Source organism: Rhinolophus sinicus, chromosome 17 (assembly GCF_057876585.1).
Source record: "Rhinolophus sinicus isolate RSI-liver-muscle chromosome 17, RSI-T2T, whole genome shotgun sequence".
In the NCBI taxonomy this organism is placed as follows: domain Eukaryota; kingdom Metazoa; phylum Chordata; class Mammalia; order Chiroptera; family Rhinolophidae; genus Rhinolophus; species Rhinolophus sinicus.
Window position 1 is genome coordinate 166539830 of NC_142517.1, and position 144179 is coordinate 166684008.

Here is a 144179-nt window from a genome sequence, read left to right on the forward strand (position 1 = left end):
CTGTTTTTTTATTTTGTTGTTGTTGTTGTCTTTTTAAAGATTTTTTTTTTTTGGCGGGGGAAGGGGAACAGGACTTTATTGGGGAACAATGTGTACTTCCAGGACTTATTTCCAAGTCAAGTTGTTGTCCTTTCAATCTTAGTTGTGGAGGGTGCCATTCAGCTTCAAGTTGTTGTCCTTTCAGTCTTAGTTGTGGAGGGTGCAGCTCAGCTCCAGGTCCAGTTGCTGTTGCTAGTTGCAGGGGGTGCAGCCCACCATCCCTTGCGGGAGTCAAACGGGCAACCCTGTGGTTGAGAGGACACGCTCCAACCAATTGAGCCATCTGGGAGCTCAGTGGCAGTTCAGCTCAAGGTGCCATGTTCAATCTTTAGTTGCAGGGGGCGATGCCCACCATCCCTTGAGGGACTCGAGGAATCGTACTGGCAACCTTGTGGTTGAGAGCCCACTGGCCCATGTGGGAATCGAACCCGCAGCCTTCGGAGTTAGGAACATAGAGCTCCAACTGCCTGAGCCACCGGGCTGGCCCCCATACCATTTTGATTACCATAGTTTTGAAACCAGGAAGTGTGATGCCTCTGGCTTTGTCCTTTCTCAGGACTGTTTTGGCTATTTAGAGGTCTTTCAGGGTTATACAAATTTTTGGATTGTTTTTATATTTTTGTGAAAAATGCCAATAAATAGGGATTACATTGAATCTATAGATGGCTTTGGGTTGTATGAACATTTTAACAATATCAATTCTTCCAATCCATGAACATGGGATATCTTTCCATTCGTGTCTTCCTTAATTTCTTTCATCAGTCTTACAGTTTTCAGTGTACAGACTTTTCACTTCCTTGGGTAAATTTATTCTTAAGTACTTTGTTGTTTTGATATTGTGATTTTTTTTCCAGACATTAGTGTATAGAAACACAATTTAGTTCTGCATTCTGATTTTATATCCTGCAACTTTACTGATTTTGTTGACTAGTGCTAACAGTTTTCTTGGGAGTCCTTAGGGTTTTCTATATATAAGATCATATCATCTATAGTTTTACTTCTAATTTGGACACCTTTTATTTATCAGGAAAGGATGAAGAAAGTGATTGCTCTGGCTAGTACTTCCAGTATTATATTGAATAGGAGTGGTGAGAGTGGGCACCTTTTTTTGTTTCTGATCTGAAAGTTAAAGCTTTCAACCTTTCACTATTGAGTATGATGTTAGTTGTGGGCTAGTTATACATGGCCTTATTGTGTTCAGGTTATATACTTTCTATACCAAATTTGTTGAGAATTTTTATCATGAAAGGATGTTGTATTTTGGCAAATGATTTTTTGCATCTGTTGTGATGATCATATGATTTTTACTTTTCCTTCTATTAATATGGTATATACCATTTATTGATTTGCACGTTGAACTATCTTTGCATCCCAGAGACAAATCTTTCTTGATCATGATGTATGATCTTTTTAATGTGCTACTGAATTCAGTTCACTAACATTTTGTTGAGAATTTTTGCCTCTATATTTATCAGGGATACTGGCCTACATTTTTTTTCTTATAGTGTCCTTATCTGGCTGTGGTATCAGAGTAATGCTAGCCTTGTAAAGTGAGTTTGAAAATATCCCCTCCTCTTTAATTTTTTGAAAGCATTTGAGAAGAATTAATGTTAATTCTTTAAATGTTTGGTATTACTTACCAGAAGTGACATCTGGTCCTGGACTTTACTTTGTTGGGAGGTTTTTCAATCTCCGTGTTATTGGACTGTTCAAATTTTTTATTTCTTCATGATTCAGTCTTGGTAGTTTCTATGTCTCTACAAGTTGGTCCATTTCTTCTAGATAATCCATTTTGGCAAAAAAAAAAAAAAAATGTTCATAGTAGTCTCTATGATCCTATTTCTGTGGTATCAGTGGTAATGTGTTCTCTTTCAGTTCTGACCTTGAGTCTTTTTTCCTTCACCTAGCTAAAGGTTACTCCATTTTATTTCTTCAAAACAACAGCTTAGTTTTGTTTATCTTTCCTATTGTTTTTCTGATGTTTATTTCAATTATTTCTGCTCTGATCTTTGCTATTTCTTAACTTTGGGCTTAGTTTTTCTTTTCCTGTCCCTTGAGGTATAAAATTAGGTTGAGATCTTTTCTATTTTTATAATCAAGGCATTCATTACTATAAACATCCCTCTTAGAACTGCTTTTGTAGCATCCTATAGATTTCGGTATGTTGTGCTTCCATTTTCACCAGTTTTAGGATTTTTTAAATTTCCTTTTGATTTCTTCGACTCATTGGTTGCTCAGGATATTTTTCTTTCTACATTTTAGAATTACTTTTCCCTCTCTTGATTTATAGGTACATGAACAGGATGGGGAGGTGATTTGGCTGTAGCATCAATCACCCATAGATCACAGGTAGATTTGGATGAGTGGGCCAAACATGCCAGGTCAAACAGTGGTAGGACATGTAAACAAATACAGTGGTACCTTGATTTTCTAATGTAATCCATTCCGGAAGACCGTTCGAGTTCAGAAACGTTCGAAAACAGCCGACAGCTAGGCCACAGGATCTTGCAATCAGCAGAAGCCGTGTGACATGTTTAACTTCCGAGGCGTGTTTGAAAACTGAAGCATTTACGTCCGGGTTTATGGCATTCATAAACCGACATGTTCGTCAGTGGAGACATTTGAAAACAGAGGTACTACTGTAATATGGTTGGTTAAACAAGAAATTTGAGTTATTACTGCAATGTGATACCACTTCTTGCCACTGGCATCCACAGACTGGTTAGTCTTGACTAAGTAACATGGTTGAAGCAAAGGGACATTTCAAACTCCAAGATGAAACCAAACTCATTTCTTTAAAAACAAAACTTTAAGATCAAGGAACCGGAAAGAAGCTCTTTGGTTCAGAATGTGTGCTCAGGGTATGAATAGTGTGCATTTTATTTAAAACCTCTTCTGAGAATTCCACGTCTGAAGTACATTTGGATTTTGCAGATTAAAATAGATAGACCAGTTCATGGAGAATTGCAAGGTACAGGTCTCTTTTTGTGCCCTCACACTCTGTTCCCTCCTGGTCTCCTCTGCCAGGATGTACACCACCTACCATGAGCCCCTTGCCTCAGTGCCATCCAACTCCTTCCCTTACCTGGTTAAGCATTCTCCACTAGAGGGCTGTCTCTTAACCTGTGCTACGGTAGTTGATACTTAATGTATGGCCCCTTCTAGATGAGTTTGTATTTAGAGGGTTCTTAACAAGAGATGGAAGTTTTACATTTAGAGTATGGACCCTCAAAAAGCAAATCTGTGCTTGTCATTCTCTCCCCTCTTATCATCATACTTGTATCTCTTAAGAAAAAGCCCTGATCAAGGAAGAGTGTAAGGCTTGCCAATTTCCAAATTCTGGATATTCTAAATCCCTGCTAGCCATTCTGGAGCTGCTATTATTTATAGCATAATACGAATAATTCTGTTATTTTAAATATAACTTTGTTCTAATATGCTTCCCCCTGGCCCAAATACACATTCCCCCTTTAAATCTTAAAAAATAAATCTTAAAAATGGACTTCTTGCTAGGAACCAAAGAAATTTAACCATTACTTATTGTGATGAGAACCTAACAATTCCTGACAATGTAGGACGTAGAGAAAGCTGTGAATTTCTGTGCCAAGCTTGTGGGAAGGTGGGATGGAAGTGCTGTTAGAGACGAAAGCAGTGCAAGGTAAAGGGTATTAAACCTGTCTTCTAAGACTCCAGATTATTTCAGAATTAAAAAAAATATATTAAATTTTTGTTTTAATCAAAGATTTAGTAAACACTCTTCATAAAAATTTAAAGTTTTACAAAAAATAATTTGAATAGATTCAGATGCAGAAGTCATCAGAGTATGTTATAGAGACCAGTATGACTTAATTTTCCCTAGACCTTATGTACAATCTTTATTAACACGAACCAAAGTTATTATCCAAAGTGATAACATATCAAATAAATACATTATCAAAATCTGCTGCCAATAATTAGTTTTTAACATTTTTATTGCATTTACAATGTATAGAACATTATAAGGATTTACAGTAGAAGCCAAATATCCCAGCCCTTAAAAGTTGAATAGGAAAGATTGGATAAACCATACATAAGTATGTTTGAACATGAGCACTGGAAACATAAATGATTATAATTTTACAAGCTTAAACAGGTAAGTGCTGTATGTAATAAAACAGGCGGGAAGAGTAAAACACAGTGGATAAAAGTCACTAGGGTGTGAAATAACTACAGCTGGGTGGTACTGAATGAAAAGACAACACTGAAAATATTATTTGTAAATGCTACAACGTCCTGCAGAAACATAGCTATCCCCTATGCACAACTGTGAGGTAGAATTCTTCCCACCCAGTTTTCTGGTTTCTTGACCACTATTTGGGGCAATTCCCCATTCAGATGGTTGTCTCTCACATTGTTGTACCTGACTAATGTTTTACTACCTTTCTGTGTTTGACTACCTTTCTGCCCCCATTACAGAGTATTTTCTGTGAAATTATCAGTCTTACTTTACCTACTGAAAATGGGTGGCAAAAGTTAGTAACATAAAAAAATCAGTGCTGTTTCATCTAGTTAATGTATCATACTTGGGCAAGTGCTTTAATCTTTCAAAGAGTGAAACTAATGCTCAAATTTCAAGTACAGGAAACCCTTGGAAAGTTGTTTTGGGCAGACAGGTATTTGCTTCCCTTAAATAACACCAACTGCCAACTGTGAACAATGTCATTTCTATACCAAATCCACGTCTAATATTTCAAATATGGATCATAAAAATAGCTTACACCTTTCTACACATACAAAATAGAGTGAAAAATCTAAGACACCATACAAAGGAAATGGTATGGCAGTTTCTTTTAAAACTACTCTATGACACAAATATTCTAATCCTAGGTATTCACTCAACAGAAATGAAAGCCTATGTTCACGTAAGCTTACATTAACAATAGTCAGCAGCTTTATTTATAATTGCCAATACTGGAAAACAGCCCAGGTAGTCATAAATAGGAAAACGGATAAACTGCACTCTAGTCATACAATGGAATACTACTCATCATTAAAAAGGAATGAACTGCTAATATACCCAACATGGATAAACCTCCAAAATATGGTACTTCTAGAAAGAGTACATGCTGTGTGACTCTATTTACACAGATCTAGAACAGACAAATCTGATTTATAATATTAAAAAAAAGGACAGTGGTTGCCTTTGGGGGTGAGGTGGGGACAAGAAGGGCCATGTGGCAGTTTTGTAACAACCTTTACATTTTGATAGCACTGTATGCATTTGTCAAAACTCAATGGATGCACACTTAAGATTTTTGTAGTTCACTGTATAATTTTATATTAAAAGTATACGCGAATATTGAACTCTATAATGATACGTTTAAGTATTTAGTATGAAGAGTACAAATGTCTGCAATTTAAAATGTATCAAAAATAATCTGATTTGATGACTTGATGGATAGCTAGCTATGTGATAATGCAAACATAGTTAAATGCTAACTAGCATCTGGGTGGTGAGTACACTGTAAAATTCTAACTCTCATATGTTTGAAAATTTTTATAATGAACTGTTGGGGAAAAATTCCAGGGTGCAACACTTACCAAATAATGCTGCTGAGAATTTCATTATTGATCCCATGGCAACATAATCATCAAATTCTTCCAAACAGTGTCATTTTACAAACTTAAAAGCTTGTGAAAGGGCATTCCTGAGTGTGAGAAGAGCAATCATTTCTCAAATCTACGCTGGCTCAACAATCACACCTTTAAAAAAATGCAATACATATATTGATCATATATTTTGAGCAAATCTGTTGGCTGTGTAGACTAACATAAGAGCTAAGATGAAGAAACCTTAAGAGAAAAACAAGCATAGAAATTTTTACTCTGATTTCTAAACTAAGAAAGAACCAGGGAAACTATCAATAAAAAAAGATGTACAGACCCAAAACATGAGCCTTGATCACAGAGAACAGGCCCTGACGTTGACAGAAAGGACATCTGAATATTACGTCTCGATGAGGGACACATTTGGGGACACCCTAAACAGATGGTATTTCACGTGTAAATACTTCTAAGGTGACTCTTTGAAATTCACTAGGAATGGCTTCAGACTTCAATAGACCTGTCAAAAATAGTTTTTCACATGCCTAAAAATCTGTTAGTAACACTGCTCTTACCTAGCAGTTAGTAACTATTTTTAATTATCTGCTAAGAATTCCTGTTCTCATTATATAGGTATTATATACACATTGCACCCTGAGTTCTCTAACAATACTAATTTTGATTATTTAAAAATTTACTCACTGCTCTCAAAATATTTAGTTCTGGTTTTGCTTTGTCTCTTTCTTGTTCCAGTACGGGCTCTGCTTTTTCTTGAAGCACATGGAGTAGGGTTGCCAAGTTTCAAAGTCTGCTTTAAAACATCAGTCAGGTTGCACAACATCCTATTTATGAGCCTTTTTCAGTCTTACACATCCCTTTATTTATGCTATCTCACAGCACATCCTTAGTTCTATCAATTTCTATCATAAGACCAGTCTTCTGTTATTATCACTGCCCAAGTTTACCAAGATTGCTCTTCTCTAACCATAACAGCACTAAGGGTCCTCTCAAGTCATTGTGTCTTTAACCTCATCATTGGGATACTTTGTAAGTATCTTAACAGATTTGTGCTCTTGTTGTTTCTACAGGTTGGTGCTAAGATCCACTCTGAGTATGATTTCCTTTTACTTACTTTCTTAATTACTTACATATAAATGGAATTGTGTCATGTTCTGCCCACCTCAGAGTAGATGATACTCCTCACTTGTCTTCTATTTTGCTGGTCTATCATCCTGCCATAAAAAAAGTTAACTGGTACCATTTAAAAGTCTTATTTATTGATGACCTCATCAACTCGACCCTATGTATGTAGGGGAAACAGAGCTTAGGGATGTGAGCATAAACAATGTGCTATTTCCCTCACAACCCCATGCTTGTCATCTGAGACAAGAGCAAGATTAAGGAATGTTCCGTTTTCTATTCTGAAAAGATAATTATAGTAATAATACCTTTCATTTTGGATATTTTAGTTTTCAGTACATTTTAAACCACGATTGTATTTCATTCTTGACATTATTTGGTATGATCTATTTTAGAGAAGTTTAGTGATTTTCCCCCAAGGTCAGTAAATGGCAAAGCCAGATTTTGAAGTAACGTATTCAAAATCCAAACTCTTTCCGTTATATTCACTACTTATTATTTTAGCTTTTATGAGCTTTCCTCTACTATTTTGGTCATTATTTATGCTTCTTAGATAGAATTTCCAGTAGCATATACTGAAGTCAAATGATGTCGGATGTTGAATCTGTATTTCATTTTCCCTCATCAAGGTATTGGTTGCCCTACATACTAGAAGAGTATTTTCCACTCCAACTGAAGTTTTCTGTTTTGGGAACTGAAAGTTAACACTGGTAAGTTTGCTAATTAGGTTAACTGGTCAGCTATGTCCCAGCCCATCTTTTTAATCCTAGAGAAATTTTCCTTAAGGGGTTTAAGCAAATATACCCGTCATGCAAATCTTGTCATTGATGATATTTACTGACGTTAGTTTCCTATACCATTTTTAATAGGCTCAAGATGTGGAGAACTTTAGCAACCATATATGTTTAGTTTTTAGGAATTTTTATTTCATTATAGTCCTGTGAGGATGGGAAAAGTACAGTAATAATAATAGTACAATGTAGTAGAGAACTCTGTGTTCTTCCTCCAAAAGTATACAGTGAGATACGATCAGCCAATCTCACAGCCACGCCATTGGTTACAATGAGTTTGGATCAGAGTCTATAGTGCCATGGTCTCCCGGGCACTATAAGAAAAGCAACTGTCATGTTCATATTAAGCAGTGTGCCACCAACTATAACAAACTAAATAGTACATTTAGTGTCACCTGATGGCATAATGAAACAAACACCTTAATACTACATAACATTTGTGAGCACTGGCCAATTTAAATGCCTATAAATGAAATATCCAATCTCCTACACAGCAAAGAAGTCTGGACTTGCCATCAACATTCTACCTGGCAAACTGAAGTTTCATCGTCATCACCAATGAGTCACTCTAGCAGAATAAGGTCACCAACAATAAGGACTCAGAATAAAGCCCATGTTATCTGAAATGAAGTCATCATCTTTGCTTTCTAACTGCTGGGTTAGACATGTGTTAATAGATGCCCAAACTGCAGATATATATTGAATTATATAGGAGCAAATACATGATAATAAGGGGAAAAAAATCTCTCAAACCAGAAAACAAAACTAGCCCAATTAACACTTCAATAAGTCCCTGAGATGGGCTAAAGCAATGTGGAAAGTTGTGGCATATACCAATAAGAAATGATGGTTCTTTCTCCATTTGTCAGCCAACGTTAACTTACTATGTACAAAAAGCTTCTTGTGATTTCAAAGACTGCAGTCACATCCTTTACATGTACTCTAAATGAACCATGACCCTATAAAAAAATCACGTTAGGGCATTGCTGAGCTATCGTTTATAATTGTATGTGTATATTCTGATACATATTAGCAGCAAATTTTCAAATTAACAGCAACAATATTTATGTTAAAAGTGTATTCAGGGGCCGGCCCGGTGGCTCAGGCAGTTGGAGCTCCGTGCTCCTAACTCCAAAGGCTGCCGGTTCGATTCCCACATGGGCCAGTGGGCTCTCAACCACAAGGTTGCCAGTTCAACTCCCGCAAGGGATGGTGGGCTGTGCCCCCTGCAACTAAAATTGAACACAGCACCTTGAGCTGAGCTGCTGCTGAGCTCCCAGATGGCTCAATTGGTTGGAATGCGTCCTCTCAACCAAAAGGTTGCCAGTTCAACTCCTCGAGTCCCACAAGGGATGGTGGGGAGCACCCCCGGCAACTAAAATTGAACACAGCACCTTGAGCTGAGCTGCTGCTGAGCTCCCAGATGGCTCAATTGGTTGGAATGCGTCCTCTCAACCACAAGGTTGCTGGTTCAACTCCTGCAAGGGATGGTGGGCTGTGCCCCCTGCAACTAGAAAACGGCAACTGGACCTGGAGCTGAGCTGCGCCCTCCACAACTAAGACTGAAAGGACAACAACTTGAAGCTGAACGGCACCCTCCACAACTAAGATTGAAAGGACAACTTGACTTGGAAAAACAGCCTGAAGTACACATTGTTCCCCCAATAAAGTCCTGTTCCCCTTCCCCAATAAAATCTTAAAAAAAAAAAAAAGTGTATTCCGCTTCCTCTGAAATACTCGTTACAAATAACATTTCCAGATATTGCCTTATTCTACTTTTGCGTAGGCAGGATAGCTTAAGGCATATAAAAACTAACTCATTTGATAACTAGGTGAGCTGATGATAGAATTAAGAGCCTCATTACTTACAACCCAGTCCCTTTCTAGCAAAATCTGAATAAAAACATTCTAACTACTCTGACAGTAGAAGAGAGACTGAGTATAACTAAATGTCTACTACATTAGCTAATATCGAAGTATCTAAAATACCAAATGACTTCCTTATGAATAGATTCACCCATCAGTCAGTCCTAACTTTAGGAAATATATTAAAAACTCACCTCAGACTACAATGTAAGGGGAGTTATTATTAATGCCTACAAAGGACCATTCACATACAGGGGAACTGAGCCACTATTACACAAGAGCAAAGGTTTAGGAACAGAAGTTCCACGGATAGCTTCCCTCAAAAGAGGTTGTAGTATATCAGGTATAGAAATAAACTGTAGTAGCATGTGGTTAGCACCAGCATGAAGACTGAAATGGAGAATCACAACAGTTTATACTCATAGAAGTTAAGCCCTAAAAGATGGAGAGGATTGCCAAATATAGAAAGAACTTCCTGGATGTTCTCCAAAGCAGTGGCAGCACAAAACAAGATGGAGCATTTGAATGTTGCCCTCAGATTTTACGGCATGTTTGACTAGAAAAAAAGGCTGCACTTTTAGCCAAAAGTACTCCAAGAGGAGAACGGTGAAAAATATGACAAACAACTTCATCTAGGTTGAAATGTCCAGTAGGTATTTGAAAGTATAGGTTTAGAACTTTGGACCAGATATGTAACATAGGACATTGAGATGAAATAGAAACCCTACGGATGAGATTCTGAAGCACTCTGAAAGTACCGTTTTTTAGATATATTTTAAGATTGATGTGACTGTACTCACACTTATGGCAGATGACAACATCTTCAAGGGAGGAGACACTGTCTACGAAATGTTGCTCAATGGTGTAAAATGTTGCAGAAACAGAGAAGGACAAGGGATGCAGACTGAGAAAAAAATCATTCCAGTCAGTAACTGGGAGCCCACTGAGAACAGTTTCGCTGCAGCGCTGTATAAAACCAGACTGCAAGGTGCTGAGCACTGAGCAACGAGGATGCAGGAAAAATAGATATAGGGTACTTCAAGAAGTCTGGAAGTGAAGAAGGCGAGAGAAATCAGCAGGTTCAGAGGGAGTGTTTTACATTGGAGGATATACGAGCATGTTTGAAGATGACAAAAAACATACAATTCTCTGCATAATTTTGTTGATCACAGACTAAAAAATTATTTTTAATCTTTTTCAAAAACATTTTCTGAAATAAAAATTAACATAAAAATTAATTTATACATATTTCACCATTTAAACAATATAAACTTAAAAGTACTAGCATTTTACAAATTTTATTTCTAAAAGAGTTGTACAGTTTTTGTTATTAGACTACTTCAGAATTTTGCTTCTAGTCAATCATAAGAAATTAAATTTCATTAACAATTACTACTTTAGTTCCAGAAAGATTACTCTGATATAAAGGATTATACTTAATTATGTATGCATTTTTCCCCAGCTCCCCTCCTCCAAAGACAAAGTATATTTAGGGTAGTTAATAATTTGGATAATATTTTTCAAGTTGAAGAAGAGAAAAATTAGAGATAGTATTCCATTATTCCTAAGTTCTTAAAGATCTAAATTGCTCTTCACAATTATTTTTTTCGTAATAAAACATGCTTATTCATTATATACACATGCTTACATATGAATTTCCTGGCTAAAACACATACAACCAAGTTGAAAAAACAAATATTAAACCATCCTCATAATCCGAAGAATGCCCTTTTTAATAAGGCACTCATGTGTGGAAATAGGATATAACCACCAAATTAAATAAGACGTTTAAAAGAAGCCTTTTATTAAGCACAAACAACTTTTAATACATTATCAATACAAATAGGAAAATTTCAATGAATATGATATATCAAAAATCTGAAGATTTTCTTCATACTGACACAATAAAAGTAATCAATTTTGAAGAAAAATTACAAAGTAAAATTCTGAGGATATCACTGTTTGCTAATAACCATTTACCTATAGTCTAAATTTACTACATCACCTGGGGAGGAAGGGCAACCATTTTTTTATAGAGAGAATTCCTAAACTCTTATTAGCACCATTCAAAGCTTATTATCAGTTGTTCATCTATAAACTGACAGGTCAGGTAAAGCTTTAAAGCAAGGTTTCAGTGCAATGTTTACTGTTCCTTTAAGATACTTGGAGTTTATGGTCTCAAAGCATGTTAAATAATTATGCCTTGGTAGTTGCAAGGTGTTAACACGTGGAGAAAAATGTGTAATGAAAAGAAATGAGGTTTATCTTGGCTGTGAAATGTATCTTAATGCATAGTAGCTAATGTTGTAGAATGCCGACGACATGCGGGGTTACTATGAACGCAGATCTGTGGGGAGCTGGTAGCTATTAGCTCTCTGTGGTCATCATTTCGGGATGTCTCAGGTGCTGCCTTTTGAGACTAACTAATTTCATCCTGTCTCTGATGTGTTCTGCAGTAGAAGCCATGTCACTTGGACTCCCAAAATACTGTTCAGTTCTAAAAATCAAAACAAACAGAAAAACCCCAGTCAGATTAATACAAATACACTGACCACAGCGAGTGCAAAGGAAGGAAAAATTATCATAAAAATTATCTCAGTGAACTGGCATTAGTTCATTTGCAGACCATACCGTGTATCTTTGAATAGTAATTCAGTAGGAGAAAACTCTTTTTTTAAATGGCATAAAATATATTAAAATTTGTTGAGAAAAATATATTAGTAGTATAAATGTCATATCATGTGTACTTATGATAATCTAATAAACCAACAACATAATCAAGCTATGCAACAATAAATGGAAACAATGAGACACTGGAGATATTCTATTTTTCAGTTTTGGGTCCATACAAATATAAAATTCGTATGTGTACTTCAGGGCAAAGGGCTATGTACACCAATTGTTTAATGTCTCTGGAAAGTAAAATATCCATTTAATGTCAGGATATCATTTGGAATACCTTCAATAGATAAAACCATTTAACTTTATCCTACCTGCAAAGATACTGTATTCAGTATCTTTAAAGTCAAAGAATCTTTTACACGTAGAAGAGTTTCTGAAGATTATCTGGTAAGCTCTTCATTTTTTAGATCAGAAAACTAAGTTCTAGAAAATGAAATGACTTAACGAAGATCATACAGTGGAAAAACCAAAAGCTGAATCCAGAAAGAACATCCATTTTTTTTCCCCCAGGAAAATGTTACAAAAGATAAATCTGAATAATTTTACTGACAAACAAACTTTACATGTCATAAACACATTATCATATAAAATGGAATAAAATAACGCTAAATACTAAAGGTCGTAGTTATGAAATTTGAATATACAGCACTAACTTACTCTTTTATCTTAAAAAAACGAGGAGATGACACACAGACTATTTGTGGGACACAGGAGGAGAAGCTCAAGAAAAATATCAGGGACAGCTGTTACTAAGCTAACCTGAGCAGAATGGGAGACTGACAACTGGCTATGAAACACAGAAATAGGGGTGAGGGGTGTTCTGGAATGGAATGATCAGAAGCACCCCTCTACGATTGTTACTAGCTGTTCATAAATTTTGAGATTTATTCTCTTTGATACATTGCAGATGTATAACATGACTTAAGTCTACTTCTGATTGTTCTAGTTTAGGTATGACTAGAGATTACATACTAGACTATGAATAATATTCTATGAAGGGAGGAATAAAATTGTATCTTCTCAATGTCAATTCCAAATAATCATTTGATGTTCATGACACAGTAGTAGTTGCACTTACTACGTGTCAGATTTGTTTTAAGTAGTTTATATACATTTAGCTCATATAATTCCCCTGCCCGATAATCTGAGGAGGTATGAATATATCCTTATTTTCAGATGAGGAAACTGAGGCACAGGAAAGGTTAAGTGGCTTGCCTAAGGTATCACAGCTAGTTAAGTGGTGGAGCTGAGGTTTTAAACCCAAAATATCTGGTTAGAGTCCACAATCCTAATCATTATACTATATTAAAGTGAAAGAGAGATGTATTCAATAATTTGGGTTCTCTATTGTTTGAATTCAATATCCTCTGGATTACCTGTAAATTATTTTCACTGAGATCTAGAGATCCTCAGGGAAAAAGCTCCTTCTGATTCATTTACTGGCCCATTTATTTGCATGAGATCATTTCATATTTTTATTATATCTTTGACTATTTGAAATAGAAAGAAACATGGGAATCAGAACCCATCATTTTACAAATGAAAGAATTAGGACTCCACATAGCATAATGAAAAATGGGTTTGGAGCCAGACAGACCTGGGACTGTATCCTAATTCCACATAGAAGCTGTGAAATCCTGAGCACCTTACTTAATCTTTCTGAGCCTCAGTTTCTGCATCTGTAAATCAGAAACGATCTGACTGGCCTGGCACTATTTGGAAAAAGGTAATGAAGGTGAACTGTGTAACCTGGTGCTTGACACACACTGAGCTCCCTGAATATCAGTCCCCTTGCCTTCCCTGAATGATGCCCTACGTCACCCTCCTTCCTTCTCATCATAGCCAAGGCTAGAATCTAGGATATCAACCTAGTCAGTGATCTTTCTTCTACGAGGAGTCAAGAAGCAACACATTTGATGTAGCAAGCAAGTATCAACTGCTACTGTTGCTAAGAACCAAGTCTGCATTTCTTTTCATTTTAAACCAATTTACTGTAGGAACTGAAAATGTGGACCAAAGATAATTGACCTGGCTTTTTTTAAAAAAAGATTTTCCTCTTTTGATGATTTCACTTTAAGACCTTGCTGATAAAAAGACTAAATTAGGAAAACATGCACCATACCCATCAGGATAAACTACAGGAACAGTTAATCTATCCAAAAGTGATTTCCCAACTGCTTCAATTTCGTCAAATTGCTCCTCATCATTAATAGCTTCAGGCTCTTCCGGACACTGTTGCAAAATCTGCAACAAACAAAAGGGCAACGTCAATCAAGAGACATAGAAAGGGAATCAAGCTCATGCAAACTTAGCAGATTGAAGGCGTTTTTATTTTATTCTTACTATCTTCATGTACACCACTGTACATGATTGCTTATTGGCAAAACTGACTCAAGAAATTCAAACAAAATGATATATATAATCCCTACCAATGATATATAATTTGAGTATGAAAAGGTCTATAGTGATTTCAGTAACAAAATAATACTAGACAACTCTTTGGAAAGTAAGCTCAAACTATGCTTAAGAAGTATTCTTTTACTTATTAAGTAACTATTTATTGAACACTTACTATATGTTTATTTAGCAGGTTATGATGTGAACGAGATACAGATTTTGACGTCTAGGAGCTCATAGATTTCAAAAATGAAAAACACACAAATATAACACAACATATACTCAAAGTACAAACACATAATTGATGTGATGACCTAGCTACACAGTTTATAGCTATTTTAAAAACTGATCAACTGACTTAACTGATTAAGCTGATAAGGTTATAATTCAAATACAGGAAGTTCTACAGCCCTTGATAATTTTCCCCCCCTCAACTATTACCATTTACATTTAACTACAAGAAAAAACTGCAAAATTTGGGGAAGAAAAAGAAAACAAAGTGTTTATTTTTGCAACTTTTTCTGCATTGTCTTTTCCTTAATCCAATTATGTTTATTTCAGTATTACTCGTAAAGAACATCTTTATATTCTAAAATTCCATATTCAATTTAACTATTTGCAAATCATATGATATAATTTATTTATAGTTGTTATATTTATGTTTACTGGTATAAAATAGAACACAGTCAAGGGGAAAATATCTGATAATAGAAGGCTTTACATAGGTTTGCACAACAAAATAACCTTAAATCAAGTTTATTATAAGTATGATAAAGGCCATGTGGTAGAAAAATAGAAATGTTAATTTTCCATTAAAAACAACCAACCATATTCAATTTTATATGATCTTTTTTTTTTTAAATTAAATTTACTGGGGTGACAATGGTTAGTAAAATTACATGGGTTTCAGTATACAATTCTGTAATACATCATCTATATATCACATTGTGTGCTCACCACCCAGAGTCAGTTCTCCTCCATCACCATATATTTTACTGCTTTAACAGTCTTCTACCACCTCCATCCCCCCTTGCCCTCTGGTAACCACTAAACTGTTGTCTGTGTCTATGAGTTTTTGTTTCTTTGTTTTGTTCCTCTGTTGCTTTCAGTTTTAGATCTCACATGAGTGAAGTCATATGGTTCTCGACTTTTTCTGTCTGACTTATTTTGCTTAGCATAATGATCTCAAGATCCATCCATGTTGTCGCAAATCACACTCCATGACTTCAGCTTGTACTACAGAGCAACAATTATCAAAACAGTATGGTACTGGCAGAAAAATAGACACACAGACCAATGGAATAGAACTGAAAACCCAGAAATAAACCCAGATAAATATCGACAGACAATTTTTGACAAAGGAGTCAAAACTATACAATGGAGAAAAGAAAGTCTCTTCAATAAATGATGCTGGGAAAATTGGAAAGCCAGACACAAAAAGAATGAAACTAGACTGCTATCTGTCACCATGTACCAAAATTAACTCAAATGAATCAAAGACCTAAACATAAGACCTGAAACAATAAACTGCATAGAAGAAAACAAAGGTACTAAATTTATGGACCTTGGTTTCAAAGAGGATTTTATGAATTTGACCTCAAAGGCTAAAAAAGGAAGTAAAAGCTAAAATAAATGAATGGGACTATAACATACTAAAAAGCTTCTGCACAGCAAAAGAAACCATCAACAAAACAAAGAGGCAACCAACCGAATGGAAGAAGGTATTTGCAAACAACATCTCCGATTAGGGGTTAATATCCAAAATATATAAGGAACTCATACAACTCAACAACGAAAAGACAAACAATCCAATTAAAAAATGGCAGAGGACATGCACAGAAACTTCTCCCAAGAAGACATACAAACGGCCAACAGATACATGAAAAAATGTTCAACTTCACTGGTTATTAGAGAAATACAAATCAAAACCACAATGAAATACGACCTCACACTTGTTAAAATGGCTATTAGCAACAAGACAAATAATAACAAGTATTAGAGAGGCTGTGGAGAAAAAGGAACCCTCATACACTATTGGTGGGAATGCAGACTGGTTTAGCCGCTATGGAAAACAGTACGGAGGTTCCTCAAAAAATTAAGAATAGAACCACCATATGACCCAGCGATCCCTCTCCTGGGTATCTATCAAAACAGTATGAAAACATTTATCTGTAAAGATATATGTACTCCTATGTTCATTGCAGCATTATTTACAGTGGCCAAGACATGGAAACAACCAAAGTGTCTTTTAATAGATGACTGGATAAAGAAGTTGTGGTACATATACACAATGGAATACTACTCTGCCATAAGAAAAAATGAAATATTGCCATTTGCAACAAAACTCTTATATGATCTCTTAAAGATGTTTAGATTTTAAAATATCCTTGCAGATACCTTTAAAAATTTTTCAGTGGTGTTAGAAATAGGGCCAGCGGTCAACCTTGGACGGGAGAGAGAGCTGAAGTAATGTGACTGTGAAAGGGACAGGGGGAGCTCCTGGGGTGCTGGTAACACTCTGTGTTTGAATAGTGCCCTGATTACACAGGTGAGTTTGCTTTGTGAAAATTAAGCAGAAGGTTTATGATCTGTGTACTATGTTAGTATTATACTTTAATAAATATTTTTCATTAAAATATCAGTGGGTGAACAAGTTAAGCCATGCTGCTTGCTTCATTCATTGTCATTAGGTCCATTTGAAACTAAAACACTGACCTATAGAGTTCAGTGACAAGCTCAGAAAGAGTTAACTACCGTATTTCCCCGAAAATAAGACCTACCCCGAAAACAAGCCCCAGTTAAGATGTCAGCCAGACAGACGCATTTAGTACCGTTTCCCTGAAAATAAGACCTAACCAGATAATCAGCTCTAATGTGTCTTTTGGAGCAACAATTAATACAAGACCCGGTCTTATATTATATAAGACCTGGCCTTATAGTATAGTAAAATAAGACGGGGTCTTATATTAATTTTTGCTCCAAAAGACGCATTAGAGCTGATTGTCTGGCTAGGTCTTATTTTTGGGGAAACACGGTACGTTATGACGATGTTCCAGAGGAAGATGACATGACTATATTTGAATAAATGTAGCTTGTTGTACATGAAAAAATAAGATATCCCCTGAAAATACGCCCTAACACGTCTTTTGGAGCAAAAATTAATATAAGACCTGGTCTTCTTTTCGGGGAAATACGGTATGAGACCCAGTCTTATTTTCTGAGAAACATGGTATGAATATTTCCCAACAGATGTACTGCTTAATACAGACAGAAACTGCTTAATTCCTGAGGACCCTGGCAACATCTCATCTATTCTACAGATTAGGCAATCACATTTACAACTTAGGTTTCTTGTATCTTAAATGGTATAGAACATATCTACACACAAACTTTCATGGTAAGAGATCAAAACAAAGTTAACTACATAATAAAGCTCCTCTTTAGAATGGAAATGTAAGGCCTGGGCGCTATAAATTTTCACTGTGCCTAGTCAAGAAAAAAGTCCTATTGAAAATTTGCCCAACAAAACTGCATATTTCATTTCTGGTTTCTGGGACTAATTAATTCATTAAATAATACATTCTAGAATTAATATTTAAAGATAACACATGAAAAAAGGTTTTAATTTTTATTCTCATTTTAGTTGGACAGGCTCTACTTTAAACATTATAAAATTAAAAAGTGTCCTTTTAAAAAATTTATGGCAATTAGTAGTAGTCACCGAAGCTAAGTTTCCTTTCCTGGCATAATGAATGAAATGGGAGTCATCGTTCTAAAGAATGGACAGCACATTCTGGGATCTGGTTTGGTGCCGAGAGAAGCACTGTAGACAGAGGACGACTGAATGATTTTGAATTTCTCCAAACACAGTACTCCACCACCACTGGTGTGAATTACTAAGAAAATTTGACTTGAACTCTCTAAGACAACCTTTAAATAATGGAATATAGTTTTTAAAAAACAGACTAATCACATAATTACATTATTAAAATGAACACATTTTAAACATACACAATAAATACTACTATGACTACATTTTTTAAAAAGCTAACCTTTTCGGCATTTGAGTGAAAGGTAATAGCCATTTCCAGCCTATGCACTCTCTCTTCCGATGCTATTGTGAACTGTTTCCATACTCTGTTCAGGCGAGGAAGTGTATCCCCAGACGACCGAGAAGTGCAGCGCAAAGACTGACACAGCACCACAGTGGCCTGGAGCAGCTGTCTTCCATAGTCGTAAGTGCTCTAAAAAGGAAGAAGTAAACATGAAATTATAATATGAGAATTCTGAGAAGAGGGATGAGAAAGTGTGTGGAGGGCTGTGGCTGCAAGTAAGGTACACTACCAGAAATCAATACTGAATGACTCAACTGTCACTTATTACTACAACTTGTCCGCATGCATAAACAATGAAGAGGAAGCAATACTTTCAGTTTTCAGTAAGTTTCTTTCTGATTGTTTTCACCATCTCACTGGGCTGAATTCCATCGGCCAAAAAGAATGTCTGTTCACTAATTTATCGAGACAAGTGGGTGAAAACGGGAATTTTGTATTCCATACAGGAAACCACAACTGTTATACTAAGATACTTTTCACAACAACAACAAAAATCTGTTTTTACGCTAACACTGGTGAGATGCAGAAAGTGCTGTTTCCAATTTACTAATATTAACATTTATTTCGTATTAACTTTTGTGAATGAACAGTTAGTGTGTCTAACAGCATGCTATATTATATAATATAAATCAGAGGGAGCATACAGAACTTGTATTCAGGGAAACACAAACCCTCTCAAGTTTAGGCAGCTAATTTCGATGCGGCCATTTTCTTAGTTCTGTGATCTTTCTGGCATAACATAACTAATCTTGGACTTGGCGGGTTAAGCTACACTATAATCATGCAGAAAGCTACTCAAACACTGAGCTTGTAGAAGATAACCAGTTCTGCACCTGTGCAACATCAACAAATTTTCTATGCTTTTCCAGTAAAACTTTCGTTTCCTGAGCATCATCGCCCAATCTGATGTGGGTCTTCAGCAGAGCATCCAGAAGTTCACTTAGCCATTCTACTGCCTACATGAAAATAAATAACAGTGAAGGTGGATTCATAAGTTTTCACTTATTGTATCACAACACCATATTGATAAAAATAAAGATTTATCATGCGATTAATTAATCCATTCATTATAATCTAAATTCCTAATAGATCATTTTATTCAATGTCAAGCTACATGAATGAATGACTTCTCTTCCCCCTCAAAATTTGTAAAATCTAAAGACAAAATTCACTAAAGAGAAGCACTCTTTTAAAGTTAGTATCACATGATTTACATTAATAGACCGTGTATTTATGTAACATAGATCTTATTGAAATCTCATTAGATTTATGCTACCATTTAAAATCATAAATTTCCTTTCTGTCAAGCTGAAATGATGTTTTGATGCTAACTACACAAAGACAGCAAATTGTTTATCTAGTTGAAAAACCCTCCTGTGGGTTAAAAAGCAATGTGCTGTCCAGACTTTATCCTGGGATGTAACTGACAACAAGTCAACAATAATAAATAGTAAATAATCCTAATTTCTAGCTCAATAAAGGATTTCATTGAGAAGTCAAATAAGACCAGCAAGATAACTGGGAATACAAAACTTTAATATTTCAACAGGATAAACTAGAACTTGACTTCATGTTACTTTCTTAGGACCATGAAAAAGTACACTTCTGCTTGTAGTCAGGTGAAATCAATCTTCTAGGAAAAAGCAATTATATAATGTACCTGATTAATCCTTACCTGGGCAGCATCCTCTTCACATTTAAACAACTGTACCATCTGAAGCATCTTTAACCTTCGCACATCTACCATGTCTTCACATCTATTAAACCCAAACATAAATTTAGGACATCATTTCGGTTCTGTTGCTATTATAACACCATCATCTGGCACACATTTTATACTATACTAAAATACTTAGTTCTACACTATGGAGACTGTAAATATATTGTATTGATTTGTAAGAATTTTAAGGATATCTGTATCTATGTCACTCTAAAACCTCAAAATACCTGAATGATGCTGAGTAACAAACCGTCTTAAGAACAGCATGCATTATGCAAAGTACCGAAGCAAAGCAAAAACACAGTAGTACACTGAAACACAAAGAAATCTCCATTGCCAATTATCATTAAACAAGCTTCAAAGATAAAAATGCAAAGTCTCTCAAAAACTAATTTAGAGGATTTTGTCCAAAGAAATAAACACATTAACACTTTACATGACTCAGAGTAACATCTAATTTTGAATAAAAGAAACACAAAAAAACTCCATCTATACTCTCAAGAAGAAAAAAAAACTCCACTGATCTCTGGGTGAAGAGAAACAAAATTATTTTTATTTTATTTTTTTTCAATTTTACCGCGGTCTGCCCAAAAAACATATATACAGATTAAACTTTCAAGCTAACTCGACCTAACTCAGCTCTGATCCATTCACTTCATTCCCATGCAATTCCATGTACTTTAGGTGAGAAGGAGTCTAACCACGGTCCCAAATACCAGTAACAAGTTAACCAGGAGGCACTGGGCCCCACTACAGTGGATGTTCTTAAAGAAAGCTTAATAACAATACAGACATCACTGTCACAAGGCTATTTTTATAAGGATGCCCTCAATAAAAGTGTATAGCATACTGTCAAAATGCAAGTTAAAGTAATTCTACAAGGGACGACAGGGAAGTGTTGATGATAATTTTTAAAACCTGAAGCTCAAAACAATGTGAGATCCTTTAATGATAAAGATGATATCATACATGTATTCAACACATATTGTCAAGTATTGAAAAATGTGCTTGAAAAAATAAGATGTGGTCTTACTATTAAGGTAGTCCCATTTGGAAAGAAGGATGTTTAAATAAACAATGTGATAAATGTTACTATAGAAATGTGTAAAGTAATTATGAGAGCTGGGAGGAACAAGTTGTGTTAGAAATCTAAAGAGACTTCCAAAGGTAAGTATCCCTGAGTCTTGAGGAGTAAGAAGGAATCCACAAGGCAGAAAAGGAGGAAAGAAGCAGTCTAAGTCATGGATGCATGAAACAGCATGATGCATTCAGGAAAATGAAAACAACTGTGTGGTTTTGTGGGAAAGTTACAGGAGATGAGGCTTGGCTCATGCAGAATTGGATTATGGTCTCCTACACTATTGCAAGGAGACTGAACTTCATCTGAGAAAACAGGAGGTCACTGAGAGGGGTTTTATACAAGGAAACCGTGTAATTAAATGTGGACAAAGAAATGTTGAATCGTGGACAAAGAAATGTTCAGGATTCCGAGACAGTGGAGCATGGATGTTTGACTAGACTGTAGGGATGAGGATGAGTAAGGATTTAGGGTAAGTCCCAAGTGTGGTAGCTGATGGTAACTTGAACCTAGATCAGACATGAAAGGAGAAGAGTAAGTTTGGGGGAGAATGATTCCAGTCTGGACCTATTAGGTTTGAGGAGTGTATGGGGCATCCAGATGGAGATACTCAGTAGGCAAGTGGAACTGCGGGTCTAAAGCACAGGAGAGAGGTTTGCATCAGAGCTGTTAACTACTCAGTCACGATCCTCTTACAGGAAGTCATTAGAGTAGCGAGACTCTCCAGGAAGAACACACAGACGGAGAAGAGGATGTGGCTTCAGAACAAACCCTGGAAGCAGTGACATCAGCTAGAGGACAAGAAAACAGTGCAGACTGAAAAGAAAGGGCCAGGAGTAGTATCACGAGGGTGTTTTCAAAGAAGATAAGGTTGTCAGGGAGTTTCAGGAGAGAGAAATTCAGTTGTGTCTCCTGCTGTTCAGAGTGATGAAGTAAGGTCAGGACTGAAAGTGTCCCTGGATTTTGAGCCAGAGCAAGTGTTTATCACATACGGCAATTACAAAGTCACTGGTGACATCAGGAAGAGCACATTCAGTGAAATGGTGAGAGTAAAAGTCAGACCGAGAAGAGCTGAAAAAAAGTTAATCGGAGGTAGTGAGGAAGTAGTATGAGTGTCGATTAGACCTTCAAAAGACTTAGTTGTTGGGAAGGAGAGCTCTGGGGCTAGAAGACAAAGAATTGAAGAGGGAAGGTATATGCATGTATATAATTGTTTAACTTTTTTAAAAAAAATAGCAGCAATTTAAGCATTTAAATGATAGACAGGGTTCAGAGTAGAGAACGGGAGTTAATGGAGTGAGGAGACGTGAGGGTACATGGAAAGATCGGTTCCGGTAAGAGCAGGGCTGTATCATCATTTGTGACGAGAATGAATAATGAAATAAATAAATTTGCAGATATGAGGGTAGAAGGAATTTCTGCCTGATGGCTACTTTCTCTGTGATATAGGAGGAGTTTTTGTAGGTTTTTTTGATGATCCTAAAATTTCTAAATGTGCAAAAATTTTATACAACCATGCTAGATTGTGTATACATGCACAAGATTAATTTAATCCTTTACTTTGCAATACAGTCGGCCCTCCATATATCTGTGGGTTCCGCATCTGTGGATTCAACCAACTGTGGATCAAAAATATTTTGGGGGAAAAATGTTACACTGTTGCTAACATGTATTATGTAGTGAAAATTTTAGCAATTTTTTTTCAGGAATGAAGAACTTTTATAGTGCCCTTACTCAGTGGTTTTCATGGAGTGCTCTGTAAGTGAAAAAGCACATCTAAAGTTTTTGGACAGCTTTAGAATAAATAAAACAGAATGAATGTACTGTGCAGACTTAAACATTGAAAATACTCAAAAAAATGTTACGTTGTTGCTGACGTGTACTATGTAGTTAGGCCTACGATGACTGCATCTGTACTGAACACGTACAGACTTGTTTTTCTTATTATTCCCTAAATAATACAGTATAACAACTATTTCCAAATCATTTTCATTGTGTTAGATATTATAAGGAATCTAGAGATGATTTAAAGTATGTGGGAGGATGTATATAAATTATAAGCAAATACTATACCATTTTATATAAGGGACTTAAGCATCCGTGGATTTTGGTATCCATGGGCGGAAGAGGGAGTCTGGGACCAATCCCCCCTCGGATATGGAGGGACGACTACCCTTTACAGTTGTTATTGCAAACTGAGTTTTCAAAGAACGCTTTAAATTCCTAGCTCTCTATTAAATGAAACTAAACATGATCTTACCCTTACCTATCTCATGCATCATCTCTTACTCTAATAAACATTAGAGTCTATAGCCTAATCCTACTACAGCAAATATGAAAACAATGGATATATGACAATTTGTGAGTAAGAAGTTCAGATGAAGAAACAGATCAATGTAGATGACAGATTTAGTGGTGACTAAACCAAATAAAAATTGAAAAGCAAAATTCCCCCAAAAAAGGTTTTCTTAAAAGACAGAAGAGTCATATAGCTACACTAGGGATATGGAATGTAAAGTACTTGAGTGTAACTGAAAATTTTACTACTGAGTTAAAAGGGAAATGGTACCCATTAATTGAACAAATTGTCATTATTTGTCAGTACAATTATATACAATAATTATTTCATTAACCAAAAATTTAACTACATGCCTACTATATAACAGGTTAAGAAATTTTAGTTGGAATTAAAAATACACATTTTATCACTTTTCATTTTAATTATGTTGTCTTAGCAAAAAAATAACATTAACAGTCAAACTTTGCCTTTGTTTCCTAAGCTGCATATCTTCCATCACTCCTTGTATGTGGTCCACATTTTCTTTATTTTCAATGGTTACATCCTTTCCATAGGCCCAGGATGCCTGATTGGAGATCTGATCCAGAAGACCTTGACCTTTTTCACGCAAACCTTGCAATCCTACATCTAAAACAAAAGTTACTAGATTTAATCTCTTAAACAATGGAGGTGCTTTCCCACCCTCAAGTAAACCCTCTCAGCAGATACTGTACTTGGATTCTAAGTATAACAACTCTGTACATTAAACTATCTTGGAATGGAGTCCTCTAAACATTTCAAGCAAAAAAAACCAAAACCCTTTATATGTAACTGTAACTGGAGTTTCCTCTCATGCCAAATTCTCCTTAAAGAGAATTTCCAAAAGCTGAATTTCCATAGGTAGTAATTACTTTTCAAAACTGAAAGCAGGAAGTGTGAGAATTTCTATTCTGACAAGTAAGATTTTCCCAATTTTTTCTCTCTACTTTTATGTTGTCCAATTTTTAGGAGAATAGGGCAAATATTTTGTTCAAAAAATATGTGTTTTAAGTTGCAAGATTTCAAAATAATCACGTATTATCACTGCTAAAGGACGCTGAACATTTTGAGTATAGGCACTACCCAGCTTATACCCAATAAGAAGCAACACTTAGTATATGTTTAAATACTACAAATTAGATAAGAATACAGGAATTTTTTTTTCTTTTTTAAAGAAAACGTGTGGCTCAAGAAAACTTCTGACATTTTGAAACAAATTTCATTTGACATATTAAATACTAAAGTATATATTACACACACCGTATGCTAAAATAACAAAGGCTGAAAACAAGTAAAATGCCAATACAAATATGATTTTTCAAATCCATTCCTCCAAATCCTTTTCAATAATTAATTTGGTTCAATCACGTGTCACCATTTTCTATTACATCTCTGCGTTAGACTCTGCTTCCCCTCCATTCCCCTTTGCCTTCCTGTCTCACTCAATCCACCCTTGCATCTCATTTTTACATCCCGCACCCACCTCTCCAGTCATGACCTTGGGAAAATTACTGTATTTTCCACTATACCAAATTTTAAAAGGGCTTAAAGTCAAGTGAGAGAACTAGCTTAATGAAATTGGACCATCCTCCCCTTAGAGTATTAATCTTGGCTATATTCCCCGTCTGGAGAAACAAATTCACAGAATGAAACCAACTATTTTTTCACAGGTTAGGCTATAGCAACAACAAAAATCATTGCATTAAACACAGTTTTGGGCATACAGGGCTTACCACAGAACACTTCACAGCTAATCACAGTATACGCATGCACTACAAATAACTGCTCATAGTATATGCAAGACATAGCACCTGTAGATATAGCTGGGTAAACAAGAAAGGCTGAAGGCCCAATGAAGGAAGAGCGACTGACCAACAATGAAAAGTAAACATTTTAGTATAAATTACACCCTTCAAGGGAATAAAACTTTTTATACTATTTTCCAGTGTTTCCTGTAAATAGTTACAATTAGTTCAGTATAAGTCTGACCATGCTAATGATATATTTTTAAAAAGAACCCTTATGTTTCAGCATTTTTAAAATCTGCTTACCAACACTTTTCAGCTTCTCTTCAAGCAGTTTTAAAGTTTGCTGAATCGATGCTCCATCAGCTGGTGCTACATCTACGCACAACATCCCTAATAAGCCATCCAACTGCTGAGACAACTAAAGCAGAGGGACACCAAAGAGATAACCCTGATGTAATCAGCATCTAAAGTGTTTAATGATTAATGAGGTTTATAGCTAATGAGGTTATCACAATTATACTTGAAAAAGACTATGTTGTTAAAAGACAAGAACGAATAATTAGAATACATGTCATCTGAAAGACAGAACACACAAATGCATGCACCAGGAAGACAAAGAAATATATCCAGGTCAGCAGAATGTAAAAAAAAGTATTGAAACTTCCATTTCAATGTATGTTATAAAGCATAAACATAGAGAAACAATCGAAATAAAATGTATCTACTAGGTTGGGACACTCTATTTAGACAAAAAGGGTTTAGTTGCATGCAGATTGACTTAAAAATAAGAAAATCAACCAAAGAATTTTATCTCATTTCCCCCACCAGTACATTATTTTATTGTTCCAGAAAAATAATTAGGAGACATGCAAACCTGCAAAAATTATGTGCAGATAAGTGTTCAGATAATTTGAAGAAAAGAAAAGCAATCAGAGTACACTTACATCTTGGGCAACACCATGAAATTCAAGAGCTGCTTGTAAGAGGTTCTGCCTGAACTCCAGCTGACTGGCCTGTCGGTAACAAACATCACTAAGTTGCTGCTGCAGCGACTTCAGTTCCACGAGGTCTTCCTCATCCCCAGCATTTAAGAGAGCTGCGATTTGCTGATTAAGCTCCACATACACTGCAAACCATTCCTATAATGGAGAGACAATGGAAAGTAAATTAAGGATAAAATTAGTTCCTGGAGAACAACATTACATTTTATAATTCCTCCAGCTACACTAAGTAGCATACAGGAGAATTCTCCTAGGCAAATTATTTTAAATGGAGGATGGAAAGACCCCAACCCTCAAATCCTTCCACTGCAATCCCTGGCACTCACTCCTGCCCATAGCAAAATCTCTGACACCCTCATCCTGGCCTTTCTTATTTTACGTGAAACCTGTCCACCCTCAGAGAAAGCAGTTAGCCCTGCAGCCCTCCTAACTTATTGCTGTTTTTGTTTCCACAGCTGACATACCACAAGCCTGGGGAGGAGGGGGGTAGAAGGAAGGCAGCTTCATTCCTCTTTCCAGATCACATAGTCTCCCTCTCCTCTCAAAAACCACAACTCCTTTGAAGTGCATGCCATCGGATTACATCTTTCCAACCTTTCCTGTTGCATGCCCTCATCCAGGGTCTTTAGCAAAGGTCACTGCCTCCTCAGTGCCAGCCTTCTTACTGGCTTCCACTGCGTAGACATCTACCCAGCACTGAACTCTCAGTGTCTTGACTCCCTCGCTCACTTCCGACTATCTTAACCTCATCCCACATCAGCTACCCACTCCAGACAGACATAAAATCCTGTCGTTATATACTACTGAACGGCTCCCAAAATCTCAATTTGAAGAATCCCACTCTCTCACCACCAGATACTGAGTCACATTCTTTAGTATGTTCACTCCTACAGCCCCACAGGGTCCACCAATCCATTTATCTCAGCATGTTCTACTGTGCAGCACAGAGGAGTCCTCACTTCTCTCCTTGATCAGAGGCCACAAACACCTCCCAGGGCACGACCCATGCCCATATCTTACTCTCCGTCCTTCCATCAGATTCACCTGTCAAACCTCAGACCTGCTTTCTTTGCTTACCATACCTACACCAGAGTAGCTAAACATGGCTAAATAAAAACCACCATGTGGATAGGTGTCTTTTAAAGTTATGATTAAATAACCTCAAATGGCCTTTAGTGATCCTATTACATTTCTCTCGTCATTTTACTTTTCCGTTCCCATGATTACATTTTTTCCACTCCTTAAGTCTCCCACTTCCTTTTCAATTATTTACTCTCAACCAAAACTCTAACTTCTTAATACACTAGGAAGCAATCAGAAGAGAACGCTCTCATTTTACCAACAAATCTATGACCTTCCTCCTTTTGTAGCCCTATACTTTGCACTCTCTATTGTAATAACGGATGACTTGTTCCTGCTTCAAAGTCCAATCACTTCACTGCGTCTTATACACCATCCTCTGTGGCCTGTAGCAGGCTTTGCTCTTACAATTATCTCCTCCCTGTGCCATTATGAATTCTTCCTTTTCAACTCGGTTATTTCCATTAGCACACAAATAATTTGTAGTATCTTATATTGGTGCAAAAGTAATTGCAGTTTTTGCAATTAACCTTTTAAACCGCTATTACTTTTGCACCAACCATATACACTTAACATACGGTTATTTTACTATATATAAACCTCAATTTCTAAAAAAGACTCACAAACCTCCCTTAAAGGAGTTCTCTATACTTATTCTATCTTCATTTCCTATTCTCTTTTTAATCCACTGTGATCAGGATTTTGTCCTTCCCATTCTTATGAAATCAATTGTTAAATTATCAGTCTTTATCTTACTGGACCTCTCAGCCGCATTTGACAAAAAGAACCAATTTCCTCCTCCTTGAAAGGCGTTTTTCTCTTGTTTCCGGAGACACACGCTCCTTTTTGGCCTCCTCTGCTGGCTGTTCTTCCTCTACTTGCCCTCTACCTTTAGGACTGACTCAGGGTTCAGTTTTCCAAAGGCTCTTTGCTTCTAAATCAATACTCACTGGGCTGGGATGAGTTCATCTAGTCCAATGCCTTTAAATGACATCTATAGGCTTCTAACTCCCAAATTAATACCCTCAACCCCCTTTGCTGAACCCTAGATATTCATACCCAACTGTCTACTAGCCACCTCAACAGATGATGTTTAGATATTTAAAATTTAACCTGTCCCCAAAGATACCGATTTTCCAGCCTCCCAACCTACTTCTCTCCCAGTCCTCCCCATCTTAATACTCGGTGCTAAGGCTAAATATCTGATTCTTCTTCCAAGAGCAAGACTTGCTGGCTCAACCCATGAATCTGACAATTTCTCATCAGTTCTGCTGCCTCCACTGTACTAGCCTCCTGTCTTCCTATTTCATTGTCCCTACTCCCTCCTCTCCAAACAATAGCCAGCGACTTTCTAAAAACATAAATCAATTCTTGGCTAAGAAATTTCGGTTCATTTTAAGCTTTATTTCTGAATTATGCTTTATGAAAAATCTAAACCTTAGTATTTGACAGAGTGCTTTAATACAACATGGTATGTTAAAAAGTTTCTCCAAATTCTACTATTAAGCAATCAGTATACTAGAAATTTGCTGTTATAATTTGTAAGACCTGAGAAATTGCAATACATGTTTTAAAGTGTTGACTTCTATTTACAGAGAGCAAAGAAAGCTTTTAATGAAATGTCAGAATGTCTTAAACATCATAAGCTAATACACTCATCCTGCATCTACCTATTTTCAAGGTTACAATGCAGCGCCACCTATTGGTTAAAATGGTGCAATATTCTTTTGTAAACCTTGTAGAATGAAAAATTTCAAATCTATTCAAAAATGTAAAGAACAGCACAGTTCACCCTTGAACAACATGGATTTTAACTGCATGGTTCACCTATACAGAGGCTTTTTTTTTTCAATAAATAACTGTAAATGTATTTTCTCTTCCTTATGATTTTCTTAGCATTTTCTTTTCTCTAGCTTACATTATACAGTATATAATACATATACAAAATATGTGTTAATCGACTGTTTATGTTATTGGTAAGGCTTGTGTTCAACAGCAGGCAATTAGTAGTTAAATTCTGGGGGAGTCAAAAGTTATATGCAGATTTTCGACTGAGAAGTGGGGGAAGGTGGTTTTAAGGGTGAATTATACAATGAAACCCCATGTACCATCCAACTTTAATAATTATCAACTCACGGCCAATCCTGTTTCATCTATACTCCCATCCGATCAGTCCCCACCTCCCAATTTTAATACAAATTTCATCATTTAAAGAAATGAGATGACAAGCCATCAATGTTTCTTTGGGCACCATGTCTATGAATGCAGACATCAATGTAGGTGCATAAGAAAAAAAAGAATGCTACATCTTAAGCAAGTTCATGAAATTTAGTAGCTTTCTCTGACAGAGAGGGAGAGATCTCATCTGAATATCAAAAGATTGGTGTTTTAACTTTTGTCCAGCCACCCACTGATTAAAAATGTGACTAAAAACTGTAATCCTCCAGTTTCTTCATCTATAAAATAAGGTGATCGGTACTAGAATAATCTATAAGATCCCTTCCTATTCAAAAGTTCTGTAATTTTACATTGATTTACATTATAAATAAATTTAAGCAAAAAGCCATCCATAAGCAATTTGTTTCCTTAAGTTGATTTCAAAACCTTATAAAAATAAAAATATAAAAACAAACATCTAAACACAGGAATCTCTCTATGTATACCATTTGTAATTTCATCCATAGTATATGCAATATATAATGTACTTTTCAATATACATTTTTATACATACAGTTATACTTCTTTTGTGAACTTCTTTACAGTATGTATGTAATCCAATTTTTTAAACTTCTTTATAATGTATGCAAGTATATATAAAATTCAATTTCTAACTACATTTATTCCTCTTGGTATCTTTAAAATACAGATAAATCTTTATCCATCTTTAAAATATAGATAAATACATGTGCCCTTATTTAAAGGAGTTTTGGATACTTCCATAACTTCATTTTCTAGAGGAAGTCTAGAATGTTCTATAGTAAATACTATTTTTAAGAACTAAAAAGGAGGACAAATTATAGAATACACTTATTCTATAGTAACATGCTCCAGGAAAAGCCACAGGGTTCAAATAAATCACAATCTATGTCAAAAATATCAACAGCATTAAGTTATTTAAAAGTACCAAGAATATTAAAATATTATAATCTCAGGAACAGAGGTTGGAAGTTAAATACAAATTATGCAATGTTTCTTTTTAACGTAAAAGGAAAAACCACTAGGCTGGAACCTGTGAAATGTAGAAAATGTATCGATTTTTCAATTAATGGAATTTCACTTTTAAGTCTCTTACAAATACCAATTAATATATGATTCTAAATCTTGTGCTATCTCTTGCTTATATATTATTTTCTCAGCTAGATTACAATTCCTGTAGGGTAGAGTGTGTATTTTATCTGCCAATATTACTGATCATTAAAGCTGATTTGGGGAAAATTACCAAGGAAACTAAACAGAATGGTATATAGTAAAAAAGAAAATAATTATGTCAGATGTTGTTAAAATACACCTCTAATAAAGAGCAAATGATTCTTGGTTAACAATTCAAATTTATTCCCAAGAAAAGCACTGTCAATATTTATTCCTTAATCTCATTTAGTTAAAAATGTACATTCACTAATACTATCCAACTTTTAATTCCCACTTCAACTAGTGAAGCTGAAGGGGGAAAAAAAAATTACAGAACTATAATGTCCAAATGATCCTAAAGTCTCATCTGGGCCCAGAGTTTAATATTATTATTGATCAAATTTTTTTAATACCGTTCTCCTTTGTTGTGCATTTAGACCCTGGAGGTCAAGATGCCTATTATATTCACCTTTAACACACTTTTTTTTTCAATTAATAAATAAATCCAATCAGATCAATTCTGATCACTTGGAGTTGCCTTTGGAGGGGGACTGGTTTCTTTTATTACCTGTTTATGATGAAATGTTTTATTCCTCATATTATGTGTAGTATGAATACTATGTGTAAATCCATCGATTATTTAAGACAGATAAACTAAGGATAGAAATTAATGGATTCAAGTTTTATTTTTCCAATTTTCTAGTCAATCTATTTTAAAATTACCATAAAACGCAGTGCGACGTGGGGGAAGAAAGGGGTGAGCAAACTGATCCACAAACTGGATGATCATTTTCTCAATAATGAAGAATTAACTATAACACAGCAAGAGCATAACATAGATCAGTTTCCGCCATATAACAAGATGTTAAATTTTAAACCCTCTTGAACAATTACTACCTACAATCTGCCTGTAGATTAATTTCCCTTCCCATCTTCATGACTGTGATTTCATATCCCCTTCACAGTTATAAACATGAACCCCTACATGCACAGAGAATGAAAACATATCCTGTACCCTTCTGCACTCACTCTCCATCAGTTGTGTTTAATGCAACAATTCTGGAATCCAGGCATTTAACTGTACTGCACACTCCCAATAAAACAGGGACAGGTTTTCCTCTGAGGACGTAAGAATCGCAGTTTCTATCTCGGGGACTACCACTTCTGTCACTATAGATTTTTAAATTTCCCATGAATTGTGTTTGTATAAAAATATGTAATTAAACTGTGTTGGAGACAAAAACCAATGCTGAACTTCTAACAATATATACCAAGTGGTCAAAATGTACTTTCTGGCCTCTAAACATTAAACGTACTGTACTTTATGCCCCAACACCAAAGTTCATATAGCAACTCATCACTTCACACCACACATGCTGCTCATCATGCACAGTAAGAACAGCATTGTAACTTGCAGAAGGAAAAAGCCTCTCACACTGTGCTGGCTCTCGATCTCTTCATGCTTCTGCTGTAGGGCCTGGGAAGCCCGAATGGAGTCTCCAATCCCCCACTGGGCTCTTAGTTGTTCTGATCCAGGTCCTTCAAGCCAATTCACAACCTGTAAGTGGAAGTTGAGATGAAATTTTAAAATAATCAAAAGCTTTTCAAACTCTCATTCTAACTGGTTTTCCCCTCCCAAAGTTCCTCGAGTATTTTTCATTTAAATTCTTTAAATTCTACTGCACAGGCAGTAAATGTTTCTTTTAGGACTATGGAACCATACCGTGATAACTTTTCCAAAAACTAAATTTGAAGGAATGTACACAACAGCACCTCAGGCTTTCTGCTAACTGATCATCTGCCAGGCTAAAAGAAATCTGGAATGCTCCCGCAAAAAAGATTAAAAATTTACTTAGCATGATAAAAAATCAGAGAACTATAGGACACAGAGATGGAAGGGACATCAGAAATAATATCAGTCAAATTTCTTATCCAACACTGAGTTTCAGAGAGATTAAGTGACTTGCCCAAGGTCCATTACTGAACACAATCCATTACTGAAAAACTGGGACTAAAAGCCATGTGTCCTGTCTAATATTCTTCCCAAAGAATTGCTAAAACTGAACAAACTGATTAAATAATATAAAGTTAAAATACTATTTTCTTACTTTGAAAAGAAAATTTAAAATGAACTGTAGAATTATACTACTGCAATACCCTCTGGGGATCTTCTCCGGATCAACTAAACTTTCAGACCCACAAGGTCATTTGAAGTCCCAATGACATGAGTCTATCCAGAAAGATGTAGGGTGGGGACTAGTTCGCCAGAACAGCAGCATCAGGTAGTTCTCTTCTGCTGAGTGCGTGAAGCAGTCCAACAGTTCAGGTGTAAGGAGAGGTGATCCATATGGGAAAAACATGGGACACATTCTGACATCAAAACCTCACTCCCCACAGGGATCACGCCCATTATAAAAGTCACTTATCTCAAGGATGCCCAAAATTATGTCTTCCATCAGGTATTAATAGTTTTCCCAATCCAGATCCAGAATAACTTTTACTATAAGCAACATCACCTAGTAATATAGTTGACATTCCAATTTTTATCAGGTTTTCAAGGGAACAGAGCTAGATAGTTAAGAAAAGATGAAATTCTCATATAGAAGAAGAGTTTTGTTAACACTTTACCCACAAACACATATACTCTGAAACTACATAGATACAGCGAAGAAATTTTAACAGAAAAATCATATTCTCAAGCTTTTACTATTACTAAATTACAATAAGGAATTCAACAACAGATGTGTGGTTATGCCCTAAATCTAAACGTAAGACAGCTCTCAAGAAGGGGATGAGGATGTCTGTAGCATACAAACCCAGTGGATACAAAGGCTTACCTTACAACTTCATAACAGAGTACTGCAGACCCACAGTGCATTTCTGTTGCTACCAGGTTAAAATACATTCATTTTAAAATCTAATAGCTCATGTCATTTTTTTATAATTATATAAAAGCCTCACATCGCAGGAAAAAAAAATCATGTAGATTTCCATTGATCTTTCACATGCACAGGGTTTTCATATGCTACTACAGATTTAAGTGTTACAGCCAATTCTCATAAAGTACAAGTAATTTTCATTCTGTTTTTCGCTTACCATTAAACTATAATACTGCAATGATTTTCTGTGTAGCTAGTTATTATGATTTTCAATGGTTGCAAACCTTTTTAAAGAAGTCCAACCTCCTTGCCTGCCTGCTTTCCTGCCTCCCTTCTGTCTATCCAACCAACCAACCCACCCATCCACCCATCCTTATTAAGCGCCAAGTAAGTAATGTACTACCTCAAATAACTGTTATACCTGCTTTCAAGATTCGAATTCTCTATTGTTGAGCATGCAGAATGTTTCCAATTTCCACCAATTCTAAGTAATTCTGTGATGTGCATATAGAGACTTGGAAGGGACATCAGAAATTATATCGGTCAATTCTTTAATCCAATACTTCAGAAACTCGAGTTTCAGAGAGATTAAGTGACTTCCCTGGGGTCCATTACTGAACATAATCCATTACTGAAAAAGTACGACTAAAAGCCATGAGTCTTGTCTACTATTCAAAATACGGTAGATGGTGATGGAAGGAGAAATGACTCTGGGTGGTGAGCACACAATATGATATACAGATGATGTATTTTAGAATTGTACACTTGAAAACTATGTAATTTTACTAACCATTGTCACTCCAATAAATTTAATTAAAAAAATTCACAAGCGTTAAAACATAAAGTAGAACCATATATTTAAAAAGATTAAAATGTAAAAATAAAAATAAATTTTAAATAAAACAAAGGCCTCGGCACAGAAAAAGTTACATAGTCAAGGGCACATAGTTTTAATGTATGCTGAAAGTAGCTTCTCTTCGTAAGCAACTTCAACAATGTAGACAGAGTAAATGTACGACTATTTTTAATAAAAATGATGCGAACTGCGGTCGATGTCCAGTAAACAAGTTTATTTAAGTGCATTGATAGCAGTTTGCCAAACCAGGTTATAAAATTTAATTTCAAGCAGGACATCTTGCTCATTCAACCTGAATATTAACTTACTGCAAAAAGAGTTCCATGACCAATCCGTATCAGAGGGACCTCTCAAATGATTACATTTATACGCAAAGTATAGCCCTGGATATATGTTCTTAAAATCTACCTTGACAAATATTTGCAGAGGCCAATGCATATATGTAACTATCCACCATTCTTTCCTGACCAGGCTGATTATTCTAAAGGCTGCATGAGAGAGTATCTGGAAGTATGTGAGATCAAATCAGGAAGAAAGGCATGTCAAGCAAATGCTAAGCATCTGACCTGGAGAAAGAATATGGGGAACGGGAACAGACCCTCCAGCTGTATACTTATGCAACTCAGAGTGCATCCTATTCCTTTCTACATCTATGCTTCCTTTCTACAAAGGAAGAAAACCACGTGGATGATTTCAGAAATAACACTTGCAATGCTGGCGGTAATGACTGCCAAGACAGATAATGAGAATAACGATAGCTTATTTCAGTGATGTGGTATCGTCTCCTACCCAGAAGCATGTGAAATCTAATTTTTAAATGCAGAAGCAGCAGCATGGAGACTGCATACCACGTGAAGTCTTATGCTCCTAGCTTGAACTATGGGGACTAAATGACTGATAACTATAATGGTTATTACTTATCATACAGTTTTATCTGTTAGACTTATTAATTTCTCTTTCCTTATGTTTTCAGTGATGTTAGTAAAAAAAGAAATTGGGAAAAATTCAATTTTCACTAATTTAACTTAGAGATAGTCAACTTTATGATTATCTTTATATAAACAATTTTATTTTCATTTTCCCCAAATTTGCAAGACTGAAAGCAGTATAGTTTATGCTCTGTGTGTGCTGACATGATCAATGTATGTTACTATATAGCTAAATTTAAGTAATCATTTCATCAAGGGAAATCGATCTTTCCCTAAAACGTGACCTTTGAAAAACAGAGTGCAGGCACCATTACAAGGTGAATATTAATGTTCTAACCAATTCCCATGTAATGCTCATAAAGAAAACAGAACTGTAATGCAGTTTGTTTTTAACAATAATCTCATCACCATCATCATCATTATAAATATTATCATCATCTTCCTTCTCTAGTTTCTTTCTACTTTATCCAGTTGAGCTGGACCATCATTTCAAAAACACATTTGCCCATACATTAACTCCTTTGCCCCTCTGTCTTTTTATCCTACCCGCTGATTCTACGTAGCAAAGCACGAATGCTGGATGAATCCCATCACCAAATGTGTTCTCTGTGCTGCACCTCAGCAGCCAGCCCCAAATTGGAAGGGTCATAACAGGCCAGAAAGGTTCCACCATAAAGTCAAGATCAACAAACACTACCTAAAAATACTGCTCCATTTCTGTGGTAATTTTATTCTTCTAATCCCCACAAAGAAATTCCTGAATCCTCTCCACTCCATTTAAACCTCTACTCCTCCTGAATGCCAACCCTCTGCCCCTCCACCACCACCTACACCACCAAGAGGATAACCTTTGTCTCCTATTTTATGAAAAAAAGAGAACACATCAGACAGGAACTCTTTCATCTTCCTGATGCCTGATTTATACATGGAGACACCTCTGGATTCATTCTACCCATCCTTCCTCCTGCTATAATGGGGGAGTTCTCCCTTATTCATTCTAAAGTTAGCCTCTTCAATTGTTCTTTTAGAGTCCATTCACATCCACCTTGTCAGGAACTCGACAGTGTTAATTGTTCTTTCTCTTTTGTATATTCAACCTCTCCCTCCAAATATACACATCCCAGTAGCCTTTAAACCGCTTACAGTTTTTATATTTAAAAAAAAAACAAAAACCTACACTTGACCCCTGTTGTGGGCTGAGTTGGGCCCCACCATCATCACCACCTCCACCAAATCCCTACATCGAAGATCTGACCCTCAGTACTTCAGGATGTAACCATATTTACTTAAATAGACAATCTTTAAAGAGGCAATTAAATTAAAATGAGATTAGGGTGGGCCCCAATTTAATACGATAAGTGTCCTTAGGAGGAAATGCAATTTGGACACAGGTACAGAGGGAAGACGATGTGAAGACACAGTGAGAAGATGAGCATCAATAAGCTAAGGAGTGAGGCCTGGAATTGATCCTTCCCTCACTGCCCTCAGAAGGAACCAACCCTGTCAACACCTGGGTCTTGGACTTCTTAACCTCCAGAACAGTGAGAAAATACTTCTGTTGTTTAAGGCCCTAGTCTGTAGCACTTGGTTACAGCAGCCCTGGCACACTAATACAACCCCTCTTCTACCACTTCTAGGCACTGCTCTACTCATCTTCCCTTCAGTCGTCAGTACTCAGTGTCTCCTTCCCCACACCTCGATGTCATTCCTGAATTCACGCCAGTATGCTTCTGGTCCTGCTGCTCCATGTGCTGGGTTCACCGATGGCCCAGATCTATCGCATCCTAATAGACATGTTAAGTCTTACTCTTACTCAATCTTTCATCCGCATTTGATAATGTTCCCAACTCCTTCCCTGAAATGCTTTCTTCCCTTGGCTTCCACGACACAGAACTAAGTCTTCACACTTTTCTCCGTCATCTCTGGCCAATCCTTCATTACTGTTTTTCAGGAGTACACTCTTTTATCTTATCATTAAATGTTGGAGTTTCTCAAAGCTCAGTTAACTAGCCCATGTCTCCTGTACCCTCAGCTCCTTCCTTGGGTAACTTCCTTGGGTAATTCTCATCCAAATCAATGCCTATGATTACCATTCATACACAGATAATAAATTCATCACCAGCCCTGACTTCTCTAATTTCTGGACCTGTTCAGGATTACCCTTCTGTCTTCTCTTAGATGTCTCAAAGTGACTTCAAATTCAACATGTCTAAACCCAAACTTTTAAAATTGTCTAAACCCGAAAATTTTAAATGAAAAATTCCAAAAATAAACAATTCATAAGTTTTTGTGTGCTGCTCTGAGTAGTGTGATGAAATCTTGCACCATCCTATGGTGCCCACCCAGGCTGTGGATTGTTCCTCGGTCCAGCATATCCAGGCTGTATACGTTAGCCATCCATCAGTCAGTCACTCAGGAGCCTTGCTGATTATGAGACTGACTGCCCCGGTATTGCAGTGCTTGTATTCAAGTAACTCTTATTTTACTTAATAACGGCCCCAAAGTACAAGAGTGATGCTGGCTATTCGGATATGCCAAGAAATCATGAAGTGTGTCCTTTAAGTGAAAAGGTATATATATAGGAAAAAACAGTACATATAGGGTTCAATACTATTCATGATTTCAGGCATTCATGGGGGCCCTGGAACATACCCCTCGAGGACAAGAGGGGACGACTGTACTCTGAAGCTACTTGGCAAAAGCTTCCCTGGGTTTAATACAAACTATATTTAACTTAATAAATATATTACATAGAAAAAGTTACACATAATTAAGGTGTGCTCAGAAATCTTCGGCTTATATGGGTTATTGTGAGATAAAGCCTAAATCCTTTTGCCTGGAATTTAAGATCTTCCATGATGCAGCTCCTTCCTTCCTTTCAAGCCTTTTTCCCCATGACATCCAGATGCTGTGGTCAGAGGTCAGCAAACTATAGTCTGCAGGCTGTGTTCTACCACTTGTTTTTATAAATTAAATTTTATTGGAGCACAGCCACACACATTCATTTACACAGTGTCTATGCACTACAATGGCAGATTAAATAGCCATAACTGCAAGAAAAACTGTCTAGTCCACGAAGCCTAAACACTTACTATTTGGCTCTTTACAGAAAAAAGTGTGCCAACAACTGAAATAGACTTCTAGTCTAGAGTCTAGTTCAATGGAAATAAGAGCTACCATTAATCGAGTGCTGAGTTGTTTCAACAAACCTTTCAAAAGTGGTCTTGTTATCTCTGTTTTGGTTAATGAGAGATGGGAGGGAAACAAAGAGAGGAAAGGAATAAAGGAAAAAGTCAGAACGAGGCTCAGGTGGGTGAATAATGTGAGCGTGATCACAGAGAAATCAGTGGACCAACTGGGATTTGGATCATGCTCCCTGCCCATGCTGCTCCAGGACTCCCAAGCCAAAAATGTCCCGTGGTGCCTCACTGCTTCCTTGTTCTTCAACAGAGCTTGGGAGTTCATGCTGCTGTTGTTTATTCATGCTGTTCTTTCTCTCCCACAAAATGCCAATCCTCCTTTACAACCTAAAGGAGGTGGCTGGTGAAGTCATACACACTCTGGAGGATAAACAGAATCACCGCCTCCTGCACTACTAAATCTTCCTAAACTGCCCACAACCAGAGGAATAATTCCTCCTACAAATGCCCACAGCATTTCAGAAATGTCCTGGGATACTTAACACTCTCTACCCCGAAGTTGTTTTTTTTTTTCCCCCGAAGTTTAATGATAGCAAAAGCCAAGTCTACCTTTATATCCCATATAACTTTATATCCCATATAAATGCTAGCACAATGTCTTCTACATAATAAGCACTTAATACTCATCTAATGAATGAATGAATAAATGAACGAATGAATGTAATAAAGACATTTCTAATCTAGATTTTAAGTAAAATATTTTAAGATTTATTTCTTAATAATAGATGAAAATCCAGAATGTAATCTAAATAACAGAAATGTCTTCCTTAGTATTGATTTTTCATATTTTAGCCCTTTTCTTATGAAAATCAATTGTAAAAGAAACTAAAAATCAAGTATTAAATAATTTAAAGCTTTCTATCAGTTTCATAAAACACAATTTAAGAATTACTTATAGTTTATCGTTTTGCTAGCATAGAAAACTCTTTATAGCCTAAATTAACGAAAAACTAGCAAGCTATTAAAAATAAATGAAGTGTCAATAATAAAGCATTATTTATTGTGAGGATACAGAGACCACAGATGACGTTTCCAACAACTAGTTATTTTTTGAAGCTCATTCTGATACAGTAAGCGGACTGCTCAATGTCATCACTGTAGAAAAAATATAATCCTAATGCAAATACTATTTGTAAAAATATACATAATTAAAAATAGTTTGAGAGTCTGGTGTGATATGCTAAGCTTCTCTATATAGCATAAATAAGGCTCAGTATACAGTCAGTCACAGAACAGAAACTATAAAAATAAATTTAGTATTAAAATGTTGGATATTTTCGAGTCAGACACTTACCTGCATCACCTTCTGTTGAATCTCTTCTAACTGTGTACGCTTACTACGTTGCCTACAAACTTCCTGGTAACGGGTGTATTGCTCTCGCAGTGAATCTAATAATTTCATAACTTGTGGCTGTGCAAGCAGTTCATCATCCATAGGAGACCAGGAGACTCCTCCATCTGAGCCATTAAATCGACGCTGCTGTAATTCGGATAACAATTCATGCCCTTTATGAATGAAAAATACTTGTAATTAATACCCTTAAAGAAATATAATTTTTATTTCGCAATCTTCTCAATTCTAGTCCCTTACTCTTAGAACCTATATCTAACTATATGTCTACTTACCTATCTACCATGTCACAAATACTGAAATGCAATTTTTAAATTTATATAGAAAGAAATAAAAAATCGTATATATGCATATATATGCACAAAATTGTATATATGATATATATATATATATATCATATCATAAATATACATACTAAATATGTCATACTATGTACCATACATATCGTATATGTATATATTATACCTATCTATCTATCTATCGATTGATCTATCTACCTATCACATTCTTCTTATTGGTGGATTCATTACTCAGGATACTGCCAAGTGATCCTCTCCCTGTACAGCACAATTACACTATGGAATTTCTGTCTGATGGTTCTAATCAATGTGTTGTAGGATTTCAGTATTAATCCATACCCTTAATTACAGCACCTAAAAGAAAAGCTGATGATGTAACACATGTATGATCAAAGTAAGGGTAGAAAGGCTGTATTATTGGTACAAAAAAAAAACTAAATAATCTCTATAGGAATTTCTACCACATATTAACTGAATCATGAGGGGCCAAAAAAATCACATCCAATGTTAATTCAATTACAGCAAACTCATATAGAAAATTCACTCGTGCATAAGAAATTAAAACTGCAACATATACAACATCTAAAACTGTAAGTATATAATAATTTTAAAAATAAATAAATTATAAATTGTTTTTCCAGGATGATAATACTATTCAAATTATTATTTAGGGGCCAAAAATATGTAGACATTTAAATTCTCTTCTTCATCTTTTCATTTAGGAAAATGTCCTAAATTTAAGTGGCTTTTAGTACAATTTGGAAGTATTTCCAATTTCTAAAAAATATTTAAGATTGTTCAAAAGTGTTCCATTTTATATTCTTTTGATCCCTACTTTAAGAGTCAATAGCATATAAACAGAAGTTAGTGGCATATAAAGTTAATTTTAAACTACAAATTTAAAAACTTCTTATTTCAATGGCTTAAAGCAGCTTTCAAAATGTTAAATATAAATATGGAATTCAATTTAGAGTTTTAAGTCTAGAACAATATTTTTATTGACGTCTATTTACCTTCTAAACATTCAGAGATTACAATTATTCCTTTGTTGTCTAAAAAAATAAGATCTAGCTATATCATACTTTAAAAACTTACGACAAGTGAATCAATACCACAAAGACACTCAAAATTTATTTCTTTACTCTTCATTACATTTTGTAACTGGAAGAACAAGTATTTTAAAGACTTATTTAAAGTGTAGTGATATATATAAAACATACTTTTAATATATTTACATATATATAAAATTCACAAAAGCCATTAAGATCAGAATACATTTATTTTTCTCTACTCTGACACGTTACCCGTAATGTTGCCCTTGTGGATCTACTATCCGTTACAGAAGCAGCACCACATAATGACTTCAAAACCCACACCTCGAAATCAAGCTGCCTTAGTTCAAGTCCCAACTCTAGCATTACCAGTTGTATAACCCATATGGGTTACTTAACTTTTTCATGCCTCAGTTTTCTCATCTTAAAATTAGGATGTAACAGTACCCACACTTCACTGGGTTATGGTAAAGGATAAATGAGTTAACATATGTAAAGTGTTTAGAACAGTACCTGATACACAGTAGGATTAGAATTATGAGCTACTATTAGAAAAATACATTAGAAATAAAATTAAAGTATTTCCATTTAAAGGAATTCCAAAGTGAACACACACTGTGCGATGCCACTGCAAGGTGCTACGTGTTTTACATAGATGAGTGTAAAACAGTAGTGCTGGTATCTTTGGATTTGGATCTATCTCAGTGTTATGGTGATGACGCTTAATAGTTACTGATCTTGAGCAACTATATATATAAATGCATGCTTTGGCTTCCTCAAGTGCAAAATAGAGAAAATAATACTAATTATCTCAAGGGGTCGTTAGGAGAATGAAATACTAAAATACATAAAAATACAATGCTAGAATATAATGAGTATTCAATAATGTTCATAGAAACCTAATGAAATAGAAATTTTTATCTCCATTTCACAGATAAATAAACCCAAATATTTCAAAGGAAAAGTAATTTAACTATCATTAATATTTTTTAATATTGTAGAGTATATTAACACACTTAAGTTAAACTGAAAAGCAGTTTGAAAAATTTCCCCTAGAGTTTCTATCACATAATACAGTAAGTCCTCACATAATGTTATCCATAGGTTCCGCGATTTTAAGCAAAACAACATACAATTAAACCAATTTTACCATAGGCTAATTGATATAAATAACAGTTAAGTTTCTATGGGATCTCATCAACTATATCAAAATGATATTGAACAAAACAACGTTATTCCAAGACCTGCTGTACAGGCTCAACTAATGTTTATTTTTATGAACCAGTCAACATATGACTGGTTTATTGGATTATGATTATTTCTGGTAAACATGCTTTTCATCTTACCTGTCTGAAGAACTGTTTCAGGATCAACTGATGGAAGAAAGTTTAAATCCACGGACCTGGCAAGTACCAAATGAGCAATTATTAAAAGCTGTATTTCTATTCATATAGCTTAAGAAAATCCTTTATACGTACATATCAAAACAGGGGCACACAAGTATGAAAATATGAAGCAGACTATTCTACCATGCTAATTTCTCTTAAACATTAGGAAGCCCATGAGAGATAAGTATTAGTACCCAAAGAAATATCTATGTAATAAATCACAAAATATACTACTTGAAAATATAGTTTATTATTATTAATTATGGCATTTCAAATATGTCAAAGGAATCCATTCTAGTATTTTTCACTGGATATTTATTTCAAAATGAAACTTGTAATACATTAATAGCCCAGAAATGTCAACATTAAAAATGCATGCAGCCATCCTCCAATCAAAAGTTTATTCCTCTACAGCAATCTTTGCGAGCTGCAAATATTCTCTGGTGTGTATGTGTGTGTCCCTAGCAGTTGTATGTTCTTCCCTGTACTAATTATGTTTCATATGAGTTGGACTATGGCTTTATTTTCTTAAACACATTTGGGAAGTACAAGATGAAGGAAACACAGGGTACGTAACAAGGCAAAGCCTAGGACCTTGCTGCTGTAACTGAGCAGTCTTGCTCTAAATCTTTCACTTTTGTCAACTGATCTAGGCCTTTTCCTAGATGTTTCCTGAGGGCTGACATAAAGAGGGTGATGAAAATTTGCAAGAAGCGGGACTTTGGTATGTGGAGTTTTAGGGACTAAGCAGTTACATTTGAGTTCCTTGGGGAGGGACTGGCAAATACATGATTTTATTTAGTACTTCATATAGTCATGCAAACCAGCATTTCCCAAAATGTTTCCCAAAACACTGAACGAGGTATTATTAGGTGGAGAAAAAGGGGTGTAAATATTAGGTTGGTGCAAAAGTAATTGAGGCTTTTGCAATTATTTTTCACCTTTTGAACCACAATTATTTTTGCACCAACCTAATACAAGAAATTCTAAGGAAGCAATTAAATAGGTTTCTTCACTGCAATGCTTTCTTAGAACCTATAATATGTAAATACCTATAGTCATTCTCAGAAAGGAAACATAGTAAACAACATTTAAATCTATGACCATAAGATTTAGTGTGTCTTCCCTGAGGAACAGGACTTTAAGAAACATCTTACTTACACTGCCGGACTACTCAGAAAGTCAGAGGTTCAGTTAATCTTTGTCAAGTAACTTGTGTGGCATTTTAAATTCCTCAGCCATAGTGTGTGTGTGTGTGTGTGTGTGTGTGTGTGTGTGTGTGTGTGATCTACACAACACACACACTCACATATACGTAAAATTTTTACATTTTACCTTTTTATAATGCATCTATAGGATAGTAATGTTTCTACATGTTTGTTGTTATTTTAACTAGATTTACATTCAAACCATTTGTGTTCACATTTTTCACTTTGTTTTAATCAAGATCCGGTGTCTTACACTCCTCTTGCCTTATTATCTCAGTTGACTAGTATGTGACTACATTTGGGTTCATAGACTAGCAAGATGACTAGTATCAAGGCAGCACTGTATAATTAAGGTCAGATTCAAAAGAGATAGACAAGGATGAGTGTTGATTCTTTTCAATTTCCTACTGCAAAATTATTGTTCTAGCGACCTCACTTTGCTATTGAGAGACGAGAAAGACTCTAGTGCTTTTAAGCTGTGGAGAGGGACTTGGCCTACCAACAGGAATGTGAAAATTGTTAAGGTTGTAAAGTTCCATGGAAATCTGTTAAAATAATTCACCTAGGAAGTTACATTTAGATAGTACAACTGAACGATTATTTCATCCAGTGTCATAAAACACTAAATTCCCCAAACTGCACTCATGAATATCACGTATTTTACCAGGACATAAGAGTTCTACAAGCTAGGCATTTAAGTGCTAATATATTTAAATAAGGTTAGAAAATTGTATTTCATGCTGCAACCTTGTTCCTATTCTTTACGAACAAAGTAGTATACTCTAAAAGGTAGAAAATTGTTCCATTTTGAAAACATGTCCTTGTAAATGAGGATTTTACAGTGTCAGAAAAAGGTAAACATATCTATCACTATTCATCAACACTTTTGTAAAGAAACTAATTCAAATCAATAAATTGTACATGTAAAACTAATTGTCACAAATAAATTTAATTCAACTTTTGTATGTCAATTTGTATTGACTGGTAACATGTTTACCTTCATTCTTTTAACTTGCATTAAAAACAGAGGTTATCTTTATCAGGTTAATCATAGCTTTGCAAGGGTATAATTTCAGGACACTGGCCACCTACCTTTCTTTCTCTTGTTGATTTCCTTTATCACTTCCATTGTTAATCAAAGCAAGTTCATCTAATAATGATGTAGATTCCTTTGTAAACTTCTCAAAAACCTACAATATACAATAAGATTTTATTAACATATGAAGAATAATCTTAAAAGTTAATATGTACAAAAGAATTTTCAGCTAAGAGCAACAGAATTAGCTATGCAGAATTCCCTTTCTCTCTTCTGGGTGTCAGTACAATTCAACCATCAGGAGAGAAAACAAAACTGCTTCCTAAAACAATGAATAGTTTCAATGGATAGGAAATTTTTTCAATTTTTATACATTAAGAAATTATTTTTATTCCTCAATCAACAAGTTTATTTTATTCCTCAGTCAACAAGTTTATTTTTATTCCTATGTTTCCTTGAGAAACATCTGCACCAATAACAGTTTTAACTACACGAACATTATTTAGACCAGTTTTAACTCTCTAATTCCAGCTATAGAACATTTCTTCATGTTAGTCTATTACCAGTCCATACTGGTTGTATGTAATAAAGAATTTTATACACCAGCATGTAGCATAAAAGTAAATTAGTCAAAATATTAACATCAGTTCTTAAGATATTTCTAAAAAGGGAACTGGCCAAGTCCATTTAAAATAAAGTGGACACTCATTTTTCTGACATTATTGTTCAAATATGGTGGGAATAAAATTGGTCTTCCATCCTGAAACATCCAAAAGTACAGTATTCTTCAATAAAATTCATATACTATAAATTCAGTTAATCTGAAATTTGTTCAGTCCTCAGCAGTTTGATTAAACAATGCTGCATTACACAGAGTAGCAGATTTCAGAAGTCTGGCCTGAAAAAGAAGATACATTTTCAGAAATGAAACCCATAACCTGCCAAAGTGCTCTTTGATTCAAACTGATGTTTAAATATTCTCTCTGAAAATGGTATGTCAACTAGATTACCTCAGGAAATTATGCTACTCTGTTATTCTACTTAAAAGAGTTACAACTTTGACTAAACTGCTACTAAGACAACAGTAATAGGGAGCAATTGTGAATCTGACTCCAGAGCATTTGCCTTCAAGCATTGTGCTGTCATATGGTATACATTATATCGCTTAATTTTTGTGAAAAGGAAAACAATCTACATTTTAGTTGACTAAAATTATAAAGTTATCAAAATATATCTTATTTATATGTAATAACATTTTATCTCATTATAATATACCAACCAGCCTCTTATTTAACCAGTCCATGTGATCATAGGTGAGACTTCCACCAAAATCTTCTGTTAACTGGCATGGTTCTATATAACGAGTCAACTTATTGGCAGACACTAAAATAACCTATAAAGGTAGTAAAAAGAGAAGAAACATTTAGTAAGCCACTTTTTATGTCCATGAAAGTAATGAGGAGGTACAATTAGGGTAAATTATGTAGTATTCTTTTCAACATGATGATATATTATCATTACTACAACATTTAAATACAACATTTAAAATCAATTTAATAAATTATAGATATCTGCTAAGAAATAAGCTATCATAAGCCATTTATAATAACACAACTTGAAAAACAAGAGACACTAGCAGCTCAGTTGAAATATTTTCAAATTTTTATCAATATTAATAATTTCTTAGTATAAAAATAAATTCCTTTAATACAATGATGTATTCAATGAAGAATTTTTATATGGCCTTAAAATTAGCTCAGTACATTAAAATGGTAAGCACAAATGAATAATAAATCGTCAATCAAAAATTATATACTTTATTGTGTTCTTTGTATTACACTCTGTAATAAGGATATAATAAATTTATCATTTTATTATAGTTTGTTAAAAGCTACTAATAAAAATCAAACTTAATGAATATAACAACAATACACTTTAAAGTTTCTCTAATGTTCCTCTGATTGTATATTACAAAACATGTCCTGTAATAGTAGATAAAACTCAGGATAACACATACTAAAATTTAATTTGAAAATCAGAGCTATAAAGTGGGGAGAAGAGAATTCATAAACTTGAAATTTATATATTAACATGACAGGTTTTTTGTTTTGTTTTGTTTTTTTAACATGAAGTTTTTTAATTCTAAACTTTAAGAGATTCCAAATACTAATTATAGAATCACCTGAGAGAGCAATACAGAGCTAAGTAAAGTTTCAATGAAGATATACATGAATATAAAAAAAAATATGTGGGAGAAAAGTATTCAAATGGTAATGTTAATGCAAAAAATAATACGTGAATTTGAATTTACAAGAAAAACTTGGTAAGAAAAATGTCTCCAGCTACTAACAGCACCATTCCCATTCTAAACAAAGGCCAAATAATCTACAAAATTATAACTTTTCTGGAATTCCTCAGAGGGCTGAGGTCAAGAAAAACCAACTAGTCTGAAAATAAAAAAAGGACAGGCACCATAGAGAGAATGGTGAAAGGCGTGACTATCATGTGGCATGAGTAAATTGGGGGGATGATGGAATGTTTCTGTATCTTGACTGTGGTGAAGAATAACTAATTACAAAAGAAAAAGAAAACAAAATCATAAGGGGGACTTGTGGAAGAACCACCAGAGAAAGAAAGAAAGAAAAATTCAGAAACACACCCAAAATGCAAAACAGGAACATCTATACTATAGATAAAGTTATAATGTAAACACTAAATGAAGGCAAATTACCAAGACTGCTTTGGGAAGGGGGGGGGGGGCTTATTTTAGGAAGATACCAAAAACATGGTACCAAAGTTCATATAATTACCAGAGAAAAATGATCCTATCATAATTAAGAGTTTATAACAAATTGCTATTGGTAACAATACATTAAGTGGAAATTAAGAGCCTTAGATGTTTATATTAGAAAACAAAGGCTGGTGAATAAATAATGAGCTAAGTGACCTACCCGTAAGAAGCTGGGGGGCGGTGGTGGGGTGACAACAGAATAAATTGAAAGAAAATAGAAGAGGTGAGAAATTAATAAAGCCAAAAGCGTTCCTTGAAAAGACTAAAATGAAGTCAACAAATTTCTGATAACATAAAGCAAAAAGAAAAGATAAAATAATAGAAAGTATGAAAAGAACAGAACTAACCTGCCAGCAGTGTTTTAAAAGACAGACACACAAGACAATTTTGTTCTAGTAACTATGCAAATTTAAAATGGATAAATTGCTATAAGTATCCAAACTGACATGAGAAAAAACAGACACTTATAACCAATAAAGTGACGTGAATCATGAGATTCTTTCCATTTTCAGTAATCAGACTGTGACTGGTAGTTTCAGTATTGCTATTCACTGGATGAAGAAAGCAAATAATTAATATGGGATATTCTAATTCTCCTATCTCTGATGTCCTTGAGAAAATGGCATTCTTGGGAAGGAAGATGTGAGAGGGAAAAAGTACCCTTATGGTTTTCGATTTGAATTGGAAGTATCAGTTTACACTCATGATGTATTTCATCTTAAATAAAAACACACACATTCACACATAAATTTTCTAGTTCTGTCCACTGAAAAGTTTAGAATAACCAATTCTTAGCAATACACACTTCTAGTATCCAGACTGTTATTTCCAAATATCATTTTCCACTATAAGGAATCAAGGCTCCTTAGAGAAGTGGCCAATTCCAGGTCTGGGGCTGGAAATACATAGGACGAGATTGGATTATCTTCTTATCCAGATATGAAGAAAGCTATCAAAGACTACTAGACTTGTTCCAAAGGGTCCTGAAAAGACTCCCACTGGCCAAAGATATAAGAATTTGTTTATCAATAAGAACAATAAATTTTGAAGCATTAAATATATTTAATTCTATGAGCTCATACTTATTAAAAAAAACGATCACCATTGGACCATTTAATGACTAATACAGAATCCCACAACCAATAATAAGAGCATTACATAGTCTTTTCAAGCAATCATGAAACAAACTTGACTGTGTATCAGGCCATAAATAAAGCCTTGGTATATTTCAAAGAAACTAACTGATAACATTCTATCACCACAATGAAATTAAGCAATTCAACCAGAAATCAACAATCAATCAAATGAGAAATCACTAACAATATTTTAAAAACCTATCTACTTGGATGAGCATCTCAACCATCAAAATGTGTGGACCTTATTTGGATCCTGATACAAATAAATCAAACAATCTGTGCATGCACATTAATTTATATATAAGTTTATGAATGAATTTTAAAATATTTATATATACCATGTTTCCCCAAAAAGACCATCGGCTCTGATGCATCTTTTGGAGCAAAACTTAATATAAGACCAGGTCTTATTACATTATATCCGGTCTTATATAAGAATTATATTATATTATATATATTATATTATACACGGTCTTATATTACATAAGATCGGGTCTTATATTAATTTTTGCTCCAAAAGATGCATTAGAACTCATGGTCTGGCTAGGTCTTATTTTCAGGGAAACACTGTAATATTTTATATATAACCAAATCCTTTTATAGCATTTACCAAATAATTACAAATGTGAACCAAATGGCTCTTAGATATTAAATAATTGTTTCTTTTAAGGCATAACATTGGTATTGGGTTGTATTTTTTATAAAGAGTATTTATATTTTAGAGACATAATAAAATGGTTATTTACAGATAAACTGAAATGTCTTCAACTTCTTTTCACTAGTATCATATCCCCAATCTTCCTTTAGGAAAGTGGGTGAGGGTAAGGATGACACAGGATAAACCATGGCTGACAGTTATTAAAACTGGGTGTAGTGATACACATGGAGTTAATTATCATATTCTGTTTACTTTTTATGTGTCCACAATTCTTTATAATGAAAATATTTTAAAAAGTAAAATAAACATATATAAATCTCTCTTTTAAAAAAATCTCCCAAGAAAATACCAGGCACAGCCAGTTTACAAGTGAGTTTTAAAAATCAAAGAAGAAATTTTCAGTACCTGAGAAGTCTTTTATTAACTAATCATGTTCTGAGAGCTCGTGTGTAATGGTGCAAGGAACACTAGACCTCAAACTGGTCCCAGTTCTGGATCTGCGCTTTACTAGCCCTGAGAGCTCTAGCAAGCCCTGGGAGCCTTGGTGGCCTCCTAATGTAAAAGCGTTACATTTGTCCTGAGGATCTATAAGCCATGTGCTGAACTTGACAGTCTAAGATGTTTCATTTAAAAAAAAAAAAAAATCAAAGAAGACCAGATTATTTTTTAATCTTAAACAAATGCTTCCAGTGAACATAAATTCAGGGAACACTTCTAACTCATTTTATGAGACTAACATTGATAACCAAGGACAATTTGAGAAAAGAAGAGACCATAACAACTTGCAAATATCAAGTATTAGCCAATATCAAGTGACAGCAAGGTGGTAGAGCAATGGAAATTCTTATACACTGAAAGTGGATATGTATTAATAAATTGACTCTTTGGAAAACAATTTGGTATTATTTCAAAAATTGCTCTGGATACTCTGCAGAGAAAATCTTATACACGTGTATCAAGAGACATACACACGAATGTTTACAGAGCATTATTCATAATGGCAAAAATGGAAACAACCCAAATGTCCATCAACAGAATAAGCATATTGTTTTTATTCACACAATTATACAACATTGAACAGTGAGAATGAATCAACTATATCTACTGCAAGAATAAGCATGAATCTTGGACATAATGATGAGTGAGAAAAAGCAAGTCAGTGAAGACTAAAATCATGATTACCATTTTTATAAAACTCAAAAATAAATGAACCTAATATATTATTTTAGAATAAATAAAATCCTTAAATGATAAGTCTATAGATATAACAGAATGCTAAAAGGTAAACACTCCTTATTTTCTTCTAAAGATTTTTTCTTTCACATTTAAGTTTTTAATGCACCACACACAGAGAGAGAATGAAAACATGGACAGAGGATGGACAAACACAAATAATTTAGGTGTCAGAGGTTGAAGAGGTAGGTGAATAGGATCAGAGAGGGGCACTCAGATTCACTGCAAAGTATAGAAACTTGGGTACTCAGGTTCGGTAGTGTGTACTCAAATGTTTATTATTAAACTTCATGTAGCATACATACATATTTTTAAAGAATATGTACCAAATACTATATTTAAAAAACTAAAATCAGAAAAGAATCACAAGAAGGGAACGACTAACAGAAGAGGCAAAATGAGATCTCAACCTTAAACTGAAGAAAGGTACCGCTTTTGAGGCAGCAAGCAAGAAAGTTAGAGGGAGAACAAAGGAAAATCTGGAGGTGGTACTAACAGGAAAGCTAAGGGTTCATGTGCCTCTTTTTCCATGTAAAAAATAAAAGAAATAAGATATACTACATCAAATTACATTTTTGGTTGGTTTCATACCAGTAAACTATATTATGTCTATTTTAAATGGCAATTTAATGTTATCTCTAGTATGAGAGGAGTTTAGCCTCTCTCTAGTTCATTGTTTTCCTGTTCAGGTAATAATGGGAGCTAATTTACCGTGTTTCCCCAAAAATAAGACCTAGCCGAACCATCAGCTCTAATGCATCTTTTGGAGCAAAAATTAATATAAGACCCGGTATTATATTATATTATACCAGGTCCTATATTATATTAAAATAAGGTCGGGTCTTATATTAATTTTTGCTCCAAAAGAAGCATTAGAGCTGATGGTTCGGCTAGGTCTTATTTTGGGGGAAACACGGTAAAATAAATATTAGAATAAAAGAACACAGAAAATGGTTTTCTCTTAGTGAACAACTTGTCACAGAGGGCTTTATTTTATCCTCTAGCTCCAAAGCAACTTTCTTTAGACTAGTTCTTACTGCCAGGTGTGATGTTAAACATTCAACAATAAGTGGAGTTAAGCCATAGAAATCATTTAATTTGCCACCAACTCCTTTGGGGATGAAGGCAGATACTTCCACACTAGAAAGATTAAATACAATCAGAATCAGATTTCAGGGAGGGGCTTTTCCTTTCTCCAAAAAAGTCTAGCAATCTATTAAGTAGATATATACTAACAGTAAGAGATATGTATTTATTCTATGAAGAAATAAACTACTTGCTAAATCGACCATCAATTCACATCTGAAAAGAGAACATTTCCAGAGCACTCGCTCCTGAAAAGATGACTGAATAGAACACGTAATGAAAGAAAACATAATAAATGGTCTTTCTGTTCTTCTATTGTGGCTTATTTGGCACACTATTTAAACGCTGAAAAAAATATCTCTTGAAAAATCCTTCTATCACGTCCCTCATACTATAACTTAACTTTTAATGATATGCTATTCATTTGTTCAACAATCATTATTTAGTGGAAATTAAATTTACTTGTTAGAAGTAATTATTTATTAGAAGCTATGTGTTCTGGTGCTAAGAATATGAACATAAATAAGGTTCTACACAGGAAATGAGCTTTTTGTTTTTGCCATATTCCCAAGACAGGTGTGCAATGCTTTCATAAAAAGAAGTTTTCTGGTTTGTTTCTCAAGCCTTTGTTGAAAATAAATCTACATGCTATTGCCCCTTTGGTCATAACAGCTCAGCGTGCCAAAGGCTTTACTAGAATATCCCCAAATGATTGCCCTATTCCTTTTCTAGGGTAAACACCATTATATTAATAATTGGGAGGATACTGAGCTAGGAACCAATCATTGCAGGTTTATGCCCTATCTCTGCCACAAATTCACTGACCTTATAAAAGTCGACCTAAAGGGATTCACTCCTGGCTTATTTCCCCAATATGACAAAAAAAGGCAACTTAAGTTATCAATAATGTTGCTTTCAGTTCTAAGAGGATATAATTCTGATGAGTTATAATCCCATACATTTAATATGGGCCATTTTCTCTGACTATCTTGCCCAATGAAGAGCACATGTCACTTCCCACCCACTCTAGTTAATCTCACTATATACACATGCACACACACCTTTCTATGTCGTCTGGCTCTTAAATACATAAAATTATTGCCAACAGATATAAAGTGAGATAAACCAAAGGGAGAATTTGCAGTTACTCAGTTATATGTCGCAGAGTTTATATGCATTTGAATAATTTCTCTTAACAGCTATTTGTCCTAAAATTAAGTTAAATGTAAATAGTACAGTCACTCTCTTTTATGACACAAAATATATTTAAGAGTATACTACAAAAAGGAAGAAAATAATCACTTTTGCCAAGTCTTTTCAAAGGAAATAAACACCATGAAATTTTCTTAATAAGGAAGTCCTACATAAACATTATCTTTTCCTTTATTTTATATACATTAGCGAGGTTAAGACAAATGACTAAACCACAATGTTTCATGAAATAGCTCATACCATTATTTAACAAGTTTGAAGAGAAAGATATTTACCATATGGCCTTTAATCAAAACATTCATGAAGTTTTTCTTTAATATGGAATCGAAGTTATAGAAAAGACTCGAAACTTGTTTCTCCCTTACTCCCACTCTTCCATCTGTAACTAGAACAGGAATCCTTCCCTAATAAAGTATTCTCAAAGAACCCAACACTGAGACTTTCACTCTATACACACTCAGATGTTTTACTTTTCATTTTACTTATGTTAAGAACATGTGTGCAAGATTTGGAACTAAAATGCCTTTGTATGTCTTTGCGTGCTCAGTATAGATTCATATGTGTGTATGTGTTTATACACATACGATTTCAATGTGTATGTCTGCTTGTACCTGTTGGGGAATATTTTTCTAGGGGAAAATAACTTTCTGCAAAACTGGAAAGAAGAATAGATTGAGACAGACGTGTTACTGACAGATGAACACGGAAGCAATCTTTGGTCCCGGATCCTAACATTAATATGTCCTCAGAAAAAGAACAGGACCCAATACAGTAATAAGAAGAGATAAGAGAAAAAAACAATTTAGAATGGTGGGTGGTTATCATCACCAGTAAACAACACTTTTACTCTCATGAATTATAAAGAATGAGAAGGTAGAGATCCTTTTATCAGTCTTCCAATTTGAGGAAAAGACTATTGCCAATAGAACTTCAATTTTATCCTGTCACTAGGTATAGACTATAGATACTATTATCTAACCAGCAAAATCTATCAAAACCACGAGGTAAAATGTTGCTGAAGGACAGAAAGTACTTGAATATCTGAGTTGCTAAAAAGGGAACTGAACAGATAAGTATCTATTTGAGAGACAGGAAGGATACATGAAGAAATATTTAGGTGAGAAATGAGAGATGAATATTCATAGCTGGTGAAAAACATTAGAGAAGTGATCAGGAGGAACGCCATCTAGAAGAAACATTTAGAAAGGATGACGCGCAAGAATGTGAAACCATGTGGGAACCGGGTGTCACTCAAATGACTGTTAGGTGTTTATGTGATGAACATGCAGGCAGCTGGTAATAAATCTTTGTTATAGATAATTCTCTAAGGTAAAACATGATACTCTTCCTTACAGATACACCGTACTCACAACAAAGATATTAATACTTTTTAAAATATTTAGAATATATCCGAAACACAGGCTTCATTACAACAGCCCAAATGATCCCAAATAACACCAAGGAAAATCGTTTTTAATTAAACAGGCATCTATGTTGAATATAATTTTTATAAATATATATATATATATATATATATATATATATATATATATATATATATGTATGTATAGATATATATCATTTAATGGCTGGTGCTGAACTGCCTTTTAAAGTTGAGTGTGTTTGGGGGCATATTAGCCAGCATTTGAAATTATGCTCATCTTATTAGGACATTAGGCTTTTAGTAAGTGCCTACTGCTTATTTACTTGGGAAAATATTCTAGCTGAATCTCTTCAATGTCTAAAAGCAATTATATTGATACAAGAAGCTTTAACTCTTGAGTTTTAAAACATCAACATACGACATCAGCTCAATGCAGATAGGAATTCTCTGTCTTCTATTTTATCCTCCAAGATGCAAGGCATTACCTCACTATTAATTCACACAGCACAAGACCCCACGAGGCATAGCATTTCTGAGAAGATAAGATGCCTGTGCTTATGCAGACTATGACAAGCTCCTCACAAAAGGCATCTTCTGCCCTACTCAGTGTTCATAACTGCGTTTCTGAACCCCTAGCTCCTGTTCACTTTGCATTCTCTCAGAGCAGTATTTCCTGCAGGCCCCTGGCACGACCAGCTGACCTCCCTGACTGAAGCACTCACCATGGCAGCACGCAGACCTCCTGCTTTTAGCTTTTCCTTTCTTCCCTCACTCCACTTCTGTTTCTCTTCCTTGAAATGCATTTCCCATTCATGGTCAGGGTAACACCTTTCTTGATGTAATCTACTGACCAGAGCTGCCTTCTTTAACTACACGCTGGAATATACCTTTCTACCATGTCTATATCAAGTCAGGTCAACCAATGACAAAAGCTGCAACATAAAAGTGAAAAACAAAGCAAAACATTGGGCTTCTGCTTAGCATGTAAAAGCTGGAAAGCATATTACTCCAACTCTTACAACAACAAAATAGTGCACATTCATCTAAAACATTCATCTAAAACATCACAACTTTTCTTGAATCCATCAGAGAGTTAAGTTCACAGGAAAACCAATTAACCTGAAATCTAAGGAAAGACCAGCACCTTCAAGGACAGATGGAGCTGGAGCACTTGCTTACCTGGGGAAAATGCCAGACACGATACAAGCCAGGAAAGAACTCAGCTGAAATTTTTAATGAATTGCTGAAGGCCAAATGTAGGCTAGTGTGAAAGTTATAGAACCCCTGGGAGGTGCAGACACAAGAATTCAAACTCACTTGCAGGCGCTTCTCCACAGACCTCCAGGGGACTCAAGGAAAGATTGGGGGTAGCTACGCAGGATAAGAAATTCTGAAATAGCCTCTCTCAGTGTACAGGCCTGGGGGAAGGGAGCAGCAGCCACTACCGGAAAGGACGAAGCTGACGCACAGCCCAGATTCTTCAACTCTATCTCCCTAAGAGAACAAAAACCTTCAGGTGCTGAGGGAAAGATGGCCAACTCTGATGACCTTAGAGCACAAGTAAAGCCCCAATGCAAGGGAAGGCAAAGCCCCACAGGAAGGGAAAAGAAGAGTCCTCAATCCTAGGGTGCGCAGGAATATATTATGGGCCCAGATTATCACAGGCCTTCTGAAGCTGGGGAAGGGACGACATCACTAAGAAGGCCCCAGCCCCTGGAATCACAATCACAGAACCTGCCTAAGACTGAAGCTCAGTCAGAACAGAGAATGTCACTGACAAACTCTGAGGAACAAGTAAACAGCAGTTTACTGCTGAGGGAGAGTCAACAATACAAAGGCAGGCCTTCTCTGAGGCACAGATGCAAAGCAAAGACCTACAGCTGGGGGTGGGACACATAAAAACAAGCACCTCTGGCAAACCAGCCCGCACCTTCAACACAAAGTAACCAGAGGAATGTGAAGCCTGTGGTGCACTGAGGAAAATGATAGCAACAACAAAAGCCAAAGCCAACTCAACTTCTGGCTAGACTACCCAACCCTTCCCCTTCCTCACTAAAAGCCTCGCAAAAGACAAGATGGGCCCATTTGCAGACACAAATATGATTTACCTCAGTCTCTACTGTCCTAAACTAGATGTCCGACATCCAAAAAAAAAATAACAAGGCATACAAAAAGCAAGGAAGAAAATAACCCACTGTGGTACATCTACACAATGGAATACTGATACTCAGCAATAAGGAAGAACTACCAGTACACGTAACAACATGGATGAATCTCAGATGCAAATGCAGGTATGAAGAAAGCCAAATTAAAAACGCAACATACTTTTCCATTGCATTTATATGACACTCAGGAAAAGGCAAAATTTTAAGAACAGAAAATAGATGAGTGGTTGTCAGAGGCTAAAGATGAAAGAAGTTGACTACAAAGGAGCACATGGGAATTTTTGTAGTGATGAGGTATTTCCTGATTTCTTGACTGTTTGTGAGAACTCTCAGAACTGTACACTAAAATGGATGAATTTTATTGCATGTAAATTACAGCTTAACTTTTTTAAGTGAAGAAACAAATACCACACATTTTTAAAAGACATTTCAAGCTACCTCATTTGAGAATTAACTAGGCCTTCTTAAATCGTTCTACCTAAGACACCTTAGTGAGCTTTCCTCCAAACCAAAAATACACTGATGCTAACTTTATTGAAAATAAAAATGATTTACAGTATGGGCAAGGTCCAAAATGAGTCTTAATTGTCTGACTCTTGTAAGTATTCCAAGAGTCTATATTTCTACAGGGAAAGGGTTAGACTTTGTACCCTGTAATGCTTCCACACTTATTTAACCAATACAAAGTTTAGTATCTTTCTAATCCCCTGCTGGGAAGCTGGGATTAATAGATTGTGGAAGGAAAAACATGGCAGAATTGTTTAAATTTATATTCCATCTTAGGCCTTCTTTCTGATCTACCGTAAGAGGTACTTTCACGCAAGAAAAGTGAGAGAGAAAGAGTAATGTCAATAGGAAAGGATGGAAAATGGTGTTCACGTATCAAAACCAAACCAGATAATAAAAAATAATCATGATATAACATATAAAATATGCTCTGACTTCAATTTCAAAATGTCTAGGATTTGCTAGTATTAGTTATGTGTCCTCTTGGTAATGCAATAAAAATTTCTTGAATAAAAAGTTTCTACTTATTCAAAGGAGTTAACAAAGAATCATAATTCACCCAACAAGTATCTGACTGCCGACTATACACTAATCATTGCTTAGGCACTGATTAAGCATTGCTTTAGTATCCAAAGCTGAACAAAATAATACCAGCAAAATGCTATTTTTAAAGATATAGCACACTTCTGTTTTTTCGTTTTGTTTTTAGTAGAGTATATTTACCTCAAAGCCAAGTCTATCCTTTTCTTTCCAAAAACAAAAATGTGTTACTTTCTTATCCCAGAATTCATCTGGCTTCACCACACAAACTAGGGACACCTCGGCAGGAACAACATTCTATAAAATACAGAAAAATAATTACAAATTATACATTCGCAATGAATAATTTATTAAAGTTATAAATTACTAGATATTCATGATTAGGCTGAGTAATTAAGAGACCTATGGAAAAGAATTAAAATAATAAAATAGAAGAAATACTCCAAACCTCAAAATGTACATGGCAATAAAGAAATACTTAAAAGACAAGGTGATTCAGAAAAGATTTCAAGTAATCAATGCAATACAGACAGTAGATGTGAATTATTTTTGTTTTACTAAATCTCTCTAACAGGAATATATATAAACTGAGACAATTTTTAGTGGAATAATTATTAAATTTGGTTTTTCTGATATGAAGAAAAAATTTTTCTAACACAATCATCTTGGAGAAATTCTTCAAATAATGTAAAATCAATTCTCTCACAAAATAAGTTTCTTGTTGGCCATTACACAAAGAAGCCAAGATTCTGCATAATTACTAACTTGAAAAAGGGGACAAAGAGAATCTTTGACAAATACAATTTCACATTTACTAGACATGGTTATTCATAGTATCTAAAGAATGGAAATTAACATTTATTGTGTTAATAAATAGTCCATGCATATTTTACAGGAAGCCCCTTAATCCATCTTTATTATATATTTTCAGTGTGCCCATTTCTAGTACTTGTATTGCTAATATTCCAAACTAGTCCGCCTTTTGAAATACCCTCTTAACAGTCCTTCCTGTTTCGTATTTTCCCACGCTCAGAATAAAGTTCAACCCCTTACCAAGGCCTAAATGAAGGCCCTCCAAGTAAATGTGAGATCGTATTTGTCACAGATTAGTTTTGTCCCCTCTGAGCTCACTCCTCTACACAGCTATGCTGACTGTCTTGCTGCTCTTGGGACGGAACAAGTCTGTTCCCACCTTAGGACTTTGTCCTTGATGTTTCCTCTGTCTGGAATATTCTTTGCCCTATACTAAGAGTGCTCGCTCAGTTTATTAGGATTCTACTCAAATACTCCCTCTTCTAATAATAACGAATACCACCCTGTCTAATAATAACTAATTATATATTAGACTGGTGCAAAAGTAATTGTGGTTAAAAAGTTAAAAACAATTGCAAAAACCGCAAGTACTTTTGCACCAACCTAATAATTATAATAATTATTATTAGAGAAAAATAGAAAACTGTTCTATTCCAACATGTCATTGGGCATGTCACAAATCTAGTGCCCTCTGCAATGACTGGGCTGTGAACAAGGTAAGCAAAATAAATTCAACAGTATCAAAAGCTTTATCAAAGGGGCTGGCAGTTTAGGGTAGATTGAGGTTTATTTATACATTATTATGAAAGACTATTATTTCAAAATCATTAAATACGAAAGCTGTGCAAAACAAAAGAAACCAAACCACCCATTTTAGAGAATATTAGTTACAGGCAGAGCCAGCATTAAACTCTGGGCTCCCAAACAACTGGTACCAGCACCTTTTGAAATAAAAGGAGTGAATGACTTTGTAAGTAGAAACTGTTTGACTAGGAGTAAACAACAGGCCATTGCAACTTCTGAAAATGTTATTAATAAATCCAAAAGTTGTTAAAATACCTATCAGAAAAGAAATCGCAAGAGGGGATTAAACCATCCATTGATTGTTCTTCAAAACTGCCACTGATCAAAGTCCAGTTCAAACAGCAAGTCCCAAACAGCTCATCTGTGACACAGTTGAATGACAGGATGAAAGGAAGAACACAAGGTCATAATTAATGGATTTCTCACCTAATAGTTATTTTAACAACTTTTACAGAGAAGAGTTAATCTCTGGGGTTTGGAATATAAATTGCCAGGAACATGTTAGACAGAAAAAGGTATTATGGGACACCAATCTGTGCTCCCTTAAAAATTGATCCTCTGGAGACTATGTCCTTTTCAACCCAAAGGAGTGATTCTAACGATGAAGGTTTAGGCTACACAGTTAAGAATGAGGTAATGGGTAGATAATTTGGGGACCACCTTACATACATCCCACTAGTGAAAAATATACACTTTGTAAGGATAAAGCCAATACCTGGGGCTTAGGCTGCACTAAGTTCCAATCATGGCTCTTTCCCACATTCACTAGGAGAACGTGGCTAAGTTATTTAAAATCCTTGAGCCTCAGTCAACTTTTGGGGATAACAGAACCTGCTTCCCAAGGTTGTGAGGATAAAATTAAATGAGATAATTAATACAGCAAGCTTAGCACAGTAGTACAGTGTTTCCCCGAAAATAAGATCTAGCCGGACAATCAGCTCTAATGAATCTTTTGGAGCAAAAATATAAGACCCGGTATTATATTATTGTATTATATTATATTATAGTATATTAATTATATTATATTATACCCCGCCTTATATTATAGTAAAATAAGACTTCATCTTATATTAATTTTTTCTCCAAAAGACGCATTAGAGTTGATTGTCCATCTAGGTCTTATTTTCAGGAAACACAGTAGAACCCTATGAAGCATTAAAACTAAAAAATAGGTTACCAGTTCCCACCTGCTGAATCCCTTTTTCTAATTACCCAAATAAAGGATATGACATTCAGAGTCATTCTCCTTAGTTATCACTTAAAATTTTTAATTATATTTGTTTCCACAAAATCCTGAAACAGCTACCAATTATTTCCCAATCCATTTAAAATTCTTGATCTTTCTTTCAATGTCACTGACATTTACCTAACTGAATGTTCACTATTCCATGTAACTGACAACTTTTACTTCCCCCAAACTGGCCTGCCATCAACTCCCTTCAGGGTATTTGCTTCTTTTTTGAGCTATCACTAATCAGTTTCCCTGCCAGAATGCCCTTTTCACTTTCTTTCATTTAAATGATATCATTTCTTTTACTTAACCCACTTAACTTTTATCTTCTCTAAGAGCCCTTCTGAGGAAACCCAGATAAATGAGAGTAATCTGACCCCTTTTAATCACTTAAAATGTTTTATTTTTCCACTTCAGATCACAATATCCTCAATACCCTTATAATACCATGTTTCCCTGAAAATAAGACTGGGTCTTATATTAATTTTTGCTCCAAAAGACATATTAGGGCTTATGTTCAGGGGATGTCATCCTGAAAAATCATGCTAGGGTTTATTTACCAGTTAGGTCTTATTTTCAGGGAAACACGGTATGTCAACAAATGTTTACTAAGCGACTACTACATGAGGGATTAGGTAAACATTCTGTGAGGAACACAAGAAGATATAAAGCACAAGACTAGAATTGGATCAGGGACTGTGTAATTGCAACTGTTTATTAAATGCTAACTTGTGAGCTGCTAAAGTCCCCAGGGTCGCAGCTGTTAAGTAATTACTTCTGGATTAGAAATAGAAATAAATAATAATAAGACCATGTTGAGTCCTGGTGCTTTGGGGAAGGAAGAGAGGGACAGAAAAGAGAGACCTAGCAAAACCGCCTGAGAAGCTTTTTCAAACTAGACGTACCCAGTCCTACTCCCCAGCGGAGTGGGGATGATACAGATACTACAGCCCACAAAAGCTCCCAGGTGGGTCTGATAAAGTCTGCCCTCACATTTTTAGACTCACTGGCCTACTTGCTTAAATTACTTAAGCATGACACATTATTTTCCATCATTTACAAACCTTTAAAATAGGGCTGAAATGTATTTTACTACTCAAAATCAAACCTACAAGAGTTGAACTAGGGCAGCTGGATAACTCAGTTGGTTAGAGCACAAGCTCTGAGCAACAGGACTGCCGGTTCGATTGCCACATAGGCCAGTGAGCTGCGCCCTCCACAACTAGAGTGAAGACAATGAGCTGCCACTGAGCTCCAGGGCGGCCGGATGGTTCAGTTGGTTAGGAGCGCGTACTCTCAACAATAAGGTTGCTGATTTGACTCCCGCAAGGGATGGTGGGCTGTGACCCCTGCAACTAAGATTAAACACGGCACCTTGAGCTGATCTGCCAAGGGGCAGCCGGATGGCTCAGTTGGTTAGCGCCCGGGCTCTCAACAAGGTTGCCAGTTTGACTCCCTCATGGGATGGTGGGCTGCGCCCCCTGCAATTAGATGGAAAATGGCAACTGGACTTGGAGCTGAGCTGTGCCCTCCACAACTAAGATTGAAAGGACAACAACTTGACTTGGAGCTGATGGGTCTTGGGGAAAAAAACACACTGTTCCCTAATAAAGTCCTGTTCCCCTTCCCCAATAAAATCTTAAAAAAAAAAAAAAAAAAGAGTTGAATTAATGCATCAGTCCATCAGTGAGCTGTGCATTTCAGAGCTCAGTCATTGCTGATAAGTTTGGGTACAAATAAATGAAATACATTTGCCATTGTCACCTCTTCTGTTGCTGTAAAGTGATTTCATGATAATCAAAAATAAAATTACCTGTAGCATTAAGACTACTGTTTTCACCACATTCCACTGTGATTTTCTGCCATCCACAATCACGGTAAATCCTCTAGCCTTACACTTTTCACTGAAACGAAACAAAACTATAAATATTAAAACAATCTTCATATTTCGTTCCTCATAAACCTAAATAGAGTTTACATCTTAATCATATATGACGCAGCATTAATCTCACTTGGTTTGTTTTACACCGTCAATAAATAAAATTCTTCAGAGTATCCTTTCAGTTTTTTCAAGCTATTTACTTTTCTCATTTCAAAAAGTATTGGGAATTTACAAGCTAATTTGGCAAAAAAATTACTCTAAAAGCATGGAAGTCACTGCCTTAAAAAGAGAAGAAATCAAAGCAACATTCAAAGAGTCTCACTAGCCTCTCAATCTCTTCATCTGTAAAATGGGATCACAGTGAAGTAGGTAACTAATGACTGCCAAGTGCGTGCATACTTCCCATCTCTTCTTTCTGCCAGAAGTATACGCTTAAAGTTTGTAAAGTAATAGTGTGAAACAGGTAGAAAATAAAGTAAGCTATTATTAAACCACTGGAAATGGGCTTCTTAAGGTTCTTGTGGGGGAAATGTAATGAAATGAGGTAGCATTTTGTGCATGTAATAATTCACCACTTGAATATACCATGTCTGACCCACCTCTGCTCTCATTTCTGCGTTCTCAGTCACTTGACCAGTAAAATATTATCTTGAGTATTAGAAAATGCTATATATTATTGCTATATATTATATTCAATTATTCAAGTATTGACTCAACAGCTTAGTAAAATGCAACAACTACATGAACAAACTCCATCCTAAAGACCAAAATTACATAGCTTTAGTATTATTATTGTTTTACTTATCAAATCAACTTGCTGCAAGGCTCTCACCTGCCTTCCCTCCACAGTGGAAAAAACTACAGCTCTACCGGGCAAGGATTTGGTACTGAAACCTCTCCTCACTCAAGGTTCTCCCAATTGCATAAGAAAGGTAAACAGCAGATCCTTTCCTGAGATTTAAATCCAACAGTCTAGGGGATTTTACCAACTCTCCCTTACTCCCCCCAAGAATTCACATGGGCCTCAAGAGAGTTCTTGAAGAAGTGACGTCCAATTCTATTGAAAAACAGTAAGGTCACAAGAATGAGGACGATTTAGAAGAACAGGTTAAAGATTTAGAAGAACAGGCACCTCTGTAGGCATGGACAAAAACTGAGCTTCCAGAAAAAAGAGAAAAGTATTCAAGAGGTGAGGCAAATTGTATCATACGTACATATAAAAAACTTGCACACAATGTTCACAGAAGCAAAATTCACAATAGCCAAAAGTAGAAATAACCAAATGTCCATCAGCTGATAAATGGAAAAACAAAATGTGGTAATTCGTACAATGGGATATTACTCAACCATAAAAAATAAAATACTGATGCATGTCAACAATATGGATAAACCATGAAAATATTATGCTAAGTGAACGGAGCCAGACATAAAAGCCCACATATGGTATGATTAGTGGCTACCATGCGCTGGAAGAAGGGGAGAATGGGAAATGACTGCTAACGAGTATAGGGTTTCTTTTTGGTCTGATGAAAATGTTCTGGAATTAAAGATAGTGTGATAGTTGCACAGCCTTGTGAATATACTGAAAACTACTAAACTGTACACTTTTAAAGGTGATGTTTATGGTATATGAATTATAGCTCAAAAAATTTTTGAAGTATTCTATTTTTGCATTACAAAATAAAGGACCCACTAAGTATTCTCTGGGGGAAAAAAGTGAGGGATACAATGAGCACTTCTGGATTAGCAACAGCACGTAAAGACTTGTTGGGGGAAGTAAATCTGACATCTAATTGCGGAATGGGGGACCAGGTAAGGAGGAAATTCCTGGAGTTCCCAACCGAGACATTAGGAAGACCCCTATGACTCAGGAGAACACAAGCTCAAGACGGACCAGCCCAGACAGGGTAACTGGCTGCTGAATCGTCTTCAGAAAAGGGGCCACAACTCAGGGACTTCCAATGCATCATGGGAATTTGCAGGAGGAAGAGCTAAAACACAGTGCTGCCCAGTGGGGGCCTTCCCTGGCTGGGACCAGAGCCAAGAAAAATATGCCATCCCCGTAACTTGGTATTTCCTTGTCACTGGCATCTGCATGTCTGAGGTACAGGTTACACAACCATTTCGTTCAAGTTTTACAAAAACAAAGCATTTATATTTCAAAGCACACTCTAAATAAATCTGTATATTAAGACAAAGAAAGTAATGAAGCTTGCAAATACTATCTGCAGTGATCTTTAGGGCTATAAAATACTCTAAATTTATCTTTTAGGGTACTTAAAAAACCCATAATCATAATTTTCTCACATTTTACAATAATGAAAATATACACAATCCAAAGATACTATTTGTAAATTGTGATCTTTCAATTACTTGAAAGGAATAATTTTTATTTTTGTACTTCTTTCCTACAAGTGGAGTGATGAACTAAACTATTTTTAACATATTTAATTTAGAAGCATATTATGTCCTTTACAAAGGGGAATGTTGGAGGAGCTGAAGTACTAAATTAATAAATTCCTACACTACTATTAACATGTTTATAATTATATTTTAAAACCACAACCAAAAATATCTATTAAAACCCTGCCTCCTTGTGTCTACTCTGTTAAGAGCCTTTCAAGGGTGAGGTCACTGAGTTAAAAATTAAAAAAAAAAAGAGGCTCCGTAACAAAATCACTCACTGTGACTAGGAAGAGATTGCCAATGGGTGCAGTATTCTGTAGTTCTTCACTAACTTCTTGGATTATAACTAAGGGCCCCTTCTGTTCCACTCATAGAGCTTGGCTTATAGTTACATACTGGCACTAATTTTACTTATGCTTTTATTATAATTACTTGTTTACAATTTATCTTCATTAGAAAATATGCTTCCAGAAAGCAATATTATCTTACTGATTGATATCTTGGCAGCTTGGAAGCTTCTAGCACAGCGCTTTAAATACAGAGGGCCTTTCAAAATGTTAGATGACACAATCAAATTACTCCTCAACCAGAATGCAAGAATGGTTTTCCTTCTCATTCAGAACTGAAGCCGTCACCATGGCCTACAATGTCCTCTATGATCTGATTCTAGCCTCTCGCTCTGATGGCTCTCCCAGAACTCCTTCCCTCTCTTCTCAAACCGCTCCAACCACACCAGCCTATTTGCTAATCCCACAACATGCTGAGCCTGTTCCTGCCTCAGGGCCTTTGCACTTACTACTCCCTCAGTCTTAAATGCTCTTTTTTAAATGCTCTTTCATCAGATTATCTGTAGCGCCTGTCCCTCACTTCAATCCTGTCTGGTACAATATTATCTTATCATTAGATAAAATATTGCCACAACCCCATTCCCAACCTGACCCTCTCTTAACTCTTTTCACGCTCTGTTTTCAAAGCACTCAAGAACGTCCACTATACTGTGCACTTATTTGTAATATTTGTTTGACCATTAGGGAATAAGGCCCATAAAGGGAGGGAATGGGTCTGTTTTGTTCACCCATTTCCTCAGCACCTAGAACAACAAGGAGCTCATAGTATTACCAAGTGATGAAAGACTTAGGACCTTAATGTCTGTGTGATTTGGGGCAAGTCATTAAACCCGTGTTCTGATGTTTCTTCCATACCATAAATGAGTTTTTTACAATTAGGAAGAACTGGCTTAAAATCCAAATTTGAATTTAAAAAAAAAAAAAATTAAAAACTTGAGAAAAATGGGAAGGTTAACTTCTGTAGATATTGGATCTCTACAAAATCAAGAATAATCTGGAGATATTTTTCAAAATTCTAATGCCTGTGATCAACCTCCAAAGACTGTGATCCAATTGTTTTGGGGGCTTACTCATCAGAATTCAGCCCCTGAATATCACATAGGAAAGGAAGTTGGGGAGGGAGGGAGGTATTTTGTTTTTGCTGCTGCTGTTGAAATGGTGGGTAGGCTTGAGCAAATAGAAAGGTTTAATTTTTGTCTTCACCTAAGAAACATAAAAATTAAAAACACAAGGACCTTTGAATTAAAATATAAACATTTTTTGCATTTTTTAAATAAAAATGTTTTAAACTCCTAACAGCTTTCACTCACTATATTAAAACCTACAGATGTATTTATAGCTATATAGTGAAATAGCTAACTAAATAAAAGACGCTTTTCTGCTGAATTCATTTCTCTAAGTTTTCTCAAGGTGCATGATATATAGATGCTCAGTCTTTGTGTTGCTTGAAAGTTGACAGTACACACATTTTGGAAATCTGTATCGTATTATTTAGTGCATCAAGAGCATAAAATAAGGATTTTATCTGCGGTGGTATCATAAATTATTGATTCTGGTGTTTTTAACTAAAATTTCACTACTAATAAAAACAGGTAAGATAGCAAAGTGTTTTTTAACAATAGCAGGAATAATTAGTAAGTGAGTAAAAACATACTGAGATTTAAGAAAAGACACCTTTAGAGTCACCTTGGAATGCTGAGTAGGTAGTCTAAGGTGACGCTCAGCTCATCCATATTTGTCTGTTCCAAGCATAATGGAATTGTCAGAATGAGGCCACTTCGTCTGTCTTTTCCTCCTATTAAAGAAAAAATAAATTTAACATGGAACAGATATTAAAGCGCTAAATGAATAATATATATTTGGATCCAATGTTACTAAAACAATGACAAGTTTAAGACATCAAGAAACTAATGGCTGTTTATTTTATATATTATAAAGGTTTATAGTAATATAGCAAAATTGTGTATCATTTAGAAAAAAAATAAGAGTAAAAAAAATGCACCCATGAAACCTTCACTTAAACATAGCAATTACCCTTTTGTTTAATTTTCTTCCCTTTCGTCTGCTTAACATAATCAATTCATCAAATACCTATTGTGTACTAACACAATAAGCATTTACAAGTAAAATTTTAAAAATTTCTCATCAATGTGAAAAGAAAAGCTTTAAGAAATAACAGTTTGAAATATGACAGTTTATTTGCTAGGCTGTGCTGTACAACATATGTAAAATATTATAAAAAGGGGTTAAGAAACTAGAACAAATGGTAAGAGCTGTGATAAATGTGGAAAGTTTCCTAGAAAAGTTAAGACTTAAGAAAAATGAGTAGAATTTATTAACCAAGTCAAAAGAGCATTCTGTGACAAGGAACAATCTGAGTTAACTCACAAAGGTCAAATAGGCATTCTTCGTTCATGAGAGCCCTGCCCAGCTGAGAAGACGTATGGGATCTGGATATACGCGTAGAAGCCTGAAAGCTAGGTAGTGGAACGAACTTACATTTCACGTATGTTCAAGCCCTCTTCAATTTTCCATAAGCATTAAAATGTAACTAATACTTTTATATACACAGATAGCTTCCTTGAAAGTCCCCCACATGACTGATTTTCACAGCGAAGCCTATCTTCTGGCCCAACTATTTATAGCTATTTTAGAAGAAGCTTAAAAACCAGCAAATACTAAAGGAAACAGATCTACATGATTTAAACGGTGTGAAGTGAAAAAACGACTCCTATGAGTGACATGAACACAATTCATGATGTACCAACCATATATGATTGCCTTCTATCAGGTTAACCATATAAATTACTGAGATCCAACTACTTTAACCTCAATAAATGGCAATTTTAAATGGTTCAACTTAATAAACTTAAATTGCATGTTTTTTTGTTTCAAATATAGGTTTTATTAAAAAAAAAAAAAACAGATTGCGCTCTTGGTTTTTGAACTGTATCCTCTGAATGACTTTGTTGGTTTGAAAAGTTTTTCTCTATTATTAAAAAACTTCGAAATGTACAGGTTAAAATAATTGCCACTCTATATAGGAAGTCAAGAGATGTTTCATTTGCTCCTCAAAAAACACTACGCTTTTGGGCGCCGGATGGCTCAGTTGGTTAAAGCGTGAGATCTGAACAACAGGTTGCCGGTTCAATTCCTGCATGGGATGGTGGTCTGCGCCACCCCCTTCCCCCGCAACTAGATTGAAGGACGACTTGACTTGGAACTGATGCGTCCTGGAAAAACACACTGTTCCCCCATATTCCCCAATAAAAATTTAAAAAAAAAAAAAAAAGGGAAAAAAAAACCCACTACGCTTTACCCCTGCATTTAACCAAATCCGAAAAAAGGTTATCGTATCTGGACTGTAGTATTCTGACCCACTGTTGAATTGTGTTCAGAGGACAGGTCTCATATTCAGAACTACATTTAACCTCATGCCCTCAATTTTCACTAAAAAACTAAAATAATCATCATTAGAAACACAAAAAAGGGCAGAAGCCAAGACAAAAGGGCCTTTCAAGACTAGTACGGTCAACAGGGTCTAATGCTGCACAGAGACAAGTGTCATAAGGATGCAAAAATGTCAGTGATAAAGATTACAAAAGAATAATGATATCCACTCTTGGTAACAGTGTGGGCAAACAGGCATTTTGAAACAATATTCTTAAAGGGCAATCTGACAAAACCTACCACAAATTTAAATATAAATTCTCTTTAACACTTCCACTTACAGAAATACGCACTGATGAACTTGTACAAAATGCACAAACTATGAATGTTTCCTACAACACCATTCATATCAGAAAAGAATGGAGAACACTAAGTGTCAACTGCTAAGGGAAGAATTTTTTTTAAAAAAAGGAAATGCACATTAAACAAGGAAATGATGACACTAGTGGACAATATCGTATTTGTCCTTTATAATCTACACTGGAAAAACATGCCAGAAAGAGATACAATATTCTTTGAAAAAAGGACATTAGTGTCCTAAATATCAAGACAATCTGATAGGACCTAAAGAGAATAAAAAAGAAAAATCAAGATAATAAAATCCAAATAATCCTGAACAGGTGGGCCACACTACCTGTTCTAAAGCATGTGAAAATTTACTCAGCGATCCAAAATTCCAGAAAATCGCCACATCCAATGTACCATGCCACTGCTCTCACACTAGTAAACTCTCTCGCAGCTTCTCTCTGACTCTTGTCAGCTGATACAGATTTTGGGATCATAACTGAACGTAAATTCAAGCTTGTATCACTGAGTTCAAACAGTAGAACCTGAAAACTATGTAACTGGCATTTCATAACTCTTCCAGCACACTAAAACTTTCTCAGAGGACGATAGAAGACAAAAGCTAGGATGCAGGGTATCATAAATACTAATTACTCTATATTTCAGAAACAATTATTTAGATGCCGGTTAATTATTCTTGGACTCTATTATTTCATTTTTATATAAGAAGACATCATGACATCCACCTTGTGGAGGTCATTTTAACCAAATTACAGAACAGAATAACAATTGGCCTGTCAAGAAACAACAGTGACAGAGCTGGCTCACGCAGCTATCCATTCTGATTAAAAGGTGGCTCAGAAGTACCTTTGGAACAAAACCTTCATAAAAAATGAAATGCATTTCTGTTAAATTTATTTTTAAAAAAGGTTTAAACAAGTTTATACATCAAACACTTCCAATTTTAAGGAGAAAACATACCTGAAAGGAAGGCTAGTTTTTTCTTCAGAATGGGTAATATTACTGAGGCCTCCATTTTTCTCCAGTAAACTTTCTCACTTCTGAAAACACTGAAAACACAGAAAGTTAAATGTCAACTACAAGATGATAATTACCCTATAAAATATATACTTATGATGGCTTACACCAGGGTCTCAATCTCAGCATTATGTACATTTCGAGTCAGATTATAATATTTAGCAGCGCCCCTGGCCTCTCTCCACTAAAATACCAAGAGCACTCCCCATTTCCAGTTGTGACAACCACAACATCTCTAGATATTGTCAAACATCCTCTGCAGGGAAAATCACAACCAGTTGAGAATGACCGGCTTAGTTGTTTTTCAGAGCAAAACTCTTGGGCTAGAACAGTGCCTAGTACATGGCAGTAACTCAATAAACTATTTGTTGAATAAATAAATGAATAATTAATCAAATCAAATTAATCAATCAAATAGGTAATCTACTCTGTATTCCTCTCCTTATTAATTAAACATGTTGGTTCCAAATATCTGATTCTTTCAGTTCCACTGTTAAATGGCTTTCTCTGATTTCTTGTAATTTTTCTTCTCCATAATACATGGTAACCCATCTGTTTCTCATGTTTACCTTAAGATATTGCTTAATACACTGCTTTAATTTTTGCTCCCACTGTTAACTGTCTCCATATTTTGTATTTTTAAATTCTCCAGTGAAAAAACATGATTAGCCCAGTTGATCTCCTTGTACCAAGCCATACTTTAGTGTTCTTGGTTTGGTTTTCTAGTGTCCACTCGGCCACAGCCAGGGGTTATGGCTAACTACGAAATGGGACTATCCATACAGCAAGGGCTAACAGCAAGACAGTTTCCCTTAAAAGGGAGCTTTAGCTTGGCGGGCATCTATCTGGAGGCTTGGCCAGCCAGGTACACTATCAAAACAGGATTTTGAGGACAGCAGGACCTTTAAAACAAGAAAACCAAACGTTCAACTATATTATCCACCTATATTTAGTTTTATGTTTTAGAGAGTATTCACCATCATATTTTATCCCTCCTTCCCCTGTCCCACTTCACACCCACCCACCATCATAATATACAGTGACAGCTCCTTGGAGTACACCATGAAATTGCATGGTAGTGAAAGCATAGTTTTTCTTTTTTTTTAACAGTCTCCTCTTTCTTAATTGAGATACAATTAACATATAACACATTCGTTTCACATGTATAATATATTGATTTGATATTTGTATATAGTTTGAAGTGATCGCTACAATAAGTCTAGTTAACGCCTGTCACCATTCGTAGTTACAAAAATGTTTTCTTGTGATTAGAACATTTAAGACCTACTCTCTTAGCAACTTTCAAATATGCAATACAATGTTATTAACCACAGTCACCAGAAATCATACTCTTGAAAATAATTTTTTAGCGGAGTAGAAAATATGACTTTCGATATGAAAGCATATTACTTATTCAGCAAACACTTGCTATGGACCTATTTCATTTCAAGTCACAGCCCTGCCTTGAAGAAAAAAAAATGTAGTTTTTTTAAAAAAATCCAAGATATTAAGAAAAAAATGTAGTCTTTTATTTGTCAGACAATGACTAAATAAGCAAAACTACTTAAAGTATGTATTTTACAGCTTTTGTGTATATAACTGAAAAAAAAAAAAGACCATTATTTGTACCTGTCTACAAAGAATACAATCTGTCAAACTAAATATGATATATTCTTGTCAAGGATTATACTTGAATATTTGTTTGCAACTTAATCATTCATTTTTGTCCTACATCAGCTTGGGCTACCATACAATCATTAGGAAAAGCTCAGATTTTACATTTTTAATCCAAAACCAGTAGCACTTTATGTTTCCAGATCAATATCTTGACCTGACGGGTTTGTTATTCAGCTCTACAAGAACCAAAATGATAAAAAAAAAAGTAATTTAAAGTAATGAGAAATATAGGTTCTTGGGTGTGTGGGCCAAGAGCAAATGATCTGATGGATAAAATGTGAAGCAGTCAAGAGATGCAAGCTGTAATGTTTACTCTTTATATCTCCCTCCCTTCTCGCGTCTCCATCAATCTCTTTCACTGTTCTTACAAAAGAGATGGTTAATGAAAAATAATGGCTACTGTACCACTAGAGTTCCAATTAAATTTAGGTTTTCAAAAGTTATTTTAGATTTTTCAAATGTTAGAACAGCCATAACACAAAACAAAAATAAATCTGCCTATCTCTGGTTGTCTAATGTTTATCATAAATAGTAGTTAAAATAATGTACAAAACACACACAAAAAAGGAAAAATCTTGCAAAAGATAACCATCCATTACCATCACAATAAAATGTTAAAAACACAAAGGTACCTGCTTCTGCTCTTCTCCAATGGGATAGATATAGACCATTACTTTGCACAAGAAGAAACTTATTCAATCTTAAATACATTTGAGTGGAACACACTGGCAAACAACGAATGAAGCCAATGACAGACTTTTACTTGATGTGAATTAATGAACACTGGCAAGGAAAATACATTTTTTTTTAAAAAACTTGCAAGTGAAGCAGGCTAAGAAGTGGAAGAATTAAACAAGTCGCAACATGTTTAACAAAAACATGTCATATTTCACATATGGTCATTTAAAATGACTTACTTTAGTCACAATTTATTAAATTCATTAAATATAAAAGAGGCAGAAAGCCAGAGTTTATAGCAGGTAAGATGCCTTGGGGACTGGTGAATACAAAGAAAAATGTGCAGCCATCACTGCATGATACCTTCAACCAAAAACAAGGAATACCAAAGTAAATTAATATCACTCCTAGGTGCAAAATAAATCCTACCTAAAACAAAATGCTCTTACAGTCAGGGATAATGAATTGAGAACTAGAAACATAGGGAGACTAGGTTTCAATGGTATTTGCATCCATCTTTGAATATACTTCCCAAGATCTTGGAGTTAAAAAGAGGAAAATTGCGTCAACCAAGTAGTTAAATTGTTATCTTGTCTTCCCAAGAGCAGAGACCAAGTCTCTCCTTACCTTTGCGTTTATTCACTCATTCTCTCATTTAAAAAATCTATAAGCACCTACTAGATCGAGGCACAGTTAGGTGTGGACATACCTGGCATTCACAAAATATCTGGTAAGTGGACAGATAAGTGAATGAACAAATGAACAAACAAATGAAACAAACAGTAAAGCAAAACACTTACCCTAGGAATCCTAACATTTTCACAACTACCAGCCAGCATGCCAATACCTTGTGGTGTGATCACAGGATCACATATGCATGCTTTTCCTTAAGCGCGGCTCCTTCCAGCTTTTTCCTACTGGGACAGCCTCCTACAGATCCAGCAGCCACATAAACTGCTGGCTGCTAAGAGAATGGCAAGTCCATGGGGGTGGAAAGATGAAAATCAATGGGTGCTATCAATCAATGGGCAGCAGAGAATATGTTGAGCAGCAGGAAAAGAGAATTGTAGGCCTTTTAATCAAGACGGCAAATTAGAATTCATATGAGATTGTAATTGATGACATGAGTGGGTGCACTGGAACTCCTCTCTCAGCAAGTATAAATCAACCAGTTTATTTGGAAAATTTAGTTAGGTTCTTCAGAGCATTTGTAACAACGAGTGAAAACCCATTAGGACAGCCTAAGGCTAACTAAATCATCTCTAATAAGCCTGCATCATGTAAACACATAAAGCAATGAGTAAAATCAGAATGTGGGCTCCTTAGCCTTGTACTTCCAGAAGAAATACTGTCCTTAAATTCAGATGAGAAACACCTCCAAAGGTTGTTATGAAGAGCAATCGTAGAGACTAAAACAAACAAATAAGCACACGTACTCCATATGGGACTCACTCATTCCTAACTAGGTCCATCACTCTACACATCCATATATAAACTTACACAGAAAATAAAACACTACTCGACTTCAAGATAATACATCAATCAAGCAGCTCAAGAGTTGAAAATTTATGTAATCTTTCTGTTACTGCAGGTGCCAGCGTACAATTATTAATCTGGTTTTACAACAATATTGACAGTTCTAAATGAAAGGTCAACAATCCTTTTGGATAGATTTTTAAATGAAAATGATAAAATAATGGTTAACTTTCACAGTATAGGCCTATCCAAAACTGTAAGTCTTCTAAATAAAATTCAAAGCTAAAGTATCACCATATAACACAATTTTTATGGACGGATCTGGATCTAGTTTATTCAGTGAGGGAGGGAGAAAGGAAGAAAGGGAAGAAGAGAAAGACTGAGTTTTCTATGAAAATACCAATAATCTACCTCAAAATAAAATTCTACATTAAGGACATTAAAAGTCGTATGTTGTATTTAAACTTCAAAAATGCAAAAGTCTACTGCTGATGGTAATGGCAGACCACCACTTACAAATCCTTTTCAAAAATTACAAAATAAGTAACTACCGTTGCCCTACCTTCCTGGCCCTGGCCCTTCTCAGCAGGAGCCACTGACACGGCTGTTTACAGTCAGAAGCTGAGGGCAGTCAGTTTCGTTTTGCGGACTTCCTCACCCTCCTATGTAGCTATGTACCAAACCCTTAGCATCTACAACCTCCACGGTAAAAGGTCCAGTTTCAAAATTACCTTAGTTGTATGAATTTTTCAAATCTTTGGCTCCTCTCATCTGGGTTAATTTACTGATAAATCCTCAGGAGTTTGGGTGCTTCTTCGCCAAAACTGGTACAGCCAAAGGAAAAAGGAGTATTGTTTTAGAAAAGTGAATCAGGCTTGTGGAATTCCAGGAAGGTAAAGATATGTCTGGTATTCTCAGCTGTAGGGTACCTCACGGGGAGAACATCTACTTACTGTGAGAGCTCTGCAATAAGCTCTCCCCTGCATGGCTTCGGCCCCTGAGTCTTGCACTGACCTCCAAGAAGCCTGGACCACTTCCTTCTCCAGGGCAATGGATGTGTCCACTGAGTTCAGCGGCTGAACTCCTAGGTCTCCCTCCATCAACAGGATGAAGCAGGCCCAGCCATAATAATTTTATAAACTCATGCTCTAATTCCTAGATCTCAACCCCTCTTTACCTGCTGCAGGTGTTTCCTGTCTTCCTCTTCACCTCAGAATTTCTCTAGGTCATCACCAAATCTCTTCTCTCCTGACCTTTATCCTAGAAAAAGTGTTCTTCCTCTATCCTTGGCGAAGACATCTATGCCTTCCATTGAGTTGATTGCAAACTAAATCCAATATTCCAGACACACAACAGTCTAATGGATTTGAACACAGGTTCAGATGCATTATCAAGTTCCTAATTCCAAATAATTAGCAAATTACTTAGCATCCAAAGTTTACAAATTTTTAGCATCCAATTGTTTATACGTTGGAGACCACACATATATATGAGTACTTTTGTTCAAATGAAATAATACATAACATGAATTGAAATTTTGGCACTATTAAATTTTTTGCTTGTTTATGGAAATATTTGGTACATACCAAACACCACATTGGAAAAAAAAATAGAAAAAAAAAGTAAAAAATAGGTTAAAAAATATTTAACTAAATAGATGGAAAACTGTTCAAGCTGTGGAAATAACTACAGTATTACCCAGGCAGAAAGAAGCCAGCGGAACATGTGGAAGAGTTCTTTTACATCCGACTAACAGTCCCATTTAAAAAAACAATGCATAGTGTGTATTTTTTTTAATTTAGGTAAAACTACAAAAACAATACTGAACATACTGCAAATCCTTTAGCTACTGAAATAACTGAAATGTCACTTCACTATCACATGAAACAAGTAACATAAGACACAAATAAAAAACCACTTACAGAATGATCCCTTTTTTTCCCTCACAAGGACTATTAACAACTAGCTATCTTTCCCAAGCAAAGACCTGCGCCCCTGAAGACTTCTATGTGATTCTGTCCCAAAGAAGCGTTCCCCCTGAAAGGCAGTTTTGTGTTGTGGTAAAGATCAAGGCCCTGGAGGCACATGGCCCCCCAAGGCAGCACCACGCAGCTTGGTGGTTTGGGCAACTCGTTTCATTTCTTTTAAGGCTTGATCACTGAGCCTGCCTCACAGAGCTGAGGATTAGGTGAGCCAATGCATGTGGTGTGTAGTACACTCCATGACAGTTAGCACTCGATACATGGCATCTATTCTTATTATTAAATTTTCCTTCCTCCACTAATTACTGGTTTACTACCCCGATTCCCCACTGAGGCCGCAGCCAAAGCACAAGGCTTCCTTGGTCTGACATACTAACATGGTTACAAACCTTATTTATAAGTAACACATCTTGGCTTTTTTTTTTTTTTAAATGTTCCAAGAATAGTATTTCATCCTCAGCACAACACACAATTCTATTAATAGCCCTATTTTTTTCTGATGAGAAACCTGAGGTACAAAGAAGTGGAGTAGTTTGCCCAAGGTTATACAGAAATGAACAGATTTACAAACCACAGACTTAGAACCACAGACACCATTTAATCCACTTTTCATACTATTGATAAGGAGCCTTCGTTCACTTGGGCCGCTATAACAAAAATACCATAGTATGGGTGGCTCACAAGTAACAGAAACTGACTTCTCGCAGGTCTGGAGGCTGGGAAGTCCAAGATGAAGGCACACGGAGATTCAGCGTGTGCTGAGAGCCCACTTCCCGATCCACAGAGGGCCACGGCTGCCTGCGGCCTCACATGGAGGACGGGCAAGGGAGCGCTCTGGAGTCTCTTTCCTGTCAACACTGATGACCTCCCAAGGCCCCAACTCCACCAAACTGAATCAGTTTTCAACACATGAGTTTTGGAGGGGCACGAACATTTAATCTAGAACAGAAACTGAGATCTAGAGACAAAGATTTGCCCTCTTAAGGAAGCGTAGCAAGTAACAACCTGAACCCCAGGCTCCAAAACCCCTGCACAGTGCTTCTCTCCACTATATTATGTCGTCACATAATAAATCAAAATTAAAAACACATGGATAGCAGAGAGCCATAATTTCACACGTTAATATTTTTTTAAATAAGTATGTCCCCACAAGTTAAGACACAGATGTTCATAATATTAATTATAACAGTCAAGACATAAAAACAATTCAAGGACCATCAATTCTGAACAGATAAACAAAATATGGTACATCCATATAATGGAATACTACTGGCAATAAAAAAAATGAAGCATTGATAGTAAATGGTACACATGGATGTACCTTAAAACATTATGCTAAGTGAAAAAAACCAGTCACGAAAGGTCACATATTGTATTATTCCATTTATATGAAATAGCCAGAATGGGCAAATCCCTAGAAAGTAAATCTGTGGTAGCCTAGGGCTGTGGGTAGATATGGGGAATGACTAATAATGGGCACAGGATTCTTTTGGGGGGAGATGGAAATGTAAAATGAAATTGTGCTGATGGTTCTGTAAATCTACTAAAAAATCACTGAATTGTACACTTAAAATGGGTGAATCTTATGGCATGTAAATTTTACCTCAATAAAACTGTCAAAAAATAATCTAAGAAATAAACAACAGAATTGCCCATTTTGTAATCAGGAAAATCTGATTTAAAATCATGTGTACTTTAAGTATTAAAAAATAAAAACTTAAACTATGTAAGCAATATGTTTCAGAGCGTTTGTAAAATGAATTGTATATGCTGAGCAATTTATCTCCCCTGACTTCCACTATAATTAGAACACACTGCTATGAAAGAACTTCAGCTGCAAAGACAAATTTCTTTCAACATTGTACATTCTGGATGGGATAAAATAAAATAAAAAATAGATTAAATATTAAGTAAAGGGAAGAAAGGAGAGTATAAGCAATAATGTTGATACCATTTTTATGTTCATAGCCCAAACTCACAATCACTCTAAATAAATTTGTACTACAAAGTCAACTTAGATTTTCTTATTATTTTTAACTCATAGGGAGATTTATAAATAAATCTCTTAGGGTATCTCCAACTTTTCATACCAACACACATAAAGACATCCAAAATTTGATTAAAGATTAAATATTACTTTCTTCTACAGTATCATGTTTTAAAACAGATTAAGTTTGCTTTTGAGAAAATTACAAAATGTGCCTGTGTATTAAAACAATACTAAGACTGTTCTGCATTCCCTAAAAATTAAAGGCTTAGAGGATCACTGTATGCAAATCACTCTGAACTATCACCTCTACTACACTAAAAGCTAGAACCTCAAACTAGTTCGATATTTATTTTCTTACACTTCCAAATAAAAATAACGACTAACATTATTGAGAATGTCCTATGTATAAAGGACATTGTATAAAGCAGTATCCTAATCACTTTATGTACCTTGTTTCATTTATAACACAACAACCCCATGATGTTAGAATTATTGTTGCTACCACTTAACAGCTGAGAACAGGCTTGAGATGAGGACAGGTTAACCTGTCCAAGGTCATACAGCTCATAAACAGCAAAACTGGCATTTAAACCTAAGGCTGTGTCCAATATGTAAGTTAGACTACTTCTCGTGCTGTTGTTTAATGGCGTAACCTTTTTTGTAATATGAATAATAAAGGTCTTTAAAATCTAATAAAATTGTTCATTTCTTTAGATATGATATTAAGGGTGTTTGTTAAAGAGTCCCTTATCTTTTAGTGATGTATATTTTATTATTTACAAACGAAATCTGTCTGGGATTTGCATCGATAAAGGCATGGGGGATACACGTGGAATAGGATTGGCCACATGTTGGTAATTGTTGAAAGCTGACGACAGGTAAGCAGTGGTTCATTTTACTGTTCTCTCTGCTTTTGTATGCTTGAAAACATCCATGATAAGATTAAGAAAACTAAATTTTTAAACATATCAATACTGTAAAAAAGGAAGCTACAATCCTTTTAAATTTTTTTATACTTAGCAACATTTTCTTTATTTCAAAATCAAGAAGAGACAGGGAATAGACTACACATAATTTTTAAATATTCACATATTCACCATCATATTCTAAAGTTCTTTACGGAGAGAGATCTGAGTATTTGATTCCCATGTAAGAATGCTGAGGAAGGGGAGGCCAATTCTGACAAACACAATCACCGAAGAAAAAAAAGAGGCAGGAGGCAACATCCATGTCTCTGCTGCTTTGCTGGCCCTGGAGACTCCTGTTCCGGTCTCTTTAGGTCTTTCTCATTTGTGACTGGAGTCACTTTCTCAGCAGTCTCCCTCTCACTATCAATCACCGTTCTTCTCTGGAAGTGATTAACCAACTAAGGAAAGAAAACATTTACGTCCACAGTATCTGGGATGTGTGAACAACAGTGGTTGTTCGGGAGACCAGGCAGATCTCTTAGGTAAAAATCAATCAAGGATCACATTGTTTGACCCAGAAAAGAAAGTGAGTCCTAAGGTTTTTCATGCAACACATATGAACGCTTGAGCGCATGTTCCAAATTTAATAACTATTTATTTTACCTATGTAGTCAATAGAGCCAAAGTTATTGCTGAAATTAAAGTAGGTGTTGGTTCAGTCCTTTATATGTGCTTGTTTGTTTCCGGGGACAATGGCTGGAACCTGAGCGATGGCACAACACATACTTGGTGAATAAGCTCTTCTGATGATCCCCGCCAGCCTGCTCATTTAGGTGCCACTGGGCAGAATAACTAAGAAGCAGGAAAAAAGGATGGGAGAAACAAGCTTGGATCGTTTTAAACTTGACAAAGCACTATGAATCAGAGCTTGTACTACTCTGAACAAAATAGTACATTACACAGTCCGGGACCTTCACTGAAACATCCTGGGACCTGGCCCATGAGGCTCATGAAGGACGAGAGGCACTTTATAAACCTTCCTTTATGCGGAGCCAACTCTAACTTTGGGCTTTCAGAAGTGGTTTATTTCACTTTACTACCTTTATAGTCTAAATACATTTTCATTATCTATAGTTCAACACTTGGAAAAAGTTTCTGTTTAACCTGAACATTTTTCCGTTTTCGGAAATTAAAACTTCCTTTTTGTGACAATAATCACCCCCTCGTCCACTTCACTTTCTCACTTCAATATCTATAAATACCTTCCAGCTCCTAGTTGTTTCTTGCAATATTTAGATGGCTCCTGACTATAGCACCCGTATCTCACTTGCCACATTATCTGATCTGTAGAATCCAAAAAAGAACCACAAAGGAAACTCTGGATTCCTCTGGACAATGAAAAACATGGTTTTACTAGCCAATATTTCTAACTGAAGCAATATCATGTGTCATCAACTAAACTATATTCTACAAGTGAGACAGTGGCAACGATTAGAAAAAAACACCAATTTTTTGTAGGAACATAAAACATACAAAATTATGCTTTTAAATGAGAAACTATGGTGACTGTTTACACAAACATAATTTAACTTTAAAATAAGATTTTCTTGAAGTGGTTACTGCCTCTAGTACAAAGCATACCAGTTAGGTAGAAGGCACCAAAGCAAAACTTCCTGTTTTTAATGACTTCTGTGCTGCTTGTGGAGTCCCTGATAACTTTAAGCAACTTGCTTTACCTCTCACTCTCGTTTCAACGCCTTAGAGGGCCCTTTTTTTAGCTTAATTAAGCTCATTACATTGGCTTCAATGCTTACAACTAAAGGAACCAAACCTAAGACAATCACCTTTCCTGAATCCCTTCCTTACAATCCCTCCACCTCCCAGGACTCTACACTGAGGCAAATTTAAACACACACATTCCTTTCTACCATAAGAGGAAATGAAGACATCCAACAAATATACTTTGCTGCAGGGACAGAGGAGTGGCCCCTTGAATTAGTATTCTCCTAAGACCCCCAAAAAACATCAGTCCTACTCACAGAAATGCAAGAGTCATAAGCAATCTTCATCTATATATAACTACCATAAAAAATGAAATCAGAAAAAGTAAGCTGAAAAATCATAATGAGATACCACTTCACCCCAGTCAGAATGGCTGTCATCAATAAATCAACAAACACGTGCTGGCAAGGATGTGGAGAAAAGGAATCCCTCCTGCACTGCTGGTGGGACTGCAAATTGGTGCAGGCACCTTGGAAATCAGTATGGAGGTACCTCAAAAAACTGGAAATGGAACTACCTTATGACCCAGCAATTCCACTCTTAGGTATCTATACAGAGAAATCCAAAACACTAATTTGAAAAAAATGTATGCACCCCTATGTTTACAACAGCACTATTCACAATAGCCAAGACGTGGAAACAATCTAAATGTTCATCGGTAGACAACTGGATTAAGAAAACTGGTACATTTATACAATGGAGTACTACGCAGCCATAAAGAATGAAATCTTACCATTTGCAACAATACGGATGGACCTAGAGAACATTATGCTAAGTGAAATAAGTCAGACAGAGAAAGACGAATACCGTATGTCTTATATGTGGAATCTAAAGAATAGAATAAATGAACAAACTAATCAGAAACAGTCTCAGAGATACAGAGGAAAAACTGAGGGTTGCTAGATGGAGGGCTGGGGGTGGGGATGAGGGAGAAGGTGAGGGGATTAGAAAGCACAATCGGTAACCACAAGATTGCCACAGGGATACGAAAGACAGTTTGGGGAATGCAATCAATAATGTTGTAGATTTTGTAGGGTGTCAGATAGGCACATGTCTTATCAGGGAGACCACTTCATGGACCGTGTAGATGCCTGATCACTGCGCTGTACACCTGAAGCTAAAGCTGAACAATAATGAATGTCAACTATAATTATATATATATAGTCACAGGATGTGGAGTACAAACATAGGGAATAGAGTCAGTGGAACTGTAACAGCTATATACAATGTCAGAGGGGTAGTAGATTGGGGGTGAGGGGTTATCACTTTGTGAGGGGTGTAAATATCTAGCTAGTACATTGTTTTGTACACCTGAAACCAATAACAATAATAAAAGAAAAGAAAATGTAAGCTGATGGAAAGTACTGTCCCCCAAAACAACAACAAAACAGAAAACTTTAATGAACATTCCAAACTGAATGTTATCTCTTTAAACAAGCATTTGAGAAATGAAAAAATACTCTGGATCAGAAATTTAAAACCAAAAACAGAATGAACAAAAACAAAGAGAAATGGAGGAAGTGACTGAACTCAGGTATCAGGTAAGAAAAAGAAGAAAAAAATAAAATCATGTCAGACCTGAAGACTAAATTACAAGGTGGTCAAGAACAATTTCAAATAAAACTTAATAAAAAAAAGTGAAGAAAACAGTAAAAGAACCAAGAGAATGAAAATAAGATAATGAATATGGAAAGTACTTTAAAGACAGGCAAAGAAGATATAATTATGTGTAATTGGAGTTCCCGGAGAAAAATAAAATATTGGAATAAACTGATACTTAAAACTATAATCCAGAAAACTTCCTCAGAAATAAAAGACCCAATTCTATATATTAAAAGGATCAATCAGATAGCAGGGAAAATTGACCTGCTACAATAAACTCTAAGACATATGTCAGTAAAACTACTAGATTTTTAAAAGTAAAAGGGTAAATAAAACCAGCAATTCCAAGCAAAAGGATCAACTAACCTACAAGAGCAAGAAAACTAACACTGGCATCAGATTTTCCGAAAAAACAAAACAAAACACATATATGTGTATATACACACATACATAAAGCAAAGCCACATCGTAAATAAGGGGGCAGGAGGGAATGTATAAACCAGAGATTTATTTCTGGCCAAGCTGCCCTTCCAGTATCAAGGCTATAGACAAACAACTTCAAAAATGCTAGAACTTGAAGAAAATTGTGTCCATGAGCTCATCTTAAGAAATATACTAAACACGGAACTAAATCTAACCAGCAGGTGACTGGAAAATTTCAGCAAAGGATTGATCGTTGAGGATTTAACATTTAATTTTTGAACTAAAAGCAAGACCAAGTTGCAGTTAAAGTTTGATGACAACCTGGATATAATGCAATTAAAAATGGGAGAAGAGAACAAGAAAAACAATAAACTCATTGACAGTTGAAATAGTAATAGTTAAGAACCAAAGCATACACTAAAAATTAGCATAAAAGAAAGTAGAAAGTTAAAAAGAAAACAAGGAATGAGGTTATTTTGAAAAGCAAAAGTACACAAGTAGCTACACGAAACACAACAAATTCAAAACATGTAAAGAATGTTTTAAATGAAAACATATCAACAAAGAAAAACATAACTTAATGCACATAGTATTTATAACATAAATATGACAGAACTGAGATTAAATTCAACAGCCATTAAACATATATAGTTTTTAATAAGGCTTATAAAAAATTACCTAACTAAATGCTGCATGCAAGAGATAACCTAAAACAAAGGGTATCAGAAAGGCTAAAAAATAGATAGGCAAAGGTGTATCAAGGAAATAAAAACAGTAATAAAGCAAGAACAGTGATCCTAATACTAAAGAAGTCAAGTCAAAAAAGCACTGAATGTGACAAAGAGAAGCACTGTTTAATGTTAAAAACTATAACACACAATGAAGAGACTACAGTTAAGGATACCTATGTATCAAGTAACACAACTACCTTTAAAAAGCAGAAACTACCAGGGATGAAAAAAGACACAGGAAAACAATTTTAATAATGTATAAGGTTAACACACAAGAACTTAACTGAATACAAGAACAACTGAGAATATAAACAATTTACATAACATAAAGAAGGCAGATCTTAATGACAATAAAAACTGTACCTCCTCCTCAAGTGGACAAGAATACTGACCCCCCACCCCCAAAAAAAAAAGTGATCATGGAGGTCATCAAAAAGCAACAGTATATTTCACAAAGTAGAAATAATACAAACAGTGATCACAATTCTAATAAACTAGACATTACTAATGAAATAAAAAAGAAACAGAACATTCTACCTCAAGATTTTAAAACTGTCTACTTTTAGGGAAAACAGAAAACCAAAATTAATTTTCTAAAAAATATTAAAATAATACATTTAATGCAATGAGAAAAAGCTGTAACCTTGAACATTTTTATAAATAATAAAAATAAGTTCCTAATTCAGAAAACAAAACAAAGTAAACTAAAGGAAAACACAAGGATGGAAATAATAAAAAAGAAATTAATGAGATGGAGAAGTAAAAAAAAAGTGTATGTAATTCATAAACCAAAATCTTTTTTTTAATTAAGAGAAAGGACACATTAATCTAGGGGGTAAAAAAGGAGAAAGGACAAATATACAAAATAAGAAATATGAGGTCTGACAATTAAGTTTGTGAACTCATCCTAGAAAAAGCACTACATACCTCACTGCTGAATATCACTAGGGTCACCCTCGAAGTACTCCCCTTGGGAAGCTATGCACCAATGCCAGTGCCTAAGTCCACACTTCAAAATAATTTTGGAACTCTTTTTCTGGAATGGCCATCAGAGCTGTCATCATATTACCCTTGATGTCCTGAATGTCATCAAAATGTCTTCTTTCAATATTGCAAAGAAAGAAGTCACTGGGGGCCAGATATGGTGAGTAGGGAGGGTGTTCCAATAGTTATTTGTTTACTGGCTAAAAACTCCCTCAGACAGTGCTGTTGTGAGCTGGTGCACTGTCGTGATTCAAGAGCCATGAATTGTTGGCGAAAAGTTCCGTTTGTCTAACTTTTTCATGCAGCCTTTTCAGCACTTCTAAATAGTAAACCTGGTTAACTGTTTATCCAGTAGGTACAAATTCATAATGAATAATCCCTCTGATATCAAAAAAAGGTTAGCAACATCGTTGCAACAACTTTGCCAACTTAATTGTCAGACCTCGCATACAGAAAAGGAAGAAGATACTTCCAACAATATGAAAATACATGTTACACAGATTATTCATTGCAGGATATCTGGAATCGGAAAATACAATTGGAAATTGTGTGTCCATAGATAAGGGAGTAATTGAATAAAAGCATTGGTATATCCACCCAATGGAGTATTATGCAGCTATAAAAAGATCCAGATCCAGTATACATTGTTAGGTGGGAAAAACAAAGTGCACAAGAACGTCTGCAGCATGCTACTTTTGTACAGTAAAGAGAGGAAAGAAAAATATATACATTTACCTGCTCATATAGTGCAAAGAGAAACAGAAGATAAACGACAAACTAATTAGAGTGCCCACAGAGAGTAGGGGAGAATGAGTGGAAAGCATGGTAATTTATAAAAGACTTCCCTTGTATTTCCCTGAATGTTAGTGAATTACGCACCTTTTAAATTAACAAATGATGTATATTTATAGGATATTTTACTATTCTATTTTTGTCCGGTATCTCCAGCCCACCCTACAGGCTGGACTCGCCAGTCTCCATAACCACACGAGCCAATTCCTTACGATAAATCTCCTTATGCATATGTCCTATTCATTCTGTTTCTCTGGAGAACCCTGACTAATAAAACGGCCTAAATTCAATGACCTCTCATTAACAATGAGCATATGTGCCTAGATCTTGATTTCTATTCCCACTATAAAGAATCAAGGCTCCTTGAAAAAATGGCAGATTCCAAGGCTGGGTAGGAAAACTCCTGAACATCTTGTTGCCAGAATATTAGGAAGTGCTCAGAGATTTATGAGTACACGTCAAAAAGACACAGAATGATATAGGTAAGAATTATTGTTGTATGTTAAAACTAGTGGGTAAAAATTTTATGAGAAATAGGATATTTAGAGAGTCTCAAAGTATCTCCTCCAAATACTTACTAATTAAAAAGGGGGAAAAGTAATGTTACAGTACGGAAACCTGGGGAACACCACCATAACCAAATGATAAAAATGTACATCACCAGTAAAGGAACAATTGCATGGACTTCCAGATGTGATACTGATATACTCTTGTAGTATTCCAAAAATCTATAACCTAAATCTAATCAGGAGGAAACATCGGTGAAACACAAATGGTGCGATACTTCTACAAAACAACTGGCCTGTATTCTTCTAAAATGTCATATCATGAGGCACAAAGACAAACAAAGGAAGTGTTCCAGATTAAAGAACATTAAAGAGGTATGACAAGTAAAAGTAACACATGATCCTATACCAGGGGGAAAAAAAATTTCTCATTTACTCAAAAGTACATAAGGAAATATAGCAAAATTTGAATAAGGCAATAAAATAGTGTATCAATGTTAATTTCCTGACTTTGATGATTCCACTGTGGTTATATAAAAAAAAAATATGCTTATTTTTGGGGAAATGCACACTGAAGTATTTGGGGACAAAGGGAAATAATGTCTGTAAATTACTCTCAAATGGTTCAGAAATAAAATAATACCTATTGCTTCATGAAAAGCACATGTGGTAAAAAGCTAACACTTGGGGAATCTGGGGTAAAGAATATATGAGAATTCTTTGAATTATTTTTATAGCTTTTCTGTAAGACTAAAATTATTTCAAAATTTTTAAATTTGATAAAATTACAGTAATATTTGATAATAAGCTTTCCTACATTATTCCCAACATGTGCATGCACCCACACGCACGTTATAAAAACCAAAGTCAAAAACCTGAGACTTTCAAGTTATTCTTTTCTTATACCCTCTATACAAATACCACAGAACCTGCTGACTCTTTTCTCTTCAACAGTACCCTTGCCTCAATTATTTATAACCTCTGAAAGATTTTCCAATTTCAGATTCTCTTTTCACATACTTACAAAATTAAGTACCTCACTACTTTACTTTAAAATCTTGAATGGTCCTCCACAGCCAACTCTTCTATAAGACTTAAGTCTTTTCCAGATCATGCCCCTGCCTCACCCTTCAGTTCATGTCCTTCTCATCAGCAAGAAACCAAGTACAGTTCTCTAAACCTGCAATGCTGTTTCATTGTTTGTGTTCCGGCATACGCTGCCATTTCTGCTTATAAATCTAGTCAAAGAAATCCCTAGTCTTTAAATCTCAGTTTCACCTCTCTGAAACCTTCCCTGACACAACACTTGTGAGGATGACTAACCATTCTCTCCCTCCTTAGTGCCACTATTTTATCTTACACTATATCTATTACAATTACCAACATGGTATAACTATCTCTCAAAGATGAATGGAGGTTTATTGACAGAGGGGACCAAGTCATATTTATTTGAATTACTTAGAATACAACAGGTCCTCAAACAGTGCTTATTAACAAAAATAACTTCTCTCTCCCTCTCTCCCCTCTCTTCTTTCTCTACATGACCATATAATAAAGGGTATTAAAATATTAATAAAGCCCAATCCACATGTTTGAAAAGTAAAAGCTAAGAAAATAATTTTTAGACTAATAAACATTTCACAGCGGAGATGACAAGTACTTTTGCTTGTTATTTAATGTAAGTTAAAACAAAGCTCTGGACTTATTTTTTTGCACACACCTTTGGAAAACAAACAATCTGAAGTCATTTTCCAATTTTTATTTTCTATTATTTGATGATTAAGAACACTTTGTTATGCACAGGCTTTTAAAATCATGAACAAGTACTAAAATAAATTTATGTAAATGAAATAATAAAAGACTAAAAGTCATTTTACTTTATAATAAGTAAGCAAGCGCAAGAATCATCTTTTTTGCAGGGTTGGTTCAGTATCTGCAAATCAATTAACATGACACACCACATAAACAAAATGAAGTATAAAAATCATACAACCATATCAATAGATGCAGAAAAAAGCATTTGACAAAATCCAATATCCATTTATGATAAAAACTCAGCAAAGTGGGAATAGAGGGGACATATCTCAACATAATAAATTCCATACATGGCAAACCCACAGCTAACATCATACTCAACAGTGAAAAGCTAAAAGCTTGTTAAGATCAGGAAGAAGACAAGGACACCCACTTTCACCACTTTTATTCAACGTAGTATTAGAAGTCCTAGGCACAGCTATCAGACAGGAATAAGAAATAAAAGACATCCAAATTGAAAAGGAATAGGTAAAACTCTTATTATTTGCAGATAACATGACTCTACATAGAGAGAGAACCCTAAAGATTTCACCAAAGAACTACCAGAACTGATAAATATATTCAATATAACTGCAGAATGTTAAATTAATATTCAGAAATCTGTTGCATTTTTGTATACCAATAATAAACTATCAGAAAGAGACATTAAGAAAAGAATCCCATTTACAACTGAATAAAAAATAAAAAATACCTAGGAATAAATTTAACCAAGGAAATAAAAGATGTGTACTCAGGAAATTGTAAGACACTGAATAAAGAAATTGAAGAAGATACAAATAAGTGGAAACATATACCATGCTCATGGAGAGGAAGAATTAACATCATTAAAACGTCCATACTACCCAAAGCAATCTCCAGATTTAATGCAATCACTATTAAAACACCAACGGCATTTTTCACAGAATTAGAATAAATAACCCTAAAATTTATATGGAACCACAAAAGACCCTGAATAGTCAAAGCAATCTTGAGAAAGAAGAACAAAGTTGGAGGTATGATGCTACCTGATATCAAACTATACTACAAGGCTATAGTAATCAAACCAGTGTGGTACTGGCATAAAAACAGACACACAGAACAATGGAACAGAACAGAGAGCCCAGAAATAAACCCATACCTATACGGTCATTTAATCTATGACAAAGGAGGCAAGAACATACAGTGGGCTAAAGACAGTCTATTCGATAAATGGTGTTGGGAAAACTGGATAGACAAATGCCAAAAAAATGAAGATAAGACCATCTTCTTACACCATATACAAAAATAAACTCAAAATGGATTAAAGACTTAAATGTAAGAGCCAAAACCATAAAACTTGTACAAGAAAACATAGGCAGTGAACTCTCCGACATTACTCTTAGTAATGTTTTTGCCAATGTGATCTCCTCGAGCAGGAGAAACAAAAGAAAACATAAACAAATGAGACTATATCAAACTAAAAAGTTTTTGCAGAGCAAAGGAAACCATCAACAAAACAAAAAGACAACCTACCAACTGGGAGAAGATATTTGCCAATGATACATCCAATAAAGGGTTAATACCTAAAATTTACAAAGAACTCATACAACTTAACACCAAAAAACCCCACAAACAATCCAATTAAAAAATAGGAAGAGGACATGAACAGACATTTCTCCAAAAAGGACCTATAGATAGCAAATATATGAAAAGATGCTTAATGTCACTAATCATCAGAGAAATGCACATTAAAACTACAATGAGATATCACCTCACACGTGTCAGAATGGTCATCATCAATAAATCAACAAACAAGTGCCGGTGAGGATGTGGGGCAAAGGGAACCCTTGTGCACTGTTGGTGGGATTGCATATTGCTGCAGCCACTACGGAAAACAGGAGGTTCCTCTAAAAAATTAAAAATAGAACTATCTTATGACCCAGCAATTCCACTGCCGGGTATTTACCTGAAGAAACCCAAAATATCAATTCAAAAAGATATATGCATCCCTATGTTCACTGCAGCATTACTTATAATAGCCACGATATGGAAACAACCTAAGTGCCCATCAGTAGACTACTGGATAAAGAAGATGGGGTACATTTAGACAGCAGTAAATTACTAGGTCATAAAAACAAATGAAATCTAACCATTTCCAACAACATTGATGGATCTAGATGGTATTATGCTAAGTGAAATTAAGTCAGAGAAAGACAAGTACCATATGATCACACTTATATGTGAGATCTAAAGTACAAAAGAAATGAACAAACAGAAACACACTCACAGATAGAGAAAAAATTGATGCCGTATTTCCCCAAAAATAAGACCTAGCCGGACAATCAGCTCTAATGCGTCTTTTGGAGCAAACATTAATATAAGACCCTGTCTTATATTACAGTATATAAGATCTGGTCTTATTTTACTATAATTTTTGCTCCAAAAGACACATTAGAGCTAATTGTCTGGCTAGGTCTTATTTTCGGGGAACCATGGTGGTTGCCAGATGGTTGCCAAAAAGGGGGTGGGGGGCTGGGTAAGAAACGTGAAAGGATTAAGAAGTACAATTGGTAGTTACAAAATAGTCACAGGGATGTAAAGTACAGCATAGGGAATATAGTCAATAATAGTGTAATAACTATGTATGGTGCCGGGTGGGTACTAGACTGACCAGGGGTTGGGAGGATCACTTCTTCAATCATACAAATATCCAAACACTATTCTGTACACCTGAAACTAATATAAAATAATACTGAATGCCAACTGTAACTGGAAAAAAATAATTTTTTGACTTTCTGATGATCACTGACTTAGACTTTTTGGGGGACCTAGAAAATCTGACCCTTCCCACATGTTTCTCTAATAGCCTATATTTCCAAGCATAAAATTTAGCACCTGTTAAAAGTATATGCTTCATAAAGCCAGGGACTACGCCAATTTTACTTTGTACTGTATGTCTGCCCCTTCCCTACAAGTGCCAAGTACGACTGAGTTAGTTTGGAGATATTCTAAGTAATAAATTTTACAAGAATTCTTTATTTTCTTTAGGAATAAGGAATGGGTATTGTCCAGAATAAGCACTGATAATCAAACACGGGCCAAATCTGGCCAGTGGCCTACTTTCAGTAGGGGTGACTTTAAAATCTCCCCTCAACATCGGGAAGTACAGCGAGTTCCTCTACCTCTGCTCATCAGACACAAGAGTTAAGGGAGCTGACACCTTTATCTCCTGCCAGAAGGACAGAAATACAACTGTGGTATACAAATCTGGAAATGATTCCATAAGCATGATGACACTAATAAGCCCCTAGAAAACTGTTGGCATAATGAAAAAGAATGCTTTCTCTTGATCGTCCCTTAAAAATCCTATGACTAATTAAATTCCTTCAAAATTCTTAAGATTCCATAAAATATATATTAAATAAAGCAATGTACTTACAGCATGCACTACATTTAGAAAAAAAGAAAATTTGACAAGTAATTTGACAATAATCCAAATATTTTCTCACCATCATTCATTAAAATTAACTTAAAGTATCAGCTCTTTTGGAGTAGTTCCCTCAGTCATCAGTTTCTATATGAAACTAGAAACTTATCACTTAGTAAATGACTAACTGTAGGAAAAAAGTCAGTGTAGTTTCATGCTTCTCTTTGTAGTTTGCTTATAGAGGTTATCTGTAACCAAACTGAATTAAGTGTCCCTAAAATAAAGGAACTAGAGCACCTTATTTCTTCTTCCTCAGAGGAAAGGCTTTGTTCTCATAAACGTTAATTGAATTGTCTTTGATCCTTTTTTTTCCTCTGCATTCTCTATTAACTGACCTCTTTTTTCTTTCTATCCTCTAACTTGCCTGTCTTTCCTTAGCCCTAATCACTTTTCTTATTGAAACTAAGAGTCCTGTCAAGCTCTTAAGTTAAACCCACTATTTAGATGCCAAATGTCTGCCAATTTTATCATAAAACATTCAGAGCCCTATATTTACTAATCACTACCAATGTCTAATTTCTCTGTTCTAGTAGCAAAGTCCTTTTTCACACTAGTTAATATATTATACTATATTCTTACTACGTATCTCAGTGCTTGACAGAAAATAGATTAATACTACTAATTTAATTTTAAAAAAAGCTCTAGTTTAAATGAACTATATAAAAGAATGCTATATTATCTGCACTGTTCCTGCAACCAGCTGGTTAAAAAAAAAATCAATAGATAATTAAAATAAATCTCTGAAACAACACTTTTCGACTTAGTAATTTTAAGTTGTCTAAAGAAATACTACGTTATAAAATGCTGCCTTCTCTGCAAAACAGACTCAATTCTTAAATGTCACCCAAAGCTAACCAGTGTGCAGCAGGATCCTGCACAAAATATATAAATTATAAAATTACTTCTCCTCCTCTATCAACGTTCTGATTTCCTTGGTATCTGATCTCAGCTTAGTATTAAAGAGAAACGCAATAATTATCTGCTTAAATGATTCACACTAAGGTATAAGTAACTGATAGGCTTAGTCTCACAGTGCACAAAAGCAGGTTAACTAAAGTGGCATTTTAACAGAAAGTATATATTTAAGATAGAATTAAACTGTAGTCCAAGTGTTTTTTTCATCTGTTTAATTTAGATGCCCTAAAACATCCACTCCCCATTTCTGGTTTTGGTGTTCTTAGATATTTTGGAAGTAAATTGGATAGAAACCCTAAATTACAAAGTAGTAATAGTAGTAGTAGTTTCCATCTCACCACAACTCAAGATGTCTGTCTGAGGAGCTGCCTGTCCTATAGGGGTAAATATTTGGAATAGAGCTTTGATTTGTCTGTGAGAAAAAACAATCCGAGATGTGGTGAAAATTGTAAAAATCCCTGTTTGTCTCTCAGCTGCCTCTAAGCTTCCCAGCCTCCTGCCTTCTAAGTTCTCTCCCACCCCCAGGGCACCCTTCGCAAGTCGGGCCTCAGCCCAGAGTCATGGCCTTCAACCAGGACTGCACTTGGTCTTTTAACCGATTTACTTTGTAGTTTAAAGCAGCGAGAAGAAATGTTCACCTTTTGGGTTGACTCGGTTTGACTGAGGGTGTAGGAGCTTTGTGTTTTATTTTGCTGAGTCCATGAGGAATGTTGCTTTAGTACTGATACCAGGTCTGCAGGAGTGAGGCCCAAAGGAGTTAATAGGTTACTGGAGCTCTCCTTTGCCTTCTCCACTCTTTTAACCCTAATTATTTGGAAACTAAGAATATCAGATTCCAAGGATCTAGATTCCATTTCCATGGTGTCTCCTTTCCTCTCCTGGTTTGATATCCCTTTCCTTCTTTCAGAGTGGTGGTCATTTTGTATGTTCTCCTGCTCCAACCCCAACCAATCTGTCCTCATGCCTCCAGTGTGTGAGGGATAAAGGAAATACGCATGGCTGGGTGGAAGGGTATGTCAAGAGTGGCTCAAGTGCATTCATGGACCCTCCCAAAACATGAAATTCAAACAAAGGTAAAGAGCAAAGAACCATGACCTCCACTACCACCCCCATCCACCTGATGTAAAGTAAGATTCAGCACTTTTCTTTTTTACAGTGTAGTTGGGGAGCAGGATTGGAGGACGCAGTTTAATAGTATCAGAATAAAGCTGTCACCTAGCAATGATTATACATATTGGAAAATGCAATGGGAAAGAAAATTTATAAAATAGCATGTTAAATTCAATTGCAATTATATTTGTGAACTGTTTTTAATTCCTGCCTAATTATGCAACATGCATATCATCAAAGATGGGTCAGATTAACTTTCAGTTTCACTTTAATGCAACTGCAACCTTTCGTTCCAAGTTCCAACCTCGACCCCTGCAGCTTCACTCATTGTTGCATTGTTGCATTCATTGGTGCATCGTCGCACCAAACGTAGTATAGTGATTCCTCTAAAACTTTTTTAAAAGCAATTACCAAGATACCATACTGTCACACCAAAAGACACCAGCTAACTCAAACGGTCCATCTTGCAACCACAGTACCACTTCTAGTCTTTCCCAACCAAACTATTCCTTATCTAGTTACCACAATTATTTCCACAAAACATTTTTACCACTTCTCAGCTGATGAACCACAATCTGCTTCAAACAGGCAGGATCAAATTCTAAAGTCTTAATTAACTCAATGAAAAGATGCTCAAATTAATTCATAATAAAAGATATGTACCGATCAATTGGCAAAGATCAAATAATTTGGTAACACATATGTAGGAGCACAGATATTATCATATATCTCTGGAGGATAGGCAAAATGGTACAACCTCTATGGGAGAGAAATTTGGCAATATCTATCAATATTACAAATGCCACATACCCACTTCTAGGAATTTATCTTATTGCATACCCACGTACCCCACCATAGTGTGTGAAATAATGTATTCATTGCAGTATTATTGCAAAGACAAAATAACAACAGCAATAATAACAAACACCTATCTAGTAGTTAGCATGGTGCCACTGTTCTAAGCATTTGACACATTCTCATTTAATCCTCCCAACAATCAACTGTGTGGGGTAGAACTATCAACACCTCCATTGTACAGATGGTCAAATAAGAAGCCAAGTAAAAGCAGCCCAAGATCACATAACTAGTGTGGATCCAGGCTTTTCACCGAGGTAGTGCAGCTCCAGAGCCTGTTCTCTTAACTGTTACCATATACTAAACCAGCTAAATAGATTATCAATAGGGGAACAGTTGAGTAAAAATATGGTACATCCATCTAAAGGAATAGAAAGGAAAGCTCCTTTAATTCCTCTCCCACTTTGAGGACAACATGAATTTAGCGAATCACTTCCAAAAATAAAGTATGGAAACGGAAAAATACTAGTAACTTTACAATAGAGAAACCTGGCAAACACTACCTTAACCAAGCGATCTGTTAGTATCACCAGTGACATAATGTAAATATCGGGCACTGCCTCCAATGACATGATGAAAAGGGCAGTTCAACTTTGTGAATTATCTCCAAAAACTCATAGCCCCATAATCATGAAGAAAATATCAGACGATCCAAGTTGAGAGTTGCATAGAATACCTGACCAGGACTCCTCAAAACTGTCAAGGTCATAAAGAATCAGACAAGACTGAGACACTGTTGGAGAAGATTAAGGAGACATGACAACTACATGCAATATGGTATCCTGGATGGGATCGTGGACGAAGGCTTCCCAAATCCCTTTCCTCACTTTTTCCACCAACTTCACTTCTCCTTAATGTACCGCAGACATTTTACTCTAGCCGAGCAATCTGACTGCCAACCCCAACAAGTTACCAGCTTGTTTCCCAAATCCACGTCTTTCCTGGCAAAACCTAACTCTAAATTTAAAAAGCCACCCACCCACTGTGCTATCCAGCATCCTGTATGCTCTGTCTAAAACGGGAATGGCAAAATACAGACCATCAATACTCCTACACCCAGGACAACACTGCTCAGTGGTCGCAGCAGCCTTGCCCCCTAAATCCACGTGACGCCTCCAACTACTCGTGGTTGCAGTTACACAGCCACCACTAGCCATCAAAGCCGGCCCATGAAATAAACCTATTTGCCACATATGGTCTCTACTATATCAATCTTAATATGTTCCTTCGTGGATTTCATGTATATTTATTTACATAAACCCCTATTTTGTTCTGAAAAGGACTAATGAGACTTACAAGAATACACAGGCCATAAAAAGTTAATAAATTTAAATAATAAAAGCAAAGGATAAAGAAAACACCAGAAATGGTGACAAGAAAAGGGCTAAAAAAACTGGATAGCATAAAACCTATATGCCTGCTCTGGAATGACCATAAATCTGGCCCTGGCTTCCTAGCAGCCTCCACAAAAAGGAAAAGCCTGTCCACAGTACAGGAGATAAACAGCAAAAACTCAGAAGAGGAACTATTCTTGGTACTTAAACCAAACAGTAATTTTTATAAAGTAGAAAGAAAACTACGGAATGAACAAGATATATAAGCTAACACCACTGCCAGTTTTCAAAGGATTGGGTTTTTTCTGACAGTATCCATCCAGAGAGACCTGCGGTATCTTACCAAAGCCCGATGCAGCTGAACGGATTTTACAAAGAGCAGGCACAAGCCTTAAGAACCCTCTGTGTCCTTTTACTTGGTTTCCTCTGTCATTGCCTTCCTAACTAAATATAAACTCTTTGAAGACAGAAACCATGTTTTTTCTACCTCTTACATATATAGCCCACAACGCTTTGTATTCGGCAAAAAAAAAAAAAATTCAGTATCAGTGAGAATTTACATAGTGCAGTTCAAGCCACACTGATAAAAATTCTAACCTAAATGTAGGAATTCCCACTCCTACCAAACAGAATTAAAATGATAACTGAAGTCTCAATAGAGAGAATTTCTAAACCTTCTGTATATTACTGAATCACAATTCAATTTGTGATGTCCCAACAGCATTTTTATGTTTTGTATATCCCAGCACAAGACTTGCAAAAATGCCAAATCAATGTCACTGAATCTTATCAAATAAAATGAAACCCACAGCAAAAGCTTTGGCAATCCCTATCAAAGGAAAGACAATATCTGTCAAGAATATAATCAAGAGGAGGCTGGTTAGCTCAGTTGGTTAGAGCTGGGTGCTCTTAACAACAAGGTCGCCAGTTCGATCCCCACATGGGCCCCTGTGAGCTGCACCCTCCACAACTAGATTGAAACAACTACTTGACTTGGAGCTGATGGGTCCTGGGAAAACACACTTAAATAAATAAAAGGTTTTTTTGAAAAAAAGAATATAATCAATAGCTCTTTACAAACCAGCTGACAAAGGCAGGCTCATTTATTAAATGACTCTGCAAGTTGGCTAGTAGATAATCACAATACAGATTTTCCCTACTTCTTTCCAAGAATCTGTAGTTTCTGTAAATGCCAAACTGCTAGAGAACTGTACTTCTCACTTCTCACTTCACACACACACACACACACACACACACACACACAGTCAAACCAGTTTATATTTCCCTTTATGACTACTACCTATCCCCTCCTCCCCACCTGATTAAATCGGAAATGCAATGAAGCCTAATAAATTATTTAAGTAAAGCGGTTACAAGCAACACAAGTATTAAAAAACTTTAATTACTACTCTTAAGCATAGGTATTAGGACACATTAACCACCCTCTATTTGTATTTTATTAATGGAAATCATTAATAAATAAGTAGACTCATCCTATATTGGTTTAGTTTTTTAATATATTAATATTTCAGTTTGCAGTCTTCTCCTCATGTGGTATCCCCTGTATGTAAGGGCACACGCTACCATCCCGGGAGGGGACAGTTGTAATGAATGAAAGAATATGGACAAGACTGGGGGAAGCAGGGGAACAACACACCAAATGGACCTCAGAAAATCCAATTCCTGCACCTTTGTTTCTTCCTCATTTAAAATGGGGGATGACAATCATCTCTGATAGGATTATTGGGAGGATTAAATGAGGTAAGATTTGTAAAGAGCCTAGTAAATGCATATAAAATAGATCCTCAGTAAGAGCAGTTCTCTTGCTCTTTTTTTTTTACGGGTAAGGAAACAGAATGAGCTGAGCAGGTAATTTGTCCAAGGCCACTGGCTTACAGCATTAGCACCCTGACTTAGGCCCTCACGTTCTTCACGACACCATGAAGCCCTATTAAAACAGTAAAACCCAACACCTCATGCCGTCGCTGTCAGGTACTGCAAAAAAAAAAACACATTAAAAATCTGAACACCTATTAGATGCCAAGCACTGTCCTAATCTCTTCCCTCATAACTATCCAATAAAGTAGGTGTATTTCTCCCATTTTACAGAGAAATTAACTTGTCCAAAGTCAGAGGGCTAGTAAGTGATGTGCAAGATTTATTCAGGCCTGTTTACTCCTATCCTGCCTGAAAAGCATGCAGACACTTAGAAATTACTGTCTACCAAAATTAAGTTTTAAATGTCCTAGAAATTTTTATAGATCCTTCCAATTTATTAGTGGAAACCATCCCTATAGCTCCACCATTCGTTCTTCTTAAATTTGTTCTTGTTAGGCTAAAACAATTTGCAATAACTATGGTGACAAACTTAGATTTATATGGCATGTTACAGTTCAGTATCATAATTTTTTTTCAATTTTATTAGGTGAAACTACTGAGGTTTTTCATATATTGTCTCACAACTCATTTAATATTTTCAAGACTCCTGTGAGGTAGGGATGATTACCAATTTACATATAAGAAAACATAAATCTGAAGAGTTAGGTAAGTACCTTGCCTAAGGTTATAAAACTATTAAGTGTAGGACTTCACCCTGGATTTAAGAAAAAGCACATACACACCTGCATCCACTGTTTCATTTAATCATTTACTTTTATCAACTTACTCATGAGAGGTGGGAGAAGTGTGGAAGGATTCCTTCACCAAAAATGTACTACGAATGGAAAATAAGGCCTAAAACTTCATAGAACAATAAAAACATGAAAATTTTAGAAAGGTTGTCTCAGCTCTCTTCCTTCCCCCAAGGCTGTCAGGTGATTTCTAATAAATGTTTACAGGGTAGACAGTTTAATCTTTTCCAGCGCACAGGGAAAATACGTAGAGTTTCCCAATTCATTCTTACAGGCTGGCTTAATCTTAACACCAACATCAGGCAAGAAAGAATAGCAAACTAAAAAGGAAATATAAATATTATGTTTATCTTTTCTGACTAGACACAAAAGTCTTAATGTACTTAAGTAAAAAAAAGGAACACGTGTAGTGTGATCTTATTTTCAAAAGAAAAACCATTGTGAATACACATGTGTGTATGTGAGTACGGTTGGGTATGTAAATCTATATTTGTACATATGTACACACAAGTGCAAAGACATAGGTTTGGAAATATAAACCCCAAACTGTTAACAATGGTTGCCTGGGACAGGAGTGATCTTGGAGTGAAAGAAGAAAAGGGGGACAAGGAGCAAAGGGAGATTTTTCAATTTTCACTCTATATAACCATGTATTATCTGAATTTTCATGATTAACATAGATCATGTTTGACCATCAATATATCAAATAAATGAAAAGCAGGGCCTAAGTATTAATTTGCTGTATCTCCTGTACTTGTTATAGTAAAAGTTAATTCTATTATTCCCTCATTGGGTATTCATTTATTTAACAAGCACCCAGGGTACAACTCCTATGTGCAGGCACCAAGCTTATAAGCACTAGTGCCCTCAGGTACTTAGAACCTATTTTTTTAAACACAGGATGGAACAATAGTTACTTCCTTCTGTGACATACAATGTTGATTTAAGTCCTAATTTTCATCACTTATTATTTTTTAAGTAACATGCCAGATATAAGAAATAATTTCTTTTTCTGGAATCCAATCTGCCTTTATTCTAGAAAAGAGTACTAGATAATTATTTATTTATTTATTTATTTATTTATTCATAATTAACAAAATGCGTTTGTATTCATTCATTTACAAAGGTTAGAGTCCCCACTCTGTGTCGGGCACTATGCTGGACAATGGACATGCAAAGATGAAGAAATAACACATGGGCTCTACCTACCCTCCAAGGAATTGAGAATTTTGCAAATTTGCTGCCTGATACCAACTTGTACATAAAAACTGAAATATGTACCTTAGTAATCCTGCAATTCAAAATGAAACTGGCAAACTACCCAATTCAAAACATAAGTTAATTTCGGCATAACCCAGAAAAAAATCTTAATGTTTATGAAAAATGTGAAATTGTCCAATTATTTTAAGGTTAAAGGGAATAAATTAGTGAGAAAATAGAGAACATGGAAGCTGAAGGGGAACAGAAAGCACATCAATATCTCTGTGAATAGTGAAATCTAGGATTAGCCAAGCCACTAAGAAGCTGTTGCGGGGTTTAATTGCTGTTTCCGCCACAGGAAATACGTATGGAAATCATATCTACCATATTAGGATAAAAGAAAAAAGAATTTATTTGAAAAAGCATAACAAACCCTGGTGAATATGAGGCAGTGTAGCCAAAACACCTGTTTTCTGTTGTTGTTTGATTTTTTTTATTTATTATTCCTCCCCTTTATCTAGGATTAGCCAAGCAAATCTGCAAACACAATTTAACTTCTGTATACCTCATGAAGTGGAAAGAATGCAGGAAGCAGAGTCAGAAGACCTGCTTTCAGACCCTGACTCTTACTTACCCTGCAAGGTTAAAAAAAATGAGCAAATTATTTAACCCTTTTGCACCTTAGTTTCCCAGCAGTAAAACAGGAATAATTCTACATTTCAAGATTATTTCAAAGACAAAATAAGAAAATACATGCAGGGGTGGCTGTTAGCTCAGTTGGTTAGAGCGTGGTGCTAATAACACCAAGGATGCTGGTTTGATCCCTGCATGGGCCACTGTGAGCTGCACCCTCCTTAAAAAAAAAGGAAAGAAAATACATGCAAAAACATAAACTTAGAAACTATTATAAATCAAAGAAATTTTTCCAAAGATATACAAATGGCCAATAAGAACATGAAAAGAAGCTCAATCATTAGCCATTAGGAAAATACAAATGAACACAATAAGATACCACTTCACACCCTCTAGAATGGCTATCATCAAAAAGACAACATTAAGTGTTGGATAGAATGGAACGCTCATACTTTGCTGGTAGGAATGTAAAATGGTGCGGTAGCTATGGAAAACAGTTTGGCAGTTCCTCAAGAAGTTAAACAGTTACCATATGACCCAGCAATTCCACAATCTAAGTATGTATCCAAGAGAACTAAAAACATGTCTACACAAAAACTTGTCAATGAGTGTTCATAGCAGCATTACTCGTAACAGTCAGAAAGTAGAAATGTGGCATATCCATACAATGGAATACTAGTCAGCCATAAAAAGGAAAGAAGTATAATATGGAGGAATCCTGAGAATATTATGCTAAGTGCAAGACACAAAGGGCCACATGTCATATGATTCTGATTATATAAAATGTCCAGAAAAGGCAAATCCATAGACAGAAAGCAGATTAGTGGTTGCCACCTGCAGGGGATAGGGAATGGAAATGACAGCTAACAGGTTTGGAGGTTTCTTTTCAAGATAATGAAAGTATTTTTGAATTAGAGATGATATTTGCCCTGTCTTGTAAATATGCTAAAACCACTGAATTGTACACTTTAAAGAGTGGATTCTATGATATATGAGTTATATCTCAATAAAACTCACAGAAATTTAAGTTTCTGCTACTTTCTATTAGTAAATATCCTGCTTTTCTCAAGAAATGGTTCCTGTTGCTTATAACAGCAAAGAGAATGCTTTGAAGTTAGATGTTACACAGATGAATGTTATTTTTAGTGAAATCAAACTACTAATTATGCCAGAGAACCTTTCTTTCCACAGAGCCTATTAATTTGGTATAATTTTATTTCTTCAAAAGAAAAGTATTAATATCAAGTGTGTTTTTAAGGAGAAAGAGCTTCAAGGGGTCTTTATAGAGTACATGGAAAAAGCAGGTCAAAATGTACGAAATGTAACATTTTCTGCTTTTTAAGTGAGCATTTAGTTTTCAGATATGCCAATCAAACAACTAAAACCCAAGTATGTGAATTTAGCAACCTCTGCCACTTTACATGTTTGTTCTGCATTCTGCTGTCAGACTTCTAGGTCCATCACCAGCTCCTAATCTCATCCATCAATTGTTCCTTCCAAGTATTATTCACAGGGGTTAAAATGCTTGGTAAACTCTTTAAATGCAAACAATTCATTCCCTCACATGGGGAAATTTATAGAGTAGGCCCAATTTTTAAGGTTAAATTTACACTAAATTGTTTGAATAAATATACAGGAAAATGATTTCCTGGAATTTGGGATAGAAAAACAATCTACAGAGTTGAGTAATGCTTTCTAAATCCTTAGGGAATGTTTTCATGTATTTGGTCATGGGGTAAAGACAGTCACCAACTTCTGTCCACACAAAGTATTATGTATAAAAGCTTCCTGGTTCTAGAACAAAGAAGTATTTTACTGCCCAAAGCAAAGGGAAGAGATTTTCCTTCCATTTAGTATTGTTGTACTAAAATAGCATACCAATGAAACCAGCTAGGTAAGAGCATGACCCAAGGTATGTAAACAGAGATAAACTTTATTATGTATTCTACCTTGGGGGTAAAGTTTCTCCCATCTAAGAAAAAAAGGTTTATCAAGCCAAAGAAAACCATGTGAATTAACATTTTCCAATACAGGGGTATTGTGAGTGGCACTTTTAATTTGAAGGCCTGCCAACTTACACTAGGATGCATGGTGGGTATTCTTGGCACAGACAAAACGTGAAGAGGTGACCTGTCAAACAGCTGCTATCAAGTTACTCCCCCAACAGCAATTCCAACTTCTTCTCGGGGGATGTCTGTGTATGAAAGATGTCAAAGCACCATGAGAACCACAGAGGCTGTCACAGCAGCACCCAGTCCAAACCCTGCATCCCAGAGTGAAATTGCACCCGTATCCTCAAGAGCCGACCAGACTGCGGATCTTTTCTAACACGAATCTACCTAACATATAAAAAATAAATACATGATCAGGGATCGTTGCCAATCCTCTCTCCGTTCCCTTTGTGACTCCTCCAGAGGCTGGAGGGATGTTAACATCCTGAAGGCCCGCGGAAGCCAAGCCCCACTCCGCGAAGGAAATGTCCAGGAGCCTCGGCGCAGCCTGGGGGCCTCGGGCCAGCGTCCCCCACCCACCGGGCAGGACTGGTCACCGGCCACACAAAGGAGGCTGCCGCGGGGCGCTGGACGCGGGGACTCGCCCCGGAGCCGGGCGCCACATCTGGTCTCCGCACGCCGCTAGGACGAGACCCGCCGGAAAATAAGGTTTAACGCCTAAACCTGTTGCACAATTCGGGTCCCTTTCGCCCAGAAACGAAGAAGGGCGCTCAGGAGGGGAGACGCGAGCGACCCGGGCAGTGCGGGCCGCGGCCGCACCCGGCAGGCGGGGCGGAGGAGGGACCGCCCGTCCGGCTTCCCACCTCGGGCGCTTTGTCTGCGGCGGCGGCAGCAGGGGCGGCGGCGGGGCGGGGGCGCCCCTCGTTCAACCGCGCGGCCCGCCGGGGAGAAGAAAGCCCGGCCCGCCGCCGCCCCGCTTCCTCCACCCGCCCGCGCTCGCCTCCCGGCCGCCGAGCCTGCGCGCTCCTCCCGCCCCGGCCGCCCGGGCCGTGCGGCGACCACACTCACCTGGCTGGTGCTGACGCTGTCGACCCGCTGCTCCGGGGCGGTGGGGAGGACGCGGGGACGCGAGCGAAACGCAGGCGGAGGCAGAGGGCAAGGCGGGAGAAGGCGGGCTGGGGGCGGAGCGGGCCCGGGTGGCGGCGGCTCCAGTCACTCGCGGCAAATCGCGTCCCGGCCCCTGCGTGCGTCAAGCAAGGGGCGGCGGCGCGGGCGGCCGGGCGATCTCCCGGTACCCGCGGCCCGACCTGCGTCCGCGCGACCCCGCACGCGCCGGGGTAGCGGCTGCGCAGAGACCCCGCCCGGCAAGGAGAAGGGGGCGGGGCTGGGAATCAGGCTCACGGGGTTTGGGGGTTGGGAACGAACGCGGAGGGGGGCTGCCGACGCACCCCCGCTGACCCTGCTGTCCTCACCACGCCCGGAGCTGCGAGCTCCCAAGCCCGCAGGCAGTGTGGGGTAGTGGCAAGAGCACTGGACCTACAGCCAGGAAGCCTGAGCTTGCCCTGAAATACGTAGGTCTGAGGATGTGGTTTGCATTTTTCGAAATTCTAACATTGTCATCCTCGGTTTGTTGGGATTCCTTTGCCCATACGTACCCACTGCCAAGAAATGCCCTCTGATGTGTCTCCCCCAGTCTGTGGTATTGCTGAAAGATGAAGGCAGCTGAATGGGGAATGTGTTGTAGTGAGGAAGGGCTGGATTCAGGGCATTTGTTTTCTTTGCGGATCTTTCCATTGGGCTGTCCAAAATTTATCCACAAATGGTCCTCTGACAATACTACTTCCCCATCTCCACCAACCCTACTTATTTGTCTCCAAATGTACTGACTTCAGTCTTCATTCTTCTAATTTTATTGTGCAAATCATTGTTATGTCATTTCCTGAACTCAGTTCAAAAGAGTCATCAGCTAATACACACAAACTCAGGGCAGCCATGTGGTCCCAAACCCAGGCCCTCCATATTACTCATCTGCTACTCACTGAAGTATCACCTGATTCCATTGATAAAATCTTGCCATTCCAACAACCAGGCAACTGAATCTCTCTACTCAAGTTCTCTGATTTAAAATCCCAAAGATGAATTCTTCCTCAATTCTGTGACTGATAATCTACCTCGACTACTTCAACCTCTTTACCACTCTTTATGTCAAGCCTTTCTAATTTCACTTCCTCTTGTCTTATACGACTGCCAGAGAATGCTCCAAAACTAGAGCCTCCCTGTTTAAAATCTCTTAGAGGCTCTCCACCTAGAAAATCAGGATCAAGTTAATTACCATAGTATACAAAACCATTTATGATCTGATCCCTAGACCTCTTCAGCTCCAAGTCCAACTCCATCACATTGTCATACACAGATTCAACAGACTGTCTCTGTGCCTTTGCATATTCCCCCCATCTGAAATCCATCCCTCATTGAGCCAGGTGAACTCCTATTATCCTTCAAGATAATAAAGATAATGCATTATTTCCCTTTGGAATATTCCCTGTCATCTCCTTTCACCACACTCATATCCTCACCCTACACACATTGAATTACATACCCTTTCCTTGCTGTTTTCATAGAACCTTTTATCTATTCTCTAAAATAATCCTTAGCACTTTCTTTTTATCCCATTGTTTTGCTTAATGGTATTTTCTAACTAGACTGTGAGTTCCTTAAAAGAACAGAGATTTTTGTCTACTCCATGTTGGATCCCAAACAAAGCACTCTGCTCAGCACTGAGAAGGTTTTGTTTAAATATTTGTTAAAGTGTTGATGACATTATTCATTCCAACAAATAGATGTTGAGCATCTACTCAACAAGAGGGATATACAGTACAATCCACAGTCCCTGCCTTCCTTAACCTTCCACGATATTCTGTTCTCCTTTACTAGGTAGCATTCTCTTACTACCACTCACATTCTTTGCTTGTTTTAATACAGCAAGAGCATGCCAAATAATTCATTATAGTAATTCTCAAAACACCCCTGCTTTCCTCTTTTCACACCCTCTAGTTCCACACTGTATTATTCAGTTATTATTAATAGATAATAATTAATAATAGATAACTGCTGCAACTGAAAAAATAGTGGACTGTCAATACAGAGAACAAAGTTTGGGTGCTTTCTCTATTTTACAATAACTATGGAATGAACACAGCTCAATCACTTAAACTCACTAGGCCTCATTTCTGGAGATCCTTTGGCTCTATGATGAGAATTCATTTTTAATATTTTGTTAATAAGGTAACTATATCTTTCTTTATACATGTATAAATTGAGGGGACAACCAGATCCTAACAAACTAGCTGTCCAGCATATGCTTGAACTCTGAGTGATAAGGAACCACTCACTACCTCACAATGGTATTCATCATTGAACAGTCCTGCTAGTCTCTACAATGAACTGAAATGTGTCTCCCCATAAATTTGGTAGATAGTTATGGTATTGGTAGAAACACCACTGGATTTAAACTCCAAAGTGGTGTGATCTATAACGTCTTGGCTGTATGACCTTGGACTAGTGCAAAACAGCTCCAAGTATGAGTTTGTTCAATTCTAAAAGGGGAAAACAATAATAATCAAACCTTAAATCATTATTATAAATATGAATACAATGTGTATTAAAGTGCCCAGTGAAGCTGAATCTAGTACTAATTCCCCTTCCACACATAGCCTTTTAAGCATTTGAAGTCTGCAACCATAACATGTGCCTTCTCACACCACCCTTATCTCACATGCCCCATTTATCTCCTCCAAGCATTCTCATCTAACCATACCCTAGTGCCTCTTCAAATGTGGCATCTAGAACTGATTCCAGCATTCCAGGTTTAAAGAGAAGAGTAGAGAAGTGTAACTTTCTGCATTCTTATCATATTTCAAAATTCAGTTTGATATCACATTAATATTTTTCTACCACCCCACAATGTTCATAAACATCAATTTTTTTGCCAACTAAAACAAAAAGTACCCCCAAATATTTTTTATCTTATATATATATGTATGTATATATATGTGTATATATAATGTAAAAACCCTACTTCCTCCAACCTGTATGTATGCAACTTATTTTTGGACACTGAGCGCAGATCTTTGCATTTACTCCTCTTAAATATCGTTTTGGAAGTTATATACCAGGAGCCCCTGCCAAATAGAAACCAGTGAAATGAGAATAACATTTAAAAAACACTCAGGGTAGGGGAAAGAATCCCAAAGGTACTTGAAGCAACAAGTTCCTAAATTCCTAATTTCTCCCCTACAACTTCCTTTAGGCTTTTTATTAAATGTCACATTAAAATGTCACCTAAAATTATATAACTTCTCACACTCATCTTGTTTTATCTTATAATAAGATAATATTGAAAACACCGTTGATGTGTGTGTTTCCCATACATTGTATCCTGGAGCCTCTGAAGAACTTGCTGAGGTAAGACAGACAGGTATAGTAATGTCATTTTCCTGAAGCTCAGCAGGTTTAGGTAATATACTGAACACTCACTCTGCACCAAAATTGGCTTCTTGGAGAAAATGCTTACCCACAGCCCCTGTTGAAGAGGTGACCCAGGCTGTGTAATCCCAGAATCACTGCTGATTACCTCGGGGAGGGCACCTGATCTATAAACAACCAAGTCAAACCCATTAAAAAATGACCTGGGGGGAAAAAAAAATCTCAATCCAAAAAAGCTGGTCCAACCAAACAATCAAATAGGGAAGCTGAACCCAAAAGGAGGCACAGAGAGTGGTGGCCAGGGTCCTGCCAGACCAGTTATATCAGCCAATGACTAAGCAGAAAACACGCATTCACACATTCATCCACTCATTCATTCAACAACTATTGATTAAGCATCTTCTCTGATTTAGGTGCTGGGGATACAGTATAGACAAAATACACAAAAATTTCACCTCGTGGATCTTGCATTTGGTGGATGGAACAGCCAATAGGTAATAAGTAAGTAAATCCAATAGTATGTTAGAAAGTGATAAATATTGGATAAATATAATGCAGGGAAGGGGACTAGAAAGTGCGGAAGGAGGAGTGTACAATTTTTCAATAAAGAAACGCAAAAGGCTTCAATGAGAAGGTGACATCTGAGTCTTGAAGAAAGTGAGGCAATGAGTCAGGTCAAGAAAAGACCCATATAGTGGAAGCTGAGGGAGCCAACTGGTAGTGGGCTAATCACGAAGCAGATTCCAAGAAAATATTAAAATCAGGCAACGCATACAGCAGGGCAATCACAATCCAGCTGAGAGCTTTTTAAAAACAAAGTGATCCAGGGGAAACGCCCCCAGACGAACTAGACAAGAATCTGCTGATGGGGCCTTAAAATGTGTGTTTTTAAAACACTCCCCAGGTGATTGGGGTGTTCCAGCATGATGAGAACCCCTGATCTAAAGAAAAAATCCACAAACTCTTACTGATACCTTGAGTTCTGAACACCCTTCAAATTCTGTGTTCCAGAAAGCCAAACTCAATTTACATTCCTCTCTTAGGATGCTTGATTGTTCAACTTTTCTGTTATTCCTGGGAAGTCTGATAGCATGGCTGAGATTGCAGTTTTTCTAATTTGCATATATATTCTTTACACACACCAACAGAACAGGAACCAACACCCTATTCCCTGAGGTCACATGTTTGAGTTTCTGTATCTTGCCACCAAAATTGCCTAACATACCACACTCACAAAGCTGTGAGATGGTGGTACCAAAACTGTAGCCCTGGGCTGGTATTCTTCGTTCTTACCTTTAGGGGCAAAACAAAAATGGAAATTTGCGGTTATTTTTTTTTCACATTTCAAAATCAATTTCTGAAAGATTGTCCAAGTGCTGTATTTGAAAATGTAAAGGTGTATAGTATTTCTTTTAGTAATGTACATTTACTACCTTACTGAATTTTTTTTTGGGGGGGGAGTCATAGAATAAGCGTTTATTATCAGAGCACCAGTGGTCTCCGAAGGAAGCGGGTTCACACCTCCAAACACTGCCTTAACATTCCCAGGCCGGCTTGGGGTTTTTAAGGGAAAATCTGGGCGTTCCTCCAGAGGCTACATGATGGTTCCGGGTCTGCATGGAGCCTTCCCTCTGGCCACGTGATCCTATGGTGGAGACAGCAACCCAGGAACAATCATGGGAGTAGCCTGAATTTTTCAGAAAAACAATTTTATTTAAAAATTTCTTTGAGTACTCAGTTTATCCCTTGACATTTTAATTCTAAGCTCAAAAACATTCTCTTTCACCGAGGCAGTTAAAAAGATCTGGAATTTAAAAATAAATACATATATATACTTTCATGGTTCTGAAATTATATAAATAACACTTTTAAGGACTTTTTGGTTGTTGTTTTGGGTTTTTAGTTTTTATTTGTTTTGTTTTGTTTTCTTTTGGTCACCTGTTAGTTCAATATCTAGGCCAATGTATTTGGAGTCCTTTAGACGAGAGAACTTTTTCCAAGACCAACATACTGTGCATTCATTTGTGTCAGGTGGTTTGTTTTTTTGTTTCTTTCCCCAGTCACACTTTCACACAATGTTTTTGGTAAACAGGCCAAAGGAAAGAGTAAAAAGCTGTGTTTGACTTTTATTTATTTATTTATTTATTTTGGTAAAATCAGCAAAACATTTTTCTAACAAAACTAACTACTTTTTCTAGTTGTGGAATCATAGGATTTTAAAGCTGGAAGACACTCTGTCTATTCAAACGCCCTCATTTTCCTGTGACCCAGAGAAGTTAAGCAACACACCCAACTCTAAAGTTAGTTAACAAAACATCAAAGACCAGAAACTAGGTCTCCTCACTATTAGTTGATATAAGCTGAAAGTATTTGAATATTTGCAGTATCATCTGTATGTGTGTGAAAAGATGTGGTACATAATTTAGGCATAGCACAAACTTATCTTTTAAGCATCAATAGTGCTTTAAAAGTATTCTGAATAATAAAAAACGAAATAAAATTTTAGACTTTGGAAAGTTCCCTAATTTCAGCAATTTACTGTTATACTTAATATAAGCTTTGTAATACAGGTTAACAAAGTAGGCCAAGTTAAAAGCAAATTGCTCAGGCAAATTGTTTTAAATGCTTCTGGCAATATACAATACATTACATAATACAGTACAATAAGCTGGCTATGCCAATTTTTATAGTTCTCCAACAAATTTTATTCCAGTAAGTACCATTAAATGGCAATACAATATATGTTCAAACAGACATTCCTGAGTCAGAACTCTTTGGTTGCCAAGTACCAAAGCCAATTTAAACTGGATTGGAGTAAAGAGGCAATGGATTTTCTGGAACAATGCTGTGGATTTTCTGAAATAATCCTGAAATAGCTCAAGAGAGTTGAAGGAAGAACTGCATTTCTAGGGACTTCAGAGTCCTAAGTAAATTCAACATCTTTCTCAGTTCCATCTTGCAAACCTGTTCCTTTCTGACTCAGTCTGGGCAACAGCGGAAGAACCATCCTGCTTTAGTAGTACAAGAAGAGCCCTAGGTAGTACTGGGTATACATCCTCCAGCTTATGGATAGCTCATGTAGAAAAATATCGGGGGTGGCTGATATGTTGGGTCACATGAATGTTCCAACTCTGGGGACAGTAGAACAAGACTGGCCTGGGATGGGAGGAGGGGGAGTAGTGGAGAGCCGAGTATTATAACTTCCCATCATGGGAAGAAGTCTCCTCCAAAGGAGTTAGGAACATTACCAGGAAAAGGGGAGAAAAGGGCCCTAGACTGACAAAAACAATAGATGCTCACCGCAAGATATATGCAAGATATGTTTAGATAACTAAACCTCACACTAGAAAGGCGATTTTTGTGAAATATTTTATTATGTACTCAAATATTGAAATTATAATCTAGATTATTTCTAGTCTCATCATTTTATATTAAAAACCTATGCTCAACGACCTTTTTTGCTGGTTTGTTGATGCTCCTTTAAAACCCTAGCCTGGAAAAATCCTTCAATTTAATCATGATTATGGTAGAAAAATATAATTTTGCTTGATCAGAGCATTTTTACTTATTACTTGCGCTTTAGGTTTAAAAAAATTGGGTCTAAAAATATTTTATTCAAAGCTGAAGAATTAAAAGCACCTGATTGTCAAATTCAACCTGCATAGTGAAATATTCAGGTCTCACTGAGAAAGTATTAATTTACAGAGAAAGTTCTTTAGTTTCCATTGCATGGTATTTCAGTATGGGGCTCGGTCCTAGTTATTAGTAAGACAGAAAAGAATGTTAAAAACAAGCTTGGTCCAAGTCACAAGGTTTACTTTTGTTTTTCTAATGTGTTCCAGTCATAGCCTGAATACAAAGGTCAAGAACATTTACCTCAGCGATCAAGCAATGTATTCTTCTCTAGACTTAAAATCTGAGGCCAGAGACTATAGTGTTCCCTCCTAGCTTCAATTCTCTCGTGGTCAGAAACGGCTCTCTTGTTTGTTTACATTTAAAACAAAAACAAACAAACCCAAAAAACCCTCTGTTTTTGAACAAAATAAGGACAAAACACATTAAAAATAATCTCCACCCATTGCCAGGCTCCTTCTACTCTGTCTCATTCTCCAGCAGCTTGGAGAGGTTTGTGAAAAGCAGCTGTAACTTCAGCAGCTCAGGAGAAATCCCACGACATGAAGTCAGAGAGGCGCTAGCCATACAAAAGCAAAAAAATTGATTTGGTTGTGGGATAAAGTGGAAAAAGGAAAGAATTGCCTTTTGTATCAATCTAACGTTTCCTCTCCTTCTGAATAAAACATTACTATTATGTAACAAAGAGCCTTCAAACAATTTCTTTCTTTTTAAAATTGGAGATTTGACAAATGCAGATTGTGTCATCCTGGTTTACAGCCACTTCTTAGGGTGTGGAGTTACTTGACTCCGGCCCTGTGGGTCAGTGTACTGAAAACATGTGACACAAGCTATGTTCATGCCTCATTGATATTATCTTAGATTTAGGGAATGAAAAGGAATGAAAAGCGTGTTTCTCTTTGGGGACTTGAAGAAAGGAAACCACGGAGTAGGCCCTAGAAGACTGTTTTATTCCAAAACCTTTTGTATAAAAATTATGCAAATAAACCAAGAAATGTCTTCTATCACCACTCCTAAAGATGAGAAAAATTATAGTCTAGACATCTCCATTTAAAGGATGGCAACACATCGGGGACGAGAGCTGTTGCTGCTGCTCGTCTTACCCTCCTGAGAAACAATTCTGCAAGTTGTGTCTGTGCAGAAATCATGCCTAGATCCTTCCAAGGAAGAGTATCTTACCCCAGAACAGTGTTTGGAGAGTCTGTGTTTCTCTTTGTATCTAGGAAGATGTGTCATTTTAATGTCATATGACCAGCTTTTTGGCATTTTATTTGGAAAACAAGGTGAGAGTGAACAGAAACGAGGGAAAAGATGTTCAATGATTTATTATTTGTTCATGCAACCAAAAATGTAGTGCCAGCACTGCTTTAGAGACCTGGAGGCAACAATGAGGACAGAATGAGTTTTGCTTTCAGGCTAATTGGGAGACAGGAATCCAACCAGACACTCAAGGCAACTTGGTACATACTACAGTTGTCATTAAATTCTACACAAAACGCTACCAAAACCCTGAAAAGAGTCAATGCAGTGTGTCCAGTGAAGGTGTCATGGAGCTTTTGCCATTTGAACTGAGTGGAGAACAAGGAGTCAGCATTGCCTAGGCTGGGAAGAGGGAGCAAAAGCAGAAGAAAGAGTGTAGACAGTGGATGAGAGATACTCAATGTGCTAGTTGGAGAATTCTGAGTATTCTTGCTTTGGGTACATGAGCATAGAAGGGACCAATTAAGGGAAGATCAAAATGAGCAGTATCTGTGGGCCAGGAGTGGAAAATTCAACAGCCTGCAGAGGCAAGGCAGGTAACACACATGATTCTAACTGATTAGCTCTGGGTACAATTGCATTTGCTGTGAGTGCCAGAGCTGATGGCTCACTGGAGGACCTCTAGTAACATTGCACCAAATTGTACTTACATCCCAAATGAGAGAGATTGCCTCGCTTTCCCCATACCCTTCCCAAGAATGGGTACTTACAGTAGTATTTTTCACTCATTAAGCAAATATTTACTGAGTGCCTTCTATTGTGAGGTATTATATTAGGAATTGAGCACACAGCTGTGCATAAAACAAAATTTCCTACCCTCATGGAACTTACATTCTAGTGAGGGAGACAGACAAAATAGATTTAAAAAAAAGTAAAATGTTATGTTGTCAGATAAATGCTATGGAGAAAAATAAAGGAGGGACAACCAATAGAGAATGGGAGATAGGTTGGATTTTAGATGGCGTAATCAGGAAGGCCTCACCAAGAAGGTAAACATTGAACAAAGACTGGAGGATATTAAAGAGGGAGCCATGCAGACATTTGTGGGAAGAACATTTCAAGCAGAGGAAACAACATATCAAAGGCCCCAAGATAAGAGCATACCTGCCTGGGCAGGGAGGTTAAGGGGACGGGGGTCAGGGGGAAAGAGATTCTGTAGGGTCTTTTAGGGAATCGTAGAGACTGTGGCTTTTCTCTGAGCAAACTGAAAAATTGAAAAATCTTCAAATGGTTTTTTGCAGAGGAGTGATAGGTGGGTTATGTTTGAAGACTCACTGTGGCTGCCATGTGCAGAAGCTGAATGCCTGCGGGTGGGTGGTGGGGTGTGGAAGGCTAGCAGCCCAGAGACCAGCTGAGAGGTGAGAGCTGCTACTCAGTGTTGTGGCTGCTCACTCGCGGGTTGTGAAAGAATTCAAGACACAGGTAGAAATACAGAAAGAAGATTTATTAAAGTAAGAGGAGGATCGGCTGGGCAGAGTTGTCTGGAAACTACTGTGTTAAGTCTTTGATTCATCTCAAGTTTCATATTTTCTAACCAGGATGTAAATTGCTTCAGCCTGTAGTGGAGTTTTCTATTGAGTTCGGCTTTGTCCATTGGGGTGGGGGAAGGTGCGGTTATCAAAGAAAACCTTTGCATATGTTAAGTAGATTTAAGTTGGAGCCTGGAATGGATCCTATACAGATGCAAAACCTTTCCAAGTCACAGGACCAGCACGGAGCTGAAGTAAATAGAAACACTGAAACTGGTATACATAGTAAATGTATAGGAAGCAGAATCATTTGAGCTTTAGCTAGAAAGGAGGTAAAGAAAGAAAAGAAAGCTTTCAAAAAGTCCCAAGCTAAATTATACTTGTTAATTCAAATTGTACCAGAGATCTAAGTCTCAAAATAGAAGATTTCGTGCCACCGGTACAATCCCCCCTGTCTTAAAATGCTCAGGACAGACATGATGGTGGCGTGGCCCAGCATGTGGGCAGCGGGAGAGGCAGGAAGTGGTTAGATTCTGGTTGTGTGTTACAGATAGAGCACCAGGATTTCCTGACAGATTAGATGTGGGGTGTCAGGAAAAAAAAGAGGAATGCAGGGATAACTCTGGGGGTTTTTGGTCTGAGCTATTAGAACAATAATATTCCATTTACTATGGGGAAAATTTTGGGGAGGAGGTGGGAAGGGAAGGGAGAGGAGCTTAATTTGGCTTTGGAAATGTTAACTTTGAGATACTGATCGGACAATGAGCATAAATTTAGAGCTGGACACATGAGTCTAGACCTAACGGAAGAGGTCTGAACTAGAAATATATGTTTGAAATGTGTTGGTGTATCAGAGTAGAGATAACGTTAAAGCCATGAGATTCAGTGAGATGAATGAGAGAGCAAGTGTAGAGAAGAGATCTGAAGACTTGGCTCTGGAGCACTCCAACATCTAGAGACTGGGAAGATGAGGAAGACTCAACCAAGGAGACTTAGAAGGAACAGCCAGTGAGGTTGGAGAAAAACCAGGTGTGTTATCCGAGATATCAAGGAGCATTTCAAAGGGAAGGGAGTGAGCAACTCTATCAAATGCTACTAACAGGAGTTTCTTAGTCATGATTCCTAGAGAAACAGAGCCAACCGTGTGTGTGTGTGTGTGTGTGTGTGTGTGTGTGTGTGTGTGTGTAAAGAGATTTATTTTAAGGAAATAGCTCAAGCAATTATGGAGGCTAGCAAGCACCAAATTTGCAGGATGTGTCAGCAGACTAGCGACTCAATAATTGCTACTACAGCTGAAGCCCCGAGGCTTTCTCCTGTAGAATTCTGTTTGTTGGGGGGAAATGTCAGTCTTTTGTTCCATTCAGGCCTTCAGCTGAATAGATGAGGCCCACCCACATTACAGAGAACAATCTGCTTTACACAAAATCCAACAATTTCAAAAACATTTTCATAGGAACATCCAGAAAAATGTTAGACCAAATATCTGGGCACTCTGGCAAAACCAGGTTGACACATAAAAGTAGCTATCACAGAACGTAAGATGAAGTTGAGAAGTGGCCATTGCACTGAGCAACATATAAGTTAGTGGGGACTTTTTAGGAAGTACCGTTTTGATGAAATGGTGGAAGGAGAAAGCTTGATTGGAAGGGATACATACACAAGAAGGTATACAGGAGGACGGCCTCTTCTGCTACAGAAATGCCATGCACGTCTGGGTTCATAGAACACGACGGAAAGGAAATGCTGCAGTGGGCTATAACCAGCAGGGCAGGCTGACCTGATGCATGTTGCCAGCACCCAGAGGAGGAGCCTAGGGGCAAGACGGGGAACCAATGGAGAACAGCTTTCTCATGAAGCCAGAGTCCTGAAAAGGGTTTACAGTGGTCCCAAGTCATTGGTAGGCTATGTGGCTGGCTACACACAGAAAGGTAGTTTTGGAGAAACATATCCTAATTTAAGTCCTCGAGATTGCCACAAATTAACATCAACAAAATATGAGTTCATAATCAATAGGTATAAGAAATATATGAGCAAGCAAATTTATGAAAGTATCAGTAACAACGAACATCAGATCTAGTCTCCCAGGGGTTTCAAATATTGGACTTATCAGACAAAGAATATGAAAAAAAAAAACTACTATAAAATGATTAAAGAAATAAACTACGAAATAAAAGATTAAAAAACAAGAAGAGGCTTTCCTGTAAGACCAGGCATATTTGGAAAAAAGGCAAATAAAGTTCTCAGAAATAAAAAATAGAATCTTTAAAGTATAAAAACAAAATCTTGATTGGTTAAAACACATACTAGTTGAATAGAAATATTGGTAAATTAGAGGCCAGGTCTGAGAAATTATTCAGAATACAGACAGAAGATAAGTAGATGGCAAATGTGAAAGGTTAACAGATATGGAAATTGTCAACATGAGATCACCAGAAAGAGAGAAAGAGAAAGCCTATTTGTTCCACATGCCTAGCACCAAGTAGGTAAGCAGAAGATAAAACCCACAGGGTTCATACACATCAACCTTGAGCTTGCCTGGGTACCACCAAATCTTAGACTGATCTGATTAGGTATTTCCTCCTTTGGGGAGAGGTTAGGGAGGGGGCTGGGAAAATGGCAGAGCCAACAGAAGTTTCTCATCCTCTGATTACCAATAATAACGGTGATGCATAAACAGTGGAACCACTTACAATGTGCATGTTTTAAGATGGGACGAAAAAAACTAATCCTACTATGTGACATCAGAATTGTCCTGTGGGTAGTTTCTTCTTCCCTGCCTACTCTTATTTTCTCTTTCTCCTTCCACTCAGTGACACTTTCTTGGGGAAAAAAGATCATCAAGACTCGAAATGAGTATCTGTTCACCATGCATTCACTACTTACTGCCTCCCTGGTTGATCAACTGAAACAGTTCTTTCAAAGTTAACAATGACGACTTATACTCAATGAATTTTCATTCTCTTTCCTCTTTATAGTACTTGATACTATTAACCACTCAGTCCCTTTTCTTAAGCAAGAAACGTTTATTAAGTTTTTACTAGTCTCTAAACTAGGCCCTGAAGATAATAAGCTGAGATAGTTCTCAGACATCAAGTGACTTACTTATCAAATAAGACCTGTGCACAATTAAGTGAAATGAAATACTAAAGAAAAAGTGGAACCAAAAATGAAGAAGCAATCACTTCTATCTGGGGGAGTCAGGACAATCTTTACACTTCAGTTTTCTTAAAAGCATATGTGTTGACCAGGAAAGATGGGCACAGACTATACCACCATTCCAGGCAGAGGAAGCACATGAGCAAAGGCATAAGGCATCCAGCGGTGTTGAGGGCACTACAAACATCTCAATAAACCTTGGAACATAAGAACGAAGATGTGCATTTAGGGCAGAATGAAAAGCAATGTAAAATCATGGAAGGCTCTGAACTCATTCAAAGGAGTTTGGACTTTATCTTACGGGCACCCAATGAGGTGCTAAAGGGATTCTCCTTCTCCTGTTTTCTCTTTCTTCTTACTTTATTTCTAATTTAGAAACAATACCGTTGCAGGAAGATGGAGGCTAAACTGGAAGGCTATTCAGCTAAGGAAGGAGACCACTTAGGAAAATTTTAAGTTTTGAGTGACAGAAGGTAAGGATCCGAACTAAGAAGGGGACAGGCAGGTGTGAGAGTGGGTAAACCAAGTGAATGAGAGACCCATTAGGACAGAGGAGCAGGTTTGGGGAAGACGTTCTTAGAAATGAGGAGTTGTGGGCTGGTTGGGCATCCCAAATTGTCTACTCCAATTGGTGACCATGTATTCTTTTTTGGCCCTCTTCTTTTTGTTGTTTTTATAATATTTATCACTTCCCTCATTATAAAACACATTTTCATTGAAGATTATTTGAGGTATCTTGAAAAGAAAGAAAAATAAAAGGAAAAACCATCAGTGATCTGATGATACAGATATCATAGAACATTTTAAAGTGTGACCTATGCATATATGCATATTTTTAGAAAATTGTTTCATACCCTGTATAGAATGTATATCCCCCTTTTAACATTTAATCATATATCATTAGCACTGTTTTTCATAAGACAATCTTTGGTACATAATTTTAATGACTGTCTAGTGTTGTATCCTATGAGTGAACTACACTTTACTTACCTGTTGATGACCATTGAGATTGACTTCTGTTTTGCTGTCAGATATATTGTTGTGATAAACATCCTTGCATATAATATTAGATCACTGATTATTTCTTTGGTAGAAATTCTTGGAAGTACAAATTACAGTGTCAAATTTATGAACAATTTTAAAGTCTCGTGATACATGATAACAAACTGCTTTCCAAATACACTATCTCAATTGATATTTCCATTAGCATTGAGAATTGCATTTAAATGTTTTTATTTTCTAAGTGTATAAGTAAAAATTTCTTCTTTTAATTTACATTTCCTTAATTACAACTTAATACGGTTACTGGAAATTTTTTTCTTTTTTGTAAATTGTCACTACATGTTCTTTGATCATCTGTCTATTAGAATTTTTAAAATTTTATTCTTTCTTTATATATTAAGCATATTAATCTTTTTGTCTGCCATGCTTTTAAACAAATATTGACATTCAAAGTTTTACAGTTATTTTATAGCTAAATGTATTTATCTTTTCCTTTGGAAAACTTGATTTCCTTATCAAACACTTCTCTTTCAATATCCATGATGCTGTTTTATCCTATTTCCTATTTCTCAGTTAATTTTACTATGGCTTCTAGCTGACACTTCCTCCTTCAAATAGAGACATTTGTCACAGTCCTTGGCCTTTTTATGTCAATGTCCTTACACACAGAGATCTAATCTATTCCAAATGTTTCAGTGCCTTTAAATACGGACCCTCTTAATCTAAAAATATTTTTTCTAATATATTTTCACATAGTGTCAAATTTAAAAGCACAAATAATATACAGTGCAAATTAAGTCTTTTTCCTGGCCTCTAGCCACCCAGTTTCTTTCCTAGGAGGTAATAACTATTACAGTCTCTGGCAGAGCCTTCTAAGAATTCATATATGTGTAAATTCATATATTAGCATTTTGAGAACACAGTTCTGTGCATTACTTTTTCACTTTAATAATAGATTTGGGGATATTTCCCTATGAGATGGCATTGTATTTTATTATTTGCATATATACTTTTTAAAACAGTCTTCTAATGCTAAACATTTAGTTTCCTACAAGTCTATTACAATCTGTTACAAAAATCATTTTGCACTTCTAGGATAAGTATTTAGGATTAGAATTGCTAGGTCAAAAAGTATGTGCATTTGTTAATTTGAATGATGATTGTGAAATTGCCTTTCATTGAGGTTGTACCAATTTAAAGTTCCTCCAGCAATACTTGGTATAAAATACTTGCTACAATTTTTTTTTGGCTTTCGCCAGTCTGATAAGTGAATGATAGGATCTCAGTATAGCATATAACTGGGTGAGCACTGGCATCTGTTTTACAAGTTTAAGTTTAAGAACAATTTGTATTTCCTTTTTAGTATACTATTTTTTGCACATCCATTGCTCCCCTCACTCCTATATTGTATTAAATAGTTGGTCTTTTTTCTTATTAATTTATAGGAATTTGCTGCTGATATATGTTTATAAATTATTTCTCAAATTTTAAATTACATAAGATGGCTTTATTGTGTTTTGTTTTTTGTAGAATTTCTGTGATTATTATGTACACAAATATATCAATCATTTCTTTATGGCTTCTGAGTTTTGTGTTATACTTGGAAAGCCCTTCTCATGCTGATATTATTTAAAACAAAAATTTTCCATGTTTTATTCTTGTAATTTTATGGGTTTATTTTTATGTCTAGATCTTTGATGTCAGTTCTTGCTTATGTATTATGTATTCTTGCTTATGTATTTTTACATATGAATTTAGAATCAGCTTGCCTAGTTCTAAATTTTAAAAATTCTTGCTGTTATATTGATTGAGATCAAGTTAAACTTACAGATTAATTTAGAAAGAACTGATATCTTTGATCTATCTAGAATTCATTTGCATGCAAAGTGTAAGGTAGGAATCCAAATTTTTTTCTTCCTAATTACTATCCACTCACTGCAACACTATTTGTTGAATAAGTTTACTTTCCTCCTCAATTTTTATCACCTCTTGTGTTTTGTGGTCTATTTCTGGACATCCTATTATGTTTTATTAATGAACAATCTCCAGCCTATTTTATCATGGTAGTTCTATATTAAATAATAGAGAGTACCTTCTCATTTCTCTTTTTTTTCTGAATTTTTCCAGGCTATTCTTGCTTATGTATTTTCACACATGAATTTAGAATCAGCTTGTCTAGTTCTAAATTTTAAAAATTCTTATTGTTATATTAATTGGGATCAGGTTAAATTTACATGTTAGTTTAGAAAGAACTGACACCTTTATGATGCTTAGTCTTCCAAACTAAGAATATGTATTTTTTGCTTTTTAAGGAGGGTGTAGCTCACAGTGGCCCATGCAGGGATCAAACCGGCAACCTTGGTACTACCAGCACCAGGCTTTAACCAACTGAGCTACCGGCCACCCCAAGAATATGTTTTTGATTTGTTTAAGTCTTCTTTTCTGTCCTTCAGTAGTGCTTTTTGGGTTTTTTTTGCACATAAAATATGCAGAAATAGACAACTAAAAATGCATATTTATTTTAAAGTTTATTCTTACGTGTTTCATCTTTTTGTTGCTATTAAAACATTTATTGTTTCTATGCAAATTACTTTCAAATTGATATCTCCACTTTTATGTCATTTATAAACACAATGCATACATGTCCAGCTGTTTTTTAGATATTTCTGCTTGAAAGTTCTCCTCTTATTTTAAACTCAACAAGTTCAAAATTTGACTCATCATTCTCCATTAGTCAAAGTACAATCTGTGTTTAGTTTTGTATCAGTGCCTAGTGCGGGGCCATGCACCTCACACATAGTAGGTTTATACATACCTTCTGAGTTGAACCACTTTTCTTCTCTACTTTCCTCTCTCTGTCACATAGACTCTCACATACTGAGGGCCAGATAAATAATTTGTGGGGCCTAGTGAAAGACAGAAATGAAGAGCCCTGATTGAAAAAGAAGAAAAGAAGTGCTATTGAAGAGTATTAAAATAGAAAGCCTTTTCCTTTCTTCCTTTCTTCCATGGTCTCTCTTTCAACTTGTCATGGTATATATATATATACCATGGTATATATATATATATATATATATATATATATCATCCTATATAAAGGAAAATCAAAATTATTAATTACTATCATGAATTTTACCTTAAGCATAATAAACCATATAAGTCTCTAGAAATGTTTAATTATAGAGAAAATTTATATATACTTTTAAAAACTCATATATCAGGGATACTTTTATACTGAAACAGTTTCATAAACGCAACACTTTGAACTGAGGGACAAATGGCTTCTTCATGCACATAATAAAGAATGGAGTTGCCACCTACTTGATATTTTCCTATTCACAGTTTTCCTAGGTAATATGAATTTGGAGTTCACTGTTTGCCTAGACACTCTTCAGTGAAGCTCAGAATATGAAAATGCTGGACATATTAAATACAGCTAATATATGCCCTGAGTAGCTGGATATTTAAGTTGGTGTATGTGACTAGAAAGAAGAAGATAGTGATTTTTTTCTTTTGGCACTTCCTCATCTCCCTTACAGATACTGGTTCCACAGGAAATTAAGGTCCTGAGATAAGCTGGAGTAAGCCATCTGATACTGAACATTTTCAATAACATGGCTCATAGAAGAGTAGAATGAAATTCTTGAGGGCAAGGACTTCCCTTTTGCTTGTTGACTTTGATGTACCTACTTTATTTAAAACAATAACTGCAGTCCCAATAACACAATGGAATTCCATATATGATATCATCTATCCAGGAACATATGAACTTCTCTGCATAAGCTGAAGAGTTGGTCCACCCACTCCCCACACTTTGAGATACAAGAAGAAATGCCAACTATTTCAGCAGACCTAAAATTTCCAGTTGGGTTATAGCCCAGTTCTTCCATCATGTGCAATAATTGCAGTGAAGTTCACAAAAATAAACAGAAATAGACAACTAAAAATGTTCTGCAGTTTTGTACGTCTAAAAAGAGACAGAAAAACTATTTCAACTTTCAGTTTCTCTCAAAATGCTTCCAAAGCCTTCGCATCTCTCAAAATCATTTTCACGTCCTGTCTTAGCTTGGGTTCCTTAGACACTGATACTAAGATACTAAGATGGAGGGTTGCATCTGGAAAGTTTATTGGGAGTGCTCTCAGGAAATATATCTGTAAAGAAGAGAGGCAGAGGGAAAAGCTGAACTGGAGTTAGTTCCAAATGAGGCCCCAGCCAATTTTAAGGGGGGAGGTCTAATCTTCCTTTAATTTTTTTTTCCATTTTACCTCGAAAAACCTATTATAAAACCGTCCAAGATGAAACATGAGCTAGTGCTGAAAGATAAGACTCCCAGGTCAGAAAACTCTCAAACAGTTAGTGGGGAAGAGCAGAGAATAAGTACAAGTAGCATTATCGCTAATGACAGAAGTTGACCAAAGCTGGAAGTACATCTAGCAGCTGATGGGCACAAAGGTGGAAGCAAAGTATGACTCTGCACAACACGTACAGTCAGAACATAGAACGTAAGAAGCATGAAACAAGGTAAACTGGAAATTGTAAAACAGGAAATGGAATGTCTAAATAATACAGTGCTTGGTGTTCATGAAGGAAAACGGACTGGAATGGGACCATTCTAGACAAACAACTACAAAGTGTTTTACTCTGGAAATGACAAACTCAGAAAAAAATGGAATCATTTTAGTATTGAGACAACACATAGCATGACCTGGGGCTACAATGCAAGGTCTGACAGAATCATATCAAGCAGACTTCTAGAAGGAAAACTTATCAACATAACCACTATGCAAGTCTGTGCACCAACTATAGTGGCTGAAGAAGATGAAACTGAAAGCTTTTTTTTTTAATACTTAGACATTTATCATTTATATCCCTCATTCTATGTGAACCCCCTTGCCCCCATCCACTAACCCTCTGACATCGCACAGAAGCATTACGTTCCACTGTCTCTGTTCCTAATGCTGTACTCCGCTTCTTGTAAGTATATACATACATACATACATACATACATATATATATACATATATATAATTATAGTTGACATTCATTATTGTTCAGCTTCAGGTTACAGTGCAGTGATCAGGCATCTACATCATCCCTGAGGTGGTCTCCCAAATGGGACAAGTGTCCATCGGATACCCTACAAAATCTTTACAACATTATTGATTACATTCCCCAAATTAATTTTGAAAACCCCGTGGCCATCTTGTGGTTACCGACTGTTTTCTAATCCCCTCACCTTCCCCCTTATCCCCCTCGCCCATCTAGCAACCCTCAGTTTTTCCTCTATGTCTCCAACACTGTTTCTGATTAGTTCATTCACTTATTCTTTTCTTTAGATTCCACATATAAGTGAGATCATATGGTATTTGTCTTTCTCTGTCTGACTTATTTCACTTAACATAACGTTCTCTAAGTCCATCCATGTTGTTGCAAATGGTAAGATTTCTTTTTTTTTATGGCTGCATAATACTCCATTGTATAAATGTTCCACAGTTTCTTAATCCAGTCATCTTCTGATGGGCATTTCGGTTGTTTCCAGGTCTTGGCTATTGTGTATAGTGCTGCAATAAACATAGGAGTGCATAAAGATTTTTGAATTAGAATTCTGGATTTCTCTGGATAGATACCTAGGAGTGGAATTGCTGGATCATAAGGTAGCTCAATTTTCAGATTTTTGAGATACCTCCATACTGTTTTCCATAGTGGCTGCACCAATCTGCAATCCCACCAACACTGCAAAAGCGTTCCCTTTTCTCCACATCCGCACCAGCACTTGTTGTTTGTTGATTTATTGATGATAGCCATTTTGACTGGGGTGAGGTGGTATCTCATTTTGGTTTTTATTTGCATTTCTCTGATGGTTAGTGAGGTTGAGCATTTCTTCATATGTCTGCCATCTGTATGTCCTTTTTAGAAAAATGTCTCTTCATGTCCTCTGCCCATTTTTTAATTGGGTTGTTTGTTTTTTTGGAGTTGAGTTGATTGAGTTTTTTATAAATTTGTGATATTAACCCCTTATCAGATATATCATTGGCAAATATCTTTCCCATTCAGTAGGATCCCTTTTTGTTTTATTGATGGTTTCCTTTGCTGTGAAAAAACCTTTTAGTGTGATGTAATCCCTCATGTTTATTTTTTCTCTTACTTCTCTCGCGCGAGGGGATATATCAGTAAAAATCTTACTCCGGGTAATGTCTGTGAAGTTTCTTCCTATATTTTCTTCTAGGAATTTTATGGTTTCAGATCTTACATTTAAGTCTTTAAGCCATTTTGAATTTATTTTTGTATATGGTGTAAGGAGGTTGTCCAGCTTCATTTTTTTGCATGTGTCTGTCCAGGTTTCCCAGCACCATTTATTGAATAGACTGTCTTTACCCCACCATACATTCTTGCTTCCATTGTCGTAGATTAAATGGCCATATAGGCATGGATTTATTTCTGGGCTCTCTATTCTGTTCCATGATCTGTGGGTCTGTTTTTATGCCAGTACCATGCTGTTTTGATTACTGTAGCCTTGTAGTATAATTTGATGTCAGGTATTGTTATACCTCCCACTTTGTTCTTATTTCTCAAGATTGCTGAGGCTATCCGGGGTCTTTTAGTGTCCCATATAAATTTTAGGATTATATGTTCTATTTCTGTGAAAAACGTCGTTGGTAGTTTGATACGAATTGCGTTGAATATGTATATTGCGTTAGGCAGTATGGACATTTTAACTATATTAATTCTTCCTATCCATGAACATGGTATGTGTTTCCATCTATTTGTATCTTCTTTCATTTCTTTCTTCAGTGTCTTATAATTTTCTGAGTACAGATCTTTTACTTCTTTGGTTAAATTTATTCCCAGGTATTTTGTAATCTTTGGAGCAATTGTAAATGGGATTGTTTTTTTAATTTCTCCTTCTGATGTTTTATCATTGGTATATACAAATGCAACTGATTTCTAAATATTAATTCTGTATCCTGCTACTTTACTAAATTCATCTATCAGCTCTAAAGTTTCTTGGTGGAGTCTTTAGGGTTCTCTTTATATAGTATCATGTCATCTGCATATAATGAGAATTTTACTTCCTCCTTACTGATTTGGATGCCTTTTATTTCTTTTTCTTGTCTGATTGCTGTGGCTAGAACTTCCAGCACTATGTTGAATAGAAGTGGAGAAAGTGGGCAACCTTGCCTTGTTCCTGACCTTAAGGGGAATGGTTTTAGCTTTACCCCATTGAGTATGATGTTAGCTGTGGGTTTATCATATATGGCCTTTATTATGTTGAGATATGATCCCTCTATTCCCACTTTCTTAAGGGTTTTTATTATAAATTGCTGCTGGATTTTATCAAATGCTTTTTCTGCATCTATTGATATGATTATGTGATTTTTATTTTTCATTTTGTTAATGTGGTGTATCACATTAATTGATTTGCGGATGTTGAACCACCCTTGCATACCAGGGATGAATCCCACTTGATCATGGTGTATGATCTTTTTAATGTATTGCTGAATTCTGTTCTCTAATATTGTGTTGAGGATTTTTGCATCTATATTCATTAGAGATATCAGCCTGTAGTTTTCTTTTTTTGTGGTGTCTTCGTCTGATTTTGGGATCAGGGTGATAGTGGCTTCGTAAAAAGTGTTTGGGAGTCTTCCCTCCTTCTGGATTTTTTGGAAGAGCTTGAGGAGAATAGGTGATAATTCTTTTTTGAACATTTTGTAAAATTCACCTGTAAAGCCATCTGATCCAGGGCTTTTGTTTGTTGGGAGATTGTTGATTACTGATTCAATTTCCCTGGTGGTAATCAGTCTATTCAGGTTTTCTTTTTCTTCTTGAGTTAGCGTTGGAAGGTTGTACACCTCTAGAAAATTATCCATTTCTTCCAGATTGTCAAATTTGTTGGCATATAGTTGCTCATAGTAGTTTCTTAAATTTTTTTGTATTTCTGCAGTGTCTCTTTTCACTTCTCTTCTTTCATTTCTGATTTTATTAATTTGGGTCCTTTCTCTCTTTTTTCAAATGAGTCTGGCTAAAGGTTTGTCAATTTTGTTTATCTTCTCTAAGAACCAACTCTTGGATTCATTGATCTCTTGTATTGTTTTTCTGGTTTCTATTTCATTTATTTCCACTCTGATCTTTATTATCTCCTTCCTTGTACTCCCTTTGGGCTTCTTTTGCTGTTCTTTTTCCAGATCCCTTAAGTGTGAAGATAAACTGTTGATTAGTGATGTTTCTTGTTTCTTTAGGTAGGCCTGCAATGCTATGAATTTCCCTTTAGGACTGCTTTCGCGGCATCCCATAGATTTTGGGTCGTCGTGTTTTCATTTTTGTTTGTCTCGAGATATCTTTTGATTTCTTCCTTGATCTCCTGCTTGACCCATTCATTATTTAGTAACATGTTACTCAGCCTCCATTAATTGGTGTGTCTTCCAGTTTTTTTCCTGTAGTTCATTTCTAATTTCATAGCACTGTGGTCAGAGAAGACAATTGGTATGATTTAAATTTTCTTAAATTTATCAAGACTTGTTTTGTGGCCTTAAGATGTGGTCTATCTTGGAAAATGTTCCATGTGCACTTGAGAAGAATGTGTATTCTGCAGCTATGGGTGAAATGCTCTGAAAATATCGATGAAATCCAAATGGTCCAATGTGTCATTTAAGGCTGTTGTTTCCATATTGATTTTCTGTCTGGAAGACCTGTCCCTTGTTGTCAGAGGTGTGTTGAAGTCCCCTACTATGATAGTGTTACTGTTGATCTCTGTCTTTATGTCAGTCAATATCTGTTTTATATATTTAGGTGCTCCTATGTTGGGTGCACAGATGTTTACTAGGGTTATGTCCTCTTGTCGGATCGATCCCTTTATTATCATATACTGCCCATCTTTGTCTTTTAATATGTTCTTCATTTTAAAGTCTATTTTGTCAGATGTAAGTATTGCAACTCCAGCTTTTTTCTCATTTCCATTTGCATGAAATATCTCACTCCAACCCTTCACTTTCAGCTTGTGTGTGTCTTTTGATCTGAGGTCAGTCTCTTGTATACAGCATATACAAGGGTCTTGCCTTCTTATCTACTCAGCCACCTTATGTCTCTTGATTGGAGCATTTAATCCGTTTACATTTAAAGTGATTATTGATAGGTACATAGTTATTGCCATTTTTTTAATTTGTAGTTAGATTGTTTTCATCTTTCTTCTATTTACAGAAGTCCTTTTAGTATTTCTTGCAATGCTGGCTTGGTGGTAATAAATTCCTTTAGCTTATTCTTTTCTGGGAAGCTCTTTATCTCTCCATCAACTTTAAATGATAGCCTTGCTGGATAAAGCAATCTAGGTTGTAGGCCTTTGTTTTCCATCACTTTGAGTATCTCCTGCCACTCCCTCCTGGCCTTCAATGTTTCTGTAGAAAAGTCATTTGATAGTCTTATGGGAGTTCCCTTGTATGTAACCCTCTGTCTTTCTCTTGCTGCTTTTAGTATTCTCTCTTTGTCTTTAACCTTTGCCGTTTTAACTATAATGTGTCTTGGTGTGGACCTGTTTTTGTTTATCCAGGTTGGAACTCGCTGCACTTCCTGGGCTTGTATGTTGGTTTCCTTCATCAGGTTAGGGAAGTTTTCGGACATTATTAATTCAAATATGTTCTCAATCCCTTGCTTCCTCTCTTCACCTTGTGGTATTCCTATGATGCGCATATTGTTGCGCTTGATGTTATCCCAGAGGTCTCTTAAACCATCTTCATTATTTTTTATTCTTTTTTCTTTCTGTTGTGCTATTTGGGTGATCTCTGCTAACTTGTCTTCTAAGTCACTGATTCGATCCTCTGCTTCATCTAACCTGCTGTTAATTCCTTCAAGTGAGTTCTTTATTTCAGAAATTGTGTATTTTATTTCTAACTGGTTGTTCATTATGATTTCTCTATCCTTCTTTATGTCATCTCTAAGCTCCTTAAAACATTCTTATCATCAGTGTTCTGAACTCTGTCTCTGATAGGTTGGTTACCTCTGTTTCATTGGGTTCCACCTCTGGAGGTTTCTTCTGTTCTTTTATTTGGGACATGTTTCTTTGTTTCCCCATTCTGGCTGACTCTCTATGTTTGCTTCGCTGTATTAGGTAGATCCCCTAGAGTTCTTAGTTCTTGCTGGGTTATCTTATGTAGTGTGTGTTCTTTATATTTGACTTGCACTACTTCATTCTTCTCTGCGTGTGCTCCAAAGGTGACTCTTGTGTTGTGTATATTGTCCTGTTAAGGAAGATCTTTAATTGCTTTTCACTTGTGAGTAGGTGGGGTTAACTTCTAGGCTGACTAGTTGTGAGACTTGGCTCTGCCCACCGCAGGGTGTTCTGCTGCATGAGGGTTGACCACTTAAATGTGGTTTGGCCTCTATGGGCTCACGTGCCTGTAGAGAATTCCCTCTGGGTATGTCACTTGTAGGTCAAACCCGGTAGTACTCTGGTTTGGTCTGGAGTTGGCCTCTGGGTGTGTTGAATCTTGTGCCTCTTAAGCTGGGCCCTGGTAGGGCAATTTCAGAACAAAGCAAAACACCAAGCACAACAACAACAAAGAAAAAATCAAATAATTCACATGTAAAAACAATCGACAACCCCCACTCAACACAGGCAAAAATATCAAAGATATAAAGACAAAACAAAACAAAACAAAACAAAACAAAACAAAACAAAACAAAACAAAAAGTAGTGCCAGTCTTGGCTTAAGCCCACCAAGTAATCTCCAGGTTGTCCTCTGCTGTACCAAAGAGTCCTCTGCGTATTGTACAGGCAGAGCCGGTCACCTGGTGCCCAGAGTAACGTTGGAACTGCAGATTTAGATGCGTGGGGCTGAGGGGTCTGGATCGTAGTTTCTACAAAGTCAGTGCAGTTTCTGCCCTTGCCTGCACATATGTGCACTGAGAGTAGCACCACCAGCCTGTGTCCAGTTCTCCTGAGTCTTAGGGCACTTCTTCCGTGTGTGTGTGTGTGTGTGTGTGTGTGGTAGGCGGGAGATTTCTGAGCTGCTGAAAGCCCAAAGCTGCATCTGCCACTTACTGCTGATCCCTGGGAGTGCCTCTGCAGTTGTAATTGCCCTGCCCTAGGCAGGCCAAAAAGGGTGGGCGTTGGGGATGGAGGGGTCTTCTCTCTCCCAGCCCAGCCATGTCACACTCTTCCCGCAGGCTAGTAAAGGTGGTGGCTGGGGGTGGAGGAGTCTCTTCTCTCCTAGCCCAGCAAAAATCACACTCTTCCCAGCCTCTTCCCTGAGTCAGAGCTGCACGCCAGTCTTCCCAGAGCCTGAGCACTAAGGCTCCTCTGTAATCTGACACTACTCCTCAGTTCAGGGGCCAGTTTAAGTCTCTGGAAGGGCGATGGTAGGATTGGAAGAGTGGGGGGAGGGGCACAGGTATGGAGTTTGTGTTCTTTGTCTGGCCTAGGGCCCAACTGGAGGTCTCACTGAGGTTATTGCCTCAAATGCTGGATATGCTGCACCCTCGGCGGGAGAGATCAGCTGTGGGACACAGGGAAAGAGCCCACCTCCTGGCTTTTGTGTTCTCTGTTCCATCCTGGGATCCCCTGCCTCTCTGCAGCTGTGGATGCCTGCTGCGTTTCCACAGCCGCAGATGCGGGCCGCGTCTCCACTCCGCTCCCTTCCCTCTTCCGCTGCTCGCCCAATTTGCCCACCTTCAAGTAATCCTTGCACGGAGTTTCTTACCTGTTCTGCATCATGAGCAGAGAGTCCTTTGATGGGTTATAAATATCCCGTTTGTGATAAGATCTGGAGGAGAACTCAAAAAGTGTGCGCCGCTGCTGTCATTCCTGTCACATCACTCCCGAAACTTTGCTTTTCATGGCAGGAATAGGCCCTGTCCTGAGGGCAGCATTAGCACATGGTCTGAGTGGCCTGCGTGTGTGGTGGTAGGAGTCGAAACTGAAAGCTTTTATGTATGCCAGTTTGTAAGAAGAAATTGATCATACACCAAAACAAGATGTGATGATAAATATAGGTGAGTGGAACAGAAAAGTAGGAAATAAAGCAGACTCAAATGTCATTGGAAAATTTGGATTAGGAGTCAGAAACGAAGCAGGAGATTGGCTCATAGATTTCTGAAAAGCCAACAACTGTACATTGAAACCACATGCTTTATACAACTAGCCAGATGACAGCATCCATGGACATCACCAGATGGCCAATATAAAAATCAAACAGACTATATAATTGGAAGCAGGAGATGGGCAAGCTGTATTCTCTCTGCCAAAACAAGACCAGGAGCAGATTGTGGTATTGACCATGAACTGCTGATATCAAACTTTAGAGTAAAGTTGAAGAAGAGCACTAAAAGAATCATAGTGCCAAAGCATAACATAAATAACGTTCTTGATGGATTTGAAGTCCACATAAAAAAATAGATTTGCACTGTTAAACTTAATTGAACAAGAACCAGAACTGGGGACTGAAACTAGACATAGTATTAGGGAAGAATGGAAAAGACAATGACAGAAGTAAAAAGAAAAAATGAGATGGACGACAAAGAAACACAAAAAAATATTAAAGACAGACAAAATGTAAAAGTTAAAGGTGATAAAAGTGGATTAGAATCCTGAATGCAGTTTTTCTGCATTCAAGGACTATCACATAGAGCTAAAGAGAACTATTACAATAGTCAATGTAAGGAGATAAAAGAGAACAACGAAAAAGTAAAAATAAGAGATCTCTACAAGAAGATTCAAGAAATAACAGAAAAAATCAAACCTAGACTAGAAATCTTGAATGACCAATAAGGAAGCACATTATCTGACCAGGAGAAAATAAAGGGAAGGTGGAAAAAGTATACCAAAAATCTATACAGAAGACGCAAAAGGATGATGATACATTTAAAGAAGATTTCTATGAGGAAGAACCTGTAATTCTAGAAAGTGAAGTGAAAGTTGCCCTGAAAGTGTTGGGAAGAAATAAATCCCCACGGGTAGATGGGATAGCAACAGAATTATTTCAAGCTACAGACTAAATCTATCAAAATCTTAACAAGAACATGGTAAAAAGTATGGAAAACAAAACAATGGCCTATAGATTGGAAACATTCAATAAACTTCCCAATCTCCAAGAAAGGAGATAACCAGGAATGCAGTAACTATTGGACCGTTGCTCTAATTTTCCATTCAAGTAGTGTGATGCTCAAGGTGATGCACCAAAGGCTTCTTCTACTTTAGTATATGAAGAAAGAAATGCCAGATGTTCAAGCTGGATTTAAAAAGGATCTAATTGTGAACGTTTGTTGGATACTGGAATGCTCCAAAGAAATTCAGAAGGTTAGTATATGTTTCATAAACTACAGTAAAGCTTTTCTTTGACTGCGAGGATCACAAAAAACTTTGGGTTGCCATGAAAGAAATGGGTGTGGCTCAGCACTTGATTGTCTTGATGCATAACCTGTATCATGTACAGGAAGTCACTGTCAGGACAGAATATGGAGACAGAATGTTTCCTATAGGCAAAGGGTGTCAGATAAAAGTGCATTTTATCTCCCTATTTGTTTAATCTGCACGCAGAACATACGAGGTCTGACAATTAAGTTCAAGAACTTGTTGCAACGATGTTGCTAATCTTTCTTTGCTATCAGAGGAATTATTCATGAATTTGTACCAACTGGACAAACATTTAACCAAGTTTACTATTTGGAAGTGCTGAAAAGGCTGTGTGGAAAAATTAAATGACCTGAACTTTTTGCCTACAATTCATGGCTCTTGCATCACGACAATGCACCAGCTCACACGCCACTGTCTATAAGGGCGTTTTTAGCCAGTAAACAAATTACTGTATTGGAACCCCCTCCTTACGCACCTGATCTGGCCCCCAATGACGTCTTTCTTTACCCAAAGATGAAGGAAATATTGAAAGGAAGACATTTTGATGACATTCAGGACATCAAGCGTAATGTGATGACAGCTATGATGGCCATTCCAGAAAAAGAGTTCCAAAATTATTTTGAAGGGTGGACTAGGCACTGGTGTTGGTGCATAGCTTCCCCAGTGGAGTACTTCAAAGGTGTCTGCAGTGATATTCAGCAATGAGGTATATAGCACCTTTTCTAGGATGAGTTCACGAACTTAATTGTCCGACCTCATAGTATACAAAAAACTGAGCTTGACTCAGAGACAGGAGGAGTGAAAACTGGTAGAAGAAATATCAATAACTCAAGATATGCAGATGATAACATCTTACGGGCAGAAAGTAGCAATGATCTGAAGTGACTTCTGATGAAAGTGAAAGAATGAAGTACCAAAGCAGGACTGCATTTAAACATAAAGAAGATAAAAATCGTGACTACAGAAGAAATACATCACTTTAACGTAGACAATGAAGACATTGAAAATGCTAAAGATTTTGCTTACCTGGGTTCAGTCATCAGTTCAAATGGAGACTGCAGCCAAGACGTCAAGAGATGGCTGAGAGTCAGAAGGGCAGCAATGGAAGAATCAAGCAAGATCATCAAGAGCAAAGATATGTCGTTAGAGACCAAGGCTAAGATCATCCACACCCTCGTATTCCCAATTAACATATACGGTTGTAAAAGTCAGACAGGGAAGTCTGATAGGAAACAACAGTGATTCATTTGAAATATGGTGTTGGAGGAGAACTCTGCTGACACCCTGGGCCACCAGAAAGAGGAAGCAATGGATTCTAGAGCAAATTAAACCTGAAACATCCCTGGAGGAAAAAAATGACAAAACTGAAACTGTTCTAATTTGGACACATCAGAAGACAGGGTTCTTTGGAAAAGACAATAATCCTGGAAAGATAGAAGGCGGCAGGCAAAGAGGAAGACCAAATACGAGATAAATTGAGTCCATAAAAGAGGCCACAGACATGTCTACAAGAGATGACCAGGGTTGTGGAGGACAGGACATTGTGGACATCACTCATTCACAGAGTTGCCAGGAGTCAGAGCTGACTCAACAGCACATGACACTCACTAAGCTAGGGTGGACTGAATTGAGAGAAAGGGGCTAGGCCATTCTATTCCCAATTAGTCATGTGCTGCTCCCTGAAAAGGACACAACACTGGGGGAAGCAGCTGTCTATAGCCAAGGGCACGGACAGTGGAAAGACACACCATGAGACTACTGGCAGCCTCTAGGGATGGTGCATCAACTCTGAGGAGACGACGGGGATAGAACACCACTGCATCCACTGCAAGGCCCTACATGATGTGATCTTTTTATGTCACTCACCTCCTTCCCTCTTGTGCTACAGTGGCCTCCTTATTAGTTCCTGAAACTGCCAAGCATGCTCCCATCGCAAGGCCTTTGTTCTTTCTCTATCTGGGACACTGTTGAGGTGATCAACAATCTGGTTTGCCTGGGCTGGGACTGCCCTGGTTTGAGCACCAGGGTGCATCCAGGGAAACCCTTCAGTCCCAGATAAGCTAGGAGGGCTGGTCACCTATACCCCCTCCTGATATCCACATGCTTAATCCCTCACTTCCTTCAAGTCTTTGCTTAGATGTTATCTTCTCTGACCATCCTATTTGAAATTGTACACTCACCCTCATTCACATATTCCCAATTACCTTTCCCTGCTTTTTTTCTTTCTTTTTCTTTCTTTTTTCTTTTTTGTAGCACTTAATACCTTCTAATAACACTATATCACTTACCTGTTTCATCTGTTCAGGAATGTATTCTCCATGATGACAGTTTCTGGCATGTACTAGGCACTTGAGAAGTATGTGTTGAATAGATGAAATAAATATTTCTATTATAATATCTAGTAGAAAATATATAGTTCCTGGTTCATATGAAATATATGCATTTGATGATTAATTAAAATATTTCAGATAAAAATCATTTATCGTTGTTAATTATTTGGCAGTTATGCTGGTAAAAGGTCAAATTGATCACAGCCATTTCTTCAATAAAAGAAAGGAGAAAGGATTTAAAATGAAATCATTCCACTTGGTGGTTGATAGTAATGACATGCTATTTTTAAGTTATGTGAAATTTAACAGATTACTTATTTAGAATTTGCAACTTAAAAAAATAGGGTGGAAAAATGGGGCAATATGATTGACTGAGCGGATTGCCCACTGTGAAATTAATGCATGGTAGCAGCCATTTCCTAAACACATCTTTATATAAGTAAATATTTAAACAGTAGCACAAGACAGCTATGAGACTAAAATTTCACCAGCTATTAAGTCAAGCATTTGATTTGGCTTTATCTTTAGCGGTGCGTGTTTTCTTCAAAAAGAAGGGCAGAGGAAGAGAACAGGTATTATTTGAAGAGATAAATATTTATTTGCACTTGAAAGAAAAATTTTTAGAAAATGTAAGAGATACTCATACACATTTCCATTTCTATAAAATTTAATAAAAACCTAAGAACTTAGGCCAAGCTACAGTTTCCTCTACTCCACAAAGAGCGAAATATGATAAGAAATCTGAAGTAGTCTCACAGGGTATTTTAAATGAACTTTTTTGCTTTGGCTTTAGTAGAGAATTAGCAATCCTCCAAACCTGTCCATTAGCCAACCTTTAATATGGGCAAATTATTATTATTCTCAAGCCATGAAGAACATTTAAAACCAAAAATATAAAAAATACTTTAATTTTATTTCTGAAATACTTTACCCTAAGAAAATGTAATAAATGAAACACAACTGAACACACTGCATCATGATAGAAATTATGTATCTGGCTTCCCAGGATTTATGCATGGATTCATACATAATATCACTGAGTTAAAATAGATCATGTATCTTTGTTCTATTTACAGAACAATAGAAGGAGCTAATTAACCTAAGTACTTTATCTGAAAAGGCCTATGCTTGTAACATACGGCCCAAAGTCTCGCTTTGCTAATCAAACTTTTGTTTCCTAATGTTCAAATGGCAGTGAGTTTAAATAATGTTTATTGTCGCTTTGCTGCAATTCTACTAAAGACGTGTATTTACTTTATGTTCCAGTAATAAGTTCACATTCTCTTTAAAGTTGTAAGTTAAACTTCAACATGGACTCCAGGAATATGTGAAGATATTTTTTAAAAAATTAATTGACATTGGATAAGAATTGTTATGGTTGAATTGTGTCCTTATAAGAAGAGGAAATGTGGACAGGGCCAGAGAGAGAGAGAGAGACAGAGAGAGAGAGAGAGAGACAGAGAGAGAGAGAGAGAGAGAGAGAGAGAGAGAGAGAAACACCAGGGATGCATAAGCACAGAGGAAAGACCATGTTAGGATACAGTGGAGGTAGCTATTTGCAAGAGGGGATTATTTTATAGTCTAATAAAAAATTAGAGAAAAAAATTCAAAGGTCTGTGCTAGCATTTATTGAGCATTCATAAAGTAATTAGGAAGTATAATTATATCTACAACTATATTCATATATAGTTTATACAAATAAATGATAAATTATAAATTCTGATTTTGATGGTAATATATATATATATAATGTCTTATTTGAAAAATTCCTTTTATTTAGTCTCATATTTCTCCCTAAAGTGGACTTTCTCACTCTTAATTACTCCCTGCCCCCATGCTATGCCTAATAACATTATTACATTCTTTGATGTCTTTGTTTTATATTTTGGAATGTAGTTTTAGCTAAAAACAAACAGAAACTGTCCTAAATAGCAGAAAAGAAATTTCACATGAGCAAATTTTAGGCTTATAGTATTCAACAGGAAGCTAAAAATATCAACCATCTAATTTGATCATGTCGCAAGGCAATAAAATATATTATCTTGAGACTATGACCCTTGCATAATTTTGGTCTTTGGGTTTATAGGATTAGAGCTACTTATTTCCTCCTCTGCAAGTAGACTGCAGTCCAGGTATCAGCAGTCACGGTTGAACAGCGTTGTGTTGAGTTACGATTGCTTGACTCTGCTGTACATGTTCACCTGATAATTGACCAAAAGGAAGACTAGCCCAGAAGTTGATCAATTTTCTATAAAAATTAGCTCTTTGTCTAAATACCAAAATTTGTCTCCATACATTTATAAAGAATGGGCCAGTACCCTCTCAGCATCTGGTAGTTCATTTTTACAGGGCCATCAAGGGTGTTCAACAACCATTCTGAGTCTGCTGTTGATGGCTTCCTCATTCAGTCCCCACATTTATCTGCAGATCTTCACTAGTCTACTTAAACCCCCTCAAGTACAGTACCTCCCTACACACCTCCAATCTTTCCCTATTTCCTTGCCAACTCCAAAGTTCCACCTCTTTCTCTTGTATTTCCTAAATCTTCATTTTCTTCTTCTGTGAAGTCCTCTACCTCTGAGCTCCTTTATAAATCTGATAGACAGGTCAGCCCTGGTTTTACTTTACTCCCATCTCTTGGACCATTCTTGGGTCTTCTTAGTTGGCACCCTCTTCTTTTCCCGACCTTGATATTCTGTGCCTTGAGCCTTCTCTTCTTTCTACACATGTTCCCGAGAGAGAACCCCATTTATTTCATGACTTGAAAGACAGCAGCTGTGTTATATGCTGAGGATTTTCAGATTAATTATTTGTAGCCCAAACCTCTCGTGTGCACTCAACACTTGTATATCCAATTGTCAACTTGCCATTCTCTTGAATGTCTCACTTAACATGCCCAAAACATATTTTCTCTTAACCCTGCTTGTCTCCTAGCTCTGTAGTCCAGAAAGGGGCACCATCATCCACCTAGATGTTTAGGGCAGAAACCTGGCAGTTATCTTGAATTCCTTTCTCCTCTAACTGTCTACACCCCTATCATCTAGTCTAATAGTAAACCCTATGATATATCTTCCAAAATCAATCCCAAACCAATCCACTCTCTGTCCTCACTTTCATCTCCTGCTTCTAAGGCCACATTCATCTCTCTTCACAGGAGATGCTCACTGCTGCTATTCTTGCTCCCATGTCGTATTTCAGGCCCTTATCACTTTTCCCTTGGACAACTGCCATAACCTCTTACCTTCTTTCACTCTAATCCCTTCTCCACATTGCTGCCATCGGATCTTTTAAACATGTGAGATCCAGAATCTTTAGCATTACATACAAAGCCTTTCATGATCTGATGTTTCCCTTTGTCTCCAAACTTATTTCCCTGCCTTGCTCCATATTACCTGTCACATGCACTATATGCTTTCCCTGCTTCCGTGCTTCTTCTGTGCTGCTGTCATGACAACCACCCATTATTCATCTGTTTTACTCTTATTTGCCCCTTAAGAAACTCAATTAAGATTTTTACTCCTTCTAGAAAAACCTCCCTTGATTTCTTACAATTCCAGAAATATGACCCTTGAGTTCTCTAACTTCTGTTATGGCACTTATCACAGAATATTCTGTGTGTCTCACCAGACTGAGAAGTTTGAGAGTAGAGACTCAAATTATGTATGACTGGCACAGAGTCAGTGCTCATTTAATGTTTACTGAATAAATTAACAGATGAATAATACAGTTTTGAACAAAATTAGAGAAGTACAGATGTCTGAGCACAAAATAAAAAGGCAACAACACGTTAGTCCTGGAGAAAGTTGTGAGGTGAAGCAGTGAATTAATTTACATCTTTAACTTTATGTGCTTAATTAAAAAAAATAACTGGCCTGTTGTATGGGAGTTATGAGACTAAGAGAGCATGATATGAGGGTTATCAGAACTGGGATCATGACCCACATTAGACTCATAACTAATGGAATAATTCTGGACAAACCACTTAACTGATATCTGTCAAGTCAGAGGACTGGCTAACCTAAGTGTTCTATTAAGATCTTTTCCAAGTCTAAAATTCTACTATTTTACAAATAGAACTAGTTTACTCGGCACTTGATCTTAGCCAAAAGGCCGAGAAGCGATGGAACTAGTTTACTTTGTAATGGAACTCTTCTCTTTTAAGAAGGGTGAATTTAATTCAAAGGAGTTTAATTTAAACTTTTCTGCTTCACTTTAAATTAATTTTTATGTATTCTTTGGATGTTAAAAAGCAAGTGCACAATTTACTAGGACCAGTTTAATATCTCAGGATGACACCACAGAAGAGTCCTGAGTTTTCTCTCTGAAGGACATGAAAGAAAGTGTTAATTTGCTCTCTTGGCATGCCTGACTTTTTGAGTAAAAATATCTGAATAACTGCATGTTTCTTTTGAGCTGTACTTTCCAAACCAGCCTTCCAGGAGATGGGAATAGGTTACCTCAGTAGAGGTCAATTAAGTGTGGGAAATTACTGCATTCTAAAGCCCTTTTTTGGAGATGACAATCTATTTTGGTCTATTGAAGCTCGGGAAGTCCTGTGGTGTAGAAAAGTGCTTAATCCAGCATTTCCGTAACTGATGTGTGAGCATGGAACACATTTTTCATGGCACATACAGACAGTGCCAAAAAAATGTGTACACATTTTAAGAAAGGAAAACTGTATTAAAATTGTAATAATATATACCGATAACAAAAGATGAATACAAGTCACACTTGACTTCTGCAATTACAAGAGGTGCTCACACTGGCTGCCATTAGTGTAATTTTAATACAGTTTTTTTTCCTTTCTTAAAATGCATATACATTTTTTTGGCACCCTCTGTATTTTCATATCCTGTGGCAATTTGTTCGGGTGGCACCAACTTGGGAAAGTCTGATTTAGAACAACCTTTCTACTGTTCCCTTTAGTTTTTTGTTCATAAAGCTGTGTGTGTAAGCAGCTTGACTTAAGCTAGGACTATTTTATGACTTGATAAGAATCCTTGATGATGCTTTTCCAATCTGATCGTTATCTCCAATAATGCATTTTTCTGTTTCGCATTGCCTGAATGTGAAAGTTAATTTCTAAGGAATTTCTTAAGTTCTACTTTGTAAACTATTTGACTTCTTCTTGCTACTGATTACAGTGGCTATAAGTTGTTATTTATAACATTGAAAAACTTTGTGTTGTTATATAGTTATAGACAACTTCCAGCTGATCCAGTTAGAACTTAAGCACTTCTAAAAAAATACATTATTTTAGCAATTGCTTGAATTTCCTGCTCTATCACCCTTGCACCTTACCTTATTGGTAGTTAAAGCACTTAAAGCACAGAAGAACATATTCTTTGTACATAACAGATGCTATTCTGAGAAGTCAGTTGAACTCCGAGTGTGGTCTGTCATCCTGTGTCAGCAGTACAAACTGAAAATCTGTAATATGTCTCTCTCATGTTTTATTATTCAAACATCTTCTCACCTCTTTTCTAAGCAGATCTACTAAGACTTCATCAATTTAAGATCAGAGTTGATTGCTCCAAGCTGAAACATTACAAAGCTTAAATTACTTGTCCTACTTTATAGGGATTTATTTTTAAAGCAGGCGGAGAACTGTGTTTTGACGGTCTGTGCTGCTGGACCTCACATGCTCAGCATGACTGCAGACAGCTGCAACCAAAGTTAGCAAGAGGCTCCCGGGCTCTGACCTGACTGTGGAGTGCCATCAATAATCTGCAGTGAACGCTGGGGGCTGGAGCCAATGGACTTGACAGCTGTCTCCTTAAGAGCATTTCAGAGCAATTTCAGTGATCCTGATGCTAACCTCTTTTTAAAATCCTGTGGTTTCAAATTTGGGGAGATTGAGTAGTTGAATGTGGCTAATTTGAATCATGTCATAATAACTTCATTTAGAACTCAAATGAAACTGTACATTGTGAAGGAGCTGTGAAATAAGCACTGTTTAGAGAGAAAGCAACATATCATTATTGTTAGCATTGTTTTTGAAGAACAGACCCAGCTCTAGATAGGAAACTGTGGTTATAAAATATATGAGCAAAATAGACTGACCCAAGCCAAAAAAAAAAAAAAAAAAAAAAAAAAAAGTCATAAGTATTTCAACATATTATTTGTAGTTAGGTCATTTTATAGGTATGATAATTAAAATAGAATCTTGGCCTAAGGATAGATAGACTAATGGAATAGAATAAGTGCACCAGAAATGAATGGTATAACAATTTTATATTAGATAACAGCATCAGCACAAATCAAAAGCGGATGAGAATGTTACTAAATAAATAGTCATAGTAACTGGATAGCCATAAAAATAATTACCCCCATCTTGTACTATAGTAGTGTTTCCAGTCGAGATGGGCATATTAAAACTAGGGAGCTTTTAGAGCTAAATAAATAAATGCCAACATAAACATTCAATAATAGGAATTGCTTATATAAATTGTGGCACATTTATGAAATGAAATTGTAAACAGCCATTAAAAATTATGATTCCTGTCTTAATCTGTTCAGGCTGCTATAACAGAATACCAGAGATTGTGTGGTTTATAAAGAACAGAAATTTATTTCTCGTAATTCCAGATGCTGTGAAGATCAAGACACTGTGTCTGGGGCCCGCTTCCTAGTTCACATGGCTCTCGCTGTGTCCTCATATGGTGGAACGGGTGACATAGCTCTCCGGGGTCTCTTTCATAAAGGCATTAATCCCTTCATGAGGGTTCCGTATAATCTAATCACCTCCGAAGGCCCTACCTCTTAATACCATCACATTGAGGGTTAGGACTGCAACATACAAATCTTGGAAAACACATTCAGTCTATAGCAGTTACAAAGAACATTTGGCAATAAAAAATGTATTATATAATATTAAGTGAAAAGAGTAGACTATAGCAAAATTCATGCACCTATATTACTTAAGATTAAATGCAAATCGGTGTGAAGAAAATTTTAAATAACAGTGGCTTAAAGTAGATAGAAGCTTATTTCTCTATTAAATGAAAATCTATTTGGCTGTCCAGGGCTGGTATGATGATAGGACACAGATTAATCTTGTTGTTCCACTATGCATGGACTCAACCTCAAAGCTAAAAATGGAAATATCTGTGTTTCAGACAGAAGGATGAAAGAAGAGATGAAGGAAAAGGCCAAAGTCATTTGTGCTATCTGTGAAGGACAATTCCCAGAAGTTGCCACATGACCAAACCATCTAGCATAGATCTCTCTGATCTGAACTCAGTCAAGTGGCCCCTCCTAGCTTAAAGGAAATCTGGGAAATGTAGTCTTCAAACTGGATGGCCATGTGTGTAGCTAAAAGTCAGGGCCTCAGGCTGCTGGATGGCTCAGTTGGTTAGAGCCAGAGCTCTTAACAACAGGGTTGCCAGTTCGATTCCCACATGGACCAGTGGGCTGCGCCCTCCACAACTAGATTGAAGACAATGAGCTGCCACTGAGCTTCCGGAGGGGTGGCAGGATGGCTCAGTTGATTAGAGCATAAGCTCTTAACAACAAGGTTGCCGGTTTAATTCCCTCATCGGATGATGGGCTGCGCTCCCTGAAACTAAGATTGAAAATGGCTACTGGACTTGGAGCTGAGCTGCGCCCTCCACAACTAGATTGAAGGAGAACGACTGATGGGTCCTGGAAAAACACACTGTTCCCCAATATTCCCCAATTAAAAAAAAAAAAAAATGTCAGGGCCTCTGTCACCATAAAAGGGAAAAGAGATGTTAGAGGACAACCAAAAGTCTCTGTTTTAACACTATCTTATAATTATATGAAAAAGCAAAGAGGGAAAAGAATGGAAGGAAATATACCAATGGAAGAAGGAAATATACCAATGGAAGAGAATATGCCACTGGAAGGAAAGACACACAATTCTTTTACTTTTTTGTTTGCTGATTTTAAAGTGCCTTCCCTGGTTTTACCTCCAAGAGGAGTTCCTTTTTTCCTGGCCTATTCTATTCACATTGCCTTCACCTTTCCTAGCTCCTGTCTTCTGGGTTTTCTCCCCCAAATACCCAAATCCTATATACCTTCTCCTGACTTTATTATGCACAGCAGTTTAGCTCTGCCTCAGTTTTAGTCTTCAGTGATGTATACAGATGCTGAACAACAAAAAAGAGGGTAAGAGGATTCACTCCTTACAAGACAAAGATATTTTATTTCAGCTCATAGGCAGTATTTTCCTCCAAAGGAAGCTGTAGCGAGTCACAGGCACAGTATTACGCCAGTTAGTTACTGTACCCAGCTTGCCCACAAACTCTGCGGAAGAGCTGCCCTCCTCTGAACCTGGAGCTGGGGCAGCAGGCTACAGGTTTTGACCTCATTTCCTCTAAGCCACAGCTGGTTGGACCAGAGATAAGAATCTGATGCAAGAATAGCCTGGAGAAAATAGTATAGCCTAAAGAGGTGACAATGGAGGTGAGTTAGGTCAGTTAGATAGAACATTGTATTCTGAAGGCCAGCAGAAAGCTGTAAGAAGTTTATGAGGCCCAATAAAGATGCATCAATATAGAAGGGGGATTGGTGGGTTACAGTATTTCCATGTGAAAATTCCTTCCCAGAATTTCTCAGAAAATTTGTATGTTTTTTCTGAACACTGAATTCCTAGAAAAATCAGTTGAGAAATTGAGAAAACACGGACAAACAAGTACCATAATTCTGTGAGGATTAAGACTGATAATCAACATGGAGAAATCACTGGATCCATAGAAATTCCTGATGTCAAGTTGAAAGCAAGAACAGGAAATGCTGACAAGCAAAGTCAAAGGTTAAAATTGACATATCCAGGAACAAGACAAGAACATATAGAATCAAAGTGGTTACAATCTAACTAGTCAGTCCTGCTTGTACCATGTTTCCCCGAAAATAAGACCTAGCCGGACCATCAGTTCTAATGCGTCTTTTGGAGCAAAAAATTAATATAAGCCCCAGTATTATATTATATTATATTATATAATGTTAAAGACCCTTATATTATATTAAAATAAGACCCAGTATCATATTATATTATATTATACCCGGTCTTATATTATATTAAAATAAGACCATGTCTTATATTAATTTTTGGTACAAAAGATGCATTAGAGCTGATGGTCCGACTAGTTCTTATTCTCAGAGAAATACGGTAGCTATGGCCATTTCAACTCATAGGCAGTTAATATAGATTAACATTATATATGTTTACATGTTATAAATGTACTTTTTTGGCCCCCAACTCTTGTTAATGAGTTATTTCTGCAAATTAAATCAATAAGTTTATATGCATAGTATACTTTATATAAATCTTATGAGCAGTGTTCCAAGAAATGTTTCAGAAGCAAAATGAGTGCTTAAATTGGGAATTTTCATGCACGATTCTATGAAGTGTTATAAAACTTGCTAACTTGTTGGGAGAACTGAATGTTAAATTATTTAAATACTACCTAATAATGTTTGCTGGTATTTTCAGTGCTTGAATATTCACTGTGGGTTACAGATCTCTGTAAATACTATAATAGGAAAAAATACAGATATAAAAAGATGTGTATGTTTTGGAATATTACTATATAAAATCAGAAAAAGATTCAAGATCTCAATTATTAAAAGCAATGTTGACTTCAACAGCAAACCAAAATCAGGGCGAGCAGACAAAATATTTTTATCAGCAAACAAAGAAATGAACTTTATGAAATAACATGTACCCTAATGCCCAACTTGAGGATGTTTTCAGACACACTTTTAGCAATTTGACCAACATCAATGAAAAATAAAATAACATTGTCTATGTTGAACAGGCAATTGATTCTAGATGCATTTTGAAGCTTTACTTTAAAAATGATAATGATTATGGCATTCTATTATAATATTAAAAATTATTTTTATTTGACATTTACTTTGTGTAATTTTCCCATTCTTTTAGTGTTTTTTTAATGATCAGTTAGACATTATTTTACATGTTACATATGTTTACCTGATAATATAGATTTATATTTTATATATTAATATATCTATTTATATTTACAATCATATATTTACATGTTAATATATGCATATATTTACATTATATATATTTACACGTATGTATTTACATGTCAATATATTAGGGCCATAGTAATAAAAATAATTTATTATTATATCATTTTTATAGAAATACATCTGAAAATTTTATATAATCCTTTCATAGAAAAATAATTATTTTTATTATAATTTATTATTACTTAACAACACATAAATAAAATTATAGAAAATATAGACAGCTTAGGAATTACCAGGAATTCTGATTTCTTGGTTTTGAGTAATATCTGTTGGGGATTTAGCCGGTCCTTGTAAGAGCCATAGAGACAATGACAGAAGGAAATAAGTCACTATCAAGGTGGGGGGTTTATCGATGATAGCCATTTTGAGCTGGCGAGGATGTGGAGAAAAGGGAACCCTTGTGCACTGTTGGTGGGATTGCAGATTGGTGCAGCCACTATGGAAAACAGTATGGAGGTATCTCAAAAATCTGAAAATGGAACTACCTTATGACCCAGCAATTCCACTCTTAGGTATCTATCCGGAGAAATCCAAAACTCTAATTAGAAAAAATTTATGCACCCCTATGTTTATTGCAGCATTATACGCAATAGCCAAGACATGGAAACAACCGAAATGCTCATCTGTAGACCACTGGATTAAGAAACTGTGCTCCATTTATACAATGGAGTATCACACAGCCATAAAGAATAATGAAATCTTAACCATTTGCAAAAATATGGATGGACCTAGAGAAGATTATGTTAAGTGAAATAGGCCAGACAGAGAAAGACAAATACTATATGATCTCACTTATATGTGGACTCTAAAGAAAAGAATAAATGAATGAACAAATCAGAAACAATCTCAGAGCCATAGAGGAAAAACTGAGGTTTGCTAGATGGGAGGGGAGTGGGGATAAGGGAGAAGGTGAGGGGATTAGAAAGCACAATTGGTAACCACAACATTGCCAAGGGGATATGAAAGTCAATTTGGGGAATGTAATCAATAATGTTGTAAAGATTTTGTAGCATGTTAGATAGGCACATGTCTCATTAGGGAAACCACCTCAGGGATGATGTAGATGCCTGATCACTGCACTGTACACTTGAAGCTGAAGCTGAACAATAATGAATGCCAACAAAAATTTTATATATATATATATATATATATATATATATATATATATATATATATATATACACACACACACACACAAGAAGTGGAGAACAGCATTAGGAATAGAGGCAGTGGAAATGTAATGGCTGTATGCAATGCAGAGGGGTAGTAGATGGGGGGAGAGTGTCATCACTGTGTGAGGGATATAAATAATAAATGTTTAACTATTACATTGTTTTGTACACCTGAAACTAAAAAAAACAAAGTTAAAGAAAAAGGTGGGAGGTGAAGTGACTCCTGATGCCCCTGCGTGAATTGTGCCTCATACCAGGAGTGTTGGGTGTTCTGGTTGGCCACGCTTCTTTCCCTTGTTCTTGAGGCCTACATGTAGTACATACAGTTCTTATTCCTTCCGTGAGAGTCCCGTTTTCTTTACTGCCACATGTTACCTTATTGTAAATGATTGGAGGTACTCTGAGAGTGTCAAAAGACCCTACCATGCACAGAAATTTAAAATTAAAGGATCAATCAGGGTGTGATTGAGGAGCACTGGCATTTACTTTCAAGTAGTTGTAATCAATGAACAAGAAGTGATCTAATTCCCCCTTCTGACTGACTAGCCTTATTTACATTAAAATACAATATAATCCTCGGTAGGCTCCACTATCTTAGAATACTGCACTACCTCAGAAGCCCAGTTCTGGCTGCAGCTTGGTATCAGCCCTGTTAAACAGGCTAAGGAATCATGCTTATTATTCCAGGTAGCCCTGTAAAATGCTTACTACACTTAGTAGAATACAAAATTATTTTTTTGTTCTGTAGCCATTATCAGAAAGAAAGCCAACACTTCCAAAACAGAACAAAACATTGAAAAACGCTGCAGTTGTAT

The 144179-nt window shown here is 36.3% G+C and overlaps 1 protein-coding gene across 2 annotated transcripts; it reads right to left on the minus strand.

Moving 5' to 3' along the window:
- Positions 1-11199: 11199 nt before the first annotated feature.
- SESTD1 (SEC14 and spectrin domain containing 1) lies at positions 11200-102839 on the minus strand. Of its 2 annotated transcripts, XM_074338702.2 has the most exons (19): positions 102560-102690; positions 74634-74726; positions 70015-70103; positions 66985-67093; positions 62477-62567; positions 57999-58112; positions 46383-46496; positions 45160-45257; positions 42818-42873; positions 40064-40275; positions 32341-32463; positions 26421-26615; positions 25780-25894; positions 24178-24337; positions 20289-20370; positions 19447-19569; positions 18551-18742; positions 14224-14345; positions 11200-11916 (listed from the first exon to the last, which is right to left on the minus strand). In XM_074338702.2, the coding sequence occupies exons 3-19, from the start codon at positions 70067-70069 to the stop codon at positions 11787-11789; spliced, it is 2091 nt and encodes a 696-aa protein (XP_074194803.2). In that variant the 5' UTR covers positions 70070-70103; positions 74634-74726; positions 102560-102690; the 3' UTR covers positions 11200-11786. The 2 variants fall into 2 exon arrangements, with proteins under 2 accessions (XP_074194803.2, XP_074194808.2); XM_074338707.2 differs by lacking the exon at positions 74634-74726 and having other exon boundaries at positions 102560-102839.
- Positions 102840-144179: the final 41340 nt, after the last annotated feature.

Excerpts from the sequence above, each read along its gene's own strand:
- SESTD1 (XM_074338707.2), bottom strand. The coding sequence starts at position 70,069 with ATGGAGGCCTCAGTAATATTACCCATTCTGAAGAAAAAACTAGCCTTC. Across the intron at positions 67,094-70,014 it reads AAAACTAGCCTTCCTTTCAG|GAGGAAAAGACAGACGAAGT; the intron begins GTATGTTTTCTC and ends TTTCTTTAATAG. Across the intron at positions 24,338-25,779 it reads AGAGAAGCTGAAAAGTGTTG|ATGTAGGATTGCAAGGTTTG; the intron begins GTAAGCAGATTT and ends CTTTTGTTTTAG.